Consider the following 123384-nt stretch of genomic DNA (forward strand, 5'->3'; position numbering starts at 1 on the left):
AGAGAGGAAGAAGTGTGTATGAGGGGAAGCATAGTCTAGGAGAACAGAGAATCCTAAAAGAGATGCCCCCCCATCCCACTTAGCCAATCAGAGCCTAACCCTACTGACCAGGTCTCTGGTAGGGGTGGGGGGGGGGATGCTGTACTGAAGTGGGCTTCTCAAATAAGCCTACTGACTTCCTCCTTCCATAATTTCGAACAGCCTCAGACCCCATCTGGGGTTTCTCTGCACAGCATTTTGACCTCAGGTTTCTTCTCATCCCATCCCTTCCATTAGCCCTCCCTCCCCTTCCCCTTGCCAGCCTGGGTGCTCAGGCTGCAGGGGCAGGGCTAGGCAGAGGTAGGCAGGGCAGACACCCAGGTCATTTCAGCAAGCCCCCCCCAGCACCCCCCCCCCCCAGTCTCCAGGGCTGTTTGCTGACGCCGGGTTTTTCAGAGCCAGGCGCCAGCCCGCGGGTGGCTCTCTGCAGGTGTCAATTTATTCCAGAGATGGGGACACAGGAGTCCTCACCACTCACACCCAGTCATGCCCTCCCCCTTTTCAGGTCCTTTTAGGCCTCTGTTCTCCCATCACCTGAGTGGGGTTTGGAGTTGACTCCCCCCCCCCTCCGCCCGCCCCCCTCCGCCCGGTCTCCTCTTCCTATGCCAGGCCGGGGTTTGCTGTTCCTCTTCCCAACATGGCCTGCCTCAGCCACCCCTTTCCCTTAAGGCACTTTGGGCCCCTTGCCTCCTCTCCTCCAACTAGCTTTTCTCTCTTCAATCCCGCTAGAGTCCTCCCCCCCCCCCTTCTCCTCTGTACTGGGTCTCTCGGAGCATCTTTTCTTGGCCTGAACCGGCTCGCTCCAGCTCTTGCCTCCAGTCTCATCCTTCGGTCTTTTCTCATTTGTCTCCTTGATGTTTCTCATCGCTCTCTCCTCCAAATACCTTCTCTGATTTTTCTCCCTCAAGAGCTCTCTCGCTCTCTCTCCTTTCTCTGTTTCTCTCTCCCCCATTTTCTCTCTCCATCTCTGTCTGCTACATCTTGCTCCCCCTTCTCCCGATTCCTCTCTGCCTTGCTCTTCCATTCCAGCCCAGGCCTGACTCCCCCAACCGGGGAGAGTTGAGGGACAGGGGCTCAGGCCGCAGCCCCCCCCCCCCTTCCTGCAGTGGGGAAAATGGCTTGGCCGGGAAGGGGAGAAGGAGGGGGAGGGGGAGATGGGAACACACGGGGTCTGTGGGCCCATTCAAAGGATCATTCATGGACTGGAGAGAGGCAGAGACAAAGAGACCAAGACGCAGAGACACGGCGAGAGCATCCCTAGGCGGAGACACGCAGACAGAGCAGGCTAGGGGAAACCAGGCGCAGGGAGGAATATGGGAAGAGGAAGACCCCAACGGACCGCCGCGCAGCCCCCTCCACCCAGCCTGGCTTAGCTCCTACCTGGATCAGCCCTGGGGCCGTGGTGCCTCCATCCAGGGCTCCGAGTGGGGGGCGGACGGGCTTCAGAAGGGGGGCGGCGGCCTCTGAGCCCCCGCGGCCCCGCAGGCCCAGCCCCCGCCTGCAGCGCCTCACCCGGCGGGGGAGGGGGATCGCCCCAGCCCCGGGGGGCGGGGCCGGGATCCAGTCGATCCCCGGGAAAAGGAAAGCTAGGGTATGGGGTCAGAGGGAGCTCAAGAACAGGGAACCCCGCAGTGGGGAAGGCTGAGCCAGGAGGGAGCAACGGGACAGGATTGGATTGGAGATCCACTGGCTCTCTGGGCCGGCTTCGAGGGACCAAGAGGCGGTCCAGGCGGAAGATCCTAAGGGATCGGGCGCTGGAGGAGGAGTCCACAGCAATCCCCAGGGGCCCGGGGCCCCGGAGCGCAGAATCCGCGGTGCAGGGGCAGGGATCCAGCCGGAATCCTCGGGGAGGGGGGAGGGATCTAGTCGATCCCGAGGGCGGGCGGGAGAGGGAGATCCGGGGAGTCAGAAGAGGGCGGGGGCCGAGTCCGGAGCCTCGAGGCAGAGGTCGGCGCGGCTCCTAGGAAGGAAGGCAAGGGCTGGGGGAGGCTTTGGGGAATGCTCAGCAGCCAGGAGGCCCGGACTCCTGGCTCTGCGCGCCAGGGCCCGCCCGCCCTGCGTCCATCCCAGCCCGAGAGTGATGATCCGCCGGCGGAGCAGCCGCAGCAGCCCCGCGCGTCACCGCGCGGCCGCCTCCCCCGCCCCCTGCCGAGAGAGCGGCGCACACCCCTCGCTCTCACTCGCCTGCCCACCCGCCCTCTAGAGTGTGGGGGGATTGAAGACAGTGACGGGGGTGGGAGTGGACAGACGGACGGATGGACGTAGCGGGCTGGGGCAGGGTGAAGACATTTCCCCCCGGATCTCCCACCCTCGGGGCTCTCCGGGTCTAGCAAGGGGGAGAAGATCTGAAATGCAGAGGGCAGGGCCTCACACAAAAAGGCGGGGCCTCTAGGCACAGGGGAGGGGCCATTCGTGAAGTGGGAGGGGCTGGATGGCAATGGGTGGGGCTTAGGCATCCGTGGGGCCGCCCCTTTTGAGGAGAGGGTCTGATTAGAAGCTGAACGGGAGGAGCCTGCGGGGAAAGGGGCGGGACTTTGTGTGGGGACCGATATCTTTGCAAATTAGCTGGAGGTGTGGGGTTGGGGTGTCGAAGCGGCGATCAACTTGGAAAGTGGGCCAATCCGTGACGCAAGTCCTTTAGTACCGCCCACAACTTCGCCTCCCACTGCTCCGCTCCTCCGCTCCTAATTGGTTCCAGTTTCTCCGCCCGCCAGACGTCTTCTCCACTCAGCAGAAGTTTTACAAAGGCGTCTGTGGAAGGAGCCGGGGCACTGAAATGAACACAGCCCTGATTGGGTACCTGTGGACCTTATTTGCATGGGCAATCTGGATTGGCTGGCTTCTTGGGTGGCCAGGGCGGTGTTGGTTCTGCGCGTGACCACCCACAGCCATGGCCGTGGTAGGGTCTGCTTTCCGCCGCCTAGGTGCCTTGTCCGGAGCTGGGGCCTTGGGTTTGGCCACCTACGGGGCACACGGTCAGGGGACGAGGGATGCAACTGGGCGGGGGCGACCTTTGGGGTCTGGTGCGGGAAGGAACCTATAGGAAGCGTTCTGTCTCTTATGGACTAGAGGTCCCTTGGAGTCCAGTTTTTCAGTGGGTGCAAAGGCTTCTCAGTACCACTCGACACCTATTTCCACCAATCGGAAGCTTCTGGGGATGCCCCTTTTCACTGGTGTCTGCGTGGGTTCTCCGGGGTTTGGGACGGTGGAGGCTAAAACACATCTGATCACTTTCGCTTCTCTCCACAGGCGCCCAATTTCCGGATGCCTACGGGAAGGAGGTGAAGTAATAGCATTGGGACTCCCGGAGTCGGGACTACAGGCGAAATATCTGGGTGTCCTTAAACTGGAGGGTAGGGATGTTGAAAGTAGAGGGTGGGGAGATGAATGGGAAGGGCTGCAAGCCTGTGGCTTGGGGACCTGGGGGAGTAGCAAACACAGAGTGCGGTGTGTGCGAGGAGTGGACTTCGGTCCTGTGTGTCACTTCAGGTTCCTGGGCTCCTGTGTTGCTTAGACGATGTCTCTCTACCTTTTTTTTTTCCCCCCTTCCAGCTCTTTGACAAGGCCAACAAGCACCACTTTTTTCACAGCCTGGCCCTGTTAGGGGTACCCTATTGCAGAAAGCCTCTCTGGGTAATTAGTCCCCTTGCCTAATTCTGATCATACCCCATCCAATCTCTCATACTGCTTTGTTCTTAAAATACTGTATTCTGTTTCCCATCTCTTTCAGGCAGGATTACTGCTAGCTTCTGGAACTACCTTATTCTGTACCAGCTTTTACTACCAGGCTCTGAGTGGCGACACTCGCATCCAGAATCTGGGTCCTGTTGGCGGGAGTCTGCTAATCTTGGGCTGGCTTGCCTTGGCTGTTTGAGGTCTCTTGTTTAATTGCCAGTCCTGGGCTTTCTGGGTAATGGGAGTGGGGGGTGTTGAAGCAGAAAAGAAATTAAAAGAAAAAGACACATAAAGAAATAAAGAACTTTGGAGTCTTCATTCATCTAACCTTGAGCAAGGAAAGGTAGAGAGTCAATCTTTGAATTCTTTGTGTTTCTCAGACTCACAAATAAGCCCTGGTTCTGGAATTCTGTGCTTTACAAGGTGTGACAATGGTGGGCAAAACTCATATAGAATGCTTGAAATAATGCAGCTTCCTACCCAAGGAGCACATGGGAATGTGGACTTTAGTAAATTCATTCATGTAGATCACTGAAAGTTTTTTTCCAGTGCTGGGGATTGACCCCAAAGCCTTGGAAATGTTAGGAAATTCCTCTTCCATTGAGTTATATGCCCAGCTGCCCCCTGCCTTAGCCTCCTGGTGGCTGAGATTACAGGTGTGTAGTACACCAGCTTCAGCAGAATTTGGTTAGTTCAGAATGGTGGGTGTTAACCCTGCCATTCCCGGGTTGTCTTTTTCAACAGTGTCTACCTGGTGAAACAGATGTGTTACATACCCCCCCAATCTAGAAGGGAGAGCCCAGGCAAGACAGAACGGCCATGTGATTAGTTGTGAGCTGTGTTCTAAACTTCAAAGCAGAAGCAGAGCGTGGTGTATTGGACATCAGAAAAGCTTGAGATGGCCTTAAAGAAGCCCTCGTGTGTGGAGGGCATCAGTGAGCAGAGCCTGAGATAGAAAGGGAAGGTGTGGGGCATCAAGGGTCTTCTGTGTGGCTTCATTGGGAACTGAAGCAGGGAAAGACACACACACACACAGTTGCAAGACAGACCTGACTAATTCATAGCCTGGAAAGAAATGAAACAGCTGGGCAGCAGAGCACGTTCCCGCTCTGACGGGAAGACCCCACCCACCAAAGAGGTCCTAGCGAAGTAGGACCAAAAAGATAAGAACTGAACAAGATCACCTAAAATGTCTGTCATTTAGGGAGTGTCCACACACTTTTTTGAGTGCACACCTTCAGAAAATAAAGTGGATCTCCGTGAGTTCGAGGCTAGCCTGGGCTACAGAGCGAGATCCAGGAAAGGCGCAAAGCTACACAGAGAAAGCCTGTCTCGAATCCCTCCCCCCCCCCCAAAAAAAAAAAAAAGCACAGTACTTGGAAAATGAGTCTGGAGGATCACAAATTTAAGGCCAGCTTAGGATACAAAACTCTCAAAACAAAAAACAAGGTGCTCTAGGTCCAGGATAGCACAGCTGCAGGATCTGCGTACTGGATGTCCTGTTCTGACCATGGCCAAAAGGGAGAAGTGTATTCCAGGCAAAAGGGATAGCCAGCAAGACAGGCTGAGAGGAGCAACCCCACATCCCTGAGGTTAGACAAAAACCTGACGAATAGGAGGAGTAAGGACAGTGTAGCATCCAGGAACTGACTAAGAGATCCCAGATGGTGGGTGCAGGCCTTACAGAAGGCGGTAAGTTGCCTAAACTCTTCTGTTCAGTACAGTAGTAAGTATCTAGGTTTTAAATCATCCTTTTAGGCTCTTGTTTGTGTGTGAGATTTTATCTTTTTGAGATAGGGTTTCTTGTATCCTAGACTGGCCTCAAAGTCCTTATCTAGAGGAGGGTGATTTTTGAACTCTTGATCTTTTTGGGGGAGGGGGGGATTGAGACTGGGTCTATATAGCCCTGGCTGCCCTGGAACTCACTCTGTAGACCAGGCTGGCTTAAAACTCCCAGAGATCTGCCTCCCTGTACCACCCAAGTGCTGGGATTACGGGTGTGCACCCCCATTGCCCCACTGTATCTGCATACTTTTAAGACTAGGATTTTTATTTCCTACCCTGGTCTCTGCTCAGCTGCAGGTTCTTTTCAGTTTTCTAAATTTATTATTACTGTATGTGTGTGGAGTTGAAGATCAAAGGCCAAATCTCAGGAGTTGGTTTTCTCCTTCGAGCATGGGCTCTGGGAATAAAACTCAAGTCCTCAGGCTTTTAGGCGCTGAGCCGTCACACCAGCTCTGGGCCGCAGATTCCTGTGCTAACAGCTTTGGTTTGGTTTGGGTCAGTTACTTTCCTATTGTTGTGATTAGACACCATGACCAAGGCAATTTCTAGAAGAGTTTATTTGGGGCTTATAGTTTCAGAGGGTGAGTCCATGACCAGCATGACAAGGAGCATTGGCAGCAGGCAGGCAGGGTGGCGCTAGGGTAGCGTGAGAGCTCAGATCTCTATCTACAAGCACCAGACAGACTGCTAACTGGGAATGGTGTGGGCTTTTGAAACCTCAAAGCCTGCCCCCAATGAAATGCCACCTCCAGGAAGGCCACCCTTCCTAATTCTTCCTGAACACTTCTACCAGCTGGGGACCAAGTGTTCAAACATATGAGCCTATGGGGACCCTTCTCATTGAAATCACAACTGTCCATTTGAGGTGGCCTCATGTAGCCTATGCTAGCCTCAAAACTGTTATGTATCCGTGGATGACCTTGAACTCATGATCTCTGATCCTCCTGCCTCCTGCTAGAACCAGAGGCCTGAGCAACAGTCCTGGCTTGCCAAAATTTTTAAGGGTCACACCAAGCAAAAATATGCATTAGTGTGAGAGAATTCCAGGAGCTGAAATCCCAGAAGGGCACAGGCACCCAGGGCATACATAGGAAGCCCATGGGTGGGAGCAAGAGATGGGTCTGTGGGCTGAAGCTTCTTTTGGGGCCCACAGCATTTTCTGTATGTGTTAGTTTCCCATGACAGGACAGGACTACATAATTTGAAGGGAGCCCAAAGCAAAGGTGGGGGACTCAAGAGTCTGGTTCACCAGGCTTCAAACCACAGCCAGGTTGTCAAGTGGTTCACAGTACGGACTTCATCCTACTAAAGCAGGATCAGGTAGAGAGAACCATGGAGGTCAGTATGATAAACCCGGACAGGGAAACAAACTAGAAGCTAAGGGCTGGGGACAGAGCTGAGTAGTAGACCACTTGACTAGCATGGATGGGCTTCCTACCACCACACACACACACACACACACACACACACACACACACACACACACACACACACACAGAGGAGGGCACTGTAAAGATGATGTTGATAATAAGAATAGAGACAGTTCCTGATCATTACGTCAGGGGCAGGCTTCTTTTTTCTTTTTGTCAAGACAGGCTCTCACTGTGCAGCCTAGCTAAGCAGAACGCACTATGTAGACAAGGCTGACCTTGTCTCTGCCTCCCGAGTGCTGGGATTAAAGGCCTGTACCGTTATGCCAGGCTGTGGTCAGGTTTGTTATTAGTGGAATGAACTACAAACCCAGGCACAATGGTGAACGCCTTTAATCCCAGCACTCGGGAGGCAAAGACAGACACATCTTTGTGAACTGGAGGTTAACCTGGTCCTAATTCCAGGACAGCCAGAGCAACATACTGAGACCCTGCCTCAAGTAAAAGAAAGAAAGAAGAAAAAAAATGAACTTGTTCTGCATACGTAGTTGTAAGCTAAACCGGGTGAGTTGTGGTTCATGTTCTCCTGTATCACCTCCCAAAATTAAGTTCTTCTAAAACCAAGAAATACAAATTCTAGGGGCTCGAGAGGTGACCCAGTGGTTAAGAATGGTTTAGACTTTGGAAGCTGTTAAGGCTTCAGCTCATCCGCTGTGTGTTCAGAATTAGTCAGAAGTCACCAAAGGAAAAGGAACAGGATCTTGGAAGTAACAAGTCAACAGGGAGAAGAGGATACATGAAACCAGGGATTCGATGGGTAGGCAGTAAATGACTGATCACAGCAGGGGTTGGGGGGGATCTGTGCTGCACTGAAGGGTCTCCCAAGCCAAGTGTGACTCACCTTCCAATTCTCTTTTTCTTACAGCCCATCTCTGAGCCACAATGAAGTCATGTTTCCTCAAATGCACATCACCACCGCTGCTACTGCCCTGGTTTCTGGTCCAATCCATCACATTATGCCCAGATTTCTGCAGGCACCTCCTCCTCGTCTCTGCCTGCCTACAGCTCCCGAGTTCTTCTAATAGAGTAGTTCTCAGTTTGGGCTGTGCAATCAAGGCTAGAATTCTGAGTTCCTGTGTCTGCACCTCATCTCAGACATTAAAATATAACAGACCCAGGCAGAAGTAGTGGGCTGCTTTGGTTTTGTTTGTTTTTAAATAGCATCTCACTCCCAGGATGACCTGGAACTCACGGTGATCCTCCTGCCTCAGTCTTCAAAGTGCTGCAACTTCGGGCGTGATCCACACCTACCTAGATGCTACTATACTTTCTTCTATTGAGGGAGAGGGTCTTTTGAGAGTCTTGCTATTGTAGCCCTGACTTGTTCTGGAACTCGCTATACAGAACAGACTGGCCTCATACTTGTAGCTATCCTCCTGCCTCTTCCTTCCCAAGTGCTGGGATTACAAGCGTGTGCCACTATGCAGGGGAATGGGGGACCTGTTCGGTTCAAGCGTTTTGTTTTGTTTTGTTTTCTGAGCCTCACCTCACGCACATTCATTATTGATACCTCTTGGCAGCCTGTCACGCGTGTAATGGGTGCGCCTGAACGGAGAGGTGCCCGAGTGGGTCAACGCTGCGACAGGGAGAGAACACAGCGAGGTCGCCCTGAGCTAGAAGGAGAACGCCGCCGAGCCAACTCTGGAAGCCAATGAGAGTGTGAACGGTGCTCCGCTGCGTCAGCGACGCCCGACCCGCCCTTGGGAGGAGGATCGCGGGGTCCCGAGCAGCCACGCGGTGGGGAGGCTGCACAGCCGCCCGCCGAGAAGGTTAGGGTCGCGGCGTAGGGACTGGGCCGCAGTGCCCCCCGACAGCCCGGGTCTCCACGCCTCTGCAGTCCGAGCGGAAGGGGCGGGCCCACGGCGAGCAAGGCGCACAAGGTCCAAGGTCCGCGGCCCCGGGGGAGGAGAAGCGCCTGTCTTCTGCGCAGACGCCCCGCCCGGGCTGGGGGGCGGGGCTTGGGCGAGCCGGGGGTGGGGTCAGATCCCGGGCCCGCCTCCACCAGCCTGTGAGCCCGGGAGTGCGTGGCCCCCCGGCTTATTCTGGGGGCTTCAGGTGAGCCGGACCATAGAGGGGTCAGGGAGACCTTCCTCGAGGTCAGGTCGTCTGCCTGACCGCAGGTCCATCTGTCCTGCCGTCTGCCAACAGCCATCTCCGCGGAAAATGGGAGAACAAAGGGAGGGGGCGGTCCTGGGGCCCCTAAGGAAATTCAGGGTCCCAGGTACCCCGCCCCGCCCGCTGACACTTTCGGTTTCTCCCCCGAGTCATAGGCGCCGCCCAAGAGACCCTGGGCCTGCGCTAGGCGCCGCTGCCTCTTCGCCTTTGCCTGTCCGTCTTTGTGTCTGTGTCTGTCTGGCTGTTCCCAAGCTTGTCTCCACTCCAGAACTAAGCCTCCCGGACGCCGACAGCCCAAGGCTCCCCTCCCCTTTCCCATGGCAGGTACGTGGGCGCTAGGCTGGGGTCTGCGTTATCTCCCCCCCCCCCCCCACGAACTTGGGTGCCGGGTGTCGAACACATTCTCCAGGAATGTGCTCAGACTGGCTGCGTGGGGCCCTCCCTTCCTCCTGGGGAGCCACCGCCCTGCCCCCCCTCCCCGCCCCATCCTTCTCTGCCTCTTCTTATGTTTCCCGCGGGTACTCCTGGCCCTTGGGCTGAGAAAGAGGAAGATGAGGCCACAGGTAACTTTCTAACCTGCCCCTGCTCCCCTACAGGCTACTTACCCCCCAAAGGCTACGCCCCTTCGCCCCCACCTCCCTACCCCGTGACAGCTGGGTATCCAGAGCCTGCCCTGCATCCTGGACCCGCACAGGCCCCAGTGCCTGCCCAGGTGCCGGCCCCTGCGCCCGGCTTCGCTCTCTTCCCCTCGCCAGGCCCCGTGGTGGCCCCAGGGTCTCCTGCTCCATTCTTGCCGCTGCCTGGGGTGCCTCCTGGCCTCGAATTCCTAGTGCAGGTGAGTGGGAGGGAGGGTGGCTGAGGGCATGATGGGTACGGTTCGGGCTGAGGGATAAGGTCAACGCTGCTCTTAACTCTTTACAGATTGATCAGATCTTCATTCATCAGAAGGCTGAACGAGTGGAAAGTGAGTAGGAGGAGGAGCAGGTTGGGCTTCATGGTCTTGGCTGCGGTGGTGAGCTTTTGGCCAGGTGAGGCCCCCCGAGCCTCAGCATGTTACCCCCTTCACAGCGTTCCTAGGCTGGGAGACCTGTAATCGGTATGAACTGCGCTCCGGGACCGGGCAGCAGCTGGGTCAGGCAGCGGAGGAGAGTAGCTGTTGTGCCCGTCTGTGCTGTGGTGCCCGCCGGCCACTTCGTGTCCGCCTAGCGGACCCCGGGGACCGCGAGGTGCTCCGCCTTCTCCGCCCACTTCACTGTGGCTGCAGCTGCTGCCCCTGTGGCCTTCAGGAGGTGGGTAGGGCAGGTTTTGTGGTGGTTGGTGAGCGGTGTAGGGGGCAAGCCTAGGAAGAACTGTGGCTTTCATAGTGGTGGGAGGTTTAGTGAGTAGTCAGAAGACAGCTGGCATCGAAGAGAGCTCTGGCCCAGGTATCCCGGCTTGACACTGACCCTGTCTGCCTCCATCTCCAGATGGAAGTTCAGGCTCCACCTGGTACCACCATTGGCCATGTGCTGCAGACCTGGCATCCTTTCCTTCCTAAGTTTTCCATCCTGGATGCTGATCGTCAGACTGTCCTTCGAGTTGTGGGGCCTTGCTGGACCTGTGGCTGTGGTACAGACACCAACTTTGAGGTATTATAAATAGGGAGCGATTCCTAGGTTCTTCATAAACCAAGCTGGGGGCTGATGAGATGGCTCAGAGGATAAAGGGACCAGGTTTTGACAACCTGAGTTCTGGCTGTGAGTCCCATACGGTACAGGAGAATCGACTCCTGCAAACTATCCTCTGGTCTCTACACACACGCCATGGAGCACACACAATCAATCAGCCAATAAATGGAATTAGAAAAACAAGATGGTAGCTTCTGTGCTAATGGCTGGATTAGGGTCAAGACCCGCAATCTGACAATTCCGAATCTGTTGTGATCCCTACTGTACTTGGTTTTCTTCCATTCAAAAGTGAGATGGTCCTGTGAGCCTGTAAAAGCACATCAAAAAAGATTTCATGGTGATGCACACCTTTAATCCCAGCACTCAGAAGGCAGAGGAATGTGGTTTCTGTGAGATTGAGGCCAGCCTGGTCTACATAGTGAGTTCTAGGACAGTCAGGACTATTATAGAAACAACAACAAAAATTCATCTTCAGGCCAAGGCTGAGTGTTCCCTCCAGCCCTGTAGGGGAACTGGGGGAGAGTCCAAGGCCAGCCTAGATCTAAGGTGGAGGACTGCCGTTTCAGTGTTCTTTCAGTGTGTAAGTTTGCCACAGGCTGGACCCTGCAGTAGCTTAATCCTTGGCTTGTCCTGCAAACCTGAAGTCCAGGTGACCAGTCCAACCTGAAGTCCAGGTGATGTCCTCTCAGTGTGGCTTCCTCTCACCAGTCCAGAGACAGAAGAACTCAAGTGGTGAGGATTTCAGGATGAGGCTTGGGAAACCTTGGCTCTTAGAAGACAGAGGCACCGCACGGACCGAGTTTTTTTAAAGGATGATTCTCCATTCAGATAAAGGAGAGACAACAGGTTTTGTCCCGTGGAGGTGCCTCACCCCAGGTTGTCTGTAGAAAGTGAGTCACCTTGTAGTCAGAGGGAGTTGCTGTCCTGAGAACCAGTTGAAAAGGAGCTAATTGTGTGATCCCTGGATGGGAATGTGTGTGTTGTGGGGTTCTCAGGGATCCAGTGTCCCTTTGACAGTCTTGAATGGTCCGTACTTGATCTGTGCTCTCGGGAATGCAGAGTTGGTAGCGGACGACCTTGCTGAGTGCAGAACTAGGCTGCAGGAAGTTCCCTGAAGGTGGGAAGAGGATGCACAGGATGTAAGAGGAAACTGCTTCAATTCTAGTCTCTGGACCAGGAAGTCACTGAGTCACCACTGACTTCCACATGGCTTGTTCTTGCTGAGCTTGGAGAGGCCAGTGGGAATCACAGTCCTCAGAGGCTGCCCGTTGGCACCTTGTCTGTTAGGATTGGCTAGCCTCTAGATGGGGTTCACATGCAATGCTGGAAAGAATCAAAAGCACACTTTGGGGAGGATCTTTGGCACCCCCCTTTGCCCTCTCGGCTAGGCTTCTTTGCATAGGGCACACACTTTGCATACAGTACCAACCATAGGTGTCAGGAGTACTGGTAACCAAAGCAAGTCTAGCAACTGGTCACTTATCACTGAATACAGTTATGCCATGCGTGGCCTCTGGGAAGCAACAGATCTGAATCTAAATCCTAATCTTCACTGTGTGTTCATGTAACCTGGGGTACGTCTCCCCTGCCCTCGTATGGAAACCCAACGCTATTGGGAGGATTCACTGGGTGTACAGTCTCCACCACTAACACATGCAACTGTAGAGACAGGAGGCGAGTGAGATGGATAGCGCTTTCCCAGCTGGACCCTTCTTCCCTCCCAACAGGTTAAAACTAAGGATGAATCCCGAAGCGTGGGTCGCATCAGCAAGCAGTGGGGAGGATTGCTCCGAGAAGCCCTCACAGACGCTGACGACTTTGGCCTCCAGTTCCCCATAGATCTCGATGTAAGAGCGAAGGCCGTGCTGCTGGGAGCCACGTTCCTCATTGTGAGTGGGCTGTCCCTGCCCTTCTGCCTGCTCCTCCTTCCCTCTTATTTGAAGCTTTGTTTACTTCCTGGACCCTTACTGGAAGGCCAGTCCGGTGGATGGTGGGTGTCAGGTCCAGAGCTAAGTCATACGAGCGGGACCCAGCCAGACCTCCCATTTGACCGTGACCTTCCCTTAGGACTACATGTTCTTCGAGAAGCGAGGCGGCGCTGGACCCTCTGCCATCACCAGTTAGAAGGCCCCTCAGTGTGAGGAGACCATCGCCTCATCCAGAATGCAAGATGGTCACCTGCCCTGGCCTTCCCCTCCTGAGGCAACCCCTTCCTTGGTATACACTGCAGCGGACAGACAGGTGGCTGAGTGGTTGTGTCCCATCCCTCCCCTCCCCTCCTCGCTCCTTCACCCGTGGCCATGGCCCGCAGAGGAGTGTGTATGAGACCTTTCCTCACAGTGCTTACCGTCTCCCGGCCGTCCCTACCCACACAGCAGTAGAGTTTGGACTTCCCTACCCCCTCCCTCCTCCAGGGCCTCTGCACAGGAGGAGGCCTATGGTATTCAGGACTCTCACAAGAGGGCCGGTGGGTAGACAGCCAGCAGCACCAAAGACGGCACACCGGCCACTCTTATGCCGGTTTAGCCAATTAGTTTAGCTTCAGACTGTGGCACCTTGAGGGGATCCCCACCGCCTCCTCATTAGCAGCTGTAGAGGTCGGGACCCAGTGCCATCTCCCTAACCCCCTGGGTCCGCTGGTGCTTTCTGCGGCTTCCTGTGCCTTATTTAACCGTTCACCCCCTCCTCCCCTGCTGCAGGGGAGTGTCTTTGTATGTTGTACTCATATAAACTTTGCAACTTTTTAAACATTGGAAGATGTATGTGATGGACGAAGAACGAACCGATGTGGGATAAAGCAAAGGGAATGAATGGCAGCCACCGGGCTAGGGTTGCCATCTCATAATCTCTACTGTTCGGATTAAAGAAGAAAGAAAACATCCTTGAGTCCAAAAACGTGGTCTTTATCACCCATGGTGATTTTTGTGTCTAAGATATTGCTGCCCCGAGTCAGTATCTAAGCCGGGTGCCCCATAGTCCAGTGAGGTAGCTAACGACGGTGCTAACGGTTGTTCCGTGGGCCAGTGCAGCTACTTGGTCGTTGTCTGAGTAGAGGATTCCTCTGCAGCTTTTGTTCTTCCAAGTCCTATTCGATTGGGAATGTGGTGAGCAGAGTGGACTAGATCCTTCTTGGTCCAGTCAAAGGTTCTGAGGCCCTCAGAGGCCAAGGAGCAGGGCATGGAGGAAACACTCCCTAGTGCCTGACCTGGTGCCCTGCACACTCCCTATACCTCCTTACAGCCAGTAAGATCTCCCTTGGTGTGAAGTCTGCCTCTGTCAAGACCTCCTGGTGCTGTTTGGTCCCATAAGGCCAGGCCCCAAGTGGACCAGGTTCTCCATGCTGGTAGGCCATCTTCAAGGATGCAGAGTTCAGGACCGCGCCAGGACATAGCGACTGGCTGCTGACAGGTCCCACTGGTGATGCTCCAGGATGCGACGACAGTCTGCTCTGGACCTGTTACTGAGGTGGAAGAGCTGGTCTACCTGTGGGAGCAGGAAGGAGGGCAGCTGACCACCAGGGGGCAGAGCAGGAGAAAAGGGAACCGGGAGAAGGGGTTAGTTCGCTTTACCTTGAGGTTCCGGATAGCCGAAGCCACATCTCCCCCAGTGGTTCTAAGGGCCGCTTGGCACTCCTGGTAAGTGACTCCATGTACACTCAGCTCTACCTGTGGGGGACCAATCCTTGCTTAGCTCTTGTCCCAGCCTGTATGCCCTTTGAACCCCAAGTCATTTCAGTGGAGACCTCACCTCCACAATCTTCCTCTGCCACTCGGGGTCTGAAAAGGGGCCTCCAGAAGGGACAGAGGCTTTGCTGGCTCCAGGTACTCCAGTGCGGTGATTGTGTGAGGGTTCTCTTTTGGGCCAGGGAGGCCGTGCTTTGTGGGGCTGGATGGGCTGAGAAGAGCTGGAGATCAAAGGTGGGCGTGGAGGCAGGTCTGGTGGGCGTGGAGGCCGCTCTGGGAGTCCCTGGGGCACAGCTCTTCTGTGTCGAAGTTCCGGAGGGCTTGAACCACCTCCTGTGGGTCGGGGGCCCAGGGACAAAACTGACTCCAGACTCTTGGAAATGCCTTCAGAGTTGAGAAAGAAACAACTTGAAAGGAGGCCTCCCTTCCTGCTCTGTCTGTCTGCACTGAGCTGCGTGATTTTGAAAGAACATTTAGGTAAACTAGCTGGCCTTGTCCTCGGGTGTCTCTGTGTTAGGTGGGACAGTAAGAAAGGTATGTAAATGGCACCAAGGCAGCTAGGGATCCAAAGAACAGTATTTGGGGCCGGACCCAGGGGACACTGTCCGGTGGGGACATCAAGGTGCCTCCAATTTCTTAAGATCTCAAAGTATGCCAGGCAGTAGTGGCGCACCCCTTTAACCCTAGTGCTTGGGAGGCAGAGGCAGGTGGATCTCTGAGTTTGAGGCCAGCCTGGGCTACAGAGCAAGTTCTGACAGCCAGGGCTACATAGAGAAACCATGTTTCAACCCACCCCCAAACAAAGATCTTAGAGTAAAGGTAGGCTATCCAAAGATAGGATTTGGAGGAAGGAAAACATGTGTACACATATGCACACATATGGATTCAGGGTTAGGAAGGGGAATCGGAGGGTTGTTCCTGAGACCCTGGGTACCAACGCCCTTACCTTTCATCCTCTGCAGGGGTACCTTCCTTCTCTGGCCTTGTGCTGATGGCAGGTCCTGAAACTTTGTCTTCTCTCTCTCCCTGCCAAAGAGTGATGTAGTTCATCCTCCACTGCTCCCCCACATCATGACCTCCTTTCCCCACCCCCAAAAGAAAATGGGTCCCACACATGCTGAGACCCAGAGGGGAAGCTCGAGCTGGGGGCGAGTCCGTTCTTACACTCCCAGATCATGCTAGTCCTGTTCCCAGGTTTTCTTCCAGAGAAGGTTCTAGATTTGGTCAGTCCCTCCGACCCCGCTGTCCCCTCCTATCCCCTCAGAGCCTCACCCATCTACGCTTCCTCGGCATCTCTCTCCGCGGGCGGGGGGACCTCTATGGGCTGGATGGGTGACTGGCGAACCCCCCAGGTCTGGCAGCGTCACTGCTGAAGCCGGGAAGTTGCCCACTTTGAAGGTGCGGCCATTCTGGCCCTTCCAGGTTGTGGTGTCGGGGCTGTGGGAAGAGGAGCTGGTGAAGAAACGGGAGCAGGGGAGTGGCGGCCGCTCTCGGGCCACATTCAGCTCATCAAGCTGTGTGTCTTGTGGCCACATCTGCCTGGAGGAAGGGAAGCCTTTTTCTCTCCAGCACAAAAAGGGCACTGTGGGCCAGGCAGGGCTCCAGCAGGGAGGGCAGGACTGCACTGGAGCTCGGGGAACCGTGGGGAGGGGAGAAAAAGACCCACAAGAATTCAAGGAGACGGAGAAAAATGGAGAGACCAGGAGTCAAGAAGACCGGGAGGATGCCTCCCCTGGGGATGCTTAGGAGATGTAAGGTTGTCACCTGCCCTCGATGACAGTGATGGGGTCACCGGGCTCCATCCGCAAAGCACCTGGCTCTGTGACCTCCCTCACACAGCGTCCCTCAGAAAGCCAAGCCTGTGGAGACAGAAGAAAAAATGTGGCTGGGCTTTCGGCCTAAGTCACAAGGATGACAAGAAAGCCAAAGAAAGGACCTTCCCTGGCATCCATCCATCAAAGAAGTGCACACCAGGTGTGTCCTCTGTGCCTGGCCCCGTCCCTGATACCCCACTGCAACCCAAAGTGGGGTAGGGTTGCTGACCTGGACTCCATGCCATGCTGGACATGGGACTCGAGAAACTGCAAAGGGGAACCTTGCCTCCACTTAAGGGACCAAAGGAGAGCCATCCTGTTCCCGTCCTTTATTTCACACCCAAGCCCACCACGTCTGTCCCCCACACATCTGGGGCATTTCCACTCCCAGGTCCACTGCTTCAGCTCTGGTCTGGAGAGTTCTTTCTCACCTCTGCCTCCCAGCCACTCTCAGTAACATCCCTGTTAGCATTCTCTGACCCAGCTCTACTGAAATAATGACTCTGATCCGTCCCCTTCCCACAGCTCCCAAGTGCCCTCCGAGTGAAGACCAAACTGCCTTAACAAGCAGAGAGCCTGGTTTAGGGACCAGCTCTGAAGTCACGTGGACAATGCTACTCTCAGCCCCTGCACTTTAGATAAGTCACTGGCCTATCAGTGGATGAACCGCCCCGTCTGTTAAATAGAGATTAAGAATAACCACCTCCAGGAGCTGCTAAACAGGACAAAATGAGGGACCGAGGACACCCGTAAAGCACTTCAGAGTGTATCACACTAGTTAAGTCTTCTACACGCTCCATGACGAAGGTCTGCTCACAACTACAGCCTCATTACTTCCACTCGCCCTGGCACACAGAATTTCTCTTTCTTCGCTGGTACCTGCTACTCTATTCTGAGCCTCCTTTGCGGCCAAGAAGCAAACACCACCTCTTCCAGCCACATCTCTGTAGCCCCTAGCTGCCTCCTCCGGGCTCCAAACCTGCTGCAGGAAGGGGCTGAATCTGTTTGGTCTAGAGCTGAGTTCCAGGTTCCAGCCCGGGCATCAAGACATGCTTGTCTTATACACGGAACTCTGGGGGAGCGGGTAAAGGGAAGAAAGGCGATGTGTGTCTGCAGCGTTGGGGAGCCCCACCTCTTGAAGCAGCCCTTCCAGGCTGGAGAAGCTGGGCCTGTCCGCAGGGTGGGCGGCCCAGCAGCGCAAGGCGAGTGAGTAGAGGGCCCTGGAACAGAGAGGAGGCCGCGGCAGCCTGGCTCGGTCCTTCTCCAGCCGCTGTAAGATGAGATAGGGTGGAACGCCTGCCCAGGGTTCCTCGCCTCCGGAAAACATTTCCCACAGCGTCACGCCAAACATCCACACATCAGAGGCAGAGGAGAAGGCTCCCTGGCGTAGGCTCTCTGGGGCACACCTGAGGCAGACAGAAGTCGAAGGTGGATAGGTCTATGCCCAGCTCATCTTCCACTGCGCCCACTCCCTTGGATTCCCTCCCCGCCCCATCAGCCTCAGAAATCCCTTCTGTTTCTTGCCCTGATGATGCCTCTGTCCTGCCTCCTCTAGAAGACTAACAGCTCCCACCCCCAATACACATCCCCCCATCCTGCACCCCGGCCCTAGTTCCTAACTGGCTGCTGCTCTCCAGCCCTGCCTAAGCCGGACTCCCCAGCCCTGCCTCAAGCCAGACCACCAGAGTAAGACCCTCACCAGGCATAGGGGATGGGACGGGGCCCACCCATGATGTAGCGACCCCGGGTGCCGCCCAGCGGCCTCACAAGTCCAAAATCTGCCACCTTGATGGTGCGTGGCGAGGCCAGCAGCAGGTTGCGGGTAGCGAGATCCCGGTGCACTAACCCACGGGACCCCAAGTATGCCATGGCTCCGGCCAACTGCCTCAGGAAGAGGCACAGAAGAGCCAAAGGCAGTGGGGGCGTCGGCGCAGGGGCAGTCAGGCGCGCATGCAGGGAGCCCAGTGGCGCCAGCTCCATCACCTGCAGGAACACGGTGCCTTGTAAGGAACAGGGTGGCCCCACTGGTCTTTCCTGCCGCACCCCAGCCCTGGGGCTACGAGGAAAGCAGTGTGTGCTCACCATCTGCAGAGGCTGGCCCAGGACGAGGCCATGCAGACGCAGCACATGTGGGTGCTCCAGCTTCATCATGACGGACACTTCCCGCAGGAAGTCTCCCAGTTCTGTGCCCATCGGCACCTCAGGGTCGACCCGGAGGGACTTGACAGCCACTGGGATCTGCGGGGGACGGAAGTACCATCAAGCGCCCAGGGTGACGGGCCATGGCCAGGGTAGAGGATGGAGAAGGAAGGGGCTGGTTACCTTGGGTTAAGTAAGCCCCTTGAACACTCACACTCTGGCCACTGGGCAGTGTCCACAGCCCTCGATGGACAACACCGAAGCAGCCTGAGCCCAGGAGCTCCCCTCTGCACACGGCGCCCTCTGGGATCAGACACTTGAGTCCCCCCTCTGGCTCATGGAGACACTGGAGGCTGTCTGAGCGCGGCGTGATCTCCTTCTGTTCAGGGGCAAAACCCCCAAGGATCTGGAATAGGAGTGCGAATTCAGGTATGAGGACCCCGATTAACCCTAACAGCCACTCAGCTTGTCATTCCTCAGATACCACCACCACCACCACCACCACCAGCACCACCAGCCCCACCACCACCACCTCCACCACCCCCACCACCACCACCTCCACCAGCACCAGCACCAGCACCACCACCACCTCCACCAGCACCAGCACCAGCACCACCTCCACCAGCACCAGCACCAGCACCACCACCACCAGCACCACCTCCACCACCACCACCACCAGCCCCACCACCACCACCGCCAGCACCACCACCTCCACCACCACCAGCACCACCACCACCTCCACCAGCACCAGCACCACCACCACCACCACCAGCACCACCACCACCACCACCACCAGCACCACCACCTCCACCACCACCACCACCACCACCACCACCTCCACCACCATCACCACCTCCACCACCAGCACCACCACCAGCACCAGCACCACCACCATCAACAACACCACCACATACCTTGTAGACCCAGTTCTTAGACTTGACTCCTGACCGGTACCTCTTCAGGGCTTCAGCAAGTCTGCGCTGGGCTGGGGAAGGCCAGAATTCGAGGGTTAGGGTGGAAAAAGGATGGGGGCGGGGTGTGCCGAGAGCTGACAGGCAAGAAGTCTGGAGCTGGGGGAGCAGGACCAACAGCTGGTCCTGGGAGAAGGCTGGGGAAGCTACAGGGCCTCAGGGCAAAGGGTCCTCACCAGGCCTGCCCATGCCAATGTTGTCCAGGTCCTCAGGCCTTACAAAGTCAAAATGTTCTGGCCGGGTGACGTTAAGTTCCTCAAGGATGGGCCGGTAAAACTGGGCCAGCTGTATGTCCCGGAGCAGCCGCAGTAGCCACAGGGAACTGGCTTCCGGGAGCATGTCTGGAGTCGGACCTCTAAGGAGGATGGCAGTCTGCTAAATGTGTAGCCTAAAGCAGGTACCGAGGACACAATGACAGACTCTCAACTGCCACCCTCAGCACATCAGAAACACTCAGGTACTCAAGAGGTGGATCAGAGGTAGTGAGGAACTCGGCCACATACACACATACATACCTCTGGTAGCCTACTCCCATTCCCAAGGCTGAGAAATCTGCTCCCCACACACTTGAGATTTCAGAACACTGCCTGCCCAGGCTACCAAGTCCAGCTATGCCACCGTCTTTAGTGATATGGCACACCTCCCCTGTACCCCTGACACTCAAACGCTGTGCCCATTTAGTCCTGAGCCACACCTTTGCAACATCGCCCTTCCTCGTTTTACCTACCACACACAAATCGGAGATGTCCAGATATGCTAACACGCCATACCTCAGGCACATAGGAAGACATACATATGAGGTACACTGCCTCCCACCTACTGCTGAACACACACACACACACACACACACACACACACACACACACAGACCTAGATATGCTACAAAACATGCCTGAGACAATCAGATACATGTTGTCTCAAGTCCAAGACATTCCCATAGACGGCCTCGAAATGCAGGCATACTGCCACACACCCTCACACAGGTGTACTTGAGACCCAACAGTTCACTTTCTCCACAATCAAAGCTACCTAGATACACCGTCACACATATCTGAGACACCAAGGGTCACATAAACACAAACACGTAGTGAGGCTGTACCTACCACCTCACCCCAGTGATGCCCGCCCAGCGCCACGGCTTCTTAAACACCCAAGGCAAGAACAACATCAGAAATTAAATAGGTATCTGTGCCCGGCTGCCAAGCGTTCACAAAGCTGCCCGGGCGGCCAGGTGTGTGGTCCTCCACACCCACCTGAGCTCAGCTCCAGGTACAGCCCCCAGGTGCTCCACTGCGTCACTCGGCCCCGGCCGGCTTCCAAGCACGTCCACCAGCCATTACCAAGGCTCTAGGCCTTTGGGTCCGGACTGCCTGGCCAAAGACTCTCCTTCACACCCCTGGCCCTCTCCCTGATCCCGCTGCAGTTCAGCCACGAGGAAGTCCTGGATTGCGGGCGGGGGGTGGAAGTGGGGGTGGGAGGCGCGGAGAGCCACCCCAGGCGGCCTCGGAACTGAGAGCAGATGAAAGTCCAGGCCCAGAAAGACCCTGCGTCGTCGCACCACAGGTAGGAAGGGAGGAACCGGAGAGGAGGCAGCCAGGAAGAAACGCTGGGAAGGAAGGGAAGGACCCGGGAAAGGGATCCAGTGACGCACCCCAAAGGGATCCTGCTGGTCCCAGCCCCGGGCGCCCCTTCTAGGTGCGGACTCTCACCTGGCAGAGGCGGAAGAGGCAGCAGCGGAGCCGCCCAAGTGGCGGGTATTAAACCCTAAGAAGGGCGGGACCCCAGGCGGCGGAGGGCGGGTCCTGGAAGCTGGCCCGGAGCAATCGAGGACCAATTCCCTGGTGGCCCTTTGTGGCGGACGCCCAGGCTGCGCTCACCCCACCTGCTGGACAGGTGAGCGAGCCTCCTCCGGGCCGTCGTTAACCTCCCTTGGGCTCCCTAGATCTTTCTCCCGGCCCTGTCTGTCTCACATGCTGTCCCTGCCCCCAGATATTTCACCGAAGCAGTAGGCACCTACTGCTGTGTCCAGGTACGGGAATGTGGATGAAGCAGGACACAGGCACGGCCTTTAGGAGAGAGGTCCTAACCTCTGGAAGGGAAGCCAAGGCACAGGACGCTTTGGAATAGAGCCGGGGCCGAGGGGTGGTGTTACGAAGACAGCTCTGGTCCTAAACAGGGTCAGGAAGTGAGTCTGGGGAGCACTCAGTGGCCCAAGGGACGCCTTTCCTCTCACTGACACTTCCGCTATAGCTCAGCCCCTAGGTAGCCTTTGTCTGTGTGCCTACATGTACCCCATGTGTGTGTTAGTGCCCACAGGTGCCAGAAGAGACTGTTGGATCCCTTGAAACTGGAGTTACCAGTGGGCGCTGGAAACCGAACACAGTTCTCCGAAAGAGCAGCGAGTGCCCTTAAGCGCTGAGCCATCTCTCCAGCCCCGACCCTGCTTTTTTGAGACAGGGTCTCACTATGTAGCCCACGCTTGAATTCACAGAGATCTGCCTGCCTTTGCCTCCCTAGCACTGGGATGAAAGGTGTGTGCCACCGCACTGGGCATGCAGATGGGATCGTGAGGAATATTTCAAGGAGGATCATGTTCTCTCCCTTTTCTTCTGAGGTCCCAGAGAGGAAGCCTCAAGGCTTGACTATCTGACTTGCCTCCTGTCCCAAGGAAGGATGACTCCATGAACACAGCACTGTCACCCTCCATCCCTAGTGGTAAGAGCCCTCCGTATATTGGGAAACACACGAGTTGTCCCAGCCCTGGAGGGAAATCACACTGCAGTTCTACAAGTACGATTTCTTACCGGTTCCTTGTCCTCCAACTAGACACGCTGCAACTGTTCATCTGTCACACTTGTACGCCGTGGGCTCCACAGGGTAGGAAATTGGCCCGTCTTACTCATCTTGGAGTTTGAAGTCCTCAGAACAGCGTAGGCATACAGTAGGGCTGAGTATGTTGGTTGTAAAGCAATCTGCCGGTCTAATCCAATCTGATGATTTTTGTCGATGATCTGTCATTATTCCCTGCTTTTAAAATATCATTGGCATTTCTGTTTTCTTGTATAGTACTTGATAATGATTCCTTTCAATTTATTCTATGCATTGTGTTATATTTCTTTTCCCTATGAACTCACAATTTTGATCAGATTTGGAAAATTCTCAGCCAGTATCTCTTCTCATTGCCGGGTGACATTTGTAGGTATCTTTTTGTTTGCTTGGTTTTTGTTTTTGTTGTTGTTGTTGTTGTTGGTTTTGTTTGTTTGTTTGTTTTTGAGACAGGGTTTCTCTGTGTAGCCCTGGCTGTTCTGGAACTATGTAGACCAGGCTGGCCTCGAACTGCTCCATAAGACATTTTTAAAAGATGCCTACAATGAGTTGGACAGTGGTGGCACACATCTTTAGTCCCAGCACTCAGGAGGCAGAGGCAAGTGAATTTCTGAGTTCGAGGCCAGCCTGGTCTACAGAGTGAGTTCCAGAACAGCCAAGGCTACACAGAGAAACCCTGTCTCAAGAAAAAAAAAAACAGGTTGGAGATTTAGCTCAGTAGTAGAGCACTTGCCTAGCAAGCACAAGGCCCTGGGTTCAGCCCTCAGCTCCGGGGTGGGGGTGGGGGGTGGTAAAGTCTTATTATAACGTATGACTCATGTGTTTATGGCGATCCTGTAACAAACCTGTGCTGTCAACAGTATAAAAGCAGGACCTATAGCATTGCCTACAGTATATGATACTTGGAAACAACTATGTTAATGGTATGTATATTTCCTATACTAGATTTTCACCATTATTTTATTGTATCTAGATTCTCCTTTGTTCTGTTTTGAAGCCAGGTCTCCTTATGTATCTAGCTTCAAACTTGAGATCCTTCTGACTCAGCCTATTAAGTGCTGGAATTGTAAGTGTGTTTTGCCATGCCCAGTAAACTTTTCTTTATAAGTAGGAATATGCTAAAAATGGCCATATTGCTGGATGGTGGCTGGGATGGTGGCTGGGATGGTGGCACACCCCTGTCATCTCAGCATTCAGAGGTTGAGGTAAAGAAATCTCCAGTTTAAGGTCTCAAAATGCAAGCAAAGCTTGTGGGATGTAGCTCAGTGGTAGTTCTCTATCGAGGCCTAACTTACATGCGGTACGTGGTAACACGTTTAAATATACAGCTCAATGAAACTGTAACTCCTGTACACATGCATCACTGCAGACAATAATCCAGCCAGATAGGGAATTGGAGGTCTGGAATCCCAACTATTCAGGAGGCTGGGGCAGGATCCCAAGTTCGGTAGCTCAAGGTGAGCCTGGGCAGTGTAGTGAGACCTTGTCTCAGAGGGAGATAAGGAAAAGGCAGGGGTGTAGTTCAATGTAGAGTGCGTGCTTGGCTTGTGTGAGGCCCTAGGTTCAATCATCAGAGCACTGGGACTGGAGAGATGGCTCAGAGATTCAATTCCCAGCAACCACATGGTGCCTCACAGCCATTTGTAATGAGATCTGGTACCCTCTTCTGGTGTACAGACAGACTGTATACATAATAAATAAATCTTTTTAAAAAAATAATCACAGCTCTGAAAAAATCCGTATCTCAAAAGCAGCTATTGTTTTGATTTCTTTTTTAAATTTTATTTTTTTATTGTGCATGTATGGGTGTTTTCCTTCAGTGTATGTCTATGTACCACCACTACATACATGTGAAGTTACAAACGGTTGTAAGCCACCGTGTGGGGACTGGGAATTGAACCCAGGTCCTTGGAAAGAGCAGCTACTACTCCTGAGCCATCTCTCCAGCCTCCCTTAATATACATTTTAACCATCACAAACCTTCACAGGCACCAGGTACCCAAGTAATACACAAACATACACATAGGCAAAACACACATACACACAAAATTCAAAAAAGAAAAACAATCTGCTTTTAAAAAATGTCTTTTGCTGGGTGGTGGTGTGCATGCCTTTAATCCCAGCACTCAGAGAAACCCTGTCTCAAAACAACAACAACAAAAAATGTCTTTTAAGGGTTTAGAGAGATGGCTTAGTAGTTAAGAACATGTACTGGCCAAGTAGTGGAAGCACACACCTTTAATCCAAGCACTTGGGAGGCAGAGGTAGACTGATCTCTGTGAGTTCCAGGACAGCCTGGGCTACACAGTGAAACTCGGTCTTGAAAAACTTAAAATAAAGAGTATATACTGCTTTTACCAAGGACCCGAGCTCAGTTCCTTAGCACCCACATCAGGTAGTTCATAATCACCTCAGCTCCCAGAAATCAGATGCCCTCTTCTGGCCTTCATTGGGTACTGCATGCACAGGTGCACAAATCCTCACCTAGAGATACACATACACACATAATTTAAAAACTGATAATATTGGGGCTGGAGAGATTGTTCAGTGGTTAACAGCACTGGCTGCTCTTCCAGAGGGCCTGAGTTCAATTCCCAGCAACCACATGGTGGCTCACAGCCATCTGCAATGGGATCAGATTCCTCCCGATGTGCATGAAGACAGAGCATTCATATACATGAATAAATAAATCTTTAAAAAAAAACTAATAATATGGGGCTGGAGAGATGGTGCAGTAGTTAAGAGCCTTGGCTGTTCTTTTTGATGACCCAGGTTCAGTTCTCATGACCTATATGGTGGCCCACAACTTTTTTTACAGTTTTTTTGTTACAGTTTTTTTTTTTTTTTTTTTTTGCTATTGTTACAGCTCCTCTTCTTTTGGCCTCTGAAGGCACTGCACACTTGTGGCACATAAATGTGTAGACAAAACACCCAGAAACATAAAAATAAATACAATTTAAAATGAATAATGCCAGGCCATGGTGGCACATGCCTTTAATCCCAGCACTCGGGAGGCAGAGTCAGGCAGATCTCTGTGAGTTTGAGGTCAGCCTGGGCTACAGAGTGAGTTCCAGGAGAGGCTCCAAAGCTACACAGAGAAACCTTGTCTCAAAACAACAAAATAAATAAATAAATAAAATGAATAAATATGTTGTTGTTGGTTGTTGCTCTTTTGGAGGGGCCCAGCTCTCAAATAAATCACACATGGAGGTTTATTCTTACTTATAAATGTCCAGCCTTAGCTTGGCTTGTTTCTTGCCAACTTTCCTTAACTTTAAATTATCCCATCTACCTTTTGCCTCGGGGTTTTTTCCTTCTCTTCCTTCTGTAATCTTACTTTCATTCTTTCTCCGTGGCTGGCTGTGTGGCTGAGTGGCTGGCTCCTGATGTCCTCCTCCTTCTCTTTTGCTCCTATCTCCTTCCTCCCAAATGTCTCCTTCTCTATATTCTGTCTGCCTGCCAGCCCCACCTACCCTTTCTCTTACTTTGCTGTTGGCTGTTCAGATCTTTATTAGACCATCAGGTGTTTCACACAGGCACAGTAACACAGCTTCACAGAGTTAAATGCAACATAAACAAAAGTAACACACCTTGAAATAATATTCTACAACATACTCTTCCAGCCAAAAATAAGAGGGGGGCTGGCGCTGTAGTTCAGTTGATAGACTACTTGCCTGGTATTTACTAGGTTCTAGGTTTAATCCCAGCACTGCATAAACAGGATGTGGTAGCGTGTGGGTGTAACCTTGTCCCAAAACAATACAAGAAAGAAAGAAACAAAAACTATAAACTGTAGATCATTTTTGCTCTCTTTAAATAGAGTTTAAACTCTCTTTAAATAGAGTTTCCAGGCAAGCCAGATGATCAGCATATAAAGGAAGCGGCTACCCAGCCTGACAGTCTGACTTCAATCCCCAGAACCCACATGGGAGTAGGAGAAAACTCCCCAAGTTGTTCTCTGACCTCTGTGCATACACAAATGCATGACTAAATGTTAAAAAAAAAAAAAAAAAAAAGTTAAATAGCATTGAGTTTAACCAATTTTATTGTTTTTAGCTTATTTCAGTTCACATAATATTTTTGTTGTTGTTTTGATTTTGGGAAAGCTGGGGAGGAACCTAGGGCCTTACGCACACTAGGAAGACACTTTGCCACTGAGCCGTACCTCCAACCCTTAATATCATATAATGTTTTTAGGAGTTACTGCCAGGTGGCGGCGCACACCTTTAATCCTAGCACTTGGGAGGCAGAGGCAGGCGGATCCAAGTTCCAGAAACAGCCTGGTCTACACAGAGAAACCCTGTCTCAAAACAAAGAAAAAAATAATAATTATGCAGAGTAAATGAAGACAGACAAGAGAGAACATACTTTATGAATCTGATGTATAAAATTTTAAGAAATACAAATGAGAGGAACAGAGAGAAGGAAGTAATTGATTAGGAAGAGACACAGGAAACTCATAGGGATAGCAGGTATTTTCATTATCTTGATTGCAGTAAAGGCTGCCTGGGTACATATGCTCATGCTCATCAAAATTTGCCAAGTTGAATACTTTAAATATGGACAGTTTCTTCTTATACTTTAAATACGGACAGTTTCTTCTTTGCCAATTGCACATTAATAAAGGTGTTTTGAAAGAAATCCAATGAATAAAAACAACACAAATACCTTTGGTCAGGGCACTAGATTTTAAAAGCCATATATTAATTGAATGGTGGCTCATTCCTGTAGTTTCTCCACTCAGGAGACTGAAGCGGAAGGACTGAGGTTGGAGGGCGACAGACTACAGAGTGAGTTCTAGGTCAGCCTGAACTGCACAGGAAGACACCAGTGCTATCCACAAAAACCGACTGGATGGCTTAGAGGTGTGGCTCAGTGGTGGAACACTTCCCTAACGTGTGCAAAGCCCTAAGCTCAATCCCCAGAACCACAAAAACAAATACAGTCAAGGAAACGAAAGAAAGCTATCTCATTGTGAGCCCCTGGGAAATGGTCTAGCAGGTAAAGGTGTTCCACAACATTCCCGATAGCCGGAGTTTGAACCTTGGAACCCACATGAAAAAGCAGGATATTTAGCCTGGCATGGATTTCTGTGAGTTCCAGGCCAGCCAGAGCTGCATAGGGAGATCCTGTCTTAAAAAAAAAAAAAAATCTGGATGCAGTGGCAGACATCTGTAAACCGCAACACTCCAGTGGTGAGATGGGAGGCTGAGACAGAATTTCCCAGACGCTCTTGGTACAGCTGACCTGGAGAATGTAGGACAGCGGGAGAAACCAGAAAGACTCAACAAGGTGGAAGGTGAGACCCGAGTCCCAGAAGCCGTCCTCGGCCTTCCTGGACCTCCTTGCCAGCCACACACAGTTTTAAATGTATGTTCTGTTCTTTTGTCTGTCCCCCAGCTCCTCTTTCTAATGGGTTCTTCTTCCTCTTCTTCTTCTCCTTCTTCTCCTTCTCCTCCTCCTCTTGTTGTTTTTTTTTGTTTGTTTGTTTGTTTGTTTTTCTGAGACAGGGTTTCTCTGTGTAGTTTTTGGTTCCTGTCCTGGCTATAGACTCTGTAGACCAGGCTGGCCTCGAACTCACAGAGATCCGCCTGCCTCTGCCTCCTGAGTGCTGGGATTAAAGGCGTGTGCAACCACCTCCCTGCCTGTTTTTCTTCTTATCACAGATTTGTAAGTGATTTTTATATTCTGTACATAAGTCCTCTGTTAGGTATGTGTGACTGTTCTGTTTGATTTTGTTTTTGGGTTTTTTGTTTGTGTTTGTTTGGTTGCTTTTGTTTGTTTGTTTTTGTTCGTTTTTTAAATTTTTTTTTAAAGATATATTTATTATGTATAGTGTTCTGTTTGCGTGTACCCCTGCAGGCCAGAAGAGGGCGCCAGATCTTATTACAGATGATTGTGAGCCACCATGTGGTTGCTGGGAATTGAACTCAGGACCTCTGGAAAAGCAGTCAGTGCTCTTAACCTCTGAGCCATCTCTCCAGCCCCCTTGTTTTGTTTTTTGAGACAGGGTTTCTCTGTGTAGCTTTGGAGCCTTTCCTGAAACTCACTCTGTAGCCAGGCTGGCCTCGAACTCACAGAGACCCACCTGCCTCTGCCTTCCAAGTGCTGGGACTAAAGACATGTGCCACCACCCGGCTTTGATTTTGTTTTTAAGACAGAAGTACCTAATGTCCTCCTCTGTCCTCCTCCTGTGCACCCATGGGCATACATACATTTACACATGCACATACACACATATGCACCACATACACATACATGATATATAAACACTGCACACATATAAATGTTTAAAATGTATATAGTTTTTTTTTTTTTTTTTTTTTTTTGAGACAATGTTTCTCTATGTAGCTCTGGCTGTCCTGGAACTCACTCTGTAGACCAGGCTGGCCTTGAACTTAGAGATCAGCCTACCTCTGCCTCTCAAGAACTGGGATTAAAGGTGTGCACCACCATACCCAGCGAACTTATATAGTTTTTTTTTTTTTTTTTTTTTTTTTTTTTTTTTTTTTTTTTGGTTTTTCGAGACAGGGTTTCTCTGTGTAGCTTTGCGCCTTTCCTGGAGCTCACTTGGTAGCCCAGGATGGCCTCGAACTCACAGAGATCCGCCTGCCTCCGCCTCCCGAGTGCTGGGATTAAAGGCGTGCGCCACCAACGCCCGGCGAACTTATATAGTTTTGAGACCAGGTATCACTATGTAGACCAGGCTGGCCTCAAACTTGCCTGTGCCTCCTGAGTACTAGGATCATAGGTAAGAGCCAACATGCCTGGCTTCATTTGATGTTTTGATTCTAATTATACATCCTTACAGATATATATGTATATTTGTTTCTGCTGACTCTCACTTATGATGAATTGTTTCCTTGTGTGTCTAATGATTCACGATCCTGAGATGATGGACTATTGATCTTAATCTATAGGAATCACAGGGCCAAAACCTGAGTTGTTTTTCTCCAGCAAGTAATTTCTTTTGTTTCTGCCAGGAACCAGAAATAACGGCCTCCCTGAGTCATCTTTCAGGAGTTCCAGGTTCCTGCAGGAGCCTCCATCCACCCAGCACCTTCCAACGAAGTTACAAATGTGTACGCAATAGCAATCCTGTGAGAAACAGAGGCTCCCCGCCTGGATTAAATGAATAAACACATGGGAACACGGAAAAATGAATCCATGTGAGTCTTCTCTTTTCCCTCCAATTCCTCATGCATGCTAGTCAGCTCCTCTGCCATCACCCTCCAGCCACAGCCCTGAGTGAATGTTTTTACTGGACTGGACAAAGGCATTGTGGAAGTGTGTGAATATCAGCTGAGCCCCGAAGGAGCAGTTGGATGTTGAAAAGGCATTCCAGACCAAAGAAACGGAACAAGTTAGTGTCCAGGGTGGACTGACAGAATGACTCAGTGGGTAGAAGTACCCCGCTGCCACACTTGATGACCTTCCGTTGACCCCCGGGGTTTACATAATGGAAAGAGTCAACCAACTCCTGCGAGTTGTCCGACCTCCACAGGAGTGCTGTGGGGCACGTACACACATACACGCACATACATGCACCACAGCAAATAACTAAGTAAGTAAATAAACGTAATAAAAAAAATTATGTCCAAGTTCATGAAACACAATGGTTTCATGAGGTTCTTGAGGGAAAATTATGTGAGACATGATTTTCCTCTGAACACTCAATGTCCTCCCAGATCTGGTCATCATGGAGTTCATCTGGGAGTTAGTTAACACATACGGGACACGTGGCGACCTGTAAAGGCAGTCACGGCAGGGGAGGTAAAAGATGTCTGGATGCACACCACCCCTGGAATCCAGCACTCGGTCGGTGTAATGTAAATTGTACTGGTAAACTGGCGTGTGCTGTTTAAGCTTGTTGAGAGTCGGGCTGGGATGGGACACGCCTTTGATCCCATCACGTGGAGGCAGAAGCAGATGGATCTCTGTGAGGTTGAGGCCACCCTGGTCTGCTTAGCAAGTTTTAGGCTAGCCAAGGCTACATGGTGAGGCCCTGTCTCAAGAAAAGAAGGAAAGAGATGGGCATGATGGTGTACACCTTTAATCTCAGCACTCGGGAGGCAGAGGCAGGCGGATCTCTGTGAGTTTGAGGCCAGCCTGGCCTTATAAAGAGAGTTCCAGGACAGCCTGGACTATTATACAGAGAAACCCTATCTTGAAAAACCAAAATAATACTAATAATAATATAAATAAAACATCCTGTCCTTGAGAACACTGGAAGGCGAACCACTTCCAACCGAGACTAGCACTGTTTGTCCCGTGGTATAAAAACACCTGCAGTAGGACTGAGAATGTGGAAGCGGGAAGCTCAATGGTCGACTCTGGCTAATTGCTTCAGCTTTCCCAGGTGATTTCTGCTGGATGCTTGTAAGCTCAAACAAGCTACTCCAGTCGCCTGTGCTGGATGTTATAAGCTTTGATGTCTCCCCGTCTATCTGCAGCTTCGATCTGTCTGCTACCTGCTCCCTGCTCCTTTACTTCCCCGGATGTGTACCTCCTAAGCTCACTCGTTCAAAACCGAACGTACAGCTATGGAGACCGTTCTTCTCCAGACTACACTGAGCCGTTGGGAGGCAGAGGGAGGAGGATCAGTTCAAGGTCACCCTTGGCTACATAAATAAGGAAATAAAGAAACAGCCCTACAGAGGCTACTGATGTCCCCCAATTGGAGGGACGCATCAGGTGAGGTGCAGGGATGGGCAGGAGTTTCCGTGCGGTCTTTGTACCTGATAGCCTCCAGTACCTTCATACTCTCACCGAGCCCCATGTCCCCAGAGCAGCGCTGTGCTGCGTTCATGTGGAGGCTCCATTATATAGACATCATACAGGCGTCATATGAACATATGTGATACAATCAGTCTCTAGCCACCCTCCCCATCTCAGCAGCTAGGGACTGAGGCTGAAAGACCCAACCATCTGGCAATGGATCCCGGGCTCCTGAGCCTCCTCATTAACATAAACCCAGGTATGATTGAAAGGGGCTTAATCCAAACAACAACAGATGTTCCTGGTGCCATGATCACTCGGGAAATTCCAAAGGTTTTAGGATCTCTGTGGCAGGAACTGGGACAAAGACCAAATATACATTTCTTATTATATCCCAACATGACAGATGGAGAGGAGGCTGAGAATCGGGGGCATTATAGCTTGGACTCCTGGCCTAGGTCTTCTACACGCCATCATGCCTCAGCAGGAAACACAGGCAGAAACTCACCCCACTTCCATCTTTAGCTTGAGGGAAAAAAAAAATCCAGGGAATTAGCCTTTTGGTACGCCCTGGCCCCCCACCCCCTGTCCCTATTTATCTCTTCCTTTTGGGCTTAAAATTTATTTCTCTCATGCTCATTTTTATCTGCAGAGGAGTGGGATGTAGGAGCATGCAGCTTGACCACCCTAACCACCCTTTGGAAGCCTCTCCTCCAGGCCAAGAAGGGCTTCCTATTAAGGCCTTAGACCTGAAGACCCAGATTGGGCACCACCCTTTCCCCAACCTGCCTTCCCTGCAGGAAGGATGAATAATTCCTCCTACCTAGGGCAGGGATCCAGGAAGAGCAGCAGGGGGAGACACCTGGATACTCCCCATCCCGCTGCTTGCCTGGGGCAGGTGGGAGGAGGACCAGGACTTGAGAGAGGCCCATCCGCAGGATTCTTGCTCCTGGAACTGCATGAACGCTGTTAGCTTCTCCCATGCTCTGTTCCGGCCACCTCACCCCTGACAGTGTCACGCAAGGGACAAGGCACCTCAGCATGCTGGCGCACTCGGAAGTTCGGCACAGCTATTCCCTGGGAGTGGTTTCCTCAGCCCTTGCCAAAAGCCCATCCCTCACCTATCCTATCTCTTCCTCCGAATCCCAAGTCCTCTGTTCTCTCCCGGTATTGCATCATCACCCTGCCGGTAACACCCCTCCTCCGCTAACAAAGACCTCGCCTTGTTATCATCTCTAGTGCCTGGCTCCTGGGTGATAAGTTCTCCATAACCTTTGTTGAACGCATGGATGGGACACGACACCATCTGGTAAAGCCAAGGAGACCAAGTACCCCTTTGCTAGAAGTGGTACAGATGGGGAATCTCCAACCTTCGCCAATATGTCTTCTCTAGGATCTAGTCACTGCCCGCTTCCCATTTGGTGCTCCTTGGTCCACACAGATGGCTTTTCTCAGGCCCTTGGGTTCTTAGTTCCTCCTTGTTATCATTCTACTTCCTCCTAGGACCCAGAAGTCCCTTCTCTTTCCATTTCCATTTGCCTCACTCATTTTTAGAGTTGTTACCCACTACTGTACATACACCTTCTGTTCATGGCCACTGTGTTCCCCCCAAACTTGCACTGGAAATAAGACCACCACCACCATACGGTAGCTTAGACCTCAGCCCTAGAGGCTGAGGGCCTGAGGCTTTGTTTAAAAATACTCCGATGCGCACATGCCTGATGTTTGTATGTGGACTACGTGCGTGAAGGAGCTCATAGAGGTTAGAAGAAGCATTGGATCCCCTGGAGTTGGAGTTAGCCACCATGTGGGTGCTGGGAATTGAACCTGGGTCCTCTGCAAGAGCAGTAGGTCTTAAACTGCTGAGCCGTCTCTTCCAAGCCCATGACACCTGAGTTTGAATTTCAGCTTTACCTCTTACAAAGCTGTGAACATGAACAAATATAATTTCATATCATGAAATCTCTGTGTCTTCTCCTTCTGGATAAACCTACTGGGAGCATCTCTCTACCTGATGGCTTCACTGGATAGTTAACTGTATCTCTGTATGTAGTTGCTAGCCTCTGAAATGGCTTCCAATGTGTCCCCTCCTGGTATTCAACCTGTTGAATAGTACCTTCCCCAAATTAACAGAGTTCATCCATGTAACCAATGGGGTATTTCAGAAAGGATGTTGTGTGGTTTTCTGTTTTATATTATTTTATGTTTGAGACAGAGTCTTGCTGTGTAGATCATGCTGGCCTGGGACTCACTGTGTACCTGAGACTTGCCTTAAATTTTTAGTCCTCCTGCCTCACCCTTCCAGAGATTGGGACTTCATGCATGTGCCACCAACTAGGTGTGTGACTTTCTTAAGATTTATTTATTTATTATGCATACAGCATGTATGACTGCAGGTCAGAAGAGGGCATCAGATCTCGTTACAGACGATTGTGAGCCACCATGTGGTTGCTGGGAATTGAACCCAGGTCCTCTGGAAGAGCAGTCAGTGCTCTTAACCACTGAGCCATCTCTCTAGCCCCAGGTGTGTGACTTTCTAATTGGACCACGAAAACAGTATGACTTCAACCTTTCTCTTGTATTATTCCCTTTGGGAGAAGCCAGGTACCGTGTTGAGGACACCCAATCAGTCCATTGGACAATTCCATGCAGGTGTTGGAGACAAAACTAGGGAAATGCCATTCCTTGAGAGCTGGGCTCAAAGAGTGACACAGTGTCACATCTACAATGTCCTGTCCACCAACCTGTCATAGAGCAGGCACTGGAAGGAGGTCACACAGACTCACGTCTCCTTGGAATACACATCGAAGGATTTGGGATGCTTCTTTTCTTTTTTAAAGATTTATTTATTTATCATGTATACAGTATATATGACTGCAGGCCAGAAGAGGGCACCAGATCTCATAACAGATGGTTTTGAGCCACCATGTGGTTGCTGGGAATTGAACTCAGGACCTCCGGAAGAGCAGTAAGTGCTCTTAACCTCTGAGCCATCTCTACAGCCCTGGATCCTTCTTTTTTATTTCCTTTATTTGTATTTTATGTGTTTGCCTGCATTGATGTCTATGCATCACAGGTGTGCAGTGCTTGTGGAGACCAGAGGGGAGAGTGAGATCCTCTAGGATTGGAGTTACAGGTATCTGTGAGCCATCGTGTGGATGCTGAGAATGGAACCAGAATCCTCTAGAAGAATAGCCAGTGCTCTTAACCACTGAGCCACCTCTCCAGCTTGAGATTCTTCTTTTTAATTTGATTTTTTTTTTTTTATTTTATTTGAGACAGGGCTTCTCTGTGTAGCTCTGGCTGTCCTGGAACTTGCTCTGTGAACCAGGCTGGCCTCGGACTCACAGAGATCCACTTGCCTCTGCCTCCTGAATGCTGGGATTAAATGGGTGCACTAGCACACCCAGCTTCCTTTGTTTTTATTTTTATTTCTTTTTCCGATGTGTTTATTTTTGTTTTATGTATATATGGGGGTTTGCACATATGTCTGTGCATCGTGTGCATGTCTGGTTCCCACAGATGCCAGAAGAGGGGACTGGATTCCCTAGAGCTGGAGTTAAAGGGAGGTGTCAAACACTTGATGTTGGCTCTAGGAGCAGAACCTGGATCCCCAGGAGAGTAGCAAGTTCCCTAAACTGGTGCACGTTCTCTCCAGCTCCTTCGTTTTTAATTTTTGTTTTATTTTTGAGACAGGATCTCACAGGTAGCCTTGACTGGTCTCTAACTCACAGAGATCTGCCCGTCTCTGGCCCCTGAGTGCTGTGATTAAAGGCACAGGTCACTATGCCCAGAAAGGGAGCCTTTTTTCTTTACAACTAACAAATAGTCATCCTGTTTGGTGGAGGGCTCAGAGCAGCCAGCCCTGGAAGATAACTTTGTGGGTAGAGTGCTTGCTGCATAAGACTAAGAGTTTGAGTTTGGGGCTGGAGAGATGGCTCAGCGATTAAGAGCACTGACTGGTCTCCCAAAGGACCTGGGTTCAATTCCCAGCATCCACATGGTGGCTCACAACCATCTGTAACTCCAGTCCTGGAGGATCCGACACATTCCACCCTCCTCTCTGGGCACTGTATGTACATGGTGCACAGTCATGCAGGCAAAATATCCATAGGCAAAAACAAATAAAAGATTAAAAAAAAGAAGAAGAATTTGAGTTTAGATCCCTAACACATACATAAAAAGGCAGGCCTCTGTAACTCCAGGACTGAGATTGTGGAGACAGACAGATCCCTAGGGCTCCCTGGCCAATCAGCTTAGCCAATCAGTGAGCCCTGGGTTCATCTAGAGACCCTGGGATGGCAAGATGACTCAGATGACCTGAGTTTGATCCCTGAAACCCACATAAAAAACAAACAACAAACAAAAATCCCAGACGTGGCCATGGTAGGCATCTGTAACCCCAGCAACCCTACAGTACAATGGAAGGCAGAGACAGGAGAACCCACCTAGAAGTTCAAAGGTCACCTAGCCTGGAGGACGCAGGGTGGCGGAAACAAGAGAGACTCTGCCTCAACCAGATGGAAGGGGAGAGTTGACTCTTCAGAGTCCTCCTCGGGCCTCCATGAGCTCGCTGTGGTATACACATGCACCCGCACATCACTCACCCATAGTAGAAAAATAGAGAGCAATAGAGGCCGGCACCCAAAAGATGACCTTTGGCCTCTATACATGCATGTGGGGACACATGTACACACACACACACACACACACTCATGTGAAAAGGCAACGTGGCCTCTCGTGCACCCCACTCAGGAGTTGCTTCGTGAGCGTGTGCATCAGGAGACAGGCCTGGAGCCATGGAGGATGTCTTCTGGTGTTACCTATGGGCCAGGCGTGATGGAAATGGAGATCACAAATCCTCCTTCTGCAGTAGCTCCATAGGAAACACATGATCTAGAGAGGTTAGGAAAAGACCACCAAGTCAGGTTCTTCTCGGTGTCCACTGTGACCAGCCTGGCTGACTACAGCCATGACCATGGCTGATGTTACTCAGAAAGTGTCCCCCTCAAAGATGTCCACCTCATCAAAAACGCTTGAGGATCTTGTCTGACAGTCATGTAACTGCAAGCAGCTTGGGGACCAATGAGGCCACCAGACCCTCAACAGGGATCTCTCAGAATCGACGGATACCAGCAGGAGCTGAGCTCTTAGAGGCCATTCTGCGCTTCCCACTGTTGTGAGAGAGGAGAATGTCCCCTCTGAGGTGTATGCTTCCAGCAGGCCTTGGGGCGGGACTGTTCTGTCGCCATCCAAGAAGGCAATCAGCAAAACCAGCAGATCCAGTCCATTCCGAAATTCTTTTAGTCTTGGCCTATGACCTCTGCCCTGTTTTCTCCACTGCCCCCTGCCCCCGTTTGTTAGCATACATTATTTTCATAGTGTTTTTTTTTTAAAATACTACACACACACACACACACACACACACACACACAAATAGACATCAACCATTAAGCCAGAAGTAGTGGTCACACTTGAAATACCAGCGGTAAAGGAAAGAAGACCAGTAGTTCAAGATTGTCCTCAGCTACATAGTCAGTTTAAGGTGAGCCTGGACTATATGAGGTCCTGTCTCAACTCCTACCCGCCCCCTCTCCCCGCAAAAAACCCCGCAGCACCTTGATGTGACAGGTGCGGTAGGTGGGAGATGCCTGAGGAGTCTACTGTCCCAGCGTGACTCAGAGCAGTACTGCAGAAGCATTATCTGAGCCAGATCAGAAGGACATTCCAGATGGGGGGACATGCCTGGACAAAGGCAGAAAGACAAAGTGTTTAGGAAACTTCAGTGATTCACTGTGGCTGTGGGGAGTAGGATAAGGTAGACAGCTGTGGGAGATAACGTCCTCAACAAGTGGCAGCTGGATCCTACGTGTGACACAGGGAAACCGCTGGCTTACTGATGGAGAGAGCTTGTAGCATTTGGAAGGGAAGAAGAAGGACGTGTGGGGCTCTGCCATGGAGCGTGAGAGCGAGCGCTGGGGATGTCAGTGAGGGAGCTTTGTTTGGACACGTGGAGTCTGAGATGTTCATGGGCATGCCAGTGGAAATTCCAGTTAGGTCTGTGTTTAGAAAGCTCTGGCCTGAGTAGCAGATAAGACAAGTGGGCTGCTGATGGAGAAAGTCGGGGTAAACAAGTGAGGCATATGTTCTGTAGGCAGGGAAGAGATGGGGAATGGCTTCAGTAGTTGGTGGTTTTTTTTTTTGTTTTTTTTTGAAACAGGCTCTTATGTGTGCTAGGCTGACCTTGATCTTGCTATGTACCTGTAGATGACTTTGAATTTCTGATTCTCTTGCCTCTATCTCCCTGATGTAAGGAATACAGACATATACTGTACCGTGCCTTGTGTGTGTGTGTGTGCGCACACTGGGAGTCAAACCCAGGCCTTGTCAGGCAAGTGTTCTACCACTGAGCTACATCACCAGCCTTAGTATGGTTGATTGATGATAATGGGGATGTCACAGTGGACTCTCAGGTATGATAATCAAGTGTTCTAACAGTAAACTACACACTCATCTTCACCTTTCTCATTTTTTTTTAATAGGGTCTCAATATATAGCCCTGACTGTCCTGGAACTCACACTGTAGACCAGGCTGGCCTCCCTCGAACTCAGAGAGCCACCTGCTTCTGCCTCCCGGTTCTGGGATTAAAGGTGCGTGCCACTATGCCCAGCTCCTTCTTATATTTGGCTTTTTACACTTTTGATTTTATGCATATGTGTATGCACATGGGTATGTGCATGCAGGAATCTGTGGAGCTCAGAAGAGGCGTGGCCCCCTGGAACTGTGGTTGCAGATGGTTGTGGGTGCTGGGAACTGCGCCCAGGTCCTCTGGAAGAGCAGCAAGTACTCTTACCCACGAAGCCATCTCTCTAGACCCTGCTTTGCTTTGCTTTTGAAAACAGGATCTCTTGCAGTCCAGCTTGGCCTTGAGTTTAATATGCAACCAAGAATGACCTTGAACTCTGATTCTCCAGCCTTCACATCCATCCCAAGCATTAGGATTACGGTAGGAGCCACCAGATTTTTTAAAAATTTTATTTTTTATGTAATTTTGTTAAGGTTCTATCTGCATGTATTGCCTGCAGGCCAGAAGAGGGCATCACATCCCTTTATAGACAGTTGTGAGCCACCATGTGGTTGCTGAGAATTGAACTCAGGACCTCTAAGAGCAGCCAGTGCTCTTAACCACTGAGCCATGTCTCCAGCTCCCACAGTTCCCTTCTTATTGTTTAAAAGCAAATATATTTTTTTTTAAATTCTATTCATTTCTTACATTTTTAACATCTTTAAAGTCAGGGTGAATTTTAGTTACAGGCATGCCATAGCTTAATTGATAGATTTTTTTTTCTTAACACACAGTAATAGTATATATTATAATTGATGGTTTCATAGATTTATTTTTTTAAGATTTTGGTTTTCATTTTATGTGTATGAATATTTTGCCAGCATGTAGGTATGTGTACCACATGCATTCCTGGTGTCCACAGAGGCCAAAAGAAGGTACCGGACCTCCTAAACTGGAGTGTTGGACAGTTGTTGCTGCCATGTGGGTGCTGGGAACAGAATTTGGGTCCTCTGCAAGAGCTTTTCACAGTTGGGCCGCCTCTGGTCCCTGATATCACACATTTAATGAAGCACAGTCGTGCTTACATTAAAGGAATGTTACAGTCAAAACTAATTCATACAAGATGCTGAGCCTGGTGGCATCTGCCTCCAATCACCGCTACACAGCAAGACTGTGTCCAAAACAAAAGATAAGGAAGTGATGCAGAGGTTAAATACATTGCCAACGTCATCACATGCTGTGAGAAATTTGGAGCTTCGGGAGGACCCACATGGCCACTGAGAATGACCTGGGTTCAAGAGGAGCATTCACAACCAGATGGAGCATCTGGGAGTCTAAGTCCACTATAAAAGGTTCTTGGTGGGCTGGAGACCACCACAGGAGAAGGGAGCAGACGGGATAGAGGTCCTTGAATAACGGGTGATGTTGTAGATCTATGAATATTGGGTGGGAGAATTGGGATCACCTGTAAAATGTTGATCCCGGAAATGGAGGCTGAACAGAGGAGGGGACAGGCCAGCTGCCATCCAGAGAACTGTGCCTCCGCTGAGGTCAGGATGTCATGGGGCTTCTCACACCTTCTTGGGTGGTGATGCTACCTGGTACCTGGTAGGCATTCAGTGTTGTCCAAGGAATGGATGAGTTTCCCTATGACCTTGGACAGGTTTGTGCTCTTACACGCTCTTATATGCTCTCATATATTCATGTACAAAATGAAAGCATTGCCTAGAAATAAACAGGGCCAGATGGTGGTGGTGCATGCCTATAATCCCATCATTTAGGAGGTAGAGGCAGGAAGGTCAGAGGCTCAAGGTCATCCTCAGCATCATAGCAAGTTGGAGGCCAGATTGAGCTGACAGGACCAAAGGGATGTAGAGCTGGCTCAGCAGGTTAAGGAGCTTGCCACCAAGACTGATGATCTGAGTTCAGCCCCTGGGACCCTCATAGCAGAAGGAGAAGATTGACTCCTTTAAACTGTTCCCTGGCCTCCATACATGTGCTGTGGTCCACATACGCCTACACACACAATAACCAACCAAACAAAATTTAAAAACAAAATCTAGGGCTGGGCATGGTGGTGCACACCTTTAATCCCAGCACTTAGGTGGCAGAGGCATGTGGCTCTCTGTGAGTTTGAGGCCAGCCTGATCTACAAATCGAGTTCCAGAGCTATTACACAGAGAAACTATCTTGAAAAACAAAAACAAACAAACAAACAAACAAAAAAAAAACAGATGAAAAAAAATAAGAAGGAAAACAGTAGAGATCTCAGAAAGCTTCTCTTTCCGAACCTAGGCAATGCGAGGACAGTGGTCCAGACCTGGCTGTAGATCATAGTAGCCAAGGCTTTGTGTGAGACCACTTCGCTCACACTCAGGGGAGAGACGGAAGTGTGAGTTGTTTGGAAACTGTCCCGGTAACTCAAATGTGCCATTTGAAAACACGTGCCCTCGGTTTGAAAACTAGATGAAGGCTGGGACCCCATCCGGGCTTCAGTGCTTAGAGTCGGGCTGGTGACAGGCGGCTGGGACAGGCCTCTCTTCACCTCCCATCTCTGTCACCCGAACCCCAGCCCCCTAACACACAGAGCACCGGCACCCGCTTTTCTCCACCATAAATTGTTGACGTCAGCGCAGGATTTTCCTGTGTATCCCAGGATGTTTAGCCCCAGCCTTAGTCTCCACCCACTAGATGCCAGTAACACATCCCCCATTCAAAACAAAACTGTCTCCAGACATTGCTAAATATCTGAGTGGGGAGGGAGGCACCCCTAATTAGAATTCCTAAGAATCTCCATTCTCTTGCCTGCCCAAGTTGCAGATAGAGACCAGGCACAGATGGAAGGCATTGCGCACCAAATTTAGTTGGGCCCAGCAGGCGTGGAGGCCAGGGCTGTACACTATTAACACAATAGAGGGACTGCATGCCAGCGGGCTGACTGATGTGGTCTCAACCCAGAGGGAGAGAGTTTTCCAGAACTCTCATTCCCGGATTCGCGATCAGTCACAGGAGGGCCTAGAGCAACTTCTACAGGCCAACAGTCCCCCGCTTTCCGGGAATGGACAGAGGGGATGTGGGAGTGGTGGTAAGGGATTCTTTCCCTCTGTAGATAATTTCCTGGCATCATCCACGGCTCTGTCTGATTGGTGGAGCGAAGAAGAGGAGGAACTTTCCAGCTGTGGGTGCCTGGGTTCCTGGAGGCATCTGACATGGATATTGATTACAAAAGTCTGAGTTGTAGGGTCTGGAAGACGGAGGCTTTGGGGCTGGGTCTAAAAAGTGGCTTGTTCCCACCCTAAGGGATGCAGAAATTGTGGGCACAAATTCCTTAGAGCTGGGGTGGGAAAGCTGTGAGCATCTTCACGAGTCTTTCGCTTGCAGGTGGCGGTACCTGAAAGAAGACAGAGGATGGGAGGCCTGGAGGGAAGCAGGGAGGGGGGTTGGGAGGAAGGAGGAAGGGCGGTTTCCGGCCTTTCTCCGGTTATCCCGCAACTCACTCCACCTGGAGGCTCAGAGCACCCAAAAGCAGGACAATCCCGAAGATAGATAAGAGCAGAATCTTAGCGTCCCGCAGATCGTAACTTCCTGCAAGGAACCCAGGGAGCCGTGGATGATCCCGCGAATCACTCCAGGGAACCAAAGGGGTCCAAGGGGGAGCGTAAGGAATAAGAACCTGGAAAGCAGCGCTTTCGGGGCCAACAAGACGCCTCCTTGCCCTCACAGGTGGAGCAGTTGTACAGGATGGTGCTGCCCCCTGCAGGAGACAATAGGAGCAGCGCCGGCGAGCGAAGCCAAGGTCTCCACCCTTCCAACCACCCAGCTTCCTCAGGCTTGTCAGTTACCCTTTTTACTTACGGCAGGCGGGAGCACAGAGAGCTGAAAGGAAGGACCAAGAGGGGTGCCTGACCTTTTCAGTCACACTCCACTTGGCTGCAAACCCCAGGTCGCCCCTCGATTCCTTCCCCATCAATACCTTCCCTGGTATACTGGGGGATCTTGGTCTTCTGAAGCCATTGCCAATATGAAGGAAGCGAGGAAATGGATCTTTTTATCTCTGGAGAGGCAGAGCACAGCTGTATTGCCCTAGGCCTCATGCCTTCCACGCCCCTTCCCAGATCAGCCCGGCTTCACCGGCCCCCACCCCAGCCTCCCTTGAGTCCCAGGATCCAAGGTTCCAGCTTCCCTCTGACCTCACCCATGACCCTCAGGACTCTGTGGGTCTTCTCTGTGATTTTGTTCATGGTCACCTCATCTGTGGAGATGGGAGAATGAGCTAGTCTCTCGGTAGGCTCCAGGGTGTTTTTGTTTTTCCTATTTCCTAGGACACAGAGTTCTTCCACACAGAGAGGCTAGTGTGTTTGTCCAGGGGGTGCTATGGACTGAAGCAGTGACTGAGGGGCACAGTTAGGAACTCAGGCCACCCCTTTAGGATACACAGGTGACTTTCGCAGGGCTAACCTTGTGTGTCTGGCATTACCTAAGGCAAAGGCTGAGAAATCGGGGGATGCCCATTCCTTCCACTGCTTCTCCATCTGGCTACTGAGCCGAGCCAGGCGGCTTGGCAAGGCATGAGCTGGGAGGCGACAAAAGATACAAGCCTTGGCAACGGCCAGGAAAACCCCAACCAGTGCCGGCACCCACATGAGGCCTGCTGGAGGATGGGTGGGAGCCGAACCCCCTTGGACTAGGGAAGACTCAGAATGCTCTGAGATTCGGATTCTAGCCCTTCGCGTAGGAGGTTCTAGACTGATCTAGAACAATGCCATTGTTTCACCCCTTGACTCCGGTAAAGCCGCCCCTGGGCCCCGAGAACTGGAGGCTAGTAGGAGAGAGGGAGAAGTCGGGGTTTCGGTTGCAAGGGGGCAATGGCCTTTACACGTCCGTGGTTCTGAAAGCAATTTTATTTTTCTTCCCAGAAGTCACAGTGATAGGTGAATGGCCCCTCCCAGGGAAGATGTGCATGTGTGCATCCACTCAGGAACCCAGAAACGCTGTCCCTTCCCACACTCTCTCCACTCCGTCAACTCTCTGTCTCCTCTCTGCCCAGGACAGCCTTAGGCCTTGGCCAGCTATTTCCTAGCAACAGGCTCACGGTTGTCTCAGCAACCAAGAGCTCCCAGAGGTCTCGGAGGCCTAGCTAAGCCCAGTGGCTTTTACCTCTCATCGGAAGAGCCTAGTGACTCAAACTCAAACAAGTCCCTCCTGCCTACGTGGTGGTGTGGGCATAAACACACGCGCAAACACACACACACACCCTATGATTAAACTAAATCTCAGTCTGCTCTCACACATACCATAGATATACCTGAGCCCGAAGAGTTGCTAGGCAACCCCAAACAGGCCTGGACATGCCAGGATCACAGAAGGACCATCACGTAAACACAAGAGTGGGCAACACTGATGGGAACGGAGATGCCAGGGGCCCCAAGCATCAGTCAGATACAGTGGCTGGCCCACACGTACATGAAAGAAGTGCAGGACATAAAAAATACTACCATCTTTCCCCATGCCCAGCCCCACTTACACAGAGTCCTCTAAAACGCTCGGAATTCCAGAAGGGTGCTCTAGCCCCACGCTTATGGGAGTTCTCCTAGCTCCCTTTTGTCAACCTAGGATAAGGTGTCTATTTTCAATCTCCCACAGTAGGTGGCTTGGGACGTAGTAAAGAAATCTCCCAGATGTCTTGGCCTCTTAATGGTCATGGTAGGATAAGGTGCCCACCTCCAGGAGGGGAAGCCACAGTCTAGGGGACAGACCACATTGGATAATTCAAAATATGTCCTTCCACCTAGTGCTCAAACCTCCAGAGTTCTGCTAAGTCTAGCCTGGGCAAAGAGGTGCTTCCTTACTTTTCCACACCCCTGAATACAGAGGGCCCATCCTCAAGCAAGAACAGGCTCGAGAAACCACGGATGCTTTCCCAGGATAAGCCCCGGTGTAGATCTTCTGGACCACTCGAGTTCTGGGAGCTGAGTCGGGGCAGCTCGATTTGGGAATCTCAGCCTACATCTAGGCTCCAGTCAGGTTTGGTGGGAAACCTGACTCTCATAGCTCCCACACCAGAACTAGAAAGAGGCTGGGGAGAGCCATCAGCCCCTCGGCTGACGACGCGTTCCTCCACAGGCAAGTGAAAGGCAGCACGCTCAGTGGCGGACAAAGCGTAAAGATCTGGAGTTCAGTAGGTCTTCAGGGTCTGGGAAGACCGAGTCCAGGCGGAAGCCATGTTCCAGAGCCACCCGCAGCACCTCCTCCAGGAAGGCAGGCGTGTTCGCCACCTCCCGCCGATCTTCTGGGCCCCCGGTCCACAGCGGCTGCAGCCCCAGTCTTTCATACTCCACGTCAGGGAGTTCCCGGGGGCGGGAGGCCCACTCTAGACGAAAATGTGGACCGCTCTCCGCCCTGTCCCCACTGACCACACCAAAGCGCTTGCGCATGGCACCCAGACACTCAGGGTCAGTACAGAAGAGGTTGGCTCGGAAGGTGTCCACCTGGACAGAGCTCAGCTCATAGTGGTGCGGGCCCCTTCGAGCAGAGAAGTGTACCAGGCGGGGGCTGACATCTACATCTGCATGGAGCAGGGCAGCTCTGGGGGCAGGGGTACCCCGAGAAGCTTCCAATTCCCGCAGGGCATCCAGAAGGGGCCGGATCTGGTAGAAGTCAGCCTCTGCCTTAAGAAGTGCAGTTTCTCCATACCCACGGGGCAGGTCCAGACGGCCCAGGCGCAGGAAATTGAGGATATGCCGGAAAGCCTTGCCATCTCTGTCGATGAAGTAATGGCCATCTCCTTGCCGGTTGAGATTGGCTGGCATAAGGGTGTCAGCCCTAAACATGGCCCCCAGCATGGAGTCTGGGAAACGAGTCAGGGTCTCCAATGTAGTGGAGTATAGTGTTCCCCCCACATTTAGGGTCACGGGGCCCCCAAAAGAAGGGGGTGAAGAGGACACAGGAGGGGGGGAAATTTTGGGGACTGTAAGAGACAAGCAAGGAGAAGGAAAAGGCAGAATCTCCTGGATTTGGGAAGAATCGGGTGGTAATGTTCAGACTCGCTATGTTGGAGGCAGAGTTTGGAGAACAAGACAGCAAAGTTTGTAGCTCACCCCAGCTACGTTGGTGGCGATTGGGGGCTTCAGGACAGAGAAATCCCCAAAAGGATGAAAGAACCGACGAAAAGAAGAGAAGGCAGCGAGGCAGGGCCAAGGGAGCTTTTGGTCCAGACGATTCTGATTCTGCGAGGTCAGCGATTCCCTTCTGTGTTCTTCAGACAGTGGGTTTCCGGAATTCAACCAGCAGGTGACGGTGGCGAGCACCAGCCGGACTCTGAAGGGCTCAGCTTCTGGGTTTCTAAGTAGATAGCTTTTGCAGTTAGGAGAGCCCACGCCGGGTTCCGACGGCCTGCCCAGAGGCCTGGCCAAGCTTAGGGGCGCGGGTCCCAACAGATGGAGGCGCAACTGATGGGGACCGGTGGCGAGCCGTTCTGTACGGCTGGAGAGAGAAGATGCTCTCGCAGTCAGAGCCGAGAGTGTCCCAGGACTCTGTTGGCAACAGCCGGAGTCTCGGGACTCGGGCGTTACCGCCTTCCTGGACTGTCGCAGCAGGCGCTGAGGTCCTCTCCACCCCCAGGAAGTGGTCTGAGGGCAGCAAGTCGGTGGCCCTTTAAGCGGCAGCCCCGCCCCTTAGCGCCCCGCCCTCCGCCCCCGTGGGCTGGCTGCCGGGGATGGGAGCCGGGACTCGCCGACGGGCGGGACGGGGCGGACGGGCTGGACGGGCCGACGCGAGCGGGGGTGGGATGATTCACAGGCTTCACTACGGATGTGGCCGCGACGGCCCCGCGTTCCCTGCAGGTGTGCGTGACCTCACTAGTACAGCTTGGAGGGAGCAGGAGGCTGCAGTCCCTCTCTTCGGAGAGAACCCGGGCCTCGGGGTTGGATCCCGGCCGGGAACTCCCGAGGGGGCGGGTGCTGAGCCATCGCATTCCAGGGATGCCTGTGGGCCACCCCGGCGTGCCCAGGTCCCCACGCGGGTGGCTTCCCTTGTCGCCTGAGCTCGAAAGCCCCTCCCGCCAAGCCGCCGGGTGCTAGTCAGCCTCCTCCTTTCTTAGAGAAATCCTAACCTCCAGAGAAGCCACGGCGCCCAACACCCGGCCAGGCCCCCAGGTGGCGCACAGTAAGGGAACTGGGAAAGAAAAAGCAGCGACTTTAATGGAGATCAGGCAGGCCGTGGCAAAGTGGGGAGGGACCTGGAATCAAAGCGTATGGAGGTCGTGACTGCGACGGCTCAGTTTCTCCGGGTCGTCCGATGCCATGAGGGAGAAGTCTCGGAATATGTCGAGATACGTCTCGTCTCCTGAGGAGGACAGGGGAAAGGCTGGAGGGCTGGACGGTTGGGCTACTACGAAAAGCATGACGGACAGTAGGCGTGGATCTGGCCGGGCAAGCTCTTCACGTCGGGGTGCATCGTAAGCGCATCATCATCGTAAGCGCATCATCGTAAGCGCATCACGGGTGCCTTTTCCTTTGTTCCGAGGGTCAGGCACGCTCGATGCGCCCAAACCGTGTTTGTTGAATAAACAATGGCATTAACACAGTTGGGCACTAAGGGGACAGGTAAGCAAGGGCCAGAATTCCGGTGTGGACCCGGGGTCTGGGTGAATAAGTGGTTACTTTACCTGCCTGGCCCTGGGCCGCTTCGGCCTCCCTCATCTTCGCCAGTCGTAGCCTGAAGGGTGGGAATTAAGGAATAAAAGACTTCACACTCTTCATAACCGCCCATCCTTTGCCCACCTCCTCATCCTCTGAGCTACGATCACTTGGTAAAAAATACCTCCCCATGACTAGTGCTTTAAAATGCAAACACATTAACTTTTCTGCAAGGTTGATGGACGAACAATGGCTCCCAAGATGAACTCCCATCATCTCATCCTGCCCCACCCCCCACAGAACTTTACCCCACCCCTCCCCAGACCTCACCTTCCGGGTCTGGTTTTGGCATTAGCCCCACCCCAGAGATAACGCAATGCCCAAGCACTAGCCCGACCCTCTGGCATTCTCACAGGGTTACGATGTCAGCGTTGGCAGCTTCCATCGCGATAGTCAGAGGGTCCCTGCCTTCCGCGTCTCGGGCCCCCAGATCTGCACCCCGTTTCAGGAACAGGCAAGCCAGCCTGAAAAGGATAGCTAAATTCAGCTGCAGCCTCCTTGCTGTTTCACTCCCAGAAAACTCCCTCCCCATGGTGGCATTTCCGCTGTGCCCTACCCTGTGTGGCCCAGAATGGTGGCATGGTGCAGTGGGCCCCGGCCAGCACTGTCTGCCTGGTTCACATTCGCCCCGTTCTGGAGGAGAAACTCACAGGCCAGAAGAGAATTCTGCATGGAGAGATCAAGGAGGAGATGACAGTTTTAGAGGTGGAGTTCTAGGTATTTTAGGGTGGCGTAATTAAGACGATGGGAGTGTGGAGTGTGGTATTCAGGGTACAAGCAGGTGTCAGACCTGGCTGTTGCTCTTTACATGTTCACGAATTTAATCTTTTCTGCACTCTGATGAGGCATGCTAGTGCTCTTTTTGTTTGTTTGTTTTGTTTTTGTTTGTTTTTTGAGACAGGGTTTCTCTGTGTAGCTTTGCGCCTGTCCTGGAACTCGCTCTGTAGGCCTCGAACTCACAGAGATCCTCCTGCCTCTGCCTCCCAAGTGCTGGGATTAAAGGTGTGTGCCACCACCGCCCAGCCTGCTCTTCCTCTTTTTTAAAGGTATTTTTATTGTTATTTTATGTGTATAGGTGTTTTGCCTTCATGTATGTCTGTGTACCACATGAAGTGAATGAGGAGGCCAAAAGAGCATGCCGCATCTTCCAGCATGATTATGCTGCCTTAGAGGTACTGGGAACTGAGTCCTGGCCCTCAGCAAGTGCAGCATATGCTGAGCCATCTCTGGCCTCCTGATAGTCCTACTTTACTGATGAGACTAAAGACCCACAGAGATTGACAGTTTGTTTAAAATCCCATGCAATGTTGGGTCCAAGATAGACTCACCACCTCCAAACCACACTTTTAACACCAAGTCTATGGGGTTTCCCTATGGGCTGGAGACCTTGGGAAGGTCAGGAGGAGCTTTAGGGTCAAGTAGGGGAGGTCAGCATAGTCCTTACAGCAGCTGTGGCCCGGATCAGAGGTGTGGCGTTCCCCTGACCCCCATTGACCCAATTGACATCAGCTCCATGGGCCAGGGCATCAGCCATGGTGGGAAGAGATGGAGGATGTCCAGCGGCTTGGAACAGCAGGGCCCCAGGGTGCAGGCTTCCCAGGTCGTCAGATGGAGACTCTGTTGAGGAAAATCAGTGCTGGGTCTGGGGAGAAGTCTTCAGCACAGTCCCCAGATGCTGGGAGGCGGTAAGTCACATCTAAACTGTGGGGAGGCCCTTGTGACTCAGGGCTGTGGTGAGAGACGAGAGTGATGTGTATGTGCATACGTGTCGGGATGTATGTGTGCAAGGCCCTGGGTGTGGAAGAGATAGTATCACTCACCTCAGCCTGTCCAACCACCAGACTGGCTGGATGCCAGAGGTGAACTCCCAGAGAGAGACTCAGCTCTTGCCTTCCTCTGCCCAGGTCAGGCTCACACCTCCTTTTCAGGCCTTGCCAAGCTCAAGCCCTCTCCTGCCTCTTCTCGTGTTGGAGATTGCCTCCTCAAACCCCCCCTCCACCTTTTTTGGGGGCTTTATTTTTTTTTTTTCCAAGACAGGGTTTCTCTGTGTAGTTTTGGTGCCTGTCCTGAATCTCACTCTGTAGACCAGGCTGGCCTCGAACTCACAGAGATCCACCTGGCTCTGCCTCCCAAGTGCTGGGATTAAAGGTGTGTGCCACCACCGCCCGGCAGAGATACCCCTTTTGTGGCTCTCCCTGACAGATTCCACCCCACAATTCTCCCTATGCTCAATGCCATGCCCTACTGTATCTCCCTGAAACTACAGTCTGGCCCTTCCGACTTCCTCCAGGGGATGATCTCAGTGTCTGCCACCGTATCCAGCAGATGGCCATGAGCCGAACAGTCTCTACCTGACTTGGACCTGACGATCCCTGGCTGCGGCCTGATAGAAGGCTTTGGGGGCACAGGAGGATGTCCTCTTGGGGGTCCCCTGCCACCTCTTCGTCCTCGAATTTCAGGAAGCTTGGTCAAGAACTTTTTCTCCACATACTTGGCATGAATCCAGGCTTCTTTTTCCTGCCTGGATGTTGGGAGAAGAGCTAGCTTTAGGTCCTTCATCCCATCCCCACCCTCCCGCAGTGGAGGGGAGCCCTGGCACCTTCACCCCAACCTCACCGGGAGCAGCTGGGCCCTGGCTTCTTTACTGCCATGGCCTCCACACGGGCCTCGTAGATCTGGTTGATGACGACATTTCCCAGCTCGCACATCAGCTTGAGGAGGCCCAGGAGAGGCCAAGAGAAAGAGGCAGGGTAATGGGGTGAGTCTCTGTGAGCCCTCGGGGCTCCTCTGTCCTTTGTCTCCACAATAGCCCAAGTTACCTTCACTAGTTCTGGTTCCCAGGAGTCAAGGGTCAGAGACCGGACCTTGGAGAAATGAACACCGAGGCTCCTGGAGGGCCAGAGGGAGAGTCATGCCCTGTGTGGGCAGTGGCCTGGGGAGGCTGTTGCTCCTGAAAAGACTAAGAGGCCAGGCTTGTGTGGAGGCTGTGCGGGGGAGCGGGGCCAGCAGGCAGGGTGGCAAAGGCCACATATCCTTGACCGGGCTCTGGCCTGTTCATCATCCCTCCCTTTATCTTGCTTCACTTTAAGGTCTTATGCTCTCCAGCCCCTTTTCTTTTCTCACGGTGCTCTGGTCTGGAACATTCTTCCTATGCTACCTCCCTTCCCTCTGTGTGTAGTTCAGAATGGTGGTGAGGCCTCAAGAACTTGGTAGGACCTCACAACCTCTTCTTTCCTTGGGCTCTCTTGGCTAACCCCACCCTCAGCGACCCTAACCCACGCTTCCTCTGATCAAGACAATAAATTCCCTGGGCTGGGCGGCGGCGCACGCCTTTAATCCCAGCACTCCGGAGGCAGAGGCAGGTGGATGGCCGTGAGTTCTAAGACAGCCAGGACCCCCGGAGCCTATCCACACCCAACTGGCATGTGCACTTTGTGCAGCACGCTTGGTGACCAGTGACAGAGAAGAAGACCGTAAGGAGACACCAGGGTAGGGTGCGTGCGAGGGTCCTGATGACGGCCAGATTGCGGTTGAAAGCGGGGCTTATGCTTGGGTCTTAGGCAATGACCTGTGGATGCCGGAACACTGGATGCAGAGGGTGACCCCGAGGTTGATGCTGGCCCACTCTGGGGCTGGCTCCCTGCAGTCGCAACACTGGGCATTTCCTTCCACGCTTTGTAGCTGGGCTGCCACCTGCCCAACTCCCCCAGGCTCCCTCCCTCTGGCTGCCCCGCCACAGCCCAGAGTAGCAGCAGAGCTCAGGGCGAGGCATCCTGAGACCTGAGGGAGACAGGGGAAGGAGGGGTGAGCAAGGGGCCTAAGGGTGAGGGGTGCTCCACCTCCCGGGACAGCATGCCTCCCAGTGCCCACATGAAGATACCTGGCCTGGCCCTCGAGGGCTGTTCTCAAGGTGAGCCTGGCTGAAGGCCGAGGCAATGCTGCTCTGAACGGCATTAATCCACAGCTGCAGGAGGCGCTCAGAGTCAGCCTGGAGGAGGCAGGACCTGGGGGGGGGGAGGCATGAGAGTAACAGAGGTGGGGGTCTGAGGTCAGAGGGCCATGAGGCAGACTGGGCAAACTGACGTTCAGCTATTGCTGAACTGATCATATGGACTTAAAAATATATTTACTTATGTATCAATTTCTACTGCAGATTGGACCCAGGGCCTTGTGCATGCTGGGCAAGCGCTCCACCTCTGAGCCACAGGCAAGCATTTTTATTTTACTTTGAGACAGAGTCTGGTACACTGCTCAGATTGACTTCAAGCGTGCTAGTGGATCAGTCAGGCCTTGAACTTTAAAAAAGGCATTATAGTCTGGTGGTGGTGGTGGTGGTGGTGGTGGTGGTGGTGGTGGCCCAAGCCTTTAATCCCAGCACTCGGGAGGCAGAGGCAGGTGGATATCTGTGAGTTCAAGGCCAGCCTGGTCTACAGAGCGAGTTCTAGGACAGCCAGGACTGTTGCACAGAGAAACCCTGTCTCAAAAAACAAAACAAAAGAAAAAAAGATACTATATTTAAATATGTGTATTTTGTATGTGCACACATATGCATAGTACATTATGGAGTTGTTATCTCTTTCCACCATGTGGGTCCTGGGGATTGAACTTAGGTTATCAAGCTTGGCAGCAAGTGATGAGCATCTCATTGGCCTGTCTATTCTTGAGACAGGGACAGGCTGTGCTCTTCAAACTTAAGATTCTCCTCTGCCTCCCAAGTTTGGGCATTAGAGATGTGTACCACCATATCTGGCTATCAGCAATATCAAAATCCAGGTGGTCCCTGATTTACGATGGTTTGACTTAATATTTTCCAATATTAATGCATAAAGGTATATTTAAGCAGCCATTTTGATTTTGATTTTCAGTAGAGTATTCAAAAACACTTCATTGTAAAAGAGGCTAACAGGTTTTTAGCATGTTTAAGGTAGGCCAAGTCTAGGCTAAGCTTTGTGAACAGTAGGTTTTTTAATATCTTTTCAACTGATGATGAATTTATTAGAATACAATTCCCATCATAAGTAGGACTTCTGCAACAACTGGCAATATCCCCCCAAATATCTCCTACCACCCTGCATCTCAGCACAGGCTCCCTGCTTCAACCAGCCACCGAAGAAAGGGCCAAGCCCTGGAGCTGTACAGGGAGCCTCATCTTGGTGGCCTTGCCTTTTTGGTTTGTAACTATTCAGACATATTAAAATATTGCCCCCAAGGAACTGTACTTACTTGCTGGTGGACACCACTTCGAAACAGAAACGCCTTTCTGAGTCTGGACAGAGCTTCACGGTACAGAGACGAAGGTCATCCACCACCACAGTCACGGGGTCCTGGCAAAAAGTGATAAGGGGACCAGGATCCAGCAGAGTAAGTGAGGGCTGAGTCTCTCTAGAGTCCTGGCACCCAGTACCTACCTTATATTTCTTCTGGTAAACCAGTTGGTTGTTCTGAATGGTGAACCAGCGTCTGGAGGAGATAGACGTGGTTAAGTGCATGGGCAGCCTGGGGACAAGCTCAGGGATGGACAGAAGAGAGACTGCTCTTTGCCCCCTAAGTAGCTTGCTGAGAGGTGTGGGCTGGCAGTCCCACATGACATTCCAGAGAATGGTGGGAAGAACGGGACATGGAAGGGGTGTTCTTCACTCCTGGAACAACCCAGATGAAGCCTACTTCCCAGCGGACAGTAGTAGCCTTCAACGCTTGATCCTCCTGCCTCCGTCTCAAAGGCTCGGCTCACAGGCATATGCCACCACACCCAGCTTTCTTCTTTTAACTAAAATATGTTTATTGTTGCAATTATTTCTTTTCTAGTTGTGGCCAGTGTGGAAGGAGATCGAAGGGGGAGACAGCTGTAAAGGTGTAAAAATTTGTAACAGTGGAAAGCACTACTTCTGGGTGTGTCATGAGCGCGTTGGAATCACCCCCACTTGTACAATTATTTGTTTGAGATAGGATCTTGCCATGTAAGCCTGGCTGGCCTAGAAACTCCCCCTGCAGTCCAGGCTGACCTCAAATCTGTAGTCTTCTTGTCTTAGACTGCTGCCCTCATACCAAGCTTATTGCTACAGTTTTTGACAAATGGAACTATGTTGAAGGGGCTCTATTTTCTCATCGGTACCAAGGGCCCATATGGGCTGGTGGTGGTTCTGAAAGATGAAGTAGTCACATCAAAACACGTCACCATTCTGTTTTAAACCCTGCAGGACTTCGCCATTTTCCTTAGAGTAGCCTTGGAAGCACTACCGAAGTCCCAGCATGGTTCCTGCCCCCTTTGGCTCCTCCTCCTTCCTCCCTCCCTCCGACCAGGCCCACAGCTCCAGTTCTGTACACACTGAGAGACCAGGGTCTTCCCATTAACTCTTCCTTCTGCCTACAGCTTTGCCCTCAGATATCCTTGCAATCTTGACTCAAAAGTTACTATGTTTGTTTTGAGACAGGGCTTCTCTGTGTAGCCCTGACTGTCCTGGAACTCACTTTGTAGACCAGGCTGGCCTTGAACTCATAGAGATCCACCTGCCTCTGCCTCCTAAGTGCTGGGATTCAAGACGTGGGCCCCCACCATCCTGCAAATGTTACATTTTTAGCTAGGCATGGTGTTGTGCACCTGTAATGCCAGCTTTTGGGAGGTGGAGGCAGGAAGATCAGGAGTTCAAGGTCATCCTTGGCTACATTGTAAATTTGAGATCAGCCTGGGATATATGAAATCTGTCAAAAAAGAAAAAAAAAGAGTGGGCGTCAAAGCAGACCTGATAAATAACAGTTCTGTGGCTTGTCTGCACACAGAATTCCAATCCTCCTGGCTCCTCCTCTCAAGTGCTAGGACCTCAGGCATGATCCACCACGTCAAGGCCCTGACATTTTATTTAGAATCGGGAACCCTGGACTGTGGGTGTAACTCAGCGGTAGCTCCTTTGCCTACCAGGGTTGAGGCCCTGAGTTTAATACTCAGTGCTTCAAAAAAAAAAAAAAAAATTGAAACTCAATTTTACCCTCTCTACCCAGACCATCATCAGATCATGTCCCTTCTGTACTGTTTCTCTTTTCTGTAACATTACCATCCCTTTCTTTTACACACACACACACACACACACACACACACACACACACACACACACACCCTTTTTTAAACAGTGTTTTGCTTGGGAGCTCGGCCTCAGCCTCCTGGTGCTGAGATCACAGGTGTGCATCCCCATACTTAACTCCTGGCAGTATTCTTCTGCTATCCTTTTCTTTTTTTGTGTGACGGTCTCTTTATGCATTCCTGGCTGTCCAGGAACTCGCTCTGTAGCCCAGGCTGGCCTTGAACTCAGAGATCCACCTGCTTCTGCCTCCCCAGGGCTGGGATTAAAGGTGTGTACTGCTGCGCCAGGCATTTTATTGTTACCTTCTAACATAGCATGTAACTTATTTAGGTGTCTGTCTGTCTGTCTTTGCTGACCCAGGGTTGTGATGTACTTCACACGCGGTAACCACCCGTTCAAGAATGTTCCGTTGGGTGAGCTGGGGCGAGTCGCTTGTCCCCTTACCTGCTCCACGTCTTAAACGCGTTGCTGGCCCGTTTGAAGAGATGTCCCTCCATCACCAGGCCGCCAGGTCCCTCCTTTAGGCTTGGCTCTGGCTCCTCACCACCCAGCTCCTGGGGGCATGAGAGGATCAGAACCATGTGAGGCAGACGGAGACCGAAGTCACAGGCCTGGGTCCCTCTGTCCCGGCAGCAGGCTCTCACCTTCTGCTTCAGCAACACGTGCCTCTGTTCCATGTCTCTCCTCTCTCTCGCAGAGTTCAAGACCAGGTTGTGTAACTGGGCATAGGAAGGACATCTCACATGTCTGCGTTTGCCCCAACCAGGCCAGGAGAGTCATCTTAGCGTCCCCTAACCTCCCTGCACCAACTGCCTAGGGTCCTTCACCTGGGCACCCAATTCCTTCCGATACTGAGCCAAGCGGTTCAGCTCCTCATGGCCCTGCTGGAAGTAGGTAGCCTGGGCCTCTACCAATCGCAGCACCTGAGGGACAAGGCGGGTGGGGGCAGGACTGAGGAAGGATACCCCCTCCTTCCCTCCACCCTCCTGCTCTGCCAGCAGGTCCCTCTCCATTTCTGCTGCTCCTGAAACTCACGAACTCCATGATGTCAAACTTCCTCTTATCCTCGATCACATTGACCTGAAAGGTCCAAAGAGACCTCGGGTCAGTCTCGAAATGACAGCACTGTCTTCCATGGCACCCTGGGGACTCCCCACTCTTCAGGTGACACCTCAAGGTATCCTGGAGGATGGGTTGGGGTAGGCACCTACCTGCAGGGCATAATCCAATGCCCGACTCCGGTACCCAGCTCGGGCAGTCCTCAAAGCAGTCCCAGCCTCCTCTGCTTCTTGGACGCGGCGCCTGGGCACCTCTGCATTATGGGTAAGAGCAGCCTCCAGGCTCTCAGCCCCTCTCCAGAAATCCCGGCGAGCCTCTCGGAAACCCCGGAGACCTCTAGAGTTAGGGAAGACAAAACAAAAGCAGATTTACCTTTCCCATCCCCAGGGAAGAAAAATCTCAGGATCACCCCTCCCCTCCAATGTCAGGTCAATTAGCCCGTGAGAGGAAAATCCTGGGGACCCTGGGGATGGGAAGAGTGGAGTCAGGCCACTTCCCACCCACCCTCATAGCTCCTCCTATTGGAGAGGCCTAGTGGTAATGATTAGAGAGGTGGAGGGCTGGCTAGTGTCTGGGAAAAAAGCCCCCCGCCCGCACCCTCCCATCTCACTCCTTGACCAGAGTCTGGATTTGCTGCTGCAGCGTATGTTGAGTAGCATCAAGAAGCTCCTGTTGAAGAGGTTGACAAGTGAGAGCCAGGGTTGTGGTCAACCCTGCCCCATCCATCCATCACCCCCAGGTCAACCCTGCCCCATCCATCCATCACCCCCAGGTCAACCCTGCCCCATCCATCCATCACCCCCAGGTCAACCCTGCCCCATCCATCCATCACCCCCAGGTCAACCCTGCCCCATCCATCCATCACCCCCAGGTCAACCCTGCCCCATCCATCCATCACCCCCAGGTCAACCCTGCCCCATCCATCCATCACCCCCAGTCCAACCCTGCCCCATCCATCCATCACCCCCAGGTCAACCCTGCCCCATCCTTCCATCACCCCCAGGTCAACCCTGCCCCATCCATCCATCACCCCCAGGCCCCACATCCCCCACTCACAGCGTGGCTGTCCAGCTTGTGGTTTAGGCTCACAGTGAATTTCTCCAGACACTCCTGGGCAAGAAAAAGCAGAGAGAAAGTACCAGGTATGGGACATCAAGGTCCATCCAATGTCCTGCCTGCTGGACCCAGCTTTGCTCTGGCCTGGGCTCTGCAGACCCCAGGTCAGCCCTCCTCTTCCTCAGCATCTCCTGATCCCAGTCCTGAGCACGCCACGCCCCCCCCCCCCCCAGCAATCACAGCTCTGGTTCAGAGTCATCACATACCGCCATCATGGGCTCCGGCGGGCCCAGGTGAGCCAGGTCACAGATGCCAACGACGAAGGCACGGCCAGCAGCAAGGTAATGGTGCCCAGTCTCCAGGAGGCAGCTCCCCAGCTTGAGGAGCTGGGGAAGAACGGAGGACAAGAGGGAATGGTACCAGCGGCCTCCACCGCTCCACGTCGCCCCCTGTCCCAGGCTGTACAGCCCTTTCCTAATCTCATCCCACCCAGACCAAGGAAGCCCCCCCACTTCAGACTCACACCTGCGACGCCATTATCTCTACTTCCTAGCTTCCTTTTCCTGTGTCTGTTTCAAAACTTCTGCCCCAAGTCCCAGTCATCTTTACTTCTCAAGTCTGTCCCCATCTAATCCTACCTGCCCTTCCGTGCCTGTGGGGTGAGGGGCTCTCCCTAAAACCCCATCCGCCCTGCACTGTCTTGTCCCTAGTACCCATTCTCTGCCTGGCTAGGTTCAGTTCTACAGCCTGCGTGTGTGTGCATGTGCAAGTGCACGCGTGCGTGCGTGCGTGCGTGCGTGCGTGCGTGTGTGTGTGTGTGTGTCTCATTCTGTATTCTCTAAACATTCCCTTGCAAATATTAACTAGTCATTGAGGCCTCGGGATCAGGGACAAGTAAGATGGTGGGGTGCTCAATTGTCCACCTTTCAGCACCTTTTAAAATTAATTTAAATTAATTTATTTTTCTTTTAATGTGCATTGGTGTTTTGTCTGTATGTATGCCTGTGTAAGGATGCCAGATCTCCTGGAACTGGAGTTACAGACCCTTGGAAGCTGCCATGTGGGTGCTGGGGATTGAACCTGGGTACTCCGGAAGAGCAGCCAGTGATTTTAACTGCTGATCCATCTCTCCAGCCCCCACGGTGCCTTTGGAATGGTCAAAGAGCTATAACTGATCTGGGAAGGGAAAGCCAGAGGGCTGAGCTGGAGTCCCACATCAGTCTCCTCACCCGTTACCCACAGGGCTGTGGCCGCGTCACCTTGAAGGTGACAAGGCTAGACTTTAGGCATGAGTTGCCATATTTTGAATGGATCAAGTGTCTGTGGAGTCCTTCAGCTTGGCCCAGGGAAGAGGTCACAGGGAGGCTTTGTGAAGAAGTAGCAAGGCCCCAGGACCCAGGTCTTTCCAGCACACTTTTCTGGGGCTGGTGGACACCTCTGAGAAATACAGTCTGGGCTGAAAGTGACTAGGGCTGAAATTGGCTAGCACGATCAGCAGTGGTCAGGAGACTGACCAAGATCAATTCATATCAGTCCATGACAAGGAGACAAAATGGCTACAACTCACAGTGCAGATCAGCAGACCGTCTAGTTCTCCTGTGTATACAAGCCCCTTTCTCCCGTATACGAGAAAAGACCTTTCATAAAACTGAACCAATAACTAGCCGGGCATGTGACACAAGCCTTTAATCTCAGTACTTGGGAGGCAGAGGCAGGTGAATCTCTGTGAGACCGAGGCCAGCCTGGTCTACAAATCAAGTTCCAGGCTGGCCAAGACTATATAGAAGGACCCTGTCTCAAAACAAAACAAAACAAAAACAACACTAAACCAATGATTAGTAGTACATCTATATGATAGAATTGCAGTCAACAATAAAGAGGAACTATTAATGCACTCAACAACTTGAACGGACTTCAAACACATTCTTATTCCCAGTTGTTTTTGATTGAAAATACTTTCATTACTATTTATGTATACATGTATATGTCTGCATATGAGTGAGGAGGACAGAGAGATGTCAGATCCTTCGGAGCTGGAGTTACAGGCAGTTGTGAGCCTCCAGGTGTGAGTACTGGGAACTGAACTCAGGTCCTCTGGAAGAGCAGTATGTGCTCTTAACCACTGAACCATCTCTCCAACACCTTTAATTTTCTTTGAGACAGGGTCTGTCAATGTAGCCATGGCTGTCCTGGAACTTGCTATGTAGGCCAGGCTGGCCTCAAACTCACAGAGCTCTGCTGCCTTTGCCTCCTGAGTGCTGGGAAAGGCATGTGCCACCATACTGGGCTTCCAGTTTTTTAGAAAAGCCAACTTCAGGCCAGTGGGATGGCTTAGCTGGTAAAGGCACGTGCCATGCCAGCCTGAGGACCAAAGTGCAGCTCTGGAGCCCATGGTGAGGGGAAAGAATCAACTCCTGGAAATTGTCCACTGACCTCCCCATGTGCATTATAGCATGTGCTCCTACACACACACACACACACACACACACACACACACACACACACACACACACAATTGATGGAGAGAGAGAGAGGAGAGAGAGAGAGAGAGAGAGAGAGAGAGAGAGAGAGAGAGAGAGTGAGAGAGAGAGAGAGAGAGAGATATCAGTACTCCTGAGGCAGAAGCAGGCAGATCTCTGTAAGTTTGAGGCCCAATCTGGTCTACATAGTGAGTTCCAGGCCAGCCAGGGCTACATAGTATGATGACCTTGCCTAAAAGAAAAAGAAAGAAAAAAAAAGTCCACCTCCTTTGAGCTAGGATTTCTCATTCTCTTAGCCTGAAGCCCACCAGTTAGGCTAGACTGGGTAGCCAGAAAACCCAGTGACCCTCTTGTCTCCATTTCCTCAATACTAGGATTATAAATGCATGCCATGCATACGCCTTGTCACTTTTATTAAGTGCTGGGGAACAAACTTGGGTCCTCATGCTTGCAAGGGAAGCCATCTCTCCTGGTCCCTGTAGACTTGATTGTTAATTGTACTGTGCCAATGCCAATTTTGAGGTTTGATAATGAGGAAAAATTGCATTAAATGTCATCACTGGGAGAGGTTGATGGGGACATGGCCTCTCTTTGCAATTACTGCGAATATGTTATTAACTCGCATTGAACAATTCAATTAAAAACATTTGGGGGCTGGAGAGATGGGTCAGTGGTTAAGAGCACTGGCTGCTCTTGCAAAGGATCCGGGTTCAGTTCTCAGCACCCACATGGTGGCTCACAACTGTCTGTAACTCCATTTTCAGGGGATCCAATGCCCTCTTCCAGCCTCTGCAGGCACTGGTATGGAAGTGATGCACAAACAAATACCCAGGCAAAACAGCCATATATATAAGAAAATAATAATAAAAAAGTTTAAGAATTGTTTGCACTGGGGATATAGGTACCGCCTAACATGCAGGGGGTGGATTCGATCTCCAGGAGGGAGGTAGAGGTCAGAGGATTGGGAATTCAAAGTCAGGCTCAACTACAAGGTAAATTCAAAGCCTGCCTGGACTATGTGTGTGTGACTCTGTCTGGAGAAAAAAAAAAAGGTAGACCAGGCTGGCCTGAACTCATAGAGATCTGCCTGTTTCTGCTTCTCCAATGCTAGGATTAAAGATGTGAGTCATTGGGAGTTGGAGAGATGGCTCAGAGGTTAACAGTACTGGCAGCTCTTCCAGAGGACCTGAGTTCAGTTCCCAGCAACCACAGGGTGGCTCACAACCATCTGTAATGAGATCTGGTGCCCTCTTCTGGCCTGCAGGGGTAAGTCCAGACAGAACACTGTATACATAATAAATAAATAAATAAATAAATAAATAAATAAATAAATAAATAAATAAATAAATAAATAAATCTTTAAAAAATGGTGTGTGTGTGTGTGTGTGTGTGTGTGTGTGTGTGTGTGTGTGTGCGCTACATGTGTAGAGTATCTGAGGCCAGAAGAGGGAATCAGATCTCCTGGAACTAGAGTAACTAGGTAACCATGAGCCACCCAAGCTGAGAGCTAAGAAATGAACGAGTCCTTTGGAAGACCAGCAAGGACCAGTAAGCCATCTCTCTTGTCCTAAGCGCTCCTTAAGAGGAAGGCTTGTGTCTTGCTTCAGACTGGCCGAGTATGGGATGGCACTCCATGCTGCCCCGTGTGACACCTCACTGGCACACACAGTGACTTTCTTCCTGTCAACATGTAGTAACGCTAGGATATGTCTGCAGCAAGCCTTGGGACAGGGACCTGTGGGTGGCCTCTAGAGATTAGCCCCGGTCCTATAACAGCAGTGAAATATAACTAGAATTTTCAACAATCACAGGATCCTGCAAGAAAGTCCCAGGTTCAGATGAGACCACAACGTTGGTTGAGACCCTGACTGCTGTTTAGGTGACCCAAGCTTGTTAAACATCAGTAAAAACTCACAGAGCATGTCAGAGCTGGAGCTTATATAAATGCACATGAACGAATGCATCTTATTTTAAACTTTTGAAGGCACGGGATGTTTTCTCTATCTCTGCAGACCCCCCCAAGCCCTTTTTAAAAAGAGACGCCTCACTGTAGTTTTGCCCAGGCTGTCACACTCATGGTGATCCTCCTCCCTCAGCCTCAGACTCTGAAGTGCTAGGATTACAATTGTGAGCCATCATGCCCAGGTACAGTTAACTTTCTATGACTCGGTAACTCATTCCCCGTGTACCCCTGTCTCCCTGGCCCACCCCTCTATTTCAGTCCGATCCTGGATCTTGCTTGCTCTGTGATCACCTTTTCCAAGCGGGTCTCCAATTCTGACACTTCAGTTTCCACCAGTTCAATGGAGGCTCTGGGAAAGGAGGAACAGGGTCATGAGGACAGAGCTTAGGTCCACTGGGTTCTCTGCTTATCATCAAGGGAGGGGGCTGGAGTCATGGGGTGGTGGGTACAGACAGACAAATGAATTGAGGATGGCCGCCCACCCAGGAGCTGGTTATTGCTCATGTGCTATTACTATGCATTCTAAGCTTCAATAACCCAGACCAGAGCAGGAAATGTCGAGAGGGTGGATGTGGCCAGGGCAGGAAGTTGCTAACCGCCCCAGGGCAGGTGCTGGGGGAAGGGTTCCAGTGAGAAGGAAGAAGGAATGCCAATTATAAAGGCCAGATGGTACAGGGGGCAGAACAGAAGCGCTTTGGAGAGCATGGGCCTTTTGCCTTTTGCCTTTTGTTTTTAAAGGGTTTCACTCGTGTAGCCCAGGTTAGTCTGGAACTCAGAGCAGTCTTCCTGCCTCAGCCTCCCAAGTGCTGGGATCACAGGTATGAGGTGCCAGGCCTGGGTTGAATAGCAGATGCACCATTTCCCCCCAGTTCCCTCTTGTCTCTTTATGACCTAGGCTCTAAGAGCGGTCCAGCCTTGGACATGCTGTGTGTTTGTCAGGGCATTGGAACCTTCCTTCCCCGCCTTAGCCTCCTGGACCTGCACACACTTACCGGAAGCGGGGAGAGTCCTTGAGACATTCTTCAAAGTCTAGCTTGACCGTCATCTCAGATGACCTGCTTGGCCCAGGCAGGTGGGGATGTAGGCAGATGCACTCCCCACCCCCCAGGAGGGGTACTGATGAGGAAGAAGAGGTCCTCTGGCAGAAAGGGCCTGGGTCTGCAATTCTTTCCCCAAAGGGAAAGGGGTGACCCAGGAGGAGCTCTCACCCCACCACTTCTAGGCGGCTCTGGGAGGGGCAGGGGTGGGGCCTGGGCAGAGTGGATGCTGAGATCAGAGAAACCACAGCCCCGCCCCCAGAGACTGTCTGCTGTCGCCTACCTTCTGGGACCCTGGTCTTTCTTTGCTCCTTTCTCCTTTGGTGAATAAATTTTTTGACGGTAGGCATGATGATCTAGAGTCAAAGATGTCTCTGTCACTTAAGAGTTTGTGTAAGGGCTGGAGAGATGGCTCAGTGGTTAAGAGCACTGACTGCTCTTCCAGAGGACCCGGGTTCAATCCCAGCACCCACGTGACAGCTCACAACTGTCTATAACTCCAAGATCTGACACCCTCACACAGACATACATGCAGGCAAAACACCAATGCACATAAAATAAAAATAAATAAATTAAAAAAAAAGAGTTTGTGTGATTAGTAGGGCAGTGGCATATGCCTTTAATTACAGCAGAGGCAGGCAGATCTCTGTGAAGTCAAGGCCAGTGTAGCCAGTGTGGTCTACATAGTAAGACCCTGTCTACAAGAAAAGAAAGAAAGAAAATAAAGAAAGAAAAGAAAGAAGAAAAAAAGGTTGTGTGACCCAGGACAAGCTCTCTGACGCTTCGGTTTCCTCATCTGGGAGAAAACCCTGTTACAAGGCCAGGTACGGTGATGCACACCTTTAATCCCAGCACTTGGTAAACTGTGTGGTTTTTAGTTTTTTGTTTGTCTTTAAAGACAGGGTTTCTTTGTGTAGCCTTTGACTGTCTCAGTAAACTAGGCTAGCCTCAAACTCACAGAGATTCACCTGCTTTTGCCTCCCAAATGCTGGGATTAAAGATGGTAAATTAACTGAATCCAGACATTGCCGTCCTGCTGCAAGCCTGGGCCTTTTCAAGATCCTAGGCTTTGCCAGGCTGTGGCGGCGCACGCCTTTGATCCCAGGACTTGGGAGGCAGAGGCAGGTGGATCTCAGTGAATCTGAGGCCAGCCTGATCTACAGAGCGAGATCCAGGATGAGCACCAGGGCTACACACAGAGAAACCCTGTCTCAAAAAAAAAAAGAAAGAAAAAAAAGAAAAAAGAAAAAAAAAATCCTAGGTTTTGGGGCCAGCAAGGTGTCTCACTGAGTAAGGGCCATGCAGCAAGCCTGAGCACCTGAGTTTGATCTCTAGAAGCCACCACTGACTTGATTCTGGAAAGTTCCTTTGGCTTCCAGCCTCTACACGTACGCCATATTAGTGAATAAAGTAATAGTGAATTTTTTTAGAACCCTAGGTTTTGTCTTGTTTTGAAACAGGACTCCAGGGCTGGAGAGATTGCTCAGTGGTTAAGAGCACCGACTGCTCTTCCGGAGGACCCAGGTTCAATTCCCAGCAACCACGTGGCAGCTCACAACTGTCTGTAACTCCAAGATCTGACACCCTCACACAGACATATATGCAGGCAAAACAAATAAATAAAAATAAGTAAATAAAAATAAATAATTAAAAAAACAAACAACAGGATCCCACTGTGTGGAATAGCTCTCCTCAAATGTGTGATTTTGCTGCCTTGGCCCCTAAGTGCTGATCCTAGGAACCCAGCCCCTCCGGTTGCTCTCAGCTTCTCTCGCTTGTCTCTACTTTCCTCCTTTATTGTGCAGGGACCACCCCTCCCCAGTTCCCCCAGGTCTTGATAGAGCAGGTCCAGGCTGGGCATCCAATTCCCAGCACTCAGATTCCTGATGTTCTCTTTATTGTCCACTAGTAGAGTGGTAAGGGCAGGGGAGGGCTGCCCTCCCCCCGTCCTTAGCTGGCTACATTTTCCACGGTCTAGGTTCTTTTTCCTGAGTCCACTGGAGCCGCAAGGTATCATCTAGAGAGAGAAGAGGTTGGGCTTTTCTTGCAGCAGGGGTAAGCGCTTGTCTACGTGACCCTCAGATCTCTAGAACCTACCCACTAAATCCCAATGCCTCCCTGGTCAGCACAAGGACCCCCTTGCGCCTGCCCAGGCTCACATCTGCACCCGGTCCAGTTCAGAGGGTTCTGGTTACTTCCACGTTCCTTTTCTGAACTCCCTGGACTTCGGCCTCTCAGTCCCTTAGCCCAACAGCGGGAAGCCACACCACCCGAGACCCATTGCCTCTGGAGGATGTGGCACTAACTAGAGAGGGGTGGGGTGGTGGAGAGAAGTCAAGGAGGAGGCGTGACGTCAGTGGCTTAGGCTAGGCTGGAGGGATTCTCAATCCCTCTGAGCAACCCCGGGGTCTGTTCTCTATGACGTAGGCACTCCAGGTTGGTGAGGACCTCTTACGGCCTGCTGCTAATGCGCTGGCCTAATAGGGATTGGGAGGCTGGGAGGTGGGAGCTTGCTAAGAGCCAGGCCTAGGGAGATGGTGCCCTCAGCAGGTTGCCATACAGTCATGGTTATGTCCAGAGAGCCCTAAATGGTTTTGTCATACCCAAGGGGGCTTCCAATAGGACCTGAAGTTCCTTTGGGATTCTCAATAACCCAGGTCAGACCTGAAGAACCCGGAAGTAACATGAGACCAGGGCTGGGGCACCTAGCAAGCTGCTCATTCTGTCCTTCCTCCCCGGCTGGCTGTCCTCCCAGGCTCACTGTTCATCTCTTCGTCTTCCATAGCCTCTCCGATCTCCGGGTGGGAACAGGACCTCAGGTACCTTCCTTGACTGTAATACTCCTTTCGCTGCAGGGCAGTCTGCTCCCTGATGGCCGAGTCTGACGCTGCGGGGAACTGGTTTCTGAAAGCAGCAGAATCTGAAAAATCACCCCAGACAGTCTGAGTCTGTGGCCACCTGCTGTGCCCATGAACCCTAGGTGTGTATGGTGGGCCACTAAAAGACGGGAAAAGTTCAAGTCCCGAGTTCCCCTCTACCACCCTTCCCCATTTCAGAAAGCCTGCAGTGATCTGCATTCCCCAATGGTTCCCTCAAACTGTCCTCTCTGGAGACCACCCTGTGTGGAGACTCAGCTCCATTTGTCCCGTCTTCCCTGGCGTCCACCCCCAACCACTGCCTCTCTGTCAGACAGCAGGACTGGAAGCCTATGCTCTGAAGAAAGCAGAATACAGCGGAGAAATGAGAAGCAGAGCCAAAGAGAACAGATACGAAAAAAGCAAAGTTCGCTGGGCGGCGGCGGCGGCGGCGGCGGCGGCGGCGGCGGCGGCGGCGGCGGCGGCGGCGCACGCCTTTAATCCCAGCACTCGGGAGGCAGAGGCAGGCGGATCTGTGAGTTCGAGGCCAGCCTGGTCTACAGAGGGAGTTCCAGGACAGCTAGGGCTGTTACACAGAGAAACCCAGTCTCTAAAACAAAACAAAACAAAAAGAAAGAAAGGAAGGAAGGAAGAGAAAAAAGCAAAGTTCAAGGAGATATGGGCTCTGGAACAGCCTCTTGTCTACAATTCTCTTCAGTCCCCTGAGGCCCGTCACTAACCATTGGCGTCTAGGCCACGGCTGTCAGTCACCAGGACAGTGTCATTTTTGACTCCTGGGGCCAGCCTTCCTGGCCAGCCTTTCTCGGCAGGCCTGGGCTTCGGGTCCGTCAGCCCGCTCTGACTGCTGCTGCTGATGCTGGCACTTGTCCCGCTGCTATCGTCCTCATTGGTCAAGGGCAGGCTTTTCAGGGTCTTCAGGAACTTCCCTTCATTGTAATGTATCTTTCGGTGCTTGTCAAAATCACTGGAGTCTGCGGGCCAGTGTGGAAGCTTGGCTTTCCCTCCGGGCTTTCCCTGGAGGGTCCCTGACGCTCCACCTCCCCTTTGCATCAAGGCCCACCCTGCATCTCACGTACGTGTCTTGGCAAAGGTGTCTGCAGTCTTGGAGTTTTTGTTATCTCCATACTGGAGGACCTTGGGAAGGAAATTGTCCATTGTGGCAAACCTGGGGGGAGGGAGACTAGTTGGGGGTACAGAAGGGAGAGAAGGACAGTTGGGGCAGGTGGTGGGCGGGGACTAAGCCGCGGCTCCCCGATCAGTTCTGGCTATGCTGTCTGAGAGTGGACTCAGAGGTATGGGGTAGTGGGCACAGCTCTGCGGGAGGACTCTCACCTCTCTGACAGTGATTCAGGGGTCACCGTGGGAGAAGACCCGGCAGACAGGTCCTCATCATTGTCTTGCAGCCTGCAGAGGAGGAAGCAGGGCTAGTACCTGAGGCTTCTCTGCCTCTTCCTCATGGTCCCTTGTTAGAATACAGGAGTCTAGGCTGAAAAGCTAGGCTTAGGACTCAGCACCTGTGGTAGGGGGTGCTGGGCTCATCCGCCTTCATAAAGCCATAGTCTTTGTCAGCAGGGTGGTAGGTGGCCAAGATGTTCATTTCATCCCAGCGCTGAGACTTCCTGAGGCGAGGGAAGGACACAGCAAAAGAGGACGCTCTTCGGGTAACCCTCTCCCAACAGAGGGGTCTCCTCCATTCTCCCAGGCATTCAAAAAACTCTTCTTACATTCGCTTATAGAGGTTAGGATTGGAGCCAGATGCCCCGTGGTAATTCCAGGGCGGTGTGGCCAGGATTTTGTGACACCGGCCGCCCTCCCCAAGTCTTGGAACCTCAGACTTCCCTCCCAACTGGTCTCACTTTCGGCCCCTACCACGGTCTCGGGACTCCGCCCCCTTTCTCCTGGCTTCCGCCCAAGGTGTCTGGAACTCCTCCCTCCCCTCAGGTTTGCGGGTGGGCTGCGGGCTAACAGCTGAGTTGCTTACTTCTCCCCACTGGAGGTCTTCTTCATCAAGATGGAGCTGCTGTTTTTTAGGATGCTCCGGGGCCGCTCCTCAAAGTTTTGAGAGTGCAAAAAAGTTGGCCCGGACTGTGGACTACTCTCCGAACTGTACACTTTGGACTCCCCCGGCCCAGGGATGGACCCCCTAGCTGCGCCAGAGGATTTGCTGGACCCAAGACTACTGCCTGCAACCTCCCCGAGTTGGGGACAGGGTCCGGAACTGAGGGTCACTGCCTCTTCAGAGTGCCGGATGGGCCCAGGACTGCGGATGACAATGCCCCCGGGATGCGAGAGGGGGCCAGCAGCGCGAAACAAGGCTACCCCGGGGGGCAGTCCGGTGTCAGCGGGTATACCTCTGACACCTCCAGGTATTGCCCTAGGAACCCCCCGAGGGGATTCCGCACTGAGGCCGCTAACGGATGCGAGAGGCTCCGGCTTCTCCATGGCTCCCCACTCGGTCGGTCGGTAGCCGCCGCTTCAATTGCTCCGCCGGGCCGCCCGGCTCCACATAGCCCCGCCCCTCGGCCCTGCCCCCACCGCGGTGGGCGGGGCGCTGGGGGCTCGGGGTCAGCCTGGACCGCCTCCGCCTGGGCCGCGGGGCTCCGGGGCGCTGGAGCAGGTGAACCCAAGGCTATCGACGGGAGGACCTCAGCCCGGGAGCCCCTCCGCACGCCCGTCCCCAATCGTCACACCCAGAGGCTCTCTTTGTCTCTGTGATTTGTTCCCGCCCTGCTCCATCACCGCCCTGCTCCGAATCAGCCAATCACAGCCAAGGGGCCGGGCCGGGGGGCGCGGAGCCTTGTGACGTCATAGCCCGAGGCGCCTCCAGCTTCGGCGGCGTCCTCGGCGGGTTCTGCCGGGCGCGCTCCGGTGACCTCCGGGCGTTTGCAGCCCCGGTGCCTTTGACATGGCCCGCCGGGGTGTCTCTGGGGCTCGGTGTGAGGGGTTTTTAAAATCCAAGGGTCTCCTGGACTCGGAGCTCAAGTTGGTCCTGACCCGCCGCGGGCTTCCCCCCCCCCGCGGTCCCCCCTACACCGTCAGCTCACTGCAGGGGTGCGATGCCCAGGGTGCGGGGTGGGGCGGGGAGGTGGCGGGCGGCAGGAGGTGCGGGACCAGGCCGAGGAGGGCTGTGATGCGTGGGTGGATTGCGACATTTCCGGTGCCGGCCTCCCGGAGGACGGAGACGTGGCTTTGTACCGCGGGCTTTTGTCCGTCCCGCTCTAAAGCGTGTCTGTGACGGGAAGCCACGACCCGTGCTGTGGACGCGAACACTCGGATACGTCTTTTCCCCCGGCAAGGGGTGGGTCCCGGGCGCCGCGCGATGGGTGTCGCAAAGTGCATTTGGGCGCTTCGCGCGCCTCCGTCGCAAAAGACGCCTGCGGCGGGCGTTTCTTCCACTCACTGTCGCAAACACTGCCCCAACCCTCCCTCCCGTCGCCCAGAGCCGCTCGCCTCCCGCGGTGCCGTAAAGCAAGCCCCTCCGACCCCGTCGTCCTTCCGTCCCCCTCGCGACAGATCTGGGTTCCTTAGCCCTGGGTGCTTCAGTGCGGGCAGTGCCGTAAAGCATATCGGGCCCCAGCCCCCGGCCGTATTCCCCCGGGGCGTCTGTCCGCCGCGGTTGCCACGGTGCCGCCAAGCGCGGCTGTCGCGCGGCCGCGGTATCAGCGGCGATGGCGGCGGGGTCGGGTGGGAATGGGGGCTCTGGGGCAGGCCCCGGGCCGGGGCCGGGGCCAGGCGGGGGTGGGGGCCCCGGCGGCAGCGGACCGGGCCTGGGGTCCGGCGGGGGTCTCGGCAGTGGCGGGGAGCTGCACCCGCGCACCGGGCGCTTGGTGAGCCTGTCGGCCTGCGGGCGCACGGCGCGGCGGCAGCAGCCGGGCCAGGAGTTTAACCACGGGTTGGTGCTGAGCCGGGAACCCTTGCGCGACGGACGCGTCTTCACTGTCCGCATCGACCGCAAGGTGCAGAGCCGGGGCGGCGGCGGAATCGTGGTGGAGGGTGGTGGGAGCGGACGGGAAGGGGGAAGAGGTAGAACGGGCACGGAAAGTCTGTGCGTGTCCAACCAAAGTCCCCAGGTACCGACAGCGAACCTGCAGCCCGGAGTGCACCGGGGAACAGAAAGAATAAGAGCCTGAAGCGGACACATTCATTCTGAAGGAGAATGAGTTTCCTCGGGACCCGGGAGCAGGACAGGGATGCAGGGCCCAGTTACTAGAATGGCTAGTGGACAGATCTAGCACGATCTCTTGGGGATGGGAGACAGACAGGTGTCCCGAGATGTGATGGAGAGGGTAAAGAATTAGCAAACAGCACAAATATTGAAGGACAGACACCCAAAGCCAGGAAGATAGATGAGGAGACATGGGAAAAGGGAGGTGTGTGTGACTTGCTTGGCTCAGAGAAAGAATTTGGGAAGAGAGTGAATCCGGAGGGAGCTTTACCTTACTAGAGGATTGGGAATGAGAGTGATTGAGGAAAGCAAGATATATGGATCTAGGAAGCATGTGACTGGGGTCCATGAGGAGCCACTGAGACTAGGGAAGGTCGAAACCAGAGTCCTTAACCAGCTTGCTTAGTGGGTAAAAGGGTGTCGTGGTTAGCACTAGGAAGCTGGATACAGCACAGAGTTGCTAAGGGAGGGCAGGTCTAGGTAGTTATGGAGTGAGGTCTAACAAGGTATTTGTGAGTCCGTGTTGTCCCAGAGGTCAGGGCGAGAGGCACGCTGTCCTGTGGAAGGTAGTTTCTGGTGGGGGGATCCATACTGAGACTCTGCCCACCCCTGTCTCGTAGGTCAACTCCTGGAGTGGTTCCATTGAAATCGGGGTGACGGCTCTGGACCCCAGCGTACTGGACTTCCCAAGCAGTGCCACCGGACTCAAGGGGGGCTCCTGGGTGGTATCGGGCTGCTCGGTGCTGAGGGATGGGCGCTCCGTGTTGGAGGAATATGGCCAGGACCTGGACCAGCTTGTCGAAGGGGACCGTGTTGGTGTGGAGCGCACAGCCACCGGGGAGCTCCGGCTCTGGGTGAATGGGCGCGACTGCGGCGTGGCTGCCACAGGCCTGCCTGCTCGCGTCTGGGCTGTCGTGGACCTTTATGGCAAGTGCACCCAGATCACCGTGCTGCCCCCCGAGCCAGGCTTCAGCCCTCCCACTCCCAGCCCTACACCTCCCCTTGAGCCCTTGGCCCCTCCGGAAGATTCCGCCTTGTCGGAACAGGGGACCTCTGTGGATGAAGGTGAGAACACAGCTTCCGGGAATCATGAGGTGTAGCTGAAGAAATGGGGCAAAAGTAGTCAGTCACAAGTCAGCTGGGGGAGGGGCAGGGCCGCTGAGCCGGAGCCTGTTGTAGGGGAACACGGGGCTTAGAAGAGAATGGTCCCTGGACCGTGGGCCCTGACGCACAGGCTGAACCCTTATTCCCCTCCCGTCCCACCTGGTCCCTAGCCTTCATAGTGTCCCCAGCGCGGGCCCGGCCGGAGACGTTTCCCAACAGCCTTGAGTCGCATAATGGTGAGGGCTTCGGGGAAGCCCTGGGCAGGGGAGTGGGTAGTGACGTGGATAAGGGTGGGACTTCGAGAGCTGGGTAGGGAGAAAAGGGTCCCAAGCTAGCTAGAGAGGATAGAGAGCGCCTCACCTTGACTTCCTTTCTCCATCTGGCTGCTGCAGACTTTGCCAGCATGGAGCTCTCCGAGGTGGTGAGCAATGCTATCTTGTCGGCCTACAATGGAGGCCTCCTTAATGTGAACCTGAGCTCCCCACCAGCTGGGGAGGGCTCAGCATCCAGTGGACCTGCCACTTCTCCCATCCTGACTTCCAACGACGCCCTGCTCTTTCATGAGAAGTGTGGGACCCTCATCAAACTCAGCAACAATAACAAGACGGCGGAGCGCCGGAGGCCCCTGGATGAGTTCAACAATGGTGTTGTCATGACCAACCGCCCTCTTCGGGACAATGAGATGTTTGAGGTATGTAAAACCCTGAAGTCTAGCCGAGCTTCATGCCAAAGATCGGGAGCTAAATGTAAGGATTGGTCCTTGATTCCGGGATGGTAATGCCTGGTGAAGAGTCCAGGGTTCGAGGGTTCATCGTCGTCTTTTCTTATGTGCTCTGATCCTGTCTGCTCTCACTCAACCCCAGATCCGTATTGATAAGCTTGTAGACAAGTGGTCAGGCTCCATTGAGATTGGTGTCACTACCCACAATCCCAACAGCTTGGAGTACCCAGCCACCATGACCAACCTCCAGTCAGGTACCGGCTGTGGGAAGGGACACGGGTTGTGGGTTGATGAGGGTGAGACAGCCTGTACCCTAACTGGGTGTCCATTTTTACTAGGTACCATCATGATGAGTGGCTGTGGGATCCTGACCAATGGCAAGGGTACTCGCCGGGAGTACTGTGAATTCAGTCTGGATGAACTGCAGGTGAGTGTGTCTCTCAGTAGCGTGGGCCAGTCAGGGGAGCCAGGGCTCCAGGCAGTGTGATCTAAGACAAAGACCAAGTCCCTTTCTCTCTCGTAAGGCTTCTTCTAGGAAGGCAGGGTTGTCCAACAAGATCTAAAAGATGATTTTAGTAGTGCCTTTTTGTCCATTGGTGCTAGGAATGGAACTTCCACTGAGTTATGTCTCTAGCCCTTAGAGCACTTAAATAGATTGAGATTTTAGAGAGTAGTGGGGAGATTAGTTTTTTGTTTGTTTGTTTTTGTTTTTTTGTTTTTGTTTTTGGAGACAGGGTTCCTCTGTGTAGTTTGGTGCCTGTCCTGGATCTCGTTCTGTAGACCAGGCTCTCCTCCCGGGTGCTGGGATTAAAGGCGTGTGCTACCTCTATCTGGCAGGAGATTGTTTTTAATGTGGTTTATTTAGCTCAGGATTACCTACTTTACACTGGGCATTTGGGAAATGTGTCTGGAAAGCGGGGACTAGGCCCTGCCCTGGAGTGGCCTTATGTGAATTCCTTCAGTAGGTGGTCTCCTGTGGAATGGGGTGGTAGGAAGTGCCCAGGACTGCTGGAACCTGAGCCTGAGTGTAGCTGGATTCCAGACTAGGGTCTCTCTTCTTTGGCTAGGAGGGTGACCATATTGGCCTGACGAGGAAGTCCAACTCTGCCCTGCACTTCTTCATTAATGGCATCGATCAGGGTAAGGTGACACACGAGACAGACTGCTGGCCGGGCCGTCCGTGGGTCTGTACCCCACCCTTCTCTGGTGCTTGCTCTTGTTCTGGTTGACTCTGATTCTCTGTGTACAGGTGTGGCTACCCCTCTGACGCCACCAGTGGTGTATGGTGTGGTAGACCTGTACGGGATGGCTGTGAAAGTGACCATCGTCCATAATAATAACCACAGTGACCGTCTCCGCCGGAACAATGCCATCCTGAGGGCACTGTCCCCAGAGGGTGCTCTCCGTCGGGCTGCTCCTGCTGCCCAGGCAGAACCGGAACGCCTGCTCTTCCATCCAAACTGTGGACAGAAGGCAGCCATCACCCACGAGGGACGCACTGCCCTTAGGCCCCAGTATGACCTGTGGCGTGGGGAGAGACCTGTGAAGGGGGCCCAAATAGGGGGTGGGAGCAGTGAGGTGGGCACGTGGGAGGCAGAGTGTATCTGGTGTGGGAATTCTTGGACAGAAAGGTGGAGACTTCCCGGGGCAGGAAGCTGGTTGGTTGTCTTGGGACAGTGGCTATTGGACAAGAACTGCTGGTTTAAGCCTCGGCGCGCTCCGTGAGTGTGTGGAGTTCTGAGTCCTCACTTGCTCTGTCCTCAGCGCCACTGATGACTTCAATCATGGTGTGGTACTAAGCAGCAGAGCCCTGCGGGATGGAGAGGTGTTCCAGGTGCGCATTGACAAGATGGTGGACAAATGGGCCGGTTCCATTGAGATTGGTGTCACCACCCACAACCCCGCCTACCTCCAGTTACCCTCTACCATGACCAATTTACGCTCCGGTGAGATGCCAAGAAGGGCAGGGCTGGATTAGGGTCCAGGGAAGAAGCTGCTGCAACGTTCTGGATCCTGCCCCGTTGGTCACCTTCTGCCACTTCTGTCCCTGCAGGGACCTGGATGATGACTGGGAATGGGGTCATGCACAATGGGACAACCATCCTGGATGAATATGGACACAACCTGGACCGCCTCAAGGTGAGAGAGTAGGCACACTGATGGCTGTCGTTTTGGGAGCGTCAGTGAGGTAGGATGGATGCAGGATCGTCTCCAGCAGGAACTCCGCCTGACTCCTCACTCTAGCCCCCACTTCTTCCAAGGCAGGGGACACGGTGGGCGTGGTGCGGCGGGAGGATGGAACCCTCCACTTCTTTGTCAACGGGATGACTCAGGGCCCTGCCGCCTGGAATGTCCCCCCGGGCGTCTACGCTGTCGTCGATCTCTATGGCCAGGCTGCCCAGGCCACTATTGTGGATGACGTGGGTGAGGGCCCAGCAGGGCTGGGGTGCAGGCTCAGGGTGGCCTTGGGAATCAGGAAAATCTTAGAGACTGACTGGGTGACCCCGATTGCAGAGGTGCCTCCGGTCTCTGAGCCACTCCCGGAAGGGAACAACCAGATGTCTCCAAGTTCTCCATCCTCAGCAGCTGGGGGCTCTGACCTCCGCTTCCACCAGCTGCATGGCAGTAATGCGGTCATCACCAATGGGGGTCGGACTGCTCTCCGACATAACTGCCGAAGCGAATTCAATGATGCCATTGTCATTTCCAACCGGTCAGTCTCTAGACTTTCATGTCTCCACTGTCCCACCGCCCCCTTAAGGCCTTAGTGACCTCCACTCTCCCTGACAGAGCCCTACGCGATGGAGAACTGTTTGAAATTGTCATTCAGAAGATGGTGGACCGCTGGTCAGGCTCCATTGAAGCTGGTGAGGGACCGTCTGTGCGGGGGTGGGGTGGGGAGGGAGGAGTCGGAGGATTGTAGAGTACTGGATGCCTGTGTCCTGGGGGTCATTTCTTAGCTTCCGCTTTCTCCCAGGAGTGACTGCTATTCGGCCTGAAGACCTGGAATTTCCCAACACCATGACCGACATTGATTATGATACATGGATGCTAAGGTTGGGCCGTCTGCCCTTGAATCCAGCTTGGCAGGGATGGGTGGAGCTGGATGATACCAGAAAACTAAGCATGGTTTGGGTCTGTGGCGGCCATAGGCACTGGCACACTCGGGGACCTACTAACCCCCTCCTCAGTTCTGGGAATTCCCACCCAGGCAGCCTATGGAGCAGTTCCTGCTCTTCCCTGAGAGACAGGGAACTGCTGAGCCTCGGACCGAGATCAGGTCTCTGTGAAACCCAAAGCACTGGATGGTTTTGGCAGGCAGAGACGGTGTGGGCCAATGTAGAGATGAAGCAGGGAGGCTGATTCCCTCCTCCTCCTCCTCCTCCTCCTCCTGTCTTCTCAGTGGTACAGCTATCATGCAAGATGGTAATACAATGCGCAACAACTATGGCTGTGATCTGGATGCACTGGGCACAGGTGCACGCATTGGCATGATGCGGACTGCCAAGGGTGATCTGCACTACTTCATTAATGGACAGGACCAAGGCGCCGCCTGTTCAGGCTTGCCTCCGGGTAAAGGTGACTACTCTGTGGCTTCCAGCCTGCCAGCCTCTGCTCAGATCTCAGGACCTCAGACTTCTGATGCCTTTCTTTCCTACACAGAGGTGTATGCAGTAGTGGATCTCTATGGCCAGTGTGTCCAAGTGTCCATCACCAACGCCACCGGCCCCATGGACAATAGCCTGGCGACCAGCAACACTGCCACTGAGAAGTCATTCCCTCTGCATTCCCCAGGTAGCGTTAGGCAGCCTGGGAGCCTGTGTAAGGAAGGGCAGAGGCCCTGCGGCATGTCATCGAGTGTCTGTGTGTCTGTGTGTGTGTAGGAGTGGTTAAACCTGAGACACAGAGTCATGTGATTTCCCTGACTCCCAGAGACTAAGATACCATGCATTGGACATTTTGGGTCTTACTATGGTGAAAGGTGTCCAGAGGTCTTGATGAGTAATGGCAAAAAGGGCCTTAGCTTTTCTTGTAAAAGCTTTGTCCTGCATCCCATCTGAAGGTAGTTTCCCTAACCCTGACCCTTTTTCCAAACATCTACCTACAGTGGCGGGTGTAGCTCACCGATTCCACAGCACATGTGGCAAGAACGTCACTCTGGAGGAGGATGGCACACGGGCGGTTCGTGTGGCTGGCTATGCTCATGGCCTCGTTTTCAGCACCAAGGAGCTCAAGGCTGAAGAAGTCTTTGAGGTGGGCTGTGGAGAGGTAAAGGGGGTTGGCAGACCCTCAGACAGGCCCAGCTAATGGTCTCTCTCTCTCTCTCTCCCAGGTGAAAGTGGAGGCGTTAGATGAGAAGTGGGCAGGGTCCCTCCGGCTGGGGCTGACCACACTAGCACCCGAGGAGATGGGGCCTGGGGCAGGCAGTGGGCCGGGGCTGCCTCCTTCCTTGCCTGAACTCCGGACAAAGACCACCTGGATGGTGTCCAGCTGTGAAGTGAGGCGAGATGGGCATCTGCAAAGGATGAACTATGGCCGGAACCTCGAGAGGCTAGGGGTGAAACACCTGGCATCCGGGCATGGGTGGGGGTTAGGGGTGAGAGTGGAAGGCAGTTGGCTGAGCCACTGCCTTTGGCCCACCCTGGATCTAGGTGGGGAGCCGTGTAGGCATCCGTCGGGGCGCCGACGACACGATGCACATCCTGGTAGATGGAGAAGATATGGGACCTGCAGCCACTGGCATTGCGAAGGCAGGTCCAAGAGCTTGTTTGGTCTCGGGGAGCGGGTGGTTGGGTGAAGGTCTGGTGCTGACTTCCTCGGTCTTGTGTTCCCAGAATGTGTGGGCTGTGTTGGATCTATACGGGCCAGTACGCAGCGTATCCATCGTCAGCTCCACAAGGCTGGAGGAACCAGAAGGCACCCAGCCACCTTCTCCCAGCTCCGACACTGGCAGTGAGGGCGAGGAGGATGATGAGGGCGAGGAGCACGGGCTGAGAGTAAGAGCTGCAGAGGGCTGCCGGGTTGGCGGGCCACTCGTTAGCAGATTGCTGGGTCTCCACTGGACCCGCAGAGACTCAGGCTTGCGCTGTGTGTGTGCCCCAGTGTGGGGGGTGAGGACTGCAATCGGGATCTTGTGCAGCTCAGTCTCTTGCTCCACACCAGGGCCAGAATCAAGTGGGTGTTATGCCCACAGCCCTTGAATTCCTGGAGAACCATGGGAAGAATATCCTCTTATCCAACGGGAACCGGACAGCCACGCGAGTGGCCAGCTACAATCAGGGCATCGTCGTCATCAGCCAGCCCCTGGTGCCCCATCTGCTTGTCCAGGTGTGCCTTTCTCCCTACCTAGCCCCTGTCACTCCAGGGTGAGGGGCCCTTTCTGCCACAGACTGAAAGACAGGTAGGAAATTAGCCAGTTAAGAATTGTCTAGAAACAGGATGTGGGGGTGCCCTCACTGTAGAACACTTATTAACATGTACAAGGACCTGGAATCAGTTTCCAGCAGCAGGATAAGCAGGGAAGGAGACGTGTGGGTTGGGAGTCTCTTCTCTACAAACATCAAAAAGGGCAGTGTGCCAGGTCATACTCTGGTTTGGGTGCAAAGACTGATTTGGGTAGGTGGGTGGCTTCTGTCCTGGAAGCCGTGTGTATGAAATAGTTCCTTCTCCTGCAGGTGCGGATAGACTTCCTGAACCGACAGTGGACATCGTCCCTCGTTCTGGGAGTCATCACCTGCCCACCTGAGAGGCTTAACTTCCCTGCCTCTGCTTGTGGGCTTAAACGAGCAGCCTGGCTCCTGCGGGGCCGCGGCGTCTTCCACAATGGGCTGAAGGTGAGGAGGGAACCAAGACTGGAATGATTCAAGCCTCTGAAGGGAGAGGGCTGGCCAAATGGGGAAGTGCATGTCATTCCTCCTGTGCTCCAGCCATTGAGAATGTTAAAGTTGGAAGTTAAAAAGGGGACTCTAGGGGCTGGAGAGATGGCTCAGCGGTTAGGAGTACTGACTGTTCTTCCAGAGGACGCGGGTTCAATTCCCAGCACCCACATGGCAGTTCACAGCTGTCTGTAACTCCAGTTCCAGGGGACCCAACACCTTCACCCAAACATACATGCAGCAGGCAAAACACCAATGTGTGTTAAATTTATATATGTACATACACACACACACACACACATACTTTTTTTTTTTTAAGTGGGGAACTCTAGGTAAATGAATTGAGAATAGAGCCTAGGCAGTGGGCGTGAATACAGGCAAAGCTCAGGGACTGGCAGTTGGAAACAGAACGGCAGGATGGCTGCTCACCAGTGCTGGTAGGCCTGATGTCTGAAGACAGTAGGTCTTTCCTCTTAGATCTGTGAGAAGTTTGGGCCAAATCTTGACACCTGCCCTGAAGGCACCATCCTGGGGCTGCGGCTTGACTGCTCTGGAGGACTCCATCTCCACATCAATGGGGTGGACCAAGGGGTGGCTGTGCCGGATGTGCCCCAGCCATGCCACGCACTTGTGGACCTCTATGGACAGTGTGAGCAGGTGAGTGGCGACAAAGATAAGGGAAGGGAGTCCTGGGAGACTGGGATCTGGGGACCTGTCAAGTTGTGACTGGCTTCTCACCTCCACAGGTGACAATTGTGAGTCCTGATCCAGTGGCTGCCAGTGGGAAGATTTCTGGAACCCAAGGAGACATGGAAAAAGCTGATATGGTAGATGGTGCGTTAGCCCAAAGATTGATTGTCCTGCGCCTGCTCTCTACCCATCCATGCCCAGCCCAGCTCCTGTGACTTTTTCCGCTGCTATTGCAGGTATAAAGGAAAGTGTGTGCTGGGGCCCACCACCTGCTGCTAGCCCTTTAAAGAGCTGCGAGTACCATGCCCTTTGCTCTCGCTTCCAAGAATTGCTGTTGCTTCCCGGTGAGTCCTAGTCTCCAGACCCTGCCTCATTCCCATGACTCGAGACCAGCTGGAGGGGAGGGCACCAGTGTGGCTGAGACCCAGGACAGGAGCCAAACCTGTTACTCATTGTCCCACAGAGGATTATTTCATGCCTCCACCGAAGCGGAGCTTATGCTACTGTGAATCTTGCCGAAAGCTGCGAGGAGATGAGGCCCATAGGCGCCGAGGAGAGCCTCCCCGGGAGTACGCCCTGCCTTTTGGATGGTGCAGGTTCAATCTTAGGTACATATGGGCCACAGGCATGGATCTCCCCCTCCGCTCTTTTCCCTGAAAATGGACAATCACACGAAGGAAAAAGTGACAGGACTTCTTGTGGGGGGGACGATCTTGAGGAGCCAGGGACCTTTGACCGTCTGTCTTGTCTGTCTCGTCTGCCCTCTCAGGGTGAACCCTCATCTAGAGGCCGGGACACTAACGAAGAAATGGCACATGGCGTACCATGGAAGCAGTGTGGCGGTTGTGCGGAGGGTGCTGGACCGGGGGGAGCTGGGAGCAGGTACCGTGGAGTGGGCGGGGCCTCGGGACCCGAGGAGGAACCACGGGGCTGCCCTCACCCAAGTCTCTCCACAGGTACTACCTCCATCCTGAGCTGCCGACCCTTGAAGGGAGAGCCTGGGGTGGGGTTCGAGGAGCCTGGGGAGAACTGCGCGCCCCCCCGGGAAGAGCAGCCGCCCCCCGTGCTCCTCTCCCCGTCCCTTCAGTATGCCGGGGCGGAGACCCTGGCCTCCAAAGTGCAGTGAGTATCCGCGAGGGAGCGCGTGGTCTCGGAACTAGAGGGCCAGGGACTTTGGGTACCTGTGATTCCCACCACACCCCCTTTCCCACCCTGACTTAATGGTTGCTCCTTCACCAGATCCTTCTTTTGTTTTTTTATTTTTATTGTTTCGGTTTTTGTTTGTTTGTTTTTGTTTTGTTTGTTTTTTGTTTTTTGAAACAGAGTTTCTCTGTGTAGCTTTGCGCCTTTCCTGGAACTCACTCTGTAGCCCAGGCTGGCCTCGAACTCACAGAGATCAGCCTGGCTCTGCCTCCCGAGTGCTGGGATTAAAGGCGTGCGCCAGCACCCAAATGTTTTGTTTGTTTTTAATTTATTTCTTATTTTGTGTGTGGGTGTTCTGCCTGCATGTGTGTCTGTGCAGCCTGTGCATGCAGTGCCTGCAGAGTCCAGGCGAGGGCATCAGAACCCCTGGAACTGGAGTTACAGGCGGTTGTGAGCTTCTGTGTGGGTGCTAGGAATCGAACCAGGGTCCTCTGGAAGGACAACCAGTGCTCTTAACCACTGAGCCATCTCTCCAGCCCCACACTCCCCTTTTTATTGTTGTTGTTTATTTATTTGTTTTGTATTTTGTTTTGCTTTGAGACAGGCTTTCTCTGTGTAGCTCTGGCTGTCCTGGAACTCACTCTGTCAACCAGGTTGGCCTCAAACTCAGAGATGCACCTGCCTCTGCCTCCTGAGTGCTGGAATAAAGGTGTGACCCACCACCACCTGGTTTTTTGTTTGTTTGTTTGTTATTTTTGAGACAGGGTTTCTCTGTGTAGCTCTTGCTGTCCTGGAACCTGCTTTGTAGACCAGGCTGGCTTCAAACTCACAGAGATCCACCTGCCTCTGCCTCCTGTGTGCTGGGGTTAAAGGTGTGCACCACCATTGCCTGGCCTCTTTTTTAAAAAAACAAAACAAAACAGGATTTCAGGGTTGGGGATTTAGCTCAGTGGTAGAGTGCTTGCCTAGCAAGCGCAAGGCCCTGGGTTCGGTCCTCAGCTCCGAATAAAAAACAAAACGGGGCTGGAGAGATGGCTCAGAGGTTAAGAGCACTGACTGCTCTTCCAGAGGTCCTGGGTTCAATTCCCAGCACCCACATGGTGGCTCACAACCATCTATAATGAGATCTGGTGCCCTCTTCTGGCGTGTAGACACACATGCATGCAGGACACTGTATACATAATAAATAAATATTTAAAAAAAAACAAAACAGGATTTCAAATAGCCCAGCCTGGCCTCAAACTCATGCTTGGTATGTATCTGAAACTGGTCTTGAATACCTGCTCCTGCTGCCTCTGTCTACATCCTGAGTGCTGGGGCTGAAAGAATGCATGCATCACTATACCTGGATTTCTTAGCCTATGTGTGCATACCGAGTCTTTTTTTTTTTTTTTTTTTTTTTTGAGTGTCCTGCACCAGGTGCTGGGTTAATTTGATCCCTAACACTGCATAAACTGTTGGTAGGTATTATAAGACATGCCTGGAATCCTAACACTAGGAAGCAGAGGCCGAGGATCACAAGTTTTAGGTCATCCTCCACTTCCTAGGGAGTTTGAGGCCAGCCTGGAATAGAGACCCTATACTGTCTCAAAAAAGTGGGTGACAGATGAGAAGTGTACTTGGAATGTTTAGAACAAACACGAAATAGAGTCCTAGGGGAAATGAAGACCTGGAGAGGGCCATGATGGAGTTAGCTGAGCAGGACTCGGGAGGAGGAGGACCACACATAGAGACTAGTTGGTCTAAGTCGTTCGTGGTGAGAGCATTTCCCAGAAAACAGCACGGTCTGGTGGCGGGAGCAGAATTCGCAGTCGTGGATGGGGCTTAGAAGCCTTACCCTCCTTCTCTTTGTGCTTGTCTAACAGATTCCGGGACCCAAAATCCCAGCGGACACACCAGGCTCAGGTGGCCTTTCAGGTGTGCGTGCGCCCTGGCTCCTACACTCCCGGGCCACCGTCGGCTGCCCTCAGAGAACTTCCTGACCAGCACTTCAGCCCCTCGGAACTTGAGTGGGTCACCAAGGAGAAAGGAGCCACCCTCCTCTATGCCCTGCTGGTACGGGTGGAATAGGGGTGAGCTACCACTACTTCAAGCACAGCGGGGCCTCAAGCCCCGGGACTCGATGACGACTGCCTCCACCTCATTCCAGTGACTTGGCGTGTGCGGTGCTTTCCTGGCAGGAGGAGCACAGACAGGCTTTGATTTATCCAGGTGTGAAGCACATCTCTACATTCAGGGCCCAGCACACTCCCTCTGCTGAGAGGGAGCTTGTAGGGAGCCCGGCTCCAAGCTCTGGGTCCCCCCTTCATGCACTGATTTAGGGAACATGACTCCCTATTACCCCCTCCCCCCATATCACTTAATTTATTTCCGTTTTTGTTCTGGTTACTGTGAATCCCAAAGGAGTATCTCTGTGCCCACACGAAGCTGCTTTTTCCGTGGCCACGGGGTGCCATGGGGCGGGAGTGGGAAGGAAGGGCAGCCCAAGAAAGCTGCGGGCTCTCTGTACAGTTGTTACTGACTCTGATTTCTAAGGAGCCAATAAATACTGTCTTCAGAGCATCCGCCTCCGCCTCTGTCTCCGCGCCTTCAGAGGTGAAGAGTTCCAGGGCTCTTGGCAGGAGGCTAGATCGTCCCAGGCCTCTGTAAACACACATGGCCTTGGGACAACCCGGCACCCGTCTCCAAGCGCTTCCGCCTTCCCTCTCATCCAATCCGCTGAGCCTGCTGCCGTCATGACTCCGGAAGGACTTATCCTGGTCGCCGGATGTGACGCAGGATTCAAGGCGCGGCGGAGGCCACGGAGAAAGCGCCGAGAAGGCGGGTAGGGGGGGTTGGCGCCAGGGCTGCGCGGGAGGGGCGGGGGCGCAGAGCCTAGGACCCCCTCACGCGCGCTGAGGTCGAGACCTGGAGGGACGCTGGTGCCCAGGACACGTGACCGCAGTGGCGAGCGGGCGGCGGACAGGCTTCGGCCTCGGCGGGTCCCCTAAGCTTCCACTTCCCTGCAGGCCCCGCCTGAGGTCTGGCAGTCAGTGACAGAGCCGGGCGCCCACTGCCCGGGCGTCAACAGCACCATGCCCGCACTTCTGGAGCGCCCCAAGCTCTCCAACGCCATGGCCAGGGCTTTGCACCGCCACATCATGATGGAGCGAGAGCGTAAACGGCAGGGTGAGCCTGGGCCAGAGCGGGAGGACACGGCCCAGGGTGGCTCTGCTACCCACGAACCTGCCCCCATCCACGGGCCAAGCTGTGCGCCTGCTGGAGGCTAAAAGGGAGGCAGCGGCGCCTTCAGGGTGTGAGCGAAGAGGCCCGTCTAAGTTCCAGAACCCCGGGCTGGGAAGGACCTTGGAGAGCACCTAATGAAGCCTCGTTCTCCCTGTGGCTGTGATGGAATAACTGGTTTTTGCTGGTCTTCAGTCTAACACTCAGCTTATTTTCACTGTCCTGCCGCTTCCCCGTTCTGTCTGATTCTTCAGAGGAGGAAGAGGTGGACAAGATGATGGAACAGAAGATGAAAGAAGAGCAGGAGAGAAGAAAGAAAAAGGAGATGGAAGAGAGAATGTCACTAGAAGAGACCAAGGAACAAGTAAGTAACCCCTCATCACTCCCACTTCTGATTTCTCCTCTTCCCTCTCCTCGCCTTTATCTGCTCATCCTTCTTCCAGATTCTGAAGCTGCAGGAGAAGCTTTCAGCTCTACAGGAGGAGAAGCACCAGCTTTTCTTGCAGCTCAAAAAAGTTTTGCACGAGGAAGAAAAACGAAGACGAAAGGAACAGAGGTGTGATCAGATAGCTAAAAGTAACTGCGGTGGAGCAGGTGCTGAGAGTCAGTTTACTAGCAGGAGGAGGTTTACCTAACTGACCTGTCTTCCTTTCACTCCAGTGACCTGACCACTCTGACATCAGCTGCATACCAGCAGAGCCTGACTGTCCACACGGGAACTCACCTCCTCAGCATGCAGGGTGAGGACTAAAGCCGGGGCTCTCCTGGAGGTTGCAGCCTCCTATTTCAGCATCATGAAGCCCCTCTCCCTTTCTAGGGAGTCCTGGAGGACACAATCGCCCAGGTACTCTCATGGCAGCTGACAGAGCCAAGCAGATGTTTGGACCCCAAGTGCTTACGGTGAGGATGGGTCTTCTTTTTTTAATGCCCTAAAGACAGTCTCTTGTAAGCTCAGGTTGGCTTTGAAGTCAATATGTAGTCAATATCTCCTCCACCTTCCATGTGCTGGAATTAATGTTATCTCATCAAGGCCAGCTTGAGAAGTGTTTGGTGTGTAGCCTCGGTTGCTTTCTCCTCCTCTTCCTGGTATCCCAACCATCAGTAAAGTACAAACATACCAAGCATGTAGTATGGAGGAGCCAAGTAGAGCATCAAGACAAGTTTATTTTTCTAGGTGCTGTGAGCAGTGTTTTCCTTTTTCCCCTTAGACCCGGCACTACGTGGGATCTGCAGCTGCTTTTGCAGGGACCCCAGAACATGGACAATTCCAAGGCAGCCCAGGGGGTGCCTATGGGACTGCTCAGCCCCCACCTCACTATGGGCCTACACAACCAGCCTATAGTCCTAGCCAGCAGCTCAGAGGTGAGTGTTGGTTCTCCTCAGACCGGAGGGAAGAGCCGCTAGAGCATCAGGAGCTAATGGAGCTCTCCTGCCTTCCTCAGCACCATCAGCCTTTCCTGCTGTGCAGTACCTGTCTCAGCCGCAGCCACAACCCTACGCAGTGCACGGCCACTTCCAGCCCACCCAGACAGGTGATGACCCCTGGCAGGAGCCTTAGCTTCCTGAGTCCTGTCACCACCCGCTCATTTCAAATCCCTCTTCTCCCCTAGGGTTCCTCCAGCCTGGTGGTGCCCTGTCTTTGCAAAAGCAGATGGAACATGCCAATCAGCAGACTAGCTTCTCTGACTCCGTGAGTATGGAGCCTTGGGGAGTCAGGTTGCTAAGATCAAGGGGAGCCAGAGTATGCCTAAGGTCAGCTTTGTCCTTAACAGTCTTCTCTGCGGCCCATGCATCCCCAAGCTCTGCATCCAGCCCCTGGACTCCTGGCTTCCCCCCAGCTCCCTGTGCAGATGCAAGCAGCAGGAAAGGTAAGGCTGGTAACGGTAAGCAGAAATCCACATACTACCAAGGAAAGACTGTTAACCCCTACTGCAATTGTCCCTCCCCCCGTACTACGTGGTAAGTGAAGAAGTGTCTGCCCACTGACGAAAACTCTTTACCATCACCAGTCAGGTTTTGCCACTACCAGCCAACCTGGCCCTCGACTCCCTTTCATCCAGCACAGCCAGAACCCACGATTCTACCACAAGTAACCACCAGACTGCAACCTACCCCTCCATCCCTCGTGGTGGGGGGTCTTCCTATGTGCCCCAAACCAATAAAATGTACCCACTACCATCCCGACTACGGCTGTTGTTTGCTTCCCTAAGTGGATGAAGGACTGGCTGAGAGGAGCAATGAGAATAGATTCTAAAAGCATCTTTCAATCAACAAATAAACAACGGAGTTGGGGGCTTCATATTAAACTTGTAGTTTTATTCAGGTTTGATTTTTAACAAATGTGTCAGGGAGAGAGCCGCAGGAAAGGGTGAAGCCCATGGGGGCAAGGCCCTCCCAGATGCCTGAGGAGGGATCGTGTCTGCTTCCCCCCTGCCCTTCTCACCACCGCTAAAGGGGCTTGGGGAAGAGACACAGGCAGGGTAGGGGGCTGGTCCCCAGTCTGTACAAGTGGTGCTTGGGGGTGAAGGACTATGGAGAACAGGGGACCAGACAAGGAGAGCGGGATAAAGGGCACAAGACCATTTGCCAGAATCCACAGCTTTCTGATTCCAAATTGAATTAAAAAGAAAAAAGGAGAGGTGGGGACCTAAACCACAAGCAATACCCAATTCCCTTCCCCCACCAGGGCTGTGAGGGAAGAGGCAGGTAGTAGCTTCACCAAGGCCATGGCTCCCTCATTCCTGGCCAAGGGAGCTAGGTGAAGGGCAGGGTCTCCCCGACAGTTTGAAGGGGTGAGGAAAACCAAAATAAAACGTCAAATAAATTGTATAGGAGTCCAGCCAAGGGCCCAGCCAGAGTGGAACCCAGCTGGGGGAGGGGCCTCTGTAGGCTCAAGGATCGCTGCTGCCACCACCGCCACCCTGGGCAAGAGAAAGAAATCATGTTTAAGACAGGGCAGGATCCGAACTTCCACAAACAGGGTGGGGAGGAAGAAGGCCCAGCCCCACCAAACCAGCGAGGTGGCGGTGTGAGGGCAGTGAAGCGGGCTACCTATCACACTCACTTGAGCGCCAGTTATTTTGCCATGGCCTTGATTGCAACAGCTGCCTCCTCTGTCATGGCAGACAGCACCGTGATCTGGAAAAGCAAACAAGACAGTCCAGAGATGCCACAATCACTCTGAGTCGTGAAGCTTAAGGAGCACAGCTGACTATATCAGGATGGAGGGGACATCATACCAGGATCTCCTCTCCACAGTCATACTTCTGCTCAATCTCCTTGCCAAGGTCTCCCTCAGGCAGACGAAGGTCCTCTCGTACCTCCCCACTGTCCTGGAGCAGGGATAGGTACCCATCCTGGATGCCAATCAGCTGGGAGAAGAAGGAAGTTAAAAGCAGGTACAGGTAGGTTAAGTATCAAGAGAATGATGGACACACTAGATAGAATAGCCACCCCACTAAATAAATACCCTCTCCAACCTGCTCCCTTTCCCCACAGCTGCAGGTCACACACCCCCCCCATCCTTCATGAGCCACTAACCATCTTCACCCCAAAAACATACCTGGAAATCATTCCTTTTAATGTTGGGGACATCCATATTATGAGTTGACGGGCAGATATCTTCATATTTCTTCCCAGTAAAAATGTCAATACCAACCAGGTGGACCTGTGTACATACATCATAAAGAGAAACCCAACAAATCAACCTCTAAGATGGAGGAGGAGATAAAGGCTCACATCACTGGCTAGTGAGGAGAAATCAGCCAACCATGTTACAGCAAAGACTAAGGAATTAGAAATGAGCCAACTGAGAAAGACACCAAAGCCTTAAGGTCCCGAAGCTAAAGATCATTGCTGAGACTGGGATGACAAGTTACACAAAGTAACCAAGTCACTGACAAGGACTGGGGTGTCACTCAGTTGATACAGCCCCTGCCCAGTAAGCATGGGGCCTTGGGTCTGATGCCCAGCACCACATAAACCAATCCTAATGACACATGCCTTAATCCCAGCAATAGGAAGGCAGAGGCAGGAGAAGTTCAAGTTGATGTCACCCTGGAATTCATAAGACAGTTTTATTGTATTTGGGGGGAGGGGGTGTCCTAGGTAAATGTTTCCTGGACATTTACAGAAGAGGCTAAATAAGACAAGTGGAACAGGCTGAGAAATCAAAGCCAAAAGAATGTAAGAAATCTGAAGAAAATGACCAAGGGAAAGATCAGAATGAACTATGCAGTTAGTATGTAAGGAAAACAAAAGGAATCAAGCATTGTGAGGATAACCTAGTTATAAATGCCAACTCAACAAAAGGGGAAATCATTCAGGAATAAAACCACAGATTCAACAAGAATGAGTCAGGTTAAACTCCTGAGGAAAGACAGGGCAAGTCTAGGTGAAAAGAATGTAAAGACTTAAGTCCCGCGCCCCCAAACAGAATTCAGTGGGTAATGAGAAGCAGGTAAATGCCAAAGGGAAAGCCAGAACTGGGGAGGAGCAGCAGCAGCTAAGGAACTTAGAATACAGACTAGAGCCCCCCCACCCCCACCCCCAATGCTGCCTTCCACAGGTCTTGACTGGAGAAGTGAAGGTCAAGATTAAGGAACTGAATACCCAAAGCCAAAGGATATGGATACACACAGTTCTAGACTAGCACTATCTAGGAGAAAGGAGGACAGAGTTACAGGTGCACTGTGGAAGAACCTGGGAGCAGCCTGTTTAGTTTTGAATGGGAACAAAATCTGGGTGCTGAACAAAGGGACTAGAACACCAAGAAGGGAACCAAGACTGACAGTTCCCTGCCCAGAGCCCTATGGATGTGGGAGCTGCAGAGAAGGCAAGATGTAGAGGTGATTCTAACCTTGGCATGGCCATGCTTGCCAGTCTTCGAAGTAGACATCTCGACGATCTTACATGGCCGGCCTTTGAGCACCACAAAACCATTCTTACGTAATGCTGAGCACTGCATTGGGAAGGTGGCTGAGGCCCCTGCATCTCCTGTCTCGAAGTCCAAATCATCTGCCATTTTAAGAGGCTTCGATTCCAACTAAAGCCAAGAAGAGAACTAGGGTCAGTAAGGATGGAGGTTAACAGGACCGCTAATCTATCCCATTCCTCTCTAAAACATTCCTCCATTCCCCCTTTATTTCATTACCCACCTAAATAAAGTTGAGTTCCCTGCTTTGAAAATGGTGTCAAAACATACTGAAGAGCTGGTGTAGGAGAGGGGGGGACACAGCTGGATCCCTGCCCTCCAAATGAAATCTAAAGTGTGGTTGGGGAAAGGAAGGCTCCAGGGAGTTGGGATGGCAAATCCCAGAGATGAGGAAAGGGCTACTTCCCGGGAGGGGGAGGACTCAGGTGTTACTTGCCACTGAAACCAACCACCCCCTCTTCCCCACACTCTGCCAGGACTATAATTAGGTGAGCAGCTATGAGCCAGCTGAAGGGCGGGGCTAATGAAGGGGTGGAGACGGAGGACAAGGCCCCACCCAGCTGTTACACCCCCCCCACCCTATCCACACACAAGCCAGTCATTGGTACAGGAAACCACAAGGCCTCTTTGGGGGATTCCCGCCTATCCAACATGCACTTGCAGATGCAGTCAAGGGGGAGAAAGTTGTTTCCTAAATGATCCCACTGCCAAACACCTCGATCTCAGTTCCCGAAGGGAACTCAGCCTTTTGTCGATGGCCCTCCCACTTTTCCCAGGATGCACCAGTCCTGTCGGCTTTTCAGGCCCAGCCTGTACAGTCAGTAGAAAGTGGGGGAGTGAGGGTGGTGAATGACAATAAAATGAAAGCAAAAGGTTGGTAGTAGTAATAGAAATCACACTAGGCTGGTGGAGTTAAGGACTCACGCAGTAACTCACAAACCAAACACAACAGGGAAGGCAGTGGCAAGGTGAAGATCGAAGATCCCCGCGGAGGGACTGAAGCTCCGTACTTTCAGGCGCTGTCGGCATGGGCCGAGAAGAGTTGGGCTCCAGTCCAATGACCCTCAGTTTCCCCACTTTTCCCGGTTCCCCAGAAAAATAGTGCCACTTACATCTGGCTGGACGTCTCACTTCCCGTGAAGGCTGGGGGATGAGCTCCAGCGGCCCATGAGGCTGGGGAGCACTAACATATGCCTGCCACGGGCCCTGCGGGATGATTGAGACCCAGGGCTAGGGTCTCTCCCGCACGCCAAAATCCCAGGCTTAAAAAAGACCAGACCTCCTGGCGCTGGGGAGGTTGCCGGCTCGCGCCCACCATGTGGTCGCCCGGGGCTTCCGGTAGCCCGGGCCAGGGGGGAGGGGTCCCCGTCCTGCCATGCGGCCCCGGTCCGTGTGCGGCCGCATGGTCTCGGACCCCGAGAGCGCGGCCTCCAATGGGGACCACTTCCGGTGCTGCTGCGGCCGCCCCTGCCCCAAAGCTGCGCCAGGCCGGGGCCATGCCGCCTCCCCTCCCCCCGCCGGCCGCCGGCCCTCCCCACATGCCCTCCCCGAGCAGCCCCCTCCCCCACCTCACGTGGCCGCTCGGCGCCCGTCCTCAACGGCCCGGGAACCCTGGCCCTGGCCGGGCCGACCTGGCCCCCCGGCCCTCGCCCCGGCGTGGCCGCCTGGCGGCCTCTCCCGCGTGGCGGCCTCGCGGCTCGCCGTCCCCCGCCCTGCGTCGCTCCAACGTCACCCGGCCGGCCCCAACCGTCACCCCTCGCGCCAACTGGGCCGGGCGCCCGCCGCTCCGCACCTCGCGCCGCTCCCCGACCCGACCAGACCCGGGCGGCGGCGGCGGCGGCGGCGGCCGCCGCTCCCTTCGGCCCCCCTCCCCGACCCCCGCGTAGTTCCGTCTCTCGTTCCCGGCCCCAGCCGAGCTTACGCGCAGGCGCGCCCGGCCCGCTCTCACCTCGCGCGAACGCACTGACTCGACCCCCGTCCGCTCGCCGCGAGCCCAACCGCTGCCTCCGAACCCGCTGCTGCCGCCGCTGCCGCCGCCGCCGCCGCCGCCTCTAGCGCCGCCGCCGCCGCTGCTGCACACGGGTCTTAGTACGCAGGCGCCGACTCCCCACTGACCAACCAAGCAGCCCTATGACAGCCGCGCAGGCGTGCTAGGTAGCTCCTCCGCCTTCCACCCCCGCACTGCGCAAGCGCACGGACCCTCCCCGGGCTCCACCCTCTCTCCCACCTACCCATCCAATGACGCGCGCATGTGACCCCGCCCCTCTCCAGTCCCGAGCGCGTCCCAGCCGCTGGCAATGCGCAGGCGCACCGGGTTTTTTTTTTTTTTTTTTTTTAATCCCTCCAACCTCCTCTCCCTCTCCTCTTGATCGACAGCTCGAGCTACCGGGCAGCCCTTGCAGCTGCGCAATACGGATTCCCGCACTCCACACCCTCCGGAGGCAACGCCTGGGTCTCGACGCATGCGTGTTTGGGAGTCCTACCCGCCCCTTCCACCTCAGACGTCGTCCGGACGCTGGGTGTTGAAAAGACCACGCCACTGGGCCGCCTGCCGCGCCGAGGACGCATGCGCCTGGGCCGGCGCCCCGCCTCAGCTCGGGCTGGTGCACGGCTCCCGAGCACGTTTCCGAGCTTGCCCGGCGGGCTGCGCGGCGCCTTTCCCAGCCGCTGTCTCAGCTCCACGCCTGCCCGGGACACCGCCCTCCGTGGCAGCCCCTTCCTCCCTCTCACGTTAGCGAGGTCGCATTGCCCCCGTCTCGGCTTCGCTAAACTTTGCTCCAGACCTGCCGGGTACCAGCCACCATCTTGTTTAAGCCCGAGTTAGTGTTGGACCCTGCGGCACTCAGAGAAGCTTTGCCACCCGAAATCACAAATAAAGAGAAGGGCGTAGCGTCCCTGTTCGCTCTCCCGCTGATGTTTCCTCAGAAATCAAGCTCCGTAGGAGAAGAGTGAGTGGCTCTGGCCCGGAAGGCACAGACCCGTGGTGCCAGGTAGTTGTTTAAAGACAGCACATAAAGTTGGTCATGGAAGTCCATGATGTCTGTAATCTCTAAATTTGGGAGACCGAAGCAGGAGGACTAAAGACAAAAATGTTAGATTGCTGTGACAATAAGACCAAGAAGATAAGAACGAGCTATCAGAATTTTACCCCTTTGCGGTCCCCTTAGAACAATGCTGGGACGGGGTGGGGACGTGGGGTGCGCGCCCTTAAGCCTAAGAGAGGCAGGAGATCTACACAGTGAGTTCCAGGGTAGCCGGGGCTGCCCAGCTGCAGAGACCCTATCTCAAAACAGGCAGAGAAAACGGGAGCAATGCTGTGATTTTCCCAAGACTCTGCTCCAGTCCCCAGGTTCCCAGCCCTACCTGTGTGGCTGAGAGATCACAGCATGGTGGATAACAGGACTGTAGAAGAAGCAAAGATCTGGTCTAGGCCCAGGCCTAGTGGCATGTGACACTAATTCCAGCGCTTGGGAGGATTGGCTGGAGGGTTGCTGAGTTCAAGGCCAACCTAGTCTACAATAGCCCCAGGCCATCCATAGCCACACATATCAAGACACTGTCTCAAAAACAAAAAAAACAGAAAATCTGGTCTAGGAATCCAGACTCTTACATTGGTTCTTGTCTTGTAGTTTAGAGAAATCCACTTCAAAACTACAATTTTCTTCCTGTTGGGTTCCAAACCTGGGACAAATGGCTGATATATTTACTATATCAAAGTGGTGTAGGGCCGGTTCTCCCTGTATCCCTCATCCCTCCCGGCTGGCTTCTCTCTCCTCTTCCTCCTCCTAAGGCTCAGGGTTATGCCTACTCTGGACTCTTGCAGATGTCCCTGGCTCTGGCTCTGCTCTCCCACAGCAGGACCATTCATGTTCCTTTCCTTTTTCTTATTCGCTTCCCACTAAATAGAGTATTAATAAACTTCCAGCTCACCGGGATACTTACAACCAGTAACGTACATCAACAGCAAACACTGGTTTGAAGTATTAGTATAGCACAGGAGAGTCACCTTAGATCTCCTGAACTTCCTGTCTTTTTCTGTGTAATCCCAGCACTGAGGAAATTGAGGTGAGTCACAGTTCAAGGCTACGGTGGGGCCTACACAGTAAGACCCTATCTTTAAAGAAATTATAAACTGGACACGGTGGTGCATGCCTCTAGTCCCAGCACTCTGAGCTCAAGGCCAGCCTGGTCTACAGAGCGGGAGTTCCAGGACAGCCAGGGTTACACTGTCTCGTAAAAGTAAAACAGAATAAAAAATAAAAAATAATTATAAAGAACACTTCTTGGATGCATTGTTTAAACTTTTTAAATTCTAATTCCTAGCCAGACACAGTACCACCTACCAATAGTCCCAGCACATGAGAGGTGGAGGCAGAGGAAGGCAAATCAGGTCATCCTCTGGCTATGGTAATATATGCCTGTAATCCCATGTCCTGGCTAAAACGGCAGGATTGCCAGCCTGTGCTACACAGTAAAACCCCAGTTTAAAATTCCATCCCAATACTGAAAAGGAAAGGAGCCACTGGCTGGTTACAGCATGAATGGGCGAAGAGAGTCCAATAGCATGAGGTTTGGGACTAGCGGTATTTCCTCAGGGGTAGTGACTAGAATTAATAAGGACCTGAATTTGATCACAGACACAGTCCACAGCACCAAAATATATTAGTGGTTGCCTAGCGCTCAGGGATTTGGGGAGTGGACTATTAATGAATATAAAGGAGGGAAGAGTTGGGAATGTTCCACAAACCTTAAATGGTTTTATAATAAAAACCCAGAGCTAGATATCAGGGTGAAAACTGAAAGATCAGAAAAGCAGAGCAAGCCACAGCCACCACCTCTTACCTCACCAGCTCCTCAGCCTGAAGAAGTCTGCAAGAGTGAATTCCTGTCTCCTGCCGCCTTATATTCCTCTCTGTGCCCAGCCACATCACTTCCTGTCTCAACCTTCCTGGTGCTGGGATTAAAGGTGTGCACCACGGGCGGTCTTTTGTGGAGAACTCTGTGGCTGGCTCTGTCCTTTGATCTTCAGGAAAGCTTTATTTCTTAGATTAGAAATATATCATGCCTGGCGGTGGTGGAGGTGGTGGTGGAGGTGGTGGTGGTGGTGGTGGTGGTGGTGGTGGTGGTGGTGGTGGTGCACGCCTTTAATCCCAGCACTGAGGTGGCAGAGCCAGGCGGATCTCTGAGTTCCAGGCCAGCCTGGTCTACAGAGTGAGTTCCAGGAAAGGCACAAAGCTACAAAGAGAAACCCTGTCTTGAAAAACCAAAAAAAAAAAAAAAAAAAAAAATTAAAAACTTGTTACCATATATTCCTTTCCACAAAAGTGCGTTCTTGGAGTTAAGAAGAACCTAACTTGTGTGGCATGCTAGCCCGTAACATTGTTTAGATTTTACCCTTTATGCCAACCATCTCACAGATTATAGAACTTAATAAATATGTAAATTTTTTGCATATGTTGCATATTTCAAATTTTTTGAAATGATACAACTTTTTGGTGAAATGAAAATCTTGGGTCGGCTGAGCATGGAATGGGAGCCGTATACCTGGACTGGTAACAAGGAAACAGGTAGTGTCACACCAAAGGAGGTGTTTACAAACTCTGCAATCTCGTCTCCTAGGTTTCCGATTCTTTGTTGCATGGCCCGACCATCCATCTGTCATCATGAGATTGATTCTCAAGTAGATCAGCATGTTCAGCCCCAGGCTGGGAAGATTTTGTCTGAGAGCTGTTACAGTCAGGTCTTCAATACTGAGGAAGGGGTGTGGGCTTCAACCTCAGTTCTGTCTGGTGCCAAACCAGTGGGGTTCAAATTCACACAATCTGGGGCTTAGGAGTAATCAATCGTTCATTGCTCTATTAAGGTGTCTTTAAAAGTTTTCTGTTTCAAACAGCTATATTACTTGATTAAAACAATGTAAAAAAAAAAACCATTTTTTTAAATGTGTGTGTGTGTACATGTACAGAGGCCAGAAGAGGTTGTCTGATCCCCTGGAACTGGACTTAGATCAGTTATGAGTCCTCTGCTGCTGCTGAGGGGCATGAACGGATGTTCATCCTATGGACAAGCAGTAAGTGGTTTTTTGGTTTTGGGTGGGTTTTTTTGTTGTTGTTGTTTTTTTGTTGTTTTGTTTTGTTTTGTTTTGTTGTTTGAGACAAGGTTTCTCTGTGTAGCTTTGGAGCCTTTCCTGGGACTCACTCTGTAGCCCAAGCTGGCCTCGAACTCACAGAGATCCACCTGGCTCTGCCTCTCCAGTGCTGGGATTAAAGGCGTGCACCACCACCGCCGCCCAGCTGCAGGAAGTGGTTTTAATCACTGAGCCGTCTCCCTAGCCGTCTTGGGTTTGGCTGTGTTTGATTCAGGGTCTCACTGTGTACCTCTGGCTGGCCTGGATCTCCCTGTGTAAACCACTCAGATCTCCCTGCCCCTGACTGCATGCTGGGATTAAAGTTGTGGGACACTATTCCTGGCAGGTTTTTTGTTTGTTTGTTTTTTAAGATTTCTTTTTACTGGGATTAGAGAGATGTCTCAGCAGTTAAGAGCACTGGTTCCTCATGCAGGGGACCCAGGTTTGAGCCCTAACTTGTACATGATGACTCCAATTCCAGGAGTCTGTCTCCTTTTTCTGGCCTCTGAAGGCACATGGCCCACAAATTTATATTCAGAAAAAACACCCCATACACATGAAAAATGCTTAAGATTTATTTTTATTAGTTTAAGTTAGGTTATAGATGTGTGCAGTAAGTGCAGGTGTTTCAGAGGCCTGAGGCCCCAGAGCTGGAGTTAAAGATGTCCACGAGCGGCCTGACATGGGGGTTAGGAACTCGAACTCAGGTCCTCTAGAAGAGCAGCAAGTACTCTTAACTACTGAACCATCTCCAGCCTTGATTTTTTTTTAATCTTCATGTATACTTTTGTGTATGAGTGTGGACATTTGTGCACCACATGTGGAGATCAAAATACAACTTCAGAGCCGGGCGGTGGTGGCACACGCCTTTAATCCCAGCACTCGGGAGGCAGAGCCAGGTGGATCTCTGTGAGTTCGAAGCCAGCCTGGTCTCCAAAGTGAGTTCCAGGAAAGGCGCAAAGCTACACAGAGAAACCCTGTCTTGAAAAAACAAACAAACAAACAAACAAACAAAAATACAACTTTAGGTGTGGGTCCTTGTCCCCACCACATTTAAAACTGGGTCTCTTTATTGTACAGTGATGCCTATGGCCTGCTAGGTGGCCCCCAAACTTCCTGGATTCTCCAGACCCCACTTCACATTCTCAAGCTGGAGCATTTGGGATTACAGATGTATATTACCTCATTGACTTCATGTGACTTCTTGGGATTCAAACCCAGGTTATCACCCTGGGTGGCAAGCCCTTACCCTTTGAGCCCACTTATTTTTTTAAATATGTTTTTATTTTAAACTTAAAGGAGGAGGGGCTGGAGATATGGCTCAGTGGTTAAGAGCACTGGCTGCTCTTTCAGAGGACCCGGGTTCAATTCCCAGCACCCACATGGCTGCTCACAACTGTAACTCCAGTTCCAGGGGATCCAACACCCTCACATAAACATGTGTGCAGGCAAAAACGCCAATGCACATAAAATAAATGTTATTTAAAAAAAAAAAAAAGGAAAGAGGGTCTGGAGAGATGCCTCAGTGGTTGAGAGACTGTATTACTGAGTTCAGTGCCCAGCATCCACCTCAGGCATCTCACAATGGCCTCTAACTCTGGATCCAGGGATCCAATGCCTTAGGCCTCTTCAGGCAGGTGTGCCCATGTATAAAAACAGATACACAGGATTAGAAACCTTTGGTTTTCCAGGACAGGGTTTCTCTATGTAGTCCTGGCTGGCCTTGAACTCAGAGATTCACCTGCCTCTGCTTCCAGAGTGCTGGGATTAAAGGTGTGCACCACCACCGCGTTTGAATAAACCTTAAAACAAACAAAGCTGCTGGGTGGTGGTGGTGGTGGTGGTGGTGGTGGTGGTGGTGGTGATGTCTGCCGCACCTTTAGTCCCAGCACTTGGGAGGCAGAGGCAGGCGGATCTGTGAGTTTAAGGCCAGCCTGGGCTACAGAGTTAGTTCCAGGACAGCCAGAACTAAACAGAGAAACCCTGTCTTTGAAAAGCCAAAAGCAAACCAACAAAGCTGATCGGCACACTCCTTCAGTCCCAGCACTATGGAGGCGTCAGGCAGATCTCTGTGAGTTCGAGGTCAGCCTGGTTTATGGAGCGACTGACAAGTGAGTCAGGCTAGCTACATAGTGAAACTGCCTAGAAAACTAGTCAAAGAGGACCTGTGAGGTAGTCAGGGGAGAGAACTGCTTGCCACACAGGCCTAACAACCTGAGTTCAATACCTGGGACTCACAGACGCATCCTCTGACCTTCACACGGATGCCACAGCGCACACATCCACATTCGCACTAAAAAATCACCCACACAAATGATAAAAAGGCAACACCAAACTAGTGGGATATTTGACCCTTTATTTGAGAAATTCCTGAACTGACCCCGGGTTCAATGGAATTAGCTGCAATTCTGTGAGTTCTCATCGTGCTCTTCAGCACCATTTTGGTTCGAAATCTTAGTATGCTTAACTCTTGGAAATAGTCACAAATATAAGTGCTGTCAAAGATGACATGGACAAGGTATCACTGTGGAGCCAAGGACAGCGTCTCTGGAAAGATGGGAACCTATAAAAGTGAACTAAAAAGACTTGCTCCATTTTTAACTGGTCTAGGCATGGTGGTACATGTCTTTAATCTCTGCACTTGGGAGGCAGAGGCAGGTGGATTTCTGTGAATTCAAAGCCAGCCTGGTCTACAAATAAAGTTTAGAACAGCCAGGGCTATATAGTGAGACCTTCTCAAACAAACACACACTAACATTTTCACTGCCTACAGAACTGTGTTTAGCAATGTGTCAAAATGCGTTCCTTGTGTATCCCAGCTGGGCACTGGTGTGCACAGCTGTAATCCCATTTTGGAGTCTGAGGCAAAAGGTTTAGGAGCTCATGATTGTCCTTGGCCACCAAGGGAGTCTGAGACCAGGTTGGTGTTACCAAGACAACAACAAATAGTAAAATCTGTTTTCCTCAACCTGAGCTGGCAATACTTTTCAGTTTCCTTTGCTTCACTGTTAGGATTTGAAACATTGTATTATTAATTTGACACAAATATTGGTTTTGATATCATAAATGATAATGCACTGCAGATCATAAAATCTTTTCAGCATTTGCCATTCGCTTAGCCATCCTTTAAATCTCAATGATATTGCATTTTTTTTTTTCCAAGACAGGGTTTCTCTGTGTAGTTTTGGTGCCTGTCTTGGATCTCTCTCTGTAGACCAGTCTGGCCTCGAACTCACAAAGATCTGCCTGCCTCTGCCTCCCGAGTGCTGGGATTAAAGGTGTGTGTCACCACCACCCCGCAACTTTCTTTTTTTAAAGATTTAGTTTTTAAAGACTTAGTTTATCGTGCACCTTTAATCCCAGCACTCGGGAGGCAGAGCCAGGTGGATCTCTGTGAGTTCAAGGCCAGCCTGGTCTACAGAGTGAGTTCCAGGAAAGGTGCAAAGCTACACAGAGAAACCCTGTCTTGAAAAAACAAACAAACAGAAGATTTAGTTTAATTTTTTTTTTTTTTTTTTTTTTTGGTTTTTCGAGACAGGGTTTCTCTGTGTAGCTTTGCGCCTTTCCTGGAACTCACTCGGTAGTCCAGGCTGGCCTCGAACTCACAGAGATCCGCCTGGCTCTGCCTCCCAAGTGCTGGAATTAAAGGCGTGCGCCACCACCGCCCGGTTTAGTTTAATTGTTTTTAATTACATGTCTGAGTCCACAGGTGCGGGTGCCCCTGGAGCTGAGTTCGACTGTGAGCTGCCTGACTCCGGTGCTGGGAACCACACCCAGGTTTCCTGCAGGAGCAGTGAGCACTCGTAAAAGCTGAGCCGAGTTTCCATCCCCTGAGTTATGTCTCTCTTCCCCTAGTTCTGCGATTTTGTCTTTAGGATGCAATCCTTAATATGCCCCAAATTGGGCAGCAAAGTTTTTAGTTTTTGCCTTTTCAAATTACAGTCTGAAAATTTTCACAAATTCCCTAAATGTTAAGCAGAGTGTCTTACTAGTTGTCTTGACAAAAAAAAAAAAAAAAAAAAGACTCTCTGCTTTTCATCTGCTTTTCATTGATATTCATGGTTATTTGTTTGTAGGTTGGGGATTTTATTTTCTTTTTTTGAAAATGTGGAAGCCATGCTGGGATTAAATAATAGATGAGGAACTATATTTACTTACATTCACTATGAAAATTATTTGACAAGAGAATAGAAAACAAGTTTTAGGACCTTTGACATCTTAGCTGCCAAGGAGGCAAAAGCAGAGACCCCACTGTGAGGTGCAGCAGGTGGTGGGGGAGCAGTGAGCTGTGGACATTCCTGTACTAATTCAGGAAGAGGGCTGGAGAGAGGGTTCAGTGGTCAAGAGTACTTGCTGCTCTCCAAAAGACAGGGTTTGGTTCCCAGAACCCACACGGTGGTCCCAACCAACCAACCCTAACTCCATTTCCAGGGGATCTGCTGCCTCCTCCAACCTTCACTAGGCATGCGCATGGCACACACATGGTACACACGTGCTTGGACACATTCCACACCTATCCTGGTGGTAGGAGGCCCACAAGCCCATGAACTGGGTATTTTGATGTGGGGTCTCGGTGACAGAGAGCTTGCCCAGCAAGCTCTAGGCTCTAGATCCAACAACCCCTATTGTCCTGAGGAAACAAACTATGAATGTGAGAATACCCAGGCTAAGGAACACAGTCACGACCACAGGACCGGGCGCTGCCTCTAGGTGATGCACTGCCCTGAACGGGGACCGACCGGGTGATTCCACCGCAGGAAGGGAGCCGAGAAGGCAGAGGCTGCTGCTCTCACACAGAGGGGCCACGGAAGTGGTGTGAACCAGGTGGGGGCACAGGGGATGGGGAGAAACAAATGGAGGTGAGGCTGAGGGATTGACAGGATCCAGAGAGAGTGAGCCTCTGAGGAAGGAGAGGTAGAGTTCAAGACCGAGGTCTCTCGTTCAACTGTGTGAACGGATCCCAGAGCTTTTCAGCTGGGAGTTCAGGAGGAAGTCTGAGCTGAAAGGATCAAACTCAACTCCTAATCCGCTCTCGCCTGATGCTGTGGGAGGAGAGAAGTCCATACACAAACACAAGCACAAAATTAAATTTGAAAACAAAAATCTCAGCTAGGCCTGGTTGCGTATGACTATAACCTGAGCACTTGGGAGGAATAAATAGGAGAATTACTTGCTCAAAGCTAACCAGTCTAGGCTATAAAGAGACCCTGTGTCAAAACAAACAAACAAACAAACAAACAAACAAACAAACCAACCAGACTGCAGAGATGGCTCAATGGTTAAGAAGACCAGATTCAATTTCTAGCACTCAGAAGGTGACTCACGACAGTTTGTTCAGTTCCAGGTCACCCAACGCCCTCTTCTGGCCTCCCCTGGCACTGCACACATATGACAGCCATAAATGCAGGCAAAACACCCATCCACACAAAAATCAACCAATCTTAAAATACAAAATCAAATAGGGCTGAAGAGACGGCTCAATGGTTACGACATTTGGACATTTGCCACTAAGCCTGTATTCCATCCCCAGAACCCCCGTGGTAGAAGGGGACCTTAACTCCTGCAAATTGTCCTCTCACCTCCACATGAGCACTGTGAGGTGTGTGTGTGTGTGTGTGTGTGTGCAAGCACTCAAATAAATACATAAATACATGTTAAACAAAACCAAAAAAGGGACTGAAGAGACGTCTTAGAGGTTAAGAGAACTGGCTGCTCTTTCGGAGGACCTGGGTTCGATTCCCAGCACCTACATGATGGCTCACAACCATGTGCACTTAACGTTCTCTTCAGGCTCAAAGAGCAACAGGCCTGTGGGGGCTGTGGTGCTGAACGCCTTTAATCCCAGCACTTGAGAGGCGGAAGCAGCTGGAGAGATGGCTCAGAGGTTAAGAACACTGGCTGTTCTTCCAGAGGTCCTGAGTTCAATTCCCAGCACCCACATGGTGGCTCACAACCGTCTGTAATGAGATCTGGTGCCCTCTTCTGGCCTGTAGGGATAAATGCAAACAGAACACTGTATACATAATAAATAAATAAATCTTAAAAAAAAAAAAAAAGAGAGAGGCGGAAGCAGGCTGATCTTTGAGACCGAGGCCAGCCTGGTCTACAGAGTGAGTTCCAGGATTGCTATACACAGAGAAACCCTGTCTCAAAAAACAAAACAACAACAACAAAAAAAAAAAAAAAGAAAGAAAGAAAAAAAGAAAAGAAAAGATAATTTTCACTGTAACCTCTTTTCATGATTACAGGCACCAGAAAACCTAAGGCACCTGAACGGCTTGGCTCACCCTGTAGCACAGTGAGTACTCAATACATTGTGGTTCTTCTCTGCCATTATGAATGGGTTGAATTTGAAAAGCTCTGGAGAACAGACTTAGGACCATTTGGGGGCCTTTAATTCCCCCTATCATGTGAGGACAGAGCACAAGACACCTTCTTGGAGGAAAAACGAACACAAGACAGCAAGGCATGGTGGCCCATGCTTTTGATTTCAGTATTGGGAGGGAGAGGAGCGGTCCTCCATGTTTTGAGACCAGCCTGGTCTACACAGTGAGTTCCAGGCCAGCCATGGCTACATAGTGAGCCCTGTCTCAAAAACAAAAACAAAAATATGCTGGAGAGAAGACTCAGGAGTTGTGAGCACTGGCTGCTCTTGCAGCGGACCTGGGTTCAGTTCCCAGCGCCTACACGGTGGCTCACAGTGGGCTGTAATTCTAGTTCCAGGGCATCTGACATCCTCTTTCGGCATTGACTGCAAGTAGTGCAAGACATTAAAATGAATGAATAAAAAAAATCATCTTTAACCCCAGCACATGAGAGGCAGAGTCAGGTGGATCTCTGTGAGTTCCAGGCCAGCCTGGTCTACAGAGTGAGTTCCAGGCCAGCCTGGTCTACAGAGTGAGTTCCAGGCCAGCCTGGTCTACAGAGTGAGTTCCAGGCCAGCCTGGTCTACAGAGTGAGTTCCAGGCCAGCCTGGTCTACAGAGTGAGTTCCAGGCTGGCCAGCACTACACAGGGGTAGGGGTGGGGGTGGGGGGTGGGGGTGGAGGAAGATACCTCCTTGGGAACAGAACCCAAGGCCTCCAACAAGACACTGAAACTGCCTTGGTCTTGGACTTCTAGAACAGCAAGGAATAAATTTCTGTTATGTATTACTACTAGTTAAAAGGAAAAATATGAGCTACAAGTTCCAAGAAAGAGGTGGTAAACAAGGATATCAGAGGTAACAGATGGGATGGAGTGGCGGTGGGCGGAGAAAGGATATGGCTTGGCAGGGTGCCAGCAGCTCTAGGGAAGGCAGAGGTGGGGGCAGCTAAGATGTGAGAGGAGGAGGAAGTGACAGTGGCCATAGGTACGGGACAACCTCAGCTAAGAAAGGAGAGCAGCTATAAAAGAGAGGAAAGAAGCCACACACTCTATGCGTACCTTTAATCCCAGCACTCGGGAGGCAGAGCCAGGCAGATCTCTGTGAGTTCGAGGCCAGCCTGGTCTACAGAGTGAGATCCAGGACAGGCACCAAAACAACACAGAGAAATCCTGTCTCGAAAACCAAAACAAACAAACAAAAAAAAGTGGGGGGTGGAGGTTGGGGCCTGAGAGAGTGGCGTGGTGGAGCACACCTTTAATCCCAGTACAGGGCGAAGGGACAGAAAGATCGCCACAGGATGAAGACCCGCCTGGCTACGCACTGAGCCCCAGGCCAAGAAGAGCTACATAGCAGGACGCCATCTTAACCACTTTCCTCCAAGCAAAGAAAAGAGAGGGAAAACAATTTGGGCAAAAAAAAAAAAACAACCCAAAAAACAAAAAAACAAGCTGGAGAGGAAAGTCCCTGGAAGTTCATGCTGAGAGGGGATGGAGGGGACACTAGCTTTTTGTTTGAAAACAAGGTTTTCCTGTGTTGCCCTGGTTGTCCGGAAACTCTTTAGACCAGGCTAGCCTTAAACTCACAGAGCTCTCCCTGCCTCTGCCCCCGCCCCCCACCCTGCCCCCCAGAGTGCTGGGATTAAAGGCGTGTGCCACCATCACCCTAGCTACGCTAGCTTTTTAATGTGGAAATATCTAAAATAAATGCCACCAGTTTTCACCTTTGCTTTGGCGAGCCTTAGCACCCAGGGGAGACTGTTCTGAAGTGAGGGTGAGGAATGGCCATGTGTGACTGTGGTCACACGCTGGGGACCTAACTCAGGGAGGGAGAAGAAGGAACTCAAGCTTGGCTTTGTTCACAAGGCTGAGTACAGGGCTTAGAGAGAGCACTGTCTCGGGGTTGGCCCGAGCTGGGAAGGACTCAGGATTGGAGACAGGTTTTCGAGCTATCAGGAAGTGGGTACTCAGGGCCAGCAGGGTGCTCCCTCATCAGGGAAAGGCATTTGCAAAGCTTTACCACCTGCGTTTGACCCGGGAGGCCCACGTGGGGGAGGAGAGCGTGGTCTCTGACCTCCACATGCACTCTGGCGTATGCTCCTCCAATGTGTAATTACAATTTAGGAAGAAAAAAAAAAAGTGAGTGTTTTGCCTGCGTGTATGCAAATGCATCACCCGCTTGCAGGGCCTGATAAGGCCAACAGAGGGTGTCAGGTCCCCTGAGGTACAGATGGTCATGAGCCACCATGTGGAGGCTGCAAACCAAATCCAGGTTCTCTGCAAGGGAAGCCAGCACTCTTAAACACTGAGCCGTCTCTCCATCCTCCAATAAATGTAATATTTTGTTTACTTCTTTTATTTTTTGAGGCAGATCTCTCTCTATAACCCTAGCTGTCCTGGAACTCACCATGTAGACCAGGCTGGCTTCAAACTCACAGAGCTCCATTTGCCTCTGCCTCCTGAGTGCTGGGATTAAAGGCATGCGCCACCACTGCACCTAGCTAATAAGTGTAAATTTTAATAGAGTAAAAAGAAGGTGATCACCAAAGCCAGAGAATAAATAAAATGGCCTGCGAGTGATAGAACACAGCACCGGAGATGTTGGCCGTCCTGAGACTGTGTAGGGCAAGCCGTAAAAAGAGAGGGCTGGGGTGGGGAAGAGGCAAAGGGTGATGAAGATGCCTGAGGAGGAAGGTCTAACGTTCAAGTTCTGCCTAAGTTAAGAAGGAGTTAAAGGCCAGCCAGAGCAACCTAATGAGACTCTGTCTCCAGGAGAAAAAAACAACATAAAAAATGGGTAAGAAAGTCAGGGGATCCAGCTGAGTGAGAGAGTTAGCCAGGACTACCAAAACAATGTAAGTCAGTCATCCACAAATGTCTCAGTTGGAAAAGAAAGCCTCTCCTTCGTGGTGGCACTTGAGAAGCAGGGGCGCTGGATTTCTGAGTTCAAGGCCAGCCTAATCTACACGGTGAGAACCCATCTCAAAGCAACAAGCAAACTGAAAACCAACTAAACAGTTTGAGAGACTGGGTTACAGCTCGCTGGTAGACTGTCTGACATCTACAAGGCAGAGCCTGAAAACCAGTTTTTATTTCATCAAAAATATCTTTAAAGCCCATGGTGGTGGCATATACCTTTAATCCTAGTACTTGGGAGACAGAGGCAAGAGGATCTCTGTGAGTTCAAGGCCAGCTTGTCCTACAGATTGAGTTCCAGGTCAGTCAGGGCTACAGAGTGAAACCCTGTCTTGAAAACCTAAATAAATAAATAAATAAATAAATAAATAAATAAATAAATAAATAAATAATATTTTTGACTTATTATTTTATGAGTGTTTTTGCTTACATGCGTGTATGTGCGCCATGCAGCTGACTAGTGCCCAAAGAGGTCAGGAAAGGCATCAGATTCCTTGGAACTGGAGTTATAATGGTTTGTGGACTATCACATGTGCTGGGAACTGAACCCAGGTCCTCTGCATGAGCAGCTGGTGCTCTTAACCCAAACTAATTCTCCAGCCCCAAAACTCAGGGCTTTGTGAATGATAGCCAAGCTTTCTGCCAAATGAGCTATATCCCTGACCTTTGCCAATTCTCTCTCTCTCTCTCTCTCTCTCTCTCTCTCTCTCTCTCTCTCTCTCTCTCTCTCTCTCTCTCTCTCTCTCTCTCTCTCTCTCTCTGACAGGGTTTCTCTGTGCAGCCTTGGCTGTCCTGGAAATCACTCTGTAGACCAGGCTAGCCTCAGACTCACAGAGATCTGCTTACCTCTGCCTCCTGAGTGCTGGAATTAAAGGCGTGCGCCACCACGGCCAGGCTCAGTTTTTGAATCTTACTACAAAAAAGGCTCACCTCTTCCTGTGGGATTCCTCTCACTTCACCTCGGACTCATTACTCAGCCCACACCTGAACCCCTCCACACTTCTCACACCTTTGTGATTCTCCTGTTCCACCAGTGAGCTGTGCTGATTACTTTCCCCAGCCAGGAGGGATGCCTCTTCGAGGCTAGACCCAGGCACATCGTACTTACAGTGTACGGAAGGAGTGGTCATTTCTGTGGACCTCACTGACTCACTGGCGATTTGTTTTCTTGTCTCTCTCTTCTCTTTTTCTGTTCACCATGCCTGATTGGCTTGGAAATCACAATCCTCAACTCTGAAAGGACCAGAGGGCTTGGGTGGACAAGTTTGCTGATGGAATTCTGGTTTGGAATTGTGGCTGGGTGGACTCCGGGAGCGGCCAGCAGAGGGCGCGCCGGGACAGGGAGAGACCACACCGCGGCCGCCGGCGTTGCGGACCCGGCACCGCCGGAGCGCACTTGCGGAGTGCGCAGCGGCGACTCGCGCTCCTCCCCGGGGGGCGCTTTACCAGATAAAAATGAACTCTGCAAAGTGTCGTCCGTGTCCCCTCAAGTGGAGGAGGCGGCCCTCGAAAGGCTGACTTAAAGCCGCCTGCAGATTGGGAATCAACAACACTTACTGAATAAATTGATCGGTGGTGCGATGTTACAGATGTCAGGGATCACTACAAAATTACTTATTGCTGTGGCATTTTACTGCCTAGTGTGGGTTCAGAGGATTAGAAAAAATAAACGGTCAAAACACTGCATATTTTTAAGAAATGCCACGATAAGATAGTTGATACTTGAAGAGACTCATCCCCCAGAGACAAAGAGTAAATTCTAAGCAAACCCCAGGTGAGCCAGGGGTCCTGCGATCCCGAACGGAAGAAAATCTCAAAGCACTGCGTGGGAGACGTCAGAACTGAGGCCGGGGGCCAGGAGGTCCGCGTTACCCAGAAGAGGCTTAAGGGAACTTCTTGCAGCAAAAATAACTTGTCTTTTGGTTTGCTTGTTTTTAACACATGAGTCCTGGCTGGCCTCAAACTACTGAGCCTTCCTGCCTCAGCCTTCAGAGCGCTGGAATTAAGGGTGTCATCTACCATACTCAACCTAAAAAGGGGTTTTAGGGTGTTAGTTACATGCATGGATACATTTATTAAAACTGGGCAGAGAGCTGGGCTTTGTTCTAAATCTGTAAACTTTGCTTTCTCCTTTTCTCCCTTTTCTTGAGACACTGTCTCTCGCGGTAGCCCACACTGTCCCGGAATTCACGCTTCGGGAGTCGAAAGTAAGATGCTCGAGAGTTCAAGGTTTCAAAAACCCTAAAAACATAAAAACGGGGGTGGGGGGGCCGCTTCTGCTTGTGATAACCGCTGTGCGGGGAGGTTCGGGGCGGAAAAGGCACCCGGGGCGGTGGGGGCAGGAGGGTCGAGGCACCGACCGTCGGAAGGGTGGAGAGGCCCTCGCTGCTGGCCGCTACCCCCCCCACCCGGGTCGCCAGGGGCAACCTGGGAGGCTCGGCCCCGACCCGGCTGGGCGCGCAGCAGCCAGGTGGCCGTTGGGGCGCCACCAGCCGGTTTGATTTCCCGCGGCCGGTGGAGAGGGGGGCGGCGGGGGGGAGGGGAGCGGAGCCCCCGGCCAATGGGCTGGGCCGAGCGCCCCACGTGACGGAGGGGGCGGGGCCCAGGTGTACTTACGGAGGGGCGGGCGGGGGCCGCGGCTGCGGGGCCGGGCCCGGGAGGCGGGGCCGGCGTGCGGGGGCTGGGGGGCTGCGCGGCTGGGATTGGCCCGCGGCCGGGGGGCGGGACCCGAGCGCGCCGCTACAGCCGGCTGCGATTGGCCTCGGCCCAGGGCCCCGCGGCAGGCGTGCGGGCGAGGCTCGGGGCGCGAGGACCGAGCCCGGTGGCCGGTCCGCGAGCCGGGGGGAGGGGCCGGGGCGGTGGTGGTGGCAGCGGCGGAGGAGGCGGTGGCGGCGGGGGCCGGTACTGGACCCGGCGGGATGAGCGAGGCGGAGGCGGCAGTGGTGGCGACAGCGGCCCCCGCGGCGACGGTGCCCGCGACGGCGGCAGGGGTGGTGGCGGTGGTGGTGCCGGTGCCCGCGGGAGAGCCGCAGAAAGCAGGCGGCGGGGCGGGCGGCGGGGGCGGAGCCGCCTCTGGCCCCGCTGCCGGGACCCCCGCAGCGCCTGGCCCTCGCACCCCTGGCAACCCGGCGACGGCGGCTTCGGGGACTCCCGCGCCCCCGGCCCGGAGTCAGGCGGACAAGCCGGTGCTGGGTGAGGGGGGCGGCGCGCGCTAGGGCGGCTCTGGGGGGGTCGGCGGGCTGGGGGCGGGGTAGCCGGGTTTGGCGAGCCGAAGGTCGGCCGGGCCCCAAGGACTAACCGGTCCTGCAGCGGCCCGACGAACTCTTAGCGGAGTCCCCTGGAGGGACGGCTCGCTGCACCTTCCCGGGCGGGGCGGGCAGGTCCAGCTCGGGCCTCGGGTCGGAAAATAAAGCCTCAGGGCCTGGCCACGCCCCGGTTGGCGGGAGACTTGGTGTAGTTGACTCCAGTTCTTGTTAGGTGAACCTCCGAGCTTGGGGAAGCAGGGGCGGTGGGGACCCTCAAGTGTAGGAGGGCCAGAAAGGGCTGTTGAGTGTTGAGCCTGTTGAGGGGGCACCAGGTGAGTAGCCGGTTCTAGGTGAAGGACCTGGACTTGGTAGGGTGTGAGGAACATGGGCGTGAACGCCCGAATCCCCCGTGTGAGTGACTCCCAATTGGTAGGACCAGGGTAAGCATACTTGGTGCCTCAAAACTTAACAGGGAGGCAGGTTAGCTTTTAGCTTAGTTTTCTCTCAAAACTCAGCCCAACTCCGTCTCTTCCCCCCATCTCACTGTCCCCACTGCATCTCTGCCTGGCAGCAATCCAAGTCCTGGGCACTGTCAAATGGTTCAACGTCCGGAATGGTTACGGATTCATCAACAGGTATCCAAGGAACCCAGGGAGGGGGAGGGACGGGTGTCTTTTCCGAACTGGCCTGTGGGATTGGACACCTCATTTCATCTCTACCCCTGCCACATCACATGGTGGTGATGTCCAGCTGAGGCTGGTTGAGAGTCTTTAACCACAGCACAAATGTGCGCTTACTGGCAAGATGAAGCCTCATCCACATCTTCAAGGGCAGCAGAGGATTAATGATCCAGGAACTTGGCAGACCTGACCCTGCCCTTCCCAGCTCCTCTGTCTCACCTTCTGGAGCTGCTTCATTATTTTTAGCTTGCTGTGTGCCTTTGGGGTAGAATGTTTGGGGCTCCTGGTTGGAGCCCTCATTGGTTTCCTGGTTAAGGGCAACACTCAAGGCACCTACACAAATTCTCTACAGAGCTGTGGCTCATTTGACCCACCCCCCACCCCATCCCCACACACACCTGATGGGACTGAAGCTGCCCAGCTAGAGGGCTGCTTTTCTTCACTTGGCGGCCCCACCCCTCTGAGCTGTGGGAGAGGCCGGGCCGATTCTGAGGAGAGCCAGGGCTCCCCTACCGTGGCCTTCCCCGGCCCAGGCACCCTGCCCAGCCAAGCCCTCCTGGGAGCCTCAGATCCCTCTTTGCAGGCTGACCTTTGTGCAGACCCAAGTGCTTTAAGACGAGAACATTTGTTCTGGGGAAGGCGGCTTCGTGCAAAGAGCGCCTCCTGTCCCCTGTCCTGGGATTAAACCAAAGTCATAGGAACGGGAGTGTCTTTTCACCCTGTTCAGTTTGTGTAGAGGGAGCCTGTGGTTTACCTCCGGCTGAGGGTGAAGAGAAGCTTCGTGGCTGTCTGGAGAATGCACCTTATGCCTTGTTCTCACACTTGTATGCCCCTGGCCCTGCTTTCTCCTCCTTTGAGCATAGAAGGAAGGAGCCTGTGGAATTTTCCAACCTCGACAGGGGTTGAGGGGAGGAGGGGATATTGGCCAGGGACAGTTAGGCCCGGCACCAGCAGGTTCTGAGGTGCCCCTGGGGTAGAAGGTGAGGCTGTCCTGGCCCCTTCAAGGTGCCTTTGTGGCCTCCTCCTAACTTCCTTATGGCTAAGTGTTTGCTGGGCATCTGCAGCATGCTTCTCTTGGCACCAGCTTCAGGGGCCCTGCTGGCTTGCTCTTCTTGCCCCGGGGCCCCATCATGCCCCTGGAACTGAAACAGTGGAGAAGATGGGCCCGTCTTGGGAATGGGCACCTAGGGAGGCCTCAGTGGAGCTGAGCGCCTTACCCACCACCTCCTAACCACCCATCCTGTTCTGCAGGAATGACACCAAGGAGGATGTCTTTGTTCACCAGGTAAGAGCCAGGCTGGCTTCCTGGGGGGCGGAGGCACCGGCCCTCTCTTTGGAAGCCTTTGCTGTAACCTCTAGCTGCACACAATCTCTTTCTCTGGCTCCTAACTTGACAACGGCCTGCCTGTGAGGAAGAGCCGGCCTCCGGTCTGTTGGTTCACCCTCAGGTGTCTGTGTGAACCACCGTTAGCCCCACTTTCCTTGAGTTGCCGAACACCTGTCAGAGTTGTGTGTGGTGCCCTCGGGGCATGGGGCACACTCGCTCACCACCTCCTGGGACCTGTTAACACCACAGGAAGGAATCGGGCAATTTTCCGAGGGCAAGGCCAGAGACACTTGGGTGCACTGGGTCTCAGAGTGTTCCCTGCATCAGCAGCAGCACCTGATCTCAGGCCCTGCCCAAGCCACTGAGTTAATCAGCCTTGGGGCTGGGGCCGGGCACTCTGTTTTAACATGCTCCCAGGTGATTCTGATCCTGGCTAGTTTGAGAACCACTGCTCTGGTGGAGAGTACTCAGTGGGATCGAGGTAAGAAGCACAGTCTGTTTCACCCACTTGACAACTTAAGACATTTCAGCCTTTGGTTTGCTTTGGAGTTTCTACTGCCTCCAGTTTTTGAAGTCCAGTTTTTGGGTAAAGGGGGAGGACATCTTGGGGCCGGTAGTAACTTTACAGTGGATCCCCCAGACCTCTAGTTCATGACTTTCCCCTACTAATACATTTATTTCTTGTGGTGCTGTGAGCTATGCTCCAGGCCGTCCCCACTACTTTGAACACTTGCTTTCTTGCTCTGCCCTTCGACCCTGGACTCCAATAAGAGTGGAGTTGGGTGGAGGCTGAAGCTGGTGAGACGTCCTGGTCTCTGCCCTCACCTTTCTCCTGGCTTTTCCCCCAACCAGACAGCTATTAAAAGAAACAACCCCAGGAAGTTTCTGCGAAGTGTTGGAGATGGGGAGACTGTGGAGTTTGATGTCGTGGAAGGAGAGAAGGTTTGGGAGCTGCTGTGGGCTGGAGCTGGCCGCACTGGGGGAGGGTGGCCTGGTTGGTGGCCTAGGCTTTGACTCCCGGGACCGGCTCTGCCTCTGGTTGTGGGGATGGGGCCTGTGTGTTCTCTCACCTGGATGCTGTCGAATGCTAGGGCTGTTCTAGGACATGTCCTAAAGAATCCATCCCTGTCACCGGCCAGTAACCTCTGGGTTTCTTCTCTTTAGTTCACCAAGCACTTCATGTCTGTTTTCTCCACGGGACCCCAGCCCTAACAGGACCCTCCTCAGTCAGTGCTCTGGAGTGAAGGAGGGGACAGTGGCCCTCTCTGTCTCACCCTGTCCTGTCTTTACACTCTGGGGGGAGTGTGGCAGTTATTTCTAAGGACAAGTTGTTTCTTCTCAGATGGGTACAAACTCCTTCTGCTGCCCCTTGGGGGAGGGAGAAAGGAGTGATTTTGAGGAGCCGCAGGATAGAGGACTGGGCCGGAAGAAGGGGCCACCAGTGATCTGGCAGGTTTGCTAGTGTTGGTGCTGGTTGTCAGGGCCGGTTCTGACTGCCCCCTCTCTGCCTCCCCAGGGTGCAGAAGCTGCTAATGTAACTGGGCCTGGGGGGGTGCCAGTGAAGGGCAGCCGCTATGCTCCCAATCGACGTAGGTTCCGCAGATTCATCCCCCGGCCTCGTCCAGCTGCCCCACCACCCATGGTGGCAGAGGCTCCCTCGGGTGGGACTGAGCCTGGCAGCGAAGGGGAGCGGGCAGAGGACTCGGGGCAGCGGCCTAGGCGACGGCGCCCACCACCCTTCTTCTATCGGAGGCGGTTTGTGCGGGGCCCTCGGCCCCCCAATCAGCAGCAGCCCATAGAGGTGAGCCAGCTGGAGTTGCAGTCAGGGAGGCAGCCCTCCACATTCTGGGAAGGAGGGGACCAGCTGAGAGGGCGGAGCTCAGTAGCTTACCTAGGCCTTGTGTATTTCCAGGGCTCCGACGGGGTAGAACCCAAGGAGACAGCCCCACTGGAGGGGGACCAACAGCAAGGAGATGAACGGGTGCCCCCACCCAGGTTCCGGCCCAGGTACCGAAGGTAAGACTTGGCCTGGCTTCCCCTTCAGGGTCCAGTGTTGGGCCCTTGTAAAAGGAGGAGTTCAAAGAGCCTGGAGCAGATGGGGACAAGAAAACAGGGACTCTACACTGGGGGCCCTGTCCAGTCAGAGGTGGTTTCTTTTCTAGGCCTTTCCGCCCCAGGCCACCCCAACAGCCTACCACAGAAGGTGGGGATGGCGAGACCAAGCCCAGCCAAGGCCCCACTGATGGCTCCCGGCCTGAGCCCCAGCGTCCACGAAACCGCCCCTACTTCCAGCGCCGACGGCAGCAGCCCCCTGGCCCCCGGCAGCCCATAGCCGCAGAGGTGAGGTCTCGGGTGCCCGGACCTCGGTGTGGGAAAGGCCAAGACCCTTGCCTCTTTGTGGCCTTTTCCTGTGCTTCTGGTTCTGTCTTCTGCACCTCCGCTCTGCCCGTCCCTACCCATCCCTGCCCGTCCCTGCCCCACCCGTCCCTGGCAGACATTGTATTCACCTGGAAACCCCAGAACAGGCGATGGAGCCCAGATTGCCTTGAATGAATACCCCACCCCTCACCCAGCTGTTGGGGCGTGAACTTAGAAGGGGTGAGAAGAGGAAAGTTAAGAAAAAGTTGAGGTAGGTTGTAAATAGGTCTTAATTAACCACTGGTCTCTTCAGACCTCAGCACCTATCAACAGTGGGGACCCCCCCACCACCATACTGGAGTGATTCCAACTCAGAGGACACCCAGAGCTACCATCTGGTGAGTGCTGCTGCTCAGGACAGGTGACTGAAAAAGGCCAGGGACCGGATTCCGCTAAGTTATCCTTTATGATCTCTCTTCTTTCTCTTAGGTATCTGCCAGTTTCCAACTGACTACCCAGCACCCCCTCCCCCCTTTCCCATAATTCATGACATCAAAACATCGGCTTTTCCCTTGAGACTCAGGAGGGCCAAAGCAACAGCCTTTGGCTTTTTTCTCTTTTTTCCCTCGCCCTCCCAAGGGTTGAAGGAAGGGACCCGTCCTCACTGTTCAGAGGCATCCGCTCCCTCCCCTAAGTCAGGCTGAGAAGGAACCAGCCCGCTCTTCACCCCCTCCTGATTGGTTTGCCCCGCCCATTTATTTTTTGTTCCCTTTACCTCCTCCCAACACCTCTGAAGCCATTTTATGAACTGTCATGTGCCACCTGAGCCTCCAATAAAAACAAAAGCAGGCTTTCTTGTTGTCCTGGTCTCTGCCTCTTCTGTCTGAGAGGGAAGAACCATTGGTTACCCGCTTGGGAACCACCTTGGAGAAGACTAGCCTGCATGTACTCCCTGTTCCAGTACCTAGCTGTTGAGTTCTGACAAGAACCCTCATCCCCGAGAATCACGGGTCCATTAACTGAGGGTGAGGTCTCTTCCGTGCCTGGGCACTTGTGAACATCGTTGACAAGACATTTACTGTTAATTAGAGCAATAGATAAAAAAGGGAGCCAGGTGTACCCAGCACTCAGGAAGCGGAGTCAGGAGGATTCCTAATTCCAGGGCATCCTGGGCCACATAGACTCTCTCAAGAAAACAGTGGGGCACTGGGATTCAGGCCTATAAACCAGCACTCTAGGAGGCTGAGGCAAGAGGCTTACTACAAGTTCAAGGCCAGCCTGGGCTGTAGCGTGAGACCCTGAAAAACTGATAGAATCTAGACTCGAGAGGCTTCTGAGCCCTTGAGCCAAGGCAGAGCGAAGAGGAAGAGGGCTGGATGAGGGCATCTTGTCTGTCTCAGCCCACCCTCCAGTTCCTCCATGACAGGACACTCATCTTCATACAGTGACTTTATGGATGAATCTATATACACATTTAATACAGTAGCCCTTGGGTTTCTGCTCCCTACCCATTCAAAACATACAAAAATATCCAAAGGCTCCCTCCCAGCCAGTGTTTATAGACAGCCTTTCAAATCCCCTCTTGCCTTTAGTTGGTCAAAAGCTTTTGGGTCTAGCACCCTTCCCGGAGGGGGACAAGAAAGAGCTGGTAGCCACACTAGGCAGCCCGGGGACACAGCGGCCAACCCCCTGAGTCTAGAGACTGACGCTTGCTACTACTGCGCCTTGCCATGTTCAGGTATATACTGTTGTGTTCCTTTGCCCTGGAAGGTGGAGCCTACAGGGACCAAGGAGAGGCTAGATTTTGGGAGGGTGTGTCCTTTGCCCTGGAGGGGTCAAGACAGAACCCCCTTCACCCAGAGTCTATGTGGCAAGAATTCAGGGGAACTGCCAAGTGTGGGCGGAGTCTCAGTTGGTAGGAAATCACTCCTCCCGTGGCCACCCCTGCTCCTGCTCATCCCACTGAACTCAGCGCGGCCCTCACCTCCGCAGGTCCACTTCTCTAAAGGGAACAGAAGTTTTCTGTGGCTGAGTCTGGGTAGGGGCAGGAGGAAGGCAGGAGAGGAGAAGAGCCCACCGGGTGGCCATAGCCTAGCCACAACACATAAATAATCCAAAAGAGTCACCGGAGGGGAATGAGGGGGTACTTGAACCACCCTTCCCTCGGCTTCCCAGTTCTCCAGGCTGCAGTTTTCTCCATCCTGGAGGTAACGGGAAAAGAGGGCTAAAGTGCTGTTGAGGAGAGGAGGGGTCTGTGGGGCTGCAGAGGGTGGCGCTCCCACCCTGCCTTGCCTCTCAGTCATTCTCATCTGGCCCTAAGTATTCAAGTTCTGTGCTGGGTTTCACCTCCTGCTCTAAGAGGGAAGGTGTCCGGCGGAAGGCGGCGGAGATCTGGTCAAACGTCCGGCCTCTGGTTTCAGGCACTTTGAGGAAGGTGAAGATGAAGAAGCCGAGCAGGAGGACGGCAAACAGAAGGAAGACATAGGGCCCCATAGCATCCTGGGACAGTTGGAGAAAGAGGTGTTGACAGAGGGTGGGAAGCCGGGGCGGGCGGGGGGGGGGGGGGGGGGGGGGACGACGACGGACGGACGGACGGGACACACACGGACGGACGGACAGACAGACTAACATAACAGGGAGCTGGGGCCGCGTCAAGAAGCAGATGGCTCCTTCAAGAGGCAACAGAAATGACCAGAAGTGAAAATTTACCTTGAAAACCCCCTTTAGCTTTTATCCTTTGCTATTCTAAGAGTGTACAGTTGGGGTAGATTCCTAAACCACTGCTAGCATTAATAGAAAGTTGATCATTTTATTTCTGGTCTAAGTTATGCCACTGTTTATTGTTTAAAAGGTAACTCTGCTGCCGGCCCATCTATTTCCACCCACGTTGGTTCTGGTGTAGCTCCACCAGGGTGGTTGCTCACCCAGAAACTATCTGTAGCATGGGGAGTCCCTGACCAGTCAGCAAGGGAACCAGGGCTGAGCGGCCTCCCCTCCGGCTACTGACCATGGGGGGCTGGGCAGAGGGCAGGGAACCTACCGCAACATACTGGAAACCCATGCCAACGATGAAGTTACACGTCCAGTTGGAGAAACCAGCGACAGCCATGGCTGCTGGGCGGGGCCCCTGGCTGAAGAGCTCAGCCACAATGAACCAGGGGATGGGGCCAGGGCCAATCTCAAAGAAGGCCACAAAGCCAAATATGGCCACGATGGAGACATAGCTCATGGCTGGAACCCGTTCCTAGAGACCAGGAGAGAATAGAAAATTTGGTTCTGGCCTCTCTAGATCTCCTTTTGCCCTCGGCCCAGAGGACTGAGATCTCCTTTCCAGGGCTTGTTGGGTGGAAGCTGCCATTTTAGGCTAGAACAGGCCCTGGGGCATCCCCTGTGCACCCCCCTTTAGACAGGGACTCACTATGTTACCCAGACTGGCCTTGAACTTACCTGTGAGCCTTCCACCCCAGTCTCCCTCGTGTGGAGCTGCCCTGGAGCATTTACGAGGGCTGCCATTTTGTTGGCTTCCTCTGGTAGTTTCAGGGTGGAGACATTTTTTGGTCTCTCGTTCCTATAATGGTTGATTTCCCCCGGGGCTCTGAAGATGTGTCTTTGGGAACTATTGCTCCTGAGGTCTCACAGGGACCACTAAACTTGTGCTATATAGCTAGGCCCCGCTGTGGCCAGGGTGCCTCAGAAACAGACAGACTCTAGAACCGAGCATCCATGGTCCTGGCCCACCGTCAGCCACACAGCCTCCCGAGGTTATGCCCATGGGTTAGACGGCTGTGCCCTCACCGCCCCCAGGCCTTGCCCATGGGTTAGACGGCTGTGCCCTCACCGCCCCCAGGCCTCACCAGCAGAAGCAGAGCCACAGTCATCAAGATGGCACAGCCACACATGCCTGCCAGGCCCAGGAGATGGAGGGTCCGTCGCCCGGCCCGTTCCACTAAGAGCACCTGTGGAGGGGGCGGGGCAGCTGGTCAGTTGGGGACAAACAAGAATAGGTCCTCTAGGCACCCAGGGCTAAAAAACCAGGGATGCGGCCATCCCACAGGCAAGCAGTTACCGAGACCAACGTGAAGACGGTGTTGACCACACCAGCTCCTATGGTGGCGTAGGCCGGCTGGCCTACCCCCGCTGACTCGAAGATGCTGGTGGAATAGTAGAAAACCTAGAAGGGAGGGAGCAGGCAAGGCAGTGAATGGCAGGCAACGGCAGGGATGTCTGGTCCTTCATCCCACCCAGGATGGAACCTGACCGCTGATGGAGGAGGTGGCCTGCTCCCCCCCCCCCCCCGCCCCCCCCGGCGGTCTGGGCCTGGGTCTCCACACGTACGGCGTTGATGCCCGAGAGTTGCTGACTCAGCTGCAGAACAACGGCAATGATCAGAGGCTGCCGGTGGGTGCGGCTGCCCAGGAGCTGGGGCAGGGACATGGGACGCTCCCGCTCTAACTTCCGCTTCTCATCCTTCAGCTCAGCCAGCGCATCCGACACGTCGGCCCAGCCTGTCAGGCGCTTCAGACCTGGGGGTGGGGAATGTCAGGCCTTACGGAGCCCGAGAGGAGGCCGGGGACTTAGCAAGATGGGGGGGGGGGTGGAGGTGTGAGCCTGGGCTATACGCAAGGTGAGAGCTCACTCTTTCGGGCGGGCCCCTCCAGGTTCCGGATGATGTAAAGGTATCTGGGGCTCTCAGGACAGAAGGGCAGGAGGACCAGCTGCAGGAGGGCAGGGAGCACTGTGAGAGCCAGCAGCAGTGGCCACAGGGTAGCTGTGCCCAGCATGGACTCCAAGCCCAGCACCTGAGGGAGAAGGCAGGCATGGTGGTCAAGGGGTCTTTGGTTGGCTTCCTGCGCAACTATGGATGCCCAATCCAACGCCTACTCCCAGCTTCCTATGTACCTGGGCAATCAGAATGCCAATGACGATGGCCAATTGGTTGAGCGTTCCCAGAGCACCCCGAAGATGAGTGGGGGCGATTTCGCCCACATACATAGGCACCAACCCTGATGTCAGCCCTGGGCGGGAGGAAGAAAAAAGGGCCAAAGGTGGCAGACTCCCTCATAGCAGCCCATACATGACTGAGGACAGCAGGGCACAGACTAGATCCATAGCACCCACGGGTACCTGAGTAAGCGCCGATGAGGAACCGTCCGAGAATGAGCAGCTCATAGGAGGCCGCGACATTGGCGAGGCCCATGAGGGTGCCCCCCAGCACCGCCAAGACATTGTTGGCTAGCATGGCTCTTTTCCTGGCAGGCACACCAAGCGGAGGACCGGTCAGGGCACCTGTGCTATGGCCCCCCCTCCCCCCTCCCCCTCCCTGCTCTCCAGCTCCGTACCTTCCCAACCATTGAGAAATGATGCCAACGAGGAAGGAAGAAATCATGCCGCCCACAGAGAAGATGGCCACGGAGAGAGCCCAAAGTGTGGTCAGAGTGCCTTGTGGGATGGAAGTGGGTCCCCCAGGCCCCTGCCTCCCCAGCCATGTTGCGTTGTAGCTCTGTTCAATCACCTGGGGGAAGAACATGGGGGTGAGTCGAGAGGCCTTTCTCTTCCCACCACCCCTGAGTACCCTCCCCCAGACAGCTGCAGGTCCCCCACCTTCTGTGGGGCGTTGATGACCCCAATGTTGTAGCCAAACTGAAGGGAACCAAGTACAGCGGAGAACACGGCAAGGACCAGGGTCCCCGTCACTCGCTGCCGAGGGGGTTCCCCATCCTGGACAGACAGACAGAAAGGGAGCCATGTCACAGAGAATCATGCTTGGCTTCCTTCAGGGGCCCAGGCCCAGCTGGAGCATGAAGATGCTGGGTTCCATCCAACATACTGGGTGAGAGAAAGTGGGCCATATTAGGAATTGTTCAAAGATCTCACTGTAAACAGAACTCAACAGGAACCTGGGCATGCAGGAAAAACGGACGTCTGTGTCCACATTACAGAAAAATGTCTGAGGATTTGAACCTCAGAATTCCCTGTGACCTTGAGGTAGGCTTAGATTCGTGTGACCTTGGGTAAGTCACTTCCTCACTCTAAAGGGAACCTCGGGTTGCTCTTTGTGAGGTGATAGTGCCTCCCTGGGCTACCTAATCAGTCTGTGAAAACAATGCAAAAATAAAAATCAACTGTTAATAGTGTCCCAGACATTGTCTGTTTTTATAAACTGATAAGTTTAGTATTAGAATCAGTCCCAATCCTCATCTCTTCCTTCTGGAAGTTCTCTCGGCTGGCTCCAGCAGGCCCTAGAAGGGCCATTCCAGGAAGGACATCTGGGTCACTGCTTTGAGGTGGCTTTTAAAGTCTTGGCCTAACCTTCCCTCAGCTCCTAAGCCGGGACTAAGTACTGGGGGATATGACGGGATTTGAGTAGGGAGAGAGGGCCATGCCCAAGAGAAGAGGGAGGAACAGTGGTGGTGTGAGGGGCGGTGGCGGTGGTGGCTGCTGCTGGCGGCACAGTCTGTCTCCAAGCGGAAACCTGAGCTGGGGGGTGGGGGGTGGGGGCTGACACTCCCCTCTGCCCCTCCACCCACCGCAAGGCCAAGGGAAAGTTCAGCCTCCTGGAGGGCCGCCAGGAGTGGGGGTGGGGCCCCCGAAGCGCCTCGGTCCCAGAAACACTGTGAGTCCGAACAGACCCGCAGCTCCGGAGGGGAGACTCTGGATCTGCCCTCCCAAGTAGAGTCGAGGCAGGGGGGTGTCACTCAGTGCCGCGCACAGTAAGACAGGAGACAAACTCTGGATTCGTCAGTAGAATCCGGTCGTAGCCTGGGCGCGTGAAGAGTCTTTCGGATCCACTAGGTCTCTTGGCGGAATTGGAATCTGACAGTCACGGGTTGTCGAGGCTGAGTATAAATAGCCAGCCCCCCATTCCCAACCCTTGCGCCTGCGCAGGAACCGCCTCCTAGCTGACCCCAACCTCGACCCCTGCCCGAGAAAAGCCGGACCCGCGCCCCCGATTCGCCCCCAAATGCTGAGCCTTACTTCAGAGCCGATCTGCTGGAAACCCGACGGCATCTTGTTTTAGAAGAACCGAGGACTCGGGCACTTCAGTGAGAAAAAGCGAACGGGGTGGGTATCTGGCCCCGGCCTGGAGGGCAGAGGGAGAAGACCCCGGCGTCCCGAAGTGAGGTGCACAGGGCGGGTCTGGTGGGACCCACAAGCCAAGGAGCCGGAGAGCACCAGGGCTCTCCGGGATCTAGTGAGAGCCGCTTGGGGGGGAAAAGATGCGGGGAGCTGTAGCCACCTCCTCACTCCCGCCCCACCATGGGCCACGCCCCTCACAACACCCATTGGCCAGGAGCCCGCACACCCCAAAAGGCCACGCCCCCACCCCTAGCCCAGTGCGGGCCGGGGAGACACGCCCCTACGGTTCCCGCCAGCCTCCCAGTCTTCAAAGTTGGGTTCTGGAAACAAAAGGATCCTCCCGCCATGCAAAAATCTTGGACTGCGAAGTTTAAAGAGCTGAGTGCAGCGGGTCCCCCGTGAGGTCGAAGAGGAGCGCACGGGCTAAGGCGCACTTGCCAGGGTACCGGGCCACTCCCGCAGGCTGACACAGAGCGCGCGGGCGCGCGGGGGTGTGTGTGTCAGAAACAATGCCCCGAAGTAACCCGGGCTGGCTATTTTTAGCTCCCACGTTAGGCTCCGCCAAATGTCAGGTCCCGGGTGTCCCAGCCTGTCCCGGGCGGGGGAGGGCAAGGGAGATGGAGCCTTAAAGGGTCCGCGACACGCTTCCCACAAGGGGATGACCCAAGGGACCAATAGCTTCCGTTCCCAGGGTCTGGGGACCGAACCTGGCCGCCCTTTCTTTCCACGCATCCCTGGGCGGGGCGCTGCCTACCGGCCCGTCCCGTCCACACATTCCCTACCTTGGTTTCTGGAGGGGGCCCAAGGGACAGGTGCTCACGCCAGCCCCACTGCTCTCCCTGAAGTCCTTGAGCCTCCAGGCATGTGCTGGCCGCGTGGGTGACATGCTTTCCAGAGTCAGCTCCTGTTTTGGGTCTCCAGCTGAGAGGGCACGACCTAGGCACGTCCAGGGAGAGAGATGCCAGAGCGCGTGGAGAGCGCGAGTCAGAAAACGCGCCGGAGAAGCGCAGGGCTGTGGCGCCACCTAGAGGGAGAGCGAGGAACCTCCGTGAATTGGACCAGGGTAGCCGTCCTCTAGTCTGTGGGGGTCTCTTCCATTAACACTTCCCCTGAGATTTCATTAACCTACAATGCAACCCTCTCTGGAGCGCCAGACCCACGTGCCTAGCGACCGCCTGAATGGTGCAGTTCACAAGACGAATATATACAAACATGGACCTCCTTCTAATTTCCTTATCCCAAGGAGTTCATCTCCATGGTGGAGGTTGGGATCTTCGCGGCACTGGTGTTTTGACTTCTCTCTTCTCTTGCCTATTTGGTTTTCTCCATCTGTACCCTTACCACTTTAGTCTAGACTATCGTGACATGACTACTTCCCCCTGGTTCCCGTCTTCCCTTAAAAGGAAGGTACAGGGGCTGGAGAGAGGGTTCAGCAGTTAAGAGCACTGACTGCGCTTCCAGACTCAGGTTTGATTCCCAGCACCCACATGGACGCTACAATACCTGTAGCTTCAGTTCCAGGGGAACCTACGCCCTTTTCTGGATTCTACGGGCCCCAGGTACACATGTGGTACACAGACATACATACAGGCAAAACACTCATGCACATAAAAAGATAAAATTAGGGGGCTAGAGAGGTTAAGAGCACTGGCTGCTCTTCCAGAGGTCCTGAGTTCAATTCCCAGCAACCACATGGTGGTTCACAGCCATCTACAACGAGATCTGGTGTCCTCTTCTGGTGTGCAGGCATACATGCAGGCAGAACACTATATAGGCAATAAATAAATCTTTAAAAAATTAAATTAAAAATAAAAGGAGGGTAGAATGCTGAGCAGTGGTGGTGCACGCCTTTAATTCCAGCATGAAGGAGGCAGAGACATCTCAAAGTTTGAGGCTAGCCTGGTTTACAGAGCGAGTTCCAGGACAGCCAGGGGTACACAGAGAAACCCTGTCTCAAAATAAGCCATGGGGGAAAAAAGAAAGAAAGAAAAGAAAAGAAAAAAGAAGGAAAAAGAAAAAGAAAAAAATCCCTCTTCTGCGAAGACTTCTTTCTTGCTGACAGCCAAATGTTCCCTCTTGTAGTCTATTCATTATCATTTCTGCTTCTCTGTAACTCAGTCTCAGGGGCTGATGATCATCTCATTCATGCATCCAGCTGAGAGCAAGGTATTCTGGCTATCTGTTGAATGAATGAAATGGGGGTCTGTCTGACGATTAGGGCAGATAATGTATATGGGGCAATAATCATTTATAACCAGAAAGATGAGGAGAGACTGCTGGAGGGTGAGGAGGACTGAGCAGGAAGGGAAACAGAGATATGGGGATGCTGGGGTGCCGTCAAAGGTGAATGGCAGGGGGAGAGAGAAAGAGCTGGAAGGGTGCCAAGAGGCAGAAGGGAATAGGAGGGAGGCCCTGACTGGGCTGAGGTGAAAGCAGGGTAGTAGACGGGTGGGTACAGGGCTGATGCCCTGGGTCCCTCAGTTCTGCCCTGCTTTGGTTTATTTCTGCTCCCATTTGGATGTTTCTCAGGTATAACAGGTGGTTTTTATTTTATTTGGGGGGTGGGGTGGGGGTGGGGTGATGCCAGCAGAGACCAGAAGAGGGCACCATATCTGCTAGCCAGAGTTAGAGGCAGGTGTGAGTTGCCTGATGTGTGGTTACTGGGAAGTGAACTTGGGTTATCTGGAAGAGCAGCAAGCATTCCTAAGTGCTAAGTTAGCTCTCTAGCCTTGGTGTTTAAATGCCTAGTAAGTGGAATCAGAAAGCTGGGCAGTGGTGGCGCGCACCTTTAATCCCAGCACTCAGGAGGCAAAGGCAGGTGGATCTCTGAGTTCGAGGCCAGCCTATAGAGCTACAGAACTGGTTCCAGGACAGCCAGGGCTGCATAAATAAACCCTGTCCTGAAAACAACAACAATAACAACAAAAGATTTAAGTCCTTGCCACCAAATGTGATAACTGAGTTCAGTCCCAAGGACCCATGTTGTAGAAGGGAAGAACTGATTGCCACACAGTTGTCCTCTGATCTTCAAATGGGCACCATGGTACACTTGTATGCACATGCATGCACACACACATACACAAAATAAATGAGCACATTATAATAAACAAATAAATAGTGCCCAGGGGGGTAGAGTGGTGCTGGGCACAGGCCTGAGAGCCTAAGTTAAATCCCTTTGTCCCACAAGGTGGCAGAAAAGACCTTTGGCCACCTGCCTGCCCTTGCATTCCTACACACACACACACACACACACACACACACACACAGACATACATACAGACACAGACACACACACATATAGACACATACACACAGACACATACAGATACACAGATACACAGAGACACAGACACACAGACACATAAACACACACACAGAGAGACACACATACACATACACAGACACAGATACACAGACACACACAGACACATACAGACACACACACAGACACACACATACAGATAGACACAGACACACACAGACACACACAGAGACACACAGACACATACAGATAGACACAGACACACATAGACACACACACAGACACATACAGACACACAGACACATAAACACACACACACAGAGACACACATACAGACACATACAGATACACAGGCACAGATACACAGACACACACAGACACACAGACACACACATACAGATAGACACAGACACACACAGACACACACAGAGACACACAGACACATACAGATAGACACAGACACACATAGACACACACACAGACACATACAGACACACAGACAGACACACAGACAGACACACACAGATAGACACACAGAGACACAGACACACAGACACAGACACAGAAATGAATGAATAAAATTTAAAAGACTGTGGAAGGGCTGGAGAGATGGCTCAGTGGTTAAGAGCACTGGCTGATCTTCCAGAGGTCCTGAGTTCAATTCCCAGCAACCACATGGTGGCTCACAACCATCTGTAATGAGATCTGGTGTCCTCTTCTGGCCTGCAGGGATATATGCAGACAGAACACTGTATACATAATAAATAAATAAATAAATCTTAAAAAAAAAAAAGACTGTGGAAAGGAGGGGATGCCTAGAGTGCTTGCCTAGCATGCATGAATCTCCAGCACTATGAACTATGGGCATGGTGACACATCCTATAATCCCTGTCTCGAAAAAAAAAAAAAGTGCTGGAGAAGCAGAGGGTTCAGAGAGGGAATGGTGGGGGTCGGGAAGGAGAAAAGAGGCTGGGAAGCTGGGAGAAGGGGGTGACTAATAGTGGATGGGAAGGAAAGGGAAGGAGACACAGGAAACGGGAAGCTTTGCACTGGAGCTGTGTGTGTGTTGATCTTTTACGGAGACCTGGGCTGGTTTACAATGGGGCCCATTGGAGCTCTCCTAATCTCTGCTCCTTATCTCGGGGAGGTGATCCCTGCAGACTTTTGTAGTCTAAACCCTGTATCTAGGTAAGGAGGCAAGAGACTGACCTGCAGGAGAAACCCAGGGTATTCCCCAGACCTGCCTCCAGCTCTCCACCACTGTACAGGTTCACTTTGCTTCCAGCTCCGGGGTGGGTTTTGGAGCTTCACCCTGAGTTCCAGAAATATCCCCTCCTCCTCTCCGCCCTTCCTTCCTTCCTTTTTTCAGAACATTTCTTTATTTTCACTAAGACTTTCCCAGAGGACACAACTAAGCTCGTCACCATGCCTACCCCCACAAAGGGTTGGTGCACTCACTGCCAGAAAGCAGATAAGAACAGTTTCCAGGACTGGAACCAACCTTAACTGGCAAAGAACACCTTCTCTGAATTATCATAAAAACGTTTAAGTAAAAAAGAAAGGAAAGGAGCAAAGGGGCAATGGTGGTTTCAGAATGAAAAGATCATTCACTGTCATGTCATACATTCAATCTTGGCTCTAGTAACAGAATGGAAACAAGGTTACTATCATACAAAACCTTCACTACCGCACAACCTATGCATCTGTTCCAAGCCCACTCCCCAGCCCCGAATGCTTCCAACTCAACTACTTCCCAGCCTGTTGGGCTGTCGACGAAGGAACACGTAGATCTTCTCTTTGATCCAGTCTTTGTTATAAGGCTGGTAGTCTGTGTATCAGCTCGGTAAACAAGACAGCTGAGATCTGCCAGATCGTCGATCAAGTCAAACAACTGACTGATATCGTATGAATGATATCATTCATTCTCTTCAGATGTTCTTCGGTCATTTACAAACACCTTCCATGCACTCATTCACAGACTCATAGTCAGCATAAGTTCTGCCTTCTGGCCTCTTGGTAGGATGTACCAGCAAAATGGTGTGAGACATTGTGCCAAACGCTTTGGGGCAGCCGCCACTTACATGACTGCCACCCCACACGATCTCAGCCGCAACGCTGCCAACCAATCCGTCTCTGCCCTTTCTTGTGTTTTATTTGTGTGGTTGGGACAGATGCAGAGTACTGAACCAATAACCTAAGTTTCAAGACAGTGTCACTCTGTTGCCTAGGCTAGCTTGGAATTCAAAGCGGTCCTCCTGTCTCAGCCTCCAGAGAATTGGGATTCAGCTGTGAGTCACCATACCCACCATAGCACAATTCATGATTCGTGGCTTCATTGATCTATGTTTTGTTAGATTATCTTGTTTCTAATACATTGTTATTGCTGCTGTTGTTGTTGTTGTTGTTGGTGGTGGTGGTGGTGTGTGTATGTGTGTGTGTGTGCACGCACACCATGGCACACTTGTGGAAGTCAGAAGGCAGCTGTTAGTGTTGATTCTTTCCTTCCAGGGTAGGATCCAGGTTGTTGGGCTTGCACAGAATTGCTTTACCTACCGAGACATCTCGCCAGCCTGGTTTTCCTTTTAGAAGTGTCTCTCCAGGTTGGGGTCAGGTTGGTAGAGTTGATAGCATGTATGAATCCCTAAATTCCACCCCCAGCACATTTTAAAACAGGCAGTGTGTCACAGGCCTGAAATCCCAACATTCCATTCAGGAGGTGGAGGTAGGCTCAGCCTAACTATTTGGTGACATAGCCCTTGTTTCAAAACACATAGTGGAACACTGAGTAGGCAGAGGCAGGCAGGATCATCTTATCTCACCTGCTTATGATCTCACTCATGGTCTCCCCTGTCCCATCTAACTTCCAACCACAACGAATACTAATGTGGCAACGACTATTTTCTACTCCGTTCCTTCGGGAGCTTGGTCTGTGTCGTGACCGTGACTCTGTCTATATTTATAACTACCTGTGGAAGCAGGGTCGCTGAGTCATAGGGTGCTGCCTACTGTGATTCCGTACTATCCTGCCAGCTTTCTTCAGAACGGCTGTCCCAGTCTCTCGGCAGCGCAGGAGGGCTCTGTCACCACTGTCCTCTTCAGCATCCCCAGGGTTGGCACAGTCTGGAGTATGACAGCTTGAGCTGAGCCCCAGCCCAGCGCTCACTAACGTGGTGCCCTTTGGGAAGTGACCTGAGCTCCTCTTTTCGCTTTATTTACCTAGCTGGTAAAATGAGAAGGGCGATAATAATAGTAGCTGCATCTTTCGGCCCTAGTGAAGGTGAATGATACATAGTTGCAGAGAACCGGTCCAGCGGGGAAACTCATTTGGTTTTCAAAGTAGATTTACTGAGATATAATTGACGTTGAGCTGGGTGCTGGCAGCTAATCCCAGCACTTGGGAGGTAGAGGCAGGCCGATCTCTGAATTTGAGGCCAGCCTGGTCTACAGAGTGAGTTCCAGGATGGCCAGAGCTACACAGAGAAGCCCTGTCTCAACAACAAAGATATGATTGACATTGAAGCTATCACATGAAGTATATAGTGTACAGTTTGGGGTTATGACACAGGTATATGCCAGTGACCAGCTCCATAGTAAAGGTGACGAACACATTGATCACCTTAAAAGCTTCCTTCTGTCCTTAAAAGAATATATTTTATGTTTATAAGCATCTTGGGTGCATGTATAAAAGTGTAGCATGTGTACAGCCAGTGCCCAAAGAGGCCAGAAGAGGGCATCAGCTACCCTGGAACTGGGAGTTACAGAAAGCTGTGAGCTGGTCTGATGTGGATGCTGGGAACTGAACTCCATCTTTGGCAAGAACAGTTCAGGCTACTCTCTCTTAATCCACAAGCCACCTCTCCAGCCCAATTTCTTTTTTTCTTTTTCTTTTTTCAAGACAGGTTTTCTCTGTGTAGTTTTGGTGCCTGTCCTGGATCTCGCTCTGTAGACCAGGCTGGCCTCGAGCTCACAGAGATCCACCTGCCTCTGCCTCCCGAGTGCTGGGATCAAAGGCGTGTGCCACCGTCGCCTGGCCAGCCCAATTTTTTAATTTTCTGTTTGCTTTTGAGACAGGGCCTCATGTAGCCCAGGCAGGCCTTGAATTTGCTATGTGGTTGAGTATAACATTGAATTTCTGATCCTTCTGCCCCACCTCCCAAATACTGGAATTACAGGCATATGTCGTCACGTTTGGTTGGCTTCATTCCTTCTTATTATTGGACAGTATTTTTTTTTTTACTACATTTATGTATTTGTCCTGGTATCTTTGTGTGCACATTGAGTCTACCACAGTGCACCATTTGAAGGCCGGAGGACAATTTATGGGAGTTAGTCTTCTCTTTCTACAAATGTGGGTTTGGGGCTCAAGCTTGAGTCGTTAGGCTTGATGGCAAGCACCCGTACCCCCTAAGCCATTTCTCGGGCCCACGAATAGGATTCTAATCTATGAATATTTCACAATTTGCCTTCCCAGTCTCTTGTTGGGCTTATTACGCGTTTCTGCAGGT

The 123384-nt window shown here is 52.8% G+C and overlaps 13 protein-coding genes, 1 long non-coding RNA gene and 1 pseudogene across 33 annotated transcripts in view; 6 read left to right on the forward strand and 9 right to left on the reverse strand.

Moving 5' to 3' along the window:
• Positions 1-2399, reverse strand: part of Nlgn2 (neuroligin 2) — a 15216-nt gene extending 12817 nt beyond the window's left edge. The window contains exon 1 of one of the 2 annotated variants that reach the window (XM_015992303.3): positions 1420-2399. The gene's annotated coding sequence lies outside the window, so the exon portion shown is untranslated. The remainder of the gene's footprint in view (positions 1-1419) is intronic. The other variant, XM_006973425.4, reaches the window with a different exon arrangement.
• Positions 2400-2858: 459 nt separating this feature from the next.
• On the forward strand, positions 2859-4018 carry Tmem256 (transmembrane protein 256). Of its 2 annotated transcripts, none has more exons than XM_006973424.4 (4): positions 2859-3014; positions 3289-3320; positions 3592-3672; positions 3770-4018. In XM_006973424.4, the coding sequence occupies exons 1-4, from the start codon at positions 2930-2932 to the stop codon at positions 3911-3913; spliced, it is 342 nt and encodes a 113-aa protein (XP_006973486.1). In that variant the 5' UTR covers positions 2859-2929; the 3' UTR covers positions 3914-4018. The 2 variants fall into 2 exon arrangements, with proteins under 2 accessions (XP_006973486.1, XP_015847788.1); XM_015992302.3 differs by having other exon boundaries at positions 2875-2963.
• Positions 4019-8438: 4420 nt separating this feature from the next.
• Positions 8439-13590, forward strand: Plscr3 (phospholipid scramblase 3). 5 transcript variants are annotated; one of them, XM_076542715.1, is made up of 8 exons: positions 8439-8816; positions 9194-9368; positions 9641-9879; positions 9966-10008; positions 10113-10333; positions 10511-10672; positions 12439-12600; positions 12779-13590. In XM_076542715.1, exons 2-8 carry the CDS (start codon positions 9362-9364, stop codon positions 12833-12835), a joined length of 891 nt encoding a protein of 296 aa, XP_076398830.1. In that variant the 5' UTR covers positions 8439-8816; positions 9194-9361; the 3' UTR covers positions 12836-13590. The 5 variants fall into 5 exon arrangements, with proteins under 5 accessions (XP_076398830.1, XP_042138217.1, XP_076398831.1 ...); XM_042282283.2 differs by having other exon boundaries at positions 9200-9368; XM_076542716.1 differs by having other exon boundaries at positions 8439-8698.
• A 3-nt stretch (positions 13591-13593) lies between these two features.
• Positions 13594-19657, reverse strand: Tnk1 (tyrosine kinase non receptor 1). 2 transcript variants are annotated; one of them, XM_076542712.1, is made up of 12 exons: positions 19495-19657; positions 19262-19332; positions 18562-18753; positions 18291-18446; positions 17908-18191; positions 17341-17614; positions 16159-16253; positions 15667-15831; positions 15341-15420; positions 14459-14727; positions 14281-14376; positions 13594-14194 (listed from the first exon to the last, which is right to left on the reverse strand). In XM_076542712.1, the coding sequence occupies exons 1-12, from the start codon at positions 19655-19657 to the stop codon at positions 14081-14083; spliced, it is 1959 nt and encodes a 652-aa protein (XP_076398827.1). In that variant the 3' UTR covers positions 13594-14080. The 2 variants fall into 2 exon arrangements, with proteins under 2 accessions (XP_076398827.1, XP_006973484.1); XM_006973422.4 differs by having other exon boundaries at positions 14459-14778.
• Positions 19658-20777: 1120 nt separating this feature from the next.
• LOC143266893 (uncharacterized) lies at positions 20778-29735 on the forward strand. The gene is made up of 3 exons (XR_013041704.1): positions 20778-20881; positions 21933-22033; positions 29128-29735. It is a non-coding gene; the product is annotated as an uncharacterized LOC143266893 (long non-coding RNA).
• Positions 29736-40268: 10533 nt separating this feature from the next.
• Positions 40269-42173, reverse strand: Tmem95 (transmembrane protein 95). 3 transcript variants are annotated; one of them, XM_042282287.2, is made up of 7 exons: positions 41906-42173; positions 41624-41680; positions 41402-41482; positions 41284-41330; positions 41102-41182; positions 40926-41013; positions 40269-40819 (listed from the first exon to the last, which is right to left on the reverse strand). In XM_042282287.2, exons 1-6 carry the CDS (start codon positions 42069-42071, stop codon positions 40939-40941), a joined length of 507 nt encoding a protein of 168 aa, XP_042138221.1. In that variant the 5' UTR covers positions 42072-42173; the 3' UTR covers positions 40269-40819; positions 40926-40938. The 3 variants fall into 3 exon arrangements, with proteins under 3 accessions (XP_042138221.1, XP_006973480.1, XP_042138223.1); XM_006973418.4 differs by having other exon boundaries at positions 41284-41304; positions 41906-42168; XM_042282289.2 differs by lacking the exons at positions 40926-41013; positions 41102-41182 and having other exon boundaries at positions 40553-40819; positions 41284-41304; positions 41906-42170.
• A 138-nt stretch (positions 42174-42311) lies between these two features.
• Positions 42312-45094, reverse strand: Kctd11 (potassium channel tetramerization domain containing 11). Its single transcript, XM_006973417.4, has one exon. The coding sequence runs from the start codon at positions 44268-44270 to the stop codon at positions 43572-43574; it is 699 nt and encodes a 232-aa protein (XP_006973479.1). The 5' UTR covers positions 44271-45094; the 3' UTR covers positions 42312-43571.
• A 512-nt stretch (positions 45095-45606) lies between these two features.
• On the reverse strand, positions 45607-62537 carry Acap1 (ArfGAP with coiled-coil, ankyrin repeat and PH domains 1). Its single transcript, XM_042282284.2, has 23 exons — positions 61079-62537; positions 60751-60874; positions 60050-60107; positions 55582-55701; positions 55316-55369; positions 54870-54928; positions 54412-54595; positions 54236-54280; positions 54028-54123; positions 53845-53919; positions 53645-53754; positions 51533-51584; positions 51348-51448; positions 50005-50128; positions 49693-49904; positions 48944-49013; positions 48741-48835; positions 48476-48645; positions 47569-47741; positions 46681-46790; positions 46478-46588; positions 46094-46143; positions 45607-45771 (listed from the first exon to the last, which is right to left on the reverse strand). The coding sequence occupies exons 1-23, from the start codon at positions 61143-61145 to the stop codon at positions 45671-45673; spliced, it is 2361 nt and encodes a 786-aa protein (XP_042138218.1). The 5' UTR covers positions 61146-62537; the 3' UTR covers positions 45607-45670.
• Positions 62538-62675: 138 nt separating this feature from the next.
• LOC102912416 (uncharacterized) lies at positions 62676-66249 on the reverse strand. 2 transcript variants are annotated; one of them, XR_013041706.1, is made up of 8 exons: positions 65653-66249; positions 65186-65290; positions 65004-65075; positions 64748-64836; positions 64391-64642; positions 63557-63715; positions 62955-63100; positions 62676-62812 (listed from the first exon to the last, which is right to left on the reverse strand). XR_013041706.1 is itself a non-coding variant. In XM_006973415.4 (7 exons), exons 1-7 carry the CDS (start codon positions 66111-66113, stop codon positions 62754-62756), a joined length of 1197 nt encoding a protein of 398 aa, XP_006973477.1. In that variant the 5' UTR covers positions 66114-66247; the 3' UTR covers positions 62676-62753. The 2 variants fall into 2 exon arrangements, 1 of the variants encoding a protein (XP_006973477.1); XM_006973415.4 differs by lacking the exon at positions 62955-63100 and having other exon boundaries at positions 65653-66247.
• A 1075-nt stretch (positions 66250-67324) lies between these two features.
• Positions 67325-79930, forward strand: Neurl4 (neuralized E3 ubiquitin protein ligase 4). 5 transcript variants are annotated; one of them, XM_076542722.1, is made up of 29 exons: positions 67325-67627; positions 68457-68901; positions 69333-69631; positions 69804-69915; positions 70000-70088; positions 70729-70801; positions 70911-71175; positions 71426-71607; positions 71715-71800; positions 71923-72085; positions 72176-72374; positions 72452-72528; positions 72639-72717; positions 73065-73234; positions 73325-73456; positions 73770-73915; positions 73995-74219; positions 74314-74412; positions 74497-74658; positions 74825-74989; positions 75337-75495; positions 76015-76194; positions 76284-76371; positions 76464-76571; positions 76691-76835; positions 76997-77109; positions 77184-77349; positions 79236-79425; positions 79520-79930. In XM_076542722.1, the coding sequence occupies exons 1-29, from the start codon at positions 67340-67342 to the stop codon at positions 79520-79522; spliced, it is 4608 nt and encodes a 1535-aa protein (XP_076398837.1). In that variant the 5' UTR covers positions 67325-67339; the 3' UTR covers positions 79523-79930. The 5 variants fall into 5 exon arrangements, with proteins under 5 accessions (XP_076398837.1, XP_076398833.1, XP_076398834.1 ...); XM_076542718.1 differs by adding an exon at positions 69111-69176 and having other exon boundaries at positions 73065-73240; positions 79236-79573; XM_076542719.1 differs by adding an exon at positions 69111-69176 and having other exon boundaries at positions 79236-79573.
• Gps2 (G protein pathway suppressor 2) lies at positions 79520-82770 on the forward strand. Of its 2 annotated transcripts, none has more exons than XM_015992294.3 (12): positions 79520-79581; positions 79929-80190; positions 80379-80538; positions 80847-80956; positions 81036-81148; positions 81253-81332; positions 81410-81492; positions 81801-81954; positions 82035-82124; positions 82203-82282; positions 82365-82460; positions 82602-82770. In XM_015992294.3, the coding sequence occupies exons 3-12, from the start codon at positions 80445-80447 to the stop codon at positions 82683-82685; spliced, it is 984 nt and encodes a 327-aa protein (XP_015847780.1). In that variant the 5' UTR covers positions 79520-79581; positions 79929-80190; positions 80379-80444; the 3' UTR covers positions 82686-82770. The 2 variants fall into 2 exon arrangements, with proteins under 2 accessions (XP_015847780.1, XP_006973473.1); XM_006973411.4 differs by having other exon boundaries at positions 79554-79581; positions 79929-80194.
• A 109-nt stretch (positions 82771-82879) lies between these two features.
• On the reverse strand, positions 82880-87611 carry Eif5a (eukaryotic translation initiation factor 5A). Of its 5 annotated transcripts, none has more exons than XM_076542725.1 (7): positions 87474-87579; positions 86638-86731; positions 85451-85636; positions 84155-84259; positions 83832-83963; positions 83657-83730; positions 82880-83513 (listed from the first exon to the last, which is right to left on the reverse strand). In XM_076542725.1, the coding sequence occupies exons 3-6, from the start codon at positions 85613-85615 to the stop codon at positions 83668-83670; spliced, it is 465 nt and encodes a 154-aa protein (XP_076398840.1). In that variant the 5' UTR covers positions 85616-85636; positions 86638-86731; positions 87474-87579; the 3' UTR covers positions 82880-83513; positions 83657-83667. The 5 variants fall into 5 exon arrangements, with proteins under 5 accessions (XP_076398840.1, XP_076398841.1, XP_076398839.1 ...); XM_076542726.1 differs by lacking the exon at positions 87474-87579 and adding an exon at positions 87094-87140; XM_076542724.1 differs by lacking the exon at positions 86638-86731 and having other exon boundaries at positions 87474-87611.
• A 16183-nt stretch (positions 87612-103794) lies between these two features.
• On the forward strand, positions 103795-109400 carry Ybx2 (Y-box binding protein 2). Its single transcript, XM_015992296.3, has 9 exons — positions 103795-104122; positions 104747-104810; positions 106107-106140; positions 107035-107124; positions 107699-107983; positions 108095-108198; positions 108345-108522; positions 108854-108938; positions 109030-109400. The coding sequence occupies exons 1-8, from the start codon at positions 103849-103851 to the stop codon at positions 108902-108904; spliced, it is 1080 nt and encodes a 359-aa protein (XP_015847782.3). The 5' UTR covers positions 103795-103848; the 3' UTR covers positions 108905-108938; positions 109030-109400.
• Positions 109401-109976: 576 nt separating this feature from the next.
• Slc2a4 (solute carrier family 2 member 4) lies at positions 109977-115794 on the reverse strand. Its single transcript, XM_006973409.4, has 11 exons — positions 115516-115794; positions 114142-114258; positions 113880-114052; positions 113665-113789; positions 113440-113555; positions 113177-113339; positions 112876-113063; positions 112607-112711; positions 112395-112496; positions 111581-111784; positions 109977-111039 (listed from the first exon to the last, which is right to left on the reverse strand). The coding sequence occupies exons 1-11, from the start codon at positions 115546-115548 to the stop codon at positions 110836-110838; spliced, it is 1530 nt and encodes a 509-aa protein (XP_006973471.1). The 5' UTR covers positions 115549-115794; the 3' UTR covers positions 109977-110835.
• Positions 115795-120565: 4771 nt separating this feature from the next.
• LOC107400779 (enhancer of rudimentary homolog pseudogene) lies at positions 120566-121175 on the reverse strand (annotated as a pseudogene).
• Positions 121176-123384: the final 2209 nt, after the last annotated feature.

Source organism: Peromyscus maniculatus, chromosome 8 (assembly GCF_049852395.1).
Source record: "Peromyscus maniculatus bairdii isolate BWxNUB_F1_BW_parent chromosome 8, HU_Pman_BW_mat_3.1, whole genome shotgun sequence".
NCBI lineage: Eukaryota > Metazoa > Chordata > Mammalia > Rodentia > Cricetidae > Peromyscus > Peromyscus maniculatus.

Excerpts from the sequence above, each read along its gene's own strand:
- Acap1 (XM_042282284.2), bottom strand. The coding sequence starts at position 61,145 with ATGCCTACCGTCAAAAAATTTATTCACCAAAGGAGAAAGGAGCAAAGA. Across the intron at positions 48,836-48,943 it reads GGGAACCAGAACTAGTGAAG|CTGATGTGCGAGCTGGGAAA; the intron begins GTAACTTGGGCT and ends GGCCTCCTCAAG. Across the intron at positions 47,742-48,475 it reads GATCGTCAGGTCCAAGTCAG|AGTCTCCATCTGACGACCTG; the intron begins GTAGAGACTGTT and ends TTTCCTCAACAG.
- Ybx2 (XM_015992296.3), top strand. The coding sequence starts at position 103,849 with ATGAGCGAGGCGGAGGCGGCAGTGGTGGCGACAGCGGCCCCCGCGGCG. Across the intron at positions 104,123-104,746 it reads GGCGGACAAGCCGGTGCTGG|CAATCCAAGTCCTGGGCACT; the intron begins GTGAGGGGGGCG and ends TCTGCCTGGCAG. Across the intron at positions 108,523-108,853 it reads GGCAGCCCATAGCCGCAGAG|ACCTCAGCACCTATCAACAG; the intron begins GTGAGGTCTCGG and ends TGGTCTCTTCAG.
- Plscr3 (XM_076542715.1), top strand. Across the intron at positions 10,009-10,112 it reads GAAGGCTGAACGAGTGGAAA|CGTTCCTAGGCTGGGAGACC; the intron begins GTGAGTAGGAGG and ends CCCCCTTCACAG. Across the intron at positions 10,673-12,438 it reads GTACAGACACCAACTTTGAG|GTTAAAACTAAGGATGAATC; the intron begins GTATTATAAATA and ends CCCTCCCAACAG.
- Slc2a4 (XM_006973409.4), bottom strand. The coding sequence starts at position 115,548 with ATGCCGTCGGGTTTCCAGCAGATCGGCTCTGAA. Across the intron at positions 111,785-112,394 it reads CTGTGGCTCTGCTTCTGCTG|GAACGGGTTCCAGCCATGAG; the intron begins GTGAGGCCTGGG and ends CCTGGTCTCTAG. Across the intron at positions 111,040-111,580 it reads TGGGTTTCCAGTATGTTGCG|GATGCTATGGGGCCCTATGT; the intron begins GTAGGTTCCCTG and ends CAACTGTCCCAG.
- Gps2 (XM_015992294.3), top strand. The coding sequence starts at position 80,445 with ATGCCCGCACTTCTGGAGCGCCCCAAGCTCTCCAACGCCATGGCCAGG. Across the intron at positions 81,333-81,409 it reads TCACCTCCTCAGCATGCAGG|GGAGTCCTGGAGGACACAAT; the intron begins GTGAGGACTAAA and ends CTCCCTTTCTAG. Across the intron at positions 82,283-82,364 it reads AGACTAGCTTCTCTGACTCC|TCTTCTCTGCGGCCCATGCA; the intron begins GTGAGTATGGAG and ends TGTCCTTAACAG.
- Tnk1 (XM_006973422.4), bottom strand. The coding sequence starts at position 19,657 with ATGCTCCCGGAAGCCAGTTCCCTGTGGCTACTGCGGCTGCTCCGGGAC. Across the intron at positions 19,333-19,494 it reads CATTGGCATGGGCAGGCCTG|CCCAGCGCAGACTTGCTGAA; the intron begins GTGAGGACCCTT and ends GGCCTTCCCCAG. Across the intron at positions 14,779-15,340 it reads ACCCCTGCAGAGGATGAAAG|GCATTTCCAAGAGTCTGGAG; the intron begins GTAAGGGCGTTG and ends TCAACTCTGAAG.
- LOC102912416 (XM_006973415.4), bottom strand. The coding sequence starts at position 66,113 with ATGGAGAAGCCGGAGCCTCTCGCATCCGTTAGCGGCCTCAGTGCGGAA. Across the intron at positions 63,716-64,390 it reads CCGTGGCCTAGACGCCAATG|ATTCTGCTGCTTTCAGAAAC; the intron begins GTTAGTGACGGG and ends GTGATTTTTCAG. Across the intron at positions 62,813-63,556 it reads GGAAGACGAAGAGATGAACA|ATGATACCTTGCGGCTCCAG; the intron begins GTGAGCCTGGGA and ends TTCTCTCTCTAG.
- Neurl4 (XM_076542718.1), top strand. The coding sequence starts at position 67,340 with ATGGCGGCGGGGTCGGGTGGGAATGGGGGCTCTGGGGCAGGCCCCGGG. Across the intron at positions 74,659-74,824 it reads GCGAGGAGCACGGGCTGAGA|GGCCAGAATCAAGTGGGTGT; the intron begins GTAAGAGCTGCA and ends GCTCCACACCAG. Across the intron at positions 75,496-76,014 it reads TCTTCCACAATGGGCTGAAG|ATCTGTGAGAAGTTTGGGCC; the intron begins GTGAGGAGGGAA and ends CTTTCCTCTTAG.
- Tmem256 (XM_006973424.4), top strand. The coding sequence starts at position 2,930 with ATGGCCGTGGTAGGGTCTGCTTTCCGCCGCCTAGGTGCCTTGTCCGGA. Across the intron at positions 3,015-3,288 it reads GGCCACCTACGGGGCACACG|GCGCCCAATTTCCGGATGCC; the intron begins GTCAGGGGACGA and ends TTCTCTCCACAG. Across the intron at positions 3,673-3,769 it reads ATTGCAGAAAGCCTCTCTGG|GCAGGATTACTGCTAGCTTC; the intron begins GTAATTAGTCCC and ends CATCTCTTTCAG.
- Kctd11 (XM_006973417.4), bottom strand. The coding sequence starts at position 44,270 with ATGCTGGGGGCCATGTTTAGGGCTGACACCCTTATGCCAGCCAATCTC.
- Eif5a (XM_076542724.1), bottom strand. The coding sequence starts at position 85,615 with ATGGCAGATGATTTGGACTTCGAGACAGGAGATGCAGGGGCCTCAGCC. Across the intron at positions 84,260-85,450 it reads GCAAGCATGGCCATGCCAAG|GTCCACCTGGTTGGTATTGA; the intron begins GTTAGAATCACC and ends GTATGTACACAG. Across the intron at positions 83,731-83,831 it reads ACTGTGGAGAGGAGATCCTG|ATCACGGTGCTGTCTGCCAT; the intron begins GTATGATGTCCC and ends TTGCTTTTCCAG.
- Tmem95 (XM_006973418.4), bottom strand. The coding sequence starts at position 42,071 with ATGTGGGTGCCGGCACTGGTTGGGGTTTTCCTGGCCGTTGCCAAGGCT. Across the intron at positions 41,681-41,905 it reads TTTCTCAGCCTTTGCCTTAG|ATGAGGTGACCATGAACAAA; the intron begins GTAATGCCAGAC and ends CCATCTCCACAG. Across the intron at positions 41,483-41,623 it reads CAGAGTCCTGAGGGTCATGG|AGATAAAAAGATCCATTTCC; the intron begins GTGAGGTCAGAG and ends CTGCCTCTCCAG.